Below are 144,179 nucleotides of genomic sequence, written 5' to 3'. Positions count from 1 at the left end.
TAGACATGTGCACTGCTGAAAAATTTGTTTGTTTTCGTTTCATTCATTTTGTTTTGTTTTTTCGCAATTCGTAAATTCGAAAATTCGTACATTCGAAAATCCGAAGATAAGAATGAAAGTCCGAAAATATAAAAGAATAACTAACTAACAAATAATAACTACCTATTAAATTATAGGTATTGGAATTTCCTTTCAAATTTGGCTGTTAGTGAGCGTAACGAATATGAATTTATCCAAAGTTACGAATTATCTGAAATAACAAATTCCGCATCTAAACAAATAGAAGGGAACGAACTAATAATAAATAATAATAATAATAATAATAAAAAGTTTTTATTATTATTGTTATTTATTATTATTAATTAGTTACGTTCCATTTGTTTAGATACAAAATTCGTTATTTCGGATAATTCATAACTTCGGATAAAACAGCTAAATTTGAAAGGAAATTCCAATACCTATCATTTAATAGTTAGTAATAGTTAAGTTATAAGTAGTTCGTTATTATATCCAGATTTCCGGAAAAATTCATTAAACGGGTTTTCGTTAATTCGGATATTTTCGAATGAACTCATTTGTCGAAATTCCTTAAAAAACGAATTTGTAACGAAAAAAAATTGCACATGTCTAGCCCCTGTGGTGTCACATGAGAAAAAAATTGTCCCCAGGTCAATGGTATCACTGTAAGGAAAAAACTCTCCCTGCCTTTGTGGTGCTACTGGAAAGGAAAAACGCCTCTGTGTCGGTGTCGACTCGAGAAGGACCGATTTGGTGGTGGTGTGAAGGTAGGAGGGGAGCTGAAAGGGTGGGGGCTCTGTGGGGTGAATTTAACTAAGGGACTCTGTGTAGCTCTGAGGCAGGCAGGGAAGCTATGTTGTGGAGAGGCAAGTTCTGTTGGGATACTAAATATTAAGTAATGGCTCTTTCAGAGGGGCAACCAGGGGGAGATTTAAATAGATTGCTGAGCTGTAGTTTTACTGCCCCCAGCTGCTCAGCTGAACTGTAACATAACAACAGGGCAGGGCTGTACACATGCCATGTCCGCAATGCTTTTTTAACTCAGGATGCAGTGGCAATACCACCTGTCAAGCTCGTCCATTGTGTATAATTGGGCCGTGGCTCAACCACAAGCTTAATGCTTAGCTCACAGTTGCGGTGTGGTCCTGCAGTGCAAAATTGGGATTCAGTCAGTCAAAAAAAAAAACAACACAGGCATTCAGGAGGTGGCAGTACCACCTCTTGAATGCCTGTAAGCCGGTGCTCTCCTGCCCTCTGAAAAACGATCCACAGTGGATCACTTTTCAGTAAGCGGTAAGCATTACCCCAGAGCTGAAAGAGCCCTAAAAAAAACAAAAAACTAAATTATATTCTTTACCAAAGGAAACAAATATGTGGCTCTATAAAATCAACTGAAAACCATAAATCATAAAGCTGTCAATTAAATCACATAAACACTTGTGCTGATATATATAAATATACAGCACTGTGCTGACATGCATAAAACAGATTAAGTGCAAAATAAATCAAGCAAAACGCATTACTGCAATCCAAAAAAAGTCCATAAATGAGTTCAATCAGGAGGGAGGGTCCCGGCCAGCCAAGGGACTCATGCAACATCGCTGGATAGAGATGGGCTCAGGTAAGTATAAGGGGGGCTCAGGGGGGGGGGGTCCTGCACACAGAAGGTTTTTTTATCTTCATGCATTTTTTGCAGTAATGAGTTTTGCTTGATTTGTTTGCACTTAATCTGTTTTATGCATGTCAGCACAGTGCTGTATATTTATGTATATCAAAAAAACCTTTTGCCTTTACAATCACTTTGAGTTAAGTGCACTTGTGGAGCCCACGCAGAGTGCATGGCGGAGCCCACTCCGCTACTGGTGGATAGTAGTGGAAAATGCTGGACAGGTGGATGTGGACATTGGGTCAGGGAGGCCCGGAGTGAAAATGAGGAAGGAATGATAAAGGAGGGCCGGGCATGACAGTGTGGAGAAGGAGACACAAGAGGGGTTAATTAGAAATAGGGAATGGGAGTGTCTAGGAAGGGTGGTGGAAGATAGGAACTTGTAAAAGGGGGAGTGGCATTACTTAAGGGGAGAGGTGGAGCCAGGAAGGGGCAGTGGAGAGAAAGAAGACACAGGAGGAGGCAGTTTTCCCACCCTCCCTCCCTATATATAGATATATATAAAATCAGAAGTGTATACAATTTATGTTGGGTGTTTGTTGTGATTTTTCTTTTTGTATTCCAGGTGGAAGACGGTCGTCATAACAGCAAATAAGGAGTGTTTACAGAGGGTGGCGGAGTTGCTTGTTGGTCTCTGACGGTGGCAGTAAGAAGTTGGTAATCCAAAAGGGGTGGGGGGCTCATCTGCAAGATCAGCCCCTCCGGTGTATTCCATCATGGTGGATGGAATAAGGAGATGGTGGCACTGCGGGAAAGGGGGTGTCTCCGAGCGGCTACAGCGGGAGGCCTAACGGTTTTCAAAATGGTACCCGCAGTGCGTGGTGGTATATATATTTTTGGTATACATATTTGGTAAACAAGGTGAGTCGCCGTCAGAGACCAACGGACTGGGGTAAAATGTTATGGTATGGGTTTTATGTTGATTTGATAGTGGAGTTATCTGGTTGGTTTGTCTAATAAAAGCTGTTATGGCCATTTATACTCCAAAACAAGGTGTGGACTCAATTATTATAAATGGATATTAAAGTGGGTTGGAGTTTAGGTACATAACAGTTAATTCATGGGGGTCATTTTGACTACACTGGTCAAGCGTGTCCCACCTAAATGCAGATTAGAGAGATTAGAGTGTACATTGTCACAGGGGACACAGAGCTAACTAAAGGACAGTTATAGTGCAAGTATACATGGTGCATGTTCATCTCTAATAGCAGAGGCCCATCTTAAGTTTGAGTATTCCCCATGACAGCCTCAGCCTTGTCCCAGGGCATTGATGAAGATGGCACAAAGCAAAGGTACCCTATGTGTAGCAAAGTAACCCTGTGCAAGGTACCTAGTGTAGCCCAGAAGAACCCACCCTGGGATAGGCTTCTCATGTGACCCTTAGCACCCAGCAAAGAGAGAAACATTGAGAACGTGATGACCACCCTATCATCCTGACCTGCCCCCAACCTTTCATACATGTGGAAGGGGGAGGACACCTATATATGTAGTAATAACCACTTTGAGAAAGTGTGTATTTGCATTGTGGCTTTGATGGACAGACAGATAATAAAACAAACAATATGGGCTGTCAGGTGTCTGTTTTCTAGTTTCTAGACTTTAGTTTGATTAATTAATTTTGCCCGCAGGTTCACTTTAAAGGGCTGTTTTACCCAGATTTAATTATTTCCATAATCTGGTGGATGTAAAAGAGGTTTTAACAGCTGCCATGGATAAACATGTAAACATTTCAGGAGATAATCAGAACAGAATATATTTTAAACCAAGTGGGAATAGCAGCAGGGAGAGTTATCGTACACAGCTGACTGCTAGTCCAGTAATCCCACAGCCGAAAACTTCCATCTGTCTCCAGCAGAAGCTTATAGAGAATACTGCAAACTTTGAGAAATACCATAGATCTCAGAGCCTGGACAGCTGTGGAAATAGGTACATTGCTACTTTGCTAGAAATGAAAGTATTGGCCCTGCCATATAGTGGGGTTGGTTTACTAAAGGCAAATAGACTGTTCATGTTCTAAGGGGAAGATGCACTTTGCAAGAGAATTTTCATCCAGAGATTAGTAATTGGGGTGGAATTTCACTTTGCAAAGAAAACTCAATCATGTGCAAGGGAAATTTAAAAAAGCATTTTTGATTGCACATGATTGGATGATAGAAGTTAGCAGAGCTTCATCTCATTCACTAAGCTCTGGAGAAAATTCCCATGCACAATGCAACTTCCCTTGCAAAGTGAACTGTGTATTTGCATGTAAACCAACTCCAATGAGTATAATTTAACAATCTGGTTTTAAGGTATAATGTTCCTTTAATGGAATGGTAGGTTGGACGTACCAGCAGAGCTAGACCATCCACAAGGCAACCTAGGCAGGAGCCTAGTGGCCCCATGAATGTCTCAGAGGTCAAGCATACAACCTTCATGCTCTTGCAGTCAACCAGAGAGTTAAAGCTGTGCACCTGCCTGCCGCTTAATAAGGGAGGGTTAACTTGTAGGCAGTTGGGGGTTGATTTACAAAAAGCAAATATGCTGTTCACTTTGCGAGAGAAGTTGCCCTTTGCGATGGAATTTTCCCTAGAGTTTACAGAATGTGGCAAGAATTCACTTTGCAAAGAATACCCAATCACCTGCAAGGAAAAAAAATGCCTTGTTGCTTGCACATGACTGGATGATGAAAGTTAGCACAGTTTCACCTCATTCACTAAGCTAAGGGAACATTTGAAATGTTAATAGCTAATTTTTCTTTGATAATTAAACCTCATAATGTTCCGTTAATGGAGCAGGTGGTTGGATGTAGCACCATAGCTAGATTATCCACAATATATATAAAAATGCAGCGCTAAACACAAATATGAATATTAGCTACCACAATACATATATGTGACAACCAATCCTTCAACGTGATGGCATAAGAACCATATGTGGGAAAAGGAAGGAGGAATAAACCTCATAGGAAAAAATAGAGTTCATCATCAAATAAATGTCTATCAGTTTAAACGACATGTGTTCTCCGGTGTCAAAAAAGAGAAGATGTATATCATAGATGCAATGTGAATCGCAAGGGTGATCTTCCTATGCTAAGCATCCATAGGTGAAAGTAGAAGGAGCAAATACGCTTACCGGAAAAGGTGGACACGTTCGCCGTATGGCTAGGTGTCATTCAGGCTTGTGGACCAGCTGATCCAGATGGGTGCTTGTGAGGAAGCGTGTGCGGCAGGTTCAACTGGTTCCTTTCCAACCCCCATAGGCAGCCTGGGGACTTCTGATGTTCAAGGTGTAGATGTAGTCACCTTCCCGGCGAGTGGATGGCCAGAAAGTGTGGCTTTCACACAGCCAGTGTGGGAACATGCAAAAGGAGGAGAAGACTCCACATAGTGCTTGAATCCATAAGAACAGGTTTATTGTAAACCAAAAAAAAACAGGTATAAATCTGAACAGCAACAGCGGTAGTTAAAAGTGATCACAATTAAAATAAAACAGCGTGGTACCAAGGGACAGATAGCTAATGGCGACCCGACATGTTTCGGACAAAGGATCCTTCTACTGGAGCATATATTATGTTCATTTAAGATTATCCACAAGGCAACCTAGACAGGAGACTTAGGGGCACAATGGCTGTCCCAGAGATTGAGCTACAACCTTTATGCTCTTGCAAGTCAACTAGGGGGGATAAAGCCGTGCACCTGTCTGTCAATTTTAAGAGGGTGTACTTGTAGGCAGTTTGGCATTCACTTTACTAAAGGCAAAGAGACAGAAAGGGAATTTGTACTTCGCAAGGGAATTGTCACCAGAGAATGGTGAATGTGGTAAAAATTCTATTGGAAAAAAATACCCAATTATGTGCAAGGAAAAAAAACAAAACAAAAGAAAAACAGTACTTTTGCTAGGACATGTGTCAGGAACTTGGTGGGACGCCGAGATGCTGGGAGGGCTCCCCTTGCGGCCGAGTGCAGCATACCCCTGAAGGTGACACAGAAGGTGCAGTGCCCACAGAAACATGGGTTGCCTGATTGCTGAAGCTGGTTGCCAGGAACTTTCTGGGACAGGCAAGGTATACTGCAAGGCAGGCGTGCTTGGAAAGTCCAGAAGGTGCAAACCGGTGGAGCAGACTGGATAGCTGAGTCGGGAGCCAGGCCAGGGGTCATTCACAGCAAGGCAGTCCAAGATCAGTGTGACCAAGGGTCAGCCAAGTCTTTGCACAGGAGACAGGTAAAGGTAGAGTACGTAAGCCAGGCCGGGATCAGATGCAGGGAGCAAGCAGGAACAAGTCAGGATACAAGCCAAGGGGTCAAGTCAGGAGATCAAGAAGAGCAGGTCAAGGAAAGCTGCGTTGGTACACAGGAAATCAGATCAGCAGGTTATACAAGGCACAGGAACACAGAGGGAAGCTGACAATAAACCAGCAATGCACCATTGTCAGCAGCGGGCTTAAATAGGCAGTGACACCACTATCACATTGTGCGCATGCAAGCTCGCCTGTTCATGGTGCTGCGCGTCCTTGTGCGTTGATTCACGCCAGCATGCCTTTGATTACCCAGGTTCGCGATCTCTGCACTATTGCACCTGAGGATGCACCTATTTCCCTGATAACATGATTGGATGATAGAAGTCACCTGATTCACTAAACCGTGAGGAAAGTTCCCTTGCAAACTAAATAGCATTCTGCCTTTCTGCCTTTAGTAAATCAACCCTTTGCAAACTAAATAGCATTCTGCCTTTAGTAAATCAACCCCTTGATGTCTGATGGGGACATGTCAAAATAGACAATGCAAATGGCATTTGCTTATTGCAAATCTTATCAGTGTCAATTGATTGGGTCATCAAAGCTGCTACCATGCCTGGGGCTCCATTCTACATTAACCCTACTCTGCCTATTAATGCTGGAATTGAAACTCTAACAGAATGAGGCTAAAATAAGACATCTTCACTCAATACATTGAGTGATCCTTCCCTTCAATTATCCCATCATATAGAAAGCAAATTCCCGTTGATTTGTTTCATCTCCATGTATTGTGTAAATGTTCTTCATGCTGAACGCCAGGATTTAGATGAAATCTACTATTGTAATGGAACCCCACCCACACAGCAAGGGTTTATTGCTTGTTTAGTCTAGGGGAGCAGGTATAAGGAGTAATACCACTGATCTACAAATTTTGGGAAATTATCAACCTCTGAGATAAAATGTAGTAATCCTTACATATTTTAATTAGATGAATTAGAAAACAGGTGATAATTCACAATAAAGATTTATACACAGGCAAGTATATTTGCCTACAAGGGAGAGAGGTGTCTGATGATCATGATGCCTCGTAACTTCTTGGCAAAGTACGGTAGAACAATGAAAATGGTACCACATGAAAGTGCATACATTTATCTTCACTTTGAGACTATTGACAATGGATTCTTCTTTTGTTGCAAGGTACATTTGTCTTGGTCAGATCTACGCATCATACAGTTACATCTGGTGGCTTGTCAAAGTGTCATTGTCTATCATTTCCAAGGAACAGTTGTGTGATATTTTCCTTCAGAAGCCAAGATGCCTCCAAGCTGTCTAAACAACACAGATAACCTCTGCTACATTGGTGGTGAGGTTACATTTGCATCTCAAAAGTGCAATATGACAGCTGTGGTAAAAAAAAGGCGTACCACCTATATTTTGGTTTACTTTCAAAATAGGGAGTCAGAACAAGAGTTGGGCAACTCATTGTTGCATTCCATGTGCAACTTATTTGCGTCATTGGCTAAACAAGAAGAAAAGGTTCATGCCTTTCGCAGTCCCAATAGTGTGAAGGGAGCATGAAAATGTTACATGAAAAACCAATACGTTTATGGAAATGAAAAAAATTAGATCTACTGTAACTATTCTTAAAAATGATCCCTACCCCCTCCTCCTACCTATCCTGTCTAACCTGTATAAAAAAAGGTCTACTTACCCATTTTTAATCAGCTCCAGTCCAGTCAAGTAATAATGCAGCTCTGGCTCCCCCGTGTGAGCAGCTGCAGGCTAAGGGAGCCTATGAGTGATGTCGCTGCTCCCGAAATTGTCAGCTGTTGTTGAGAGCTGCAGGATCATGTGACTGGACTGGATTAAAATAGATAAATACACACATCTTTTTTATACAGGTTAGGCAGGATAGGTAGGAGGAGGGGGTAGGGAACATTTTTAAGATTAGTTAGATCAAATTTTTTTCTTTACCTAACTTTTTAGTAAATCAGCTCCAATGTGTGGTGATTTTGTATATATTTGCAGGGGTGCATGGGCGCCCCCCTTCATCCATCGACGCCTCCCCTATCCATGCATCCGGCCCCTTTCAAGATGCCAGATGCATGGATTCCAATGCGGGGGGGGGGGTGTTTTTTTGAAGCACTGATTAGAGCCAGAGGTTCTAATAGGCTTCACAAATTGCGCTCATAGCCCACACAGGTATGTTACAACAGTGAATGAATATTCACTGTTGTAACACTGATCCTCCTCCCGGCCAATCAGGAAGCGGGTTTTGACACCCATCACCCAATTGGCTGAAAGGACAGGCAATCCTATTGGACGCCTAGGAGGAGGGAAGGAGCCACCCGCTGGAAGCTGCCGATGGAGGAGAGGACACAGCAGCTGCCCGCCAACTGCTACCCTCCTAGATGGGGCAAACAGCGGGGGAGGTGCTGCCGGCCGCTTTGGGGGAGTGGTGTTTGTTTGCCGCCCCCTAAAAGAAAAAAAACAGCCGCCACTGAATATTTGTGTAGCGCTACCACCATAGTGGCGCTGGTGAATGTGGTCATCTCCTGCCCTGCACAGCCAGGCACACAAATGTTCTATTCACTTCAGAGATAAGAAGCAGTCCTTGCAGCTTTGTTTTTGTTTTTTTCTGTTTGTTATTATTAGGGGCATTGAACTTGGATAGGGAAGAGTAGATATGGGATGCCCATTTGATCAGCAGAAATCTTTAGGGACTTGAACTATATACATCCAGTATATACACACTTTCCTCTTCTGCCTCCAGCACAGACTTGAGTTACAGAACAACAACTCCCAGGATCAGCTAGCACAGGTTCTAGATCCAACACAGACTAAGATGGATCTTAGCAGAATGCCCTTTGCAGGCAGGGACCGCGGGCCCCTATGGTGAAGCAAAAAAAAAAAAAAAACGTCTATAGTGCTACCTGTCCCTGTGGTTACTGCTCCCAGTACCACCTCTTCAGGCCCTGCCAGCCCTCCTGGCTGCAGCTGCCCCTTTCCACTGCCCATGCCACCACAGTCCTCCTGACTAGCTCTGCATCCATCCCAGACTGCTTCATCCCAGTCCTCTCAGGCGTGCCTCCCAGTCCTCCTGATTGTGTTACTCACCAGCCCTCCTGGCTGGACCTTTTTCTCCTGGAGACTTGCCTGGCAGTGTTCTCCCACTGTCCTCTCCTTGCTCCCGTGCCTCCCGGCCAGGACAACCCTCTGTGTTTTGAAGAGAGTCCTATCTGCACCCAAGCCCAGGCCCAAGGTCACCCCCCCAGACTGGGGAGCTCCCTCAAAGGCCCCGACAGCCTTCCATCCGAACTTCACTCTGCTACAGAGTATTTGAGGGGGCCTGCCCCCTGCCAACCCTTCTGTTGGGGATTGTTGGGGATTGGTCAGGGCCCTCAGAATACTCCAGGCAGCTCCACCTTACTTCCCCTCCTATTTCTCTAAAAAGTTCCAGTACATTCTAGAAATAGGGGGGAGGTCTCAGTGATGCTGCCTGTGAGTCCTCCAGCTCTCCCTGGATCTTTGCCCAACCCAGAAAGCACACACAGGCTTGGCTGCCAGCCAAACCTGAAATTTACCTAACAAACAAAAATCCTAGCACTCTAGCAACACAGCTAGGGGGGTGCTTCATTTGTTTTATTTACCTATTATGGTCAGGACCTAAAATTCAAAAATGTTGAATTTTCTTTTTTTTGTAGAGGGATAAATATTAAAAGTGTCAATATAATCGTAGTTTACATACACTTGTGCACACTGCCGTTTGTGTGTGTGTTAAAAAACAAAAATGTTTTTTATTGGTTTATACAAAATGTTATTATATTTTACCACCACACAAGTGAGGTATCACCACAAACATGGGAATAAGTGCAATAATTCTAGTACCAGAGCTCACCGCTAACCCTAAACTTATGAGCTGCAAAGGCTTTAAAAATGTTGCCTATAGAGATTCTTGGGTGCCATTGTTTCTCGTGATATCCCGAACGCAATTTTAAGACATGGCATGTATCTATTTCTGAATGCAATCCCATCTTTTATATTTTACCCAAAAATTGCTTATTATATTGTGTTTGTCTGCACTAAAAATATGCATTTGATAAACAGTTGTGCAAATATCCCGTAATAATAAAAATTGCAGCTACTATCTTTTTATTCTACAAGGTCTTTGTTTTCAGAATTATATATGCTGTTCAATGGGTTTTAAGTAACTTCATGGTCAAAAATGCAGATTTTTACATATGTGCAAAAATATCTCAAGTGCTGAAGTGATTCAAGTATAATTAAAAACAAAACAATTTTTTAAATTTTGTTTAGAGTAGAGAGGGATTAGAACACCTAGGTACTCTACAATAAAGGTAAGTGCTTTGGATGACTGTCAATTTTTTTATACACATTATAGCAAAATGTATCAAAATATATTAAAAATCAAAGTCGTTTTTATTGGCGCAATTGAGAATTTGGGGGAAAGGGACCTTTGGTATAGGCCCCTCTACCGGGAGGATTCATTGGTACCACATCCCTTTAAAAACAATATTGAAAAACAAAGAACCCTAACACAAAAAAACTATCTGGGATTTTAAGGGCACCACACCCAGTTTTTCTAAAAAGTAATTAGCTTTTATTAATACACGTCTAAAAAATAGTCATACAAACATTAAAATGCCCAGCATACAAGGCATGTAGAGGTACTGTACATCTATACAAAATACGAATACAAATATTACATGGTGCAGCTATCAAGGAGAAATATGATCCATGGTGTTATCTACAATTTATAGTATGTGTAATGGGTATTTATTGCTTATAGCTTCTTCAACGCGTTTCACAGGACAACCATTTTTACGTACATTGGTCAGCATCTGTAACAGAGATGCATTTATTGCTTTCTTCTTGAAGAAGCTGGCGGTTGTCCCTTGAAACGCATTAGAAAAGCTATAAGCAATCAATACCCCTTACACATATTATAATAACACCATTTTTTTAGACATGTATTAATAAAAGCAAATAACTTTTTAAGAAAACTGGGTTTTCTTGTGTTACAGTTCTTTGTTTTTCAATGACGTCTTTATTGGCCAGCTATCCCCCAGGGTAATACCGAACCCTCCCAGACACAGACACATAAAAGCAAATAAAAAACAGAAATGACAGTCATGAACCATGAGAACATAAAGACCAAATAGATATTATTTAAATAAAAAAAAATTCACCTAACATGACGTCATCGCACACAGTGGTTGCCGGACGAAAGGATTGCATAATGGATGCTACAGCTCTGCAGCTTACTGTTATGCGGGTTTATCTTCAATTCAATGTGAATGCACTACTTTAAACATAATAAATATTATTTTTAAGGATATACTGCACTATTAGCTTTGATTTTTTTACATGTTTTTGTGCCATGTGAGTGGAGTTTGAGCTAATAGTTGGATCACACCATCTACTATGGGTATGTTTGGGATTTATCCCTCAAGCGTTTTTGGCTACTCAGTAGTGTCAGAGCCATTGGGTTCTGCGAAACTTCCAACTTTATTCCTATCTCTACTGGATATCTGGGAGGTGTTCTGGAGATCGGAATCACTTCCTGCACTTTTTATGGACTTTTTTTTTTTTTTTATTGGACTTGTTTGCTTAGATTTTTCACTTATATTTGGTATATCAACAATTTTTTGTTTTATCACATGTCTGTTAAAATTAACATTATAGATATGTTCTGTATTTCAAGCATTTGTTATCCCAACATTTCATATCTCCTGATATATGGCTGATGTACCATGTACTTGTATGAGAAAGTCTGCTGTTCGCTTTGTATTGCTTCCTTTGTGTGAAACCCCTGGTGTTCCTGCCAATCCCTCTGCTTTCCTATTAACCACTTAAGCACCGAGCCTCTTTCTGAGATTTGGTGTTTACAAGTTAAAAAATGTTTTTTTTTTTTGCTAAAAAAATACTTAGAACCCCCAAACATTATATATATTTTTTTCTAACACCCTAGAGAATAAAATGGCGGTCGTTGCAATACTTTATGTCACACCGTATTTGCGCAGTGGTCTTACAAGCACACTTTTTTTGGAGAAAATACACTTTTTTGAGTTAAAAAATAAGACAACACTAAAGTTTGCCCAATTTTTTTTATGTTGTGAAAGATAATGTTACGCTGAGTAAATTGATACCCAACATGTCACGCTTCAAAATTGCGCCCGCTCTTGGAATGGCGACAGACTTCTACCCTTAAATATATCCATAGGCGACATTTAAAAAATTCTACAGGTTGCATGTATAGACTTACAGAGGAGGTCTAGGGCTAGAATTATTGCTCTCACTCTATCAATCGTGGCAATACCTCACATGTGTGGTTTGTACACCGTTTTCATATGCGGGTGCTGCTCACATATGCGTTCGCTACTGCACCCGAGCTCGGCGGAACGGTGCAAATATGTCCTATTTATTTTACCTTTTATTTTATTTTTTTACATTGTTCTTCTAAAATTGTGTCACTTTTATTCCTATTACAAGGAATGTAAACATCCCTTGTAATAGAAAAAAGCATGACAGGACCTCTTAAATATGAGATCTGGGGTCAAAAAGACCTCAGATCTCATATTAACACTAAAATGCAAAAACATTTTTTTTTTTTTTTTTTATGTCATTTGAAAAAAAAAAAAAAAAAAATGTCCCTTTAAGAGCTTTTTTTTTTTTGACGTCACTTGTGCCCTGCACTGGTATGGAGACAGGTGGGGACTATCTTCCTCTCACTTGTCACCATGCCAAGCCAGGGACAGGACACGATCGCCTCTGCCGCTGCCGATGGCTCCGGTAAGCGGCGGAGGGCACCGGAGACCGGCGGGAGGGGGGGCCTCTCCCGACACCAATAAAAGGGATCTTGCCGCAAATCCGTGGCAGAGACCTCTTTTAACTTGAAGCGGAACGCCCGCTGAAGAAAAGGAAAACCGTGGTATGGCAGCTAGCTTCTGCCATAACAACGGTATTCCTCTTCAAAGTAGCGACGTAAAACAACAGCGGGCGGTCTGGAAGTGGTTAAAAACTGACCACACTAAGCAGCAGAGAACATCATGGTCAGTTCTCTAGCTATGCTGGGAACTCTGCCTGCTCTCCTCCAATGATCAGACTTGTCACGTTACGCCCCCTTGCACAGCCATTCACTGGGAAGCTCAGTGTGATGCTACTTCTCCTCCCCCAGCTCTTATTCAGCTGAGAACAGGGGGGAATGTAGTTATAAAAAAGTGATAAAAAGGTATTTATATATATTTTATTTTTTATCTATACACAAATGATTTGCCTTTCATTTCTATTTCAAACTGAATGGGTTGTTTTACAAGGTGATCGTTTACAATCACTTCAAGGTTTATTTGTAGAATAAAGATCTTAAACAAATAATTACAAATTACATATATACAAAAGCCTGTGATATTGATAACACTTAACCATGGAAAAAATGAACTAGAACTAGATGAGTGTGCGCTTCCCTACGCCTGCTGCGTACAGCGTGACTGTGCCCGCGGGACCTGCGGACTCGATGTCCACCGGTCTTCCAGAGATCGTGTGACAGAGCTGCAGAACGGGGAGATGCCTATGTAAACAAGGCATTTCCCTGTTCTGCCTTGTGACATGACAGAGATCACTGATCCCTGTGATTGGGAGCAGTGATCTCTGTCATGTGAGTGGAAGCCCATCCCCCCCACAGTTAGAATCACTCCCTAGGACACACTTAACCCCTTCATCGCCCCCTAATGTTTAACCCCTTCCTTGCCTGTGTCATTTACACAGTAATCAGTGCATTTTTATAGCACTGATCGCTGTATAAATGACAATGGTCCCAAAATAGTGTCAAAAGTGTCTGATGTGTGCGCCATAATGTTGCAGTCACGATAAAAATCGCAGATCTCCGCCATTACTAATAAAAAAAAATAATGAAAATGCCATAAAACTATCCCCTATTTTGTAGACACTATATCTTTTGCGCAAACCAATAAATATACGCTCATTTTGATTTTTTTTACCAAAAATATGTAGAAGGATACATATCGGCCTAAACTTAGGAAAAAATGTGTTTTTTCATATATTTTTGGGGGATATTTATTATAGCAAAAAGTTAAAAATATTGTGTTTTTTTCAAAATTGACGCTTTTTTGTTGTTTATAGCGCAAAAAATAAAAACCGCAGAGGTGATCAAACACCACCAAAAGGAAGCTCTATTTGTGGGAAAAAAAGGACGTCAATTTTGTTTGGGTGTAACGTAGCACGACTGCGCAATTGTCAGTTAAAGCAATGCAGTGCCGAATCGCAAAAAGTGCTCTGGTCAGGAAGGGGGTAAAATCTTCCAGGGCTGAAGCGGTTAACCTTTATTGTAAATCATAAAAGGTATGTAAATTACCATAATAGGTATACCTATAGGGTGAGGTCAATGCCACTATATATTTTACAATAAAGGTCGAATTTTAGTTACGTGGCCTTTTGGTGCGTAGGGAAGCGCACCCTCGTCTACTTCTAGTAAATAATTACAAAAATATTATTTTTATAGACTTGCAAACTTCCCAAAAAATTAGACACAATTTAGTTCTTAAACAATATATAGAAATAAGAAAGAAAATTAAGGTCAATATTGTTCAATAATTTGATTAATATGAGTTGCCATAGAAAAAATAGAGCCAAGCACAGACCACATACCAAATTTTCTAAGCTCTTATTTTGTGATGTCGAATAGCAGCGCCATCAAAATGATAATAATGGCATTTAATGCTCTCGCAGCACAAGCAGGTGGTGTGTAAGTGGGCCAAGGAGAGAAATTACAAGCCTTGATGTATACATTTCACAAGACGTATCGTGGGCTTGCCTCTCCCCTGGTCTTTCAAGCATTGCCGACTAAAACAGAAATTTACCATTATGAATAGATTATGTTGTGTAATTATGGCTTTCTGTACAACCCAACAGACGTTTACCTTCATCTATTTTTCCACAGAAGCATCATAAGATGAAGCGTGACTTTTTGTTAATGCTCCTTATTTTATTTGACTCCACTAGACATTTTTTTCTACACTTGACTAAATATGGACGTTGTGAAGTAGTCCTTGAAGTGAGATTGTCATATCCTTGTAAATTTTATAAGTAACCCAACAGCCCAAAGCTGGATGTAGAGTGTAGGTGAGTGTTGGATGTGCAGTGTCAAGCTGACTGTTGGAAAAAGTCTTTTTGACCAAGTACAGCTATAAATGCAAATGCTCTGGTCAGCCAAGCCGTCATACAATCAAGCCAACATAATTACACCAGAGCGCTCAGTTACTTGAGGAGCCAGCCAGGTATATAAAAAGTCATCTATTAGATGTTGAAAATGAAAATACTCCACAGATGCTGTCCTCCTGAAATTGGGGAATCTTGAAAACATAAACAGACAAATAAAAGGCGCAAAAAGGGTCCCTCTTCGGTGCTCCTGGCCCCTCCCTCCCGTCGAGTGCCTTCACAGCAAACAGCTTGCTATGAGGATGACCTGAGCCGAGCTGCAGCTCTGTGTGTCCTTACAGACACGGAGCTCTCTCTCTCCTGATTGACCAACTGGCTTTGACTGACAGCAGCGGGAGCCAAAGGCGCCGCTGCTGTGTCTCAGCCAATCAAGAGGGAAAGTCCCGGACGGCCGAGGAGTTCGTAGACATCACTGGATAGAGATGGGCTCAGGTAAGTATTAGGGGGGCTGAGGGGGGCTGAGGGGGGCTGAGGGGGGCTGCTGCACACAGAAGGTGTTTTATCTTAATGCATAGAATGCATTAAGATAAAAAAACATCTGCCTTTACAACCAGTTTAAGTTTTGCTTTTGTTTTAGTTATGGGAGTTCTGGAGGTTGGACCATTGGGGTCAGGTTAATAGGTCTATCCCTTTCCTTAGTTGGGAGGGGCTAGATTAATGTTTTGTATTTAAGAGGAGTTGTGTGACAGAGATTACTTTTCTCTGAAGAAGAAGGCATGTCCCTCAAAACACATCAGCAGTTGCCTGTTTACACCCTGTGGGTTCCATCTTCGGGATCACCACTGAGGTTTCTGTGTTTTAAGCATTGGCATTTGTGAGTATGCATTCATATGTTTTTAAAGAGGAGCCCCAGTCTCCCCCCCCCAAAAAAAAATTAACAGTCAGCACCTACAAATACTGTAACTGCTGATTTTTAATATAAGGACACTTACCTGACCCTGGATCCAGCAGTGTCCTCACCAGAGCCAAGTCTTCAATCAGCTTTGGGTGCAGGCACTGGCATCTTCACTAAGGAAAACCAGCAGTGAAGCCTTGTAACTTCACAGCCGACTACCAACTATGCATATGCGAGCTGCAATGCGCAGTCTTCTGGACGTGTGTTGTGTCCCAGAAGGCTGAGGGGGAAGGAAGGGAGGCGAATTTCTACTTAGATCGCTGCAATGATCGGACCAGATGTCAAAATCAAGTACCCACTCCCCTCCCACAAAAAAAAAAATAATGTGCCAAATGAAAAGGAGGAGGGTGGAGGAGGAGGAAAAGTGGAACTTCCCCTTTTGGGCGAAGCTCCACTTTAAGCTTATTAAATTATAACGGTAATGCACTAGGCCTTTGCGCCCTTTGTTTGGCTGCTTATGTGGCCAAGCCTTCATGTGTAAAGGAAAGCCATACTGAGAGAACAGGTAGCCTTTGCTGACTTCTCCTTCTGAAAATGCTAGCTGAGTAGCATGACACAGGAAACAAGCATTTTTTAGATGGAGAGATCATAAATGGCAGCCTCCATGTTTCTTTTATGACAGGTTACTTTTAATCCTTTAGAAGAAAATAATGTAGTAGGGACACCAGGAATAAGAGACTCTGGGGAAGCAACAGTAATAGGATAAGCCTCTATTAAAAGAAGAATTGTGGAACAGGACATCTCCTCGAGCTGCAGCTCCAACTCAAGTACAGCAAAATAGTAATTAATATATATTTTTATCATAAAATAATTGATTGGCTCTAATACACACGTCCAGACCTTCACCCCATAGAATTAAACGTTTGCTACCTAATGTTCCTGCTGGAGTACATTCATTATTTGAATATACTACTGTGTATCGGGGGTAGTAGAGATTAAATTGGCCAATATCGGCATAGATTGCCAACTATACGTGTGCGAGCCGCGATGCACTATGTGATTGGTCCCGCGGTCTTCTGGACCTGTGTTGTGTCCCAGAAGGCTGAGTGGGAAGGAGGGGGTACATTTCCACTTAGATCGCTGCAGTAATCTGGCAGATGTCAAAATCAGGTACCCACTCCCCTCCCACAAAAAAATACTGTGACAAATGAAAAGGAGGAGGGTGGAGGAGGAGGAAGAGTAGAACTTCCTCTTTTGGGCGAAGTTCCACTTTAAGCTTATTAAATTATAACGGTAATGCACTAGGCCTTTGCGCCCTTTGTTTGGCTGCTTATGTGGCCAAGCCTTTAAGGTGTAAAGGAAAGCCATACTGAGAGAACAGGTAGCCTTTGCTGACTTCTCCTTCTGAAAATGCTAGCTGCCTAGTATTACACATGAGACAAGCATTTTTTAGATGGAGAGATCATAAATGGCAGCCTCCATGTTTCTTTTATGACAGGTTACCTTTAATCCTTTAGAAGAAAATAATGTAGTAGGGACACCAGGAATAAGAGACTCTAGGGAAACAACAGTAATCGGATAAGATCGGATAATAAAAAAAACAAGAATTGTGGAACAGGACATCTCGAGCTACATCTCCAACTCAATTACAGCAAAATAGTAATAAATATATATTTGTATTAGAAAATAATTGATTGGCTCTAATAGACACATCCAGACTTTCACTCCATAGAATTAAAGGTTTGCTATCTAATGTTCCTGCTGGAGTACAGGCATTATTCAAATATACTATTGTATATCGGGGGTAGTATAGATTAAATTGGCCAATATCGCATATTACTGGGAAATTGCTATATTAATATACACTTGGACCCCTTCTGCTTAACTAACATTTACCACTTTGCACAACTTGTTTTGTCATTAAGTTGACATCTACCTATTGTTGCCTGACCTTGATTTAAGCCCATGCAATGGCTACTGCACTTGTATTACACATATGAATATCAATGGGACTGTTTATTGAGTTTGTAATATGGGAGTTTCTTGATTATACGGATAGATGGTCTTTATAATTTTATCTAAGCTGTAAACATTGTGGTAATACTGTATGTATTAGGTGTTCTGCATGTACACGGTAGGCATTGGTTGTAAGGAACAACATTGTTCTTATTTTTATGGGGTGAAGTTTTGGGTTTGTGTATTAGAGCTGATAAATTATTTTCTAATAAAAATGTATGTTTTTTATTTTTTTCTTGTAATTGAGATGGCACGGTAGCTCGAGGAGATTCCTGTTCCACAATTCTTCTTTTTTCGAGTTTTCAATAATGTATATATGGAGGGCATCCACATGAAAAATATCAGGGATGAGCACATAGTCTAACACACTGTAGGGTCCCGTATTTTATTTGTTGTTGGCTTACCAGCCCCTTAACACTCTGGTGCCCACAGTGAATTTAAAACTATATAAACTAGAAGTTGTCAAAACACAACAAAAAACAATACTGGTTTAAAGCGGTATTAAATTCTTTCTGCTTGTGTAACTGCAGTGTAAGCGGAGTATGGCTTCAACGTGTTAGTATATGTAAATCTGCTAGTCTCCAAACTTTCTAAACAAAGGGCCAATTTACTGTCCTTCAGACACAGGGCTGGACTGTGGCCAGTGGGCTTGGTGGTCAGCGGGAATAAAAAAATTACATAGTATTCCTATGATCAGTAGGTGTGTTATAGGAATAGTGCCCATTTGGTATCTGTGCTGGGAGTCACTTTGGGTGGGGGTCCCGTGGAACCCAGAATCCCTTTTAGAGGTTGGGAAACCCTTGTTTCAGCTCCCCATGCACCTCCTATGTTTAAGTTATCCCGTGTCTATTAGGGGCACAGAGTGACTGAGAACCCCAGTCTGATCTGTACTAATCGGACTCACTGTACAACCACACTGGAATGTTGTGTATATATATATATATATATATATATATATTTTATATTGTCTCATACTATGGTGTGCTCTCTGTTGGGTCGTTTGGGGTGTGGCTGTATTCCATTGTTTTTTTTATGTCTGTCTGCCTTAAAGTATTATGAGATGTGCATGTGTATTTGCTGTGAGGAGGGAGGGGGAATTCCTCCAACAGCTCTCCCTGCTGATTGGACAGTCTACTGATGAGAAGTCTGAATATCCCTGTGTGCCTGTGTTCAAATAAACAGTTCATGTTCAGCAGCCAAAACGAGTACTGTCTAGTTCTTGGTTGTCAGCGGTTTGGAATATCTGATATCTTCATTCAGACTAGAGGAAGCGGTATATGATGAAAGCACTCAAGCGGAGTGTGAAATGTTTCGTTACAGTATTAGTGGGGGAAATATTGACCCATCATTAGTGTCAGTGGGAGGAATAGTGACCCATCATTGGTGTCAGTGGGAGGGGAATAGTGCCCATTTGGTATCAGTGGGAGGAATAGTGACCCATCATTAGTGTCAGTGGGAGGAATAGTGACCAATCATTAGTTTTAGTGGGAGGAATAGTGACCAATCATTGGTGTCAGTGGGATCAATAGAGGAATAGTGCCCATTTGGTAATAGTGGAAGAATAGTGACCCATTATTGGTGTAAGTGGGAGGAATAGTGACCCATTTGGTATCAGTGGAAAGAATAGTGCCCCATTTATTATCAGTGGGAGGAATTGTGCCCATTTGGTATCAGTGGGAGGAATAGTGTCCATTTGGTGTCAGAGGAAGGAATAGTGCCCATTTGGTATCAGTGGGAGGAAAAGTGCCCCATTGTTGGTGTTAGTGAAAGGAATCATGCCCATTGTTTTCAGCTTCCAGGGGCATTGGCCAGGTATAGTATACACATAGTTATATTGGTCCAAACTGTTCCAATGTAACCATGTATAAAATATCCATACCTGGAACTCATCTTTAAACTTAGTTCTAGATTGTTTTCAAACCATTCCACTCATGCTTATTGCTCAATTCTGGCATTGGCACATACTCCTAACAGATGTACAACTACAAGGGGTACTCCCTGCTAACCCCAAATGTATATACAGAAGAGCGCCCATGATCCGCGACAAAATTGTCAAAAGCATTCCAGACCCACCCCCATTCCGGTATCAGGAAATGTTCGTGTTGTGTGCCAAATCCCTTACGATTGCTACATTTATACACGCTTATGTATGAAATATAAACTGTATTACTATTTTCTAGTGTTTAAATTCTAGCTCTTTCTTTACCAGGTAAAATATTACAATCTCTCCAACAATAATTTATCACCTCACAAAGTTTTGAAAGCCGACCCCCCTTTTACCTCAGTGCACAATGCTGCAAAAGTTGAGCTTTCTACTTTCTCGAAAATAATATTTTGTTGTCAAAAATAGAAAATGGTTTGCCTTGTTCAATAAAGTATTAATCAGTAAAAAAGAAGGAAAGTTATTTTATGAGCAAGCATAATAAAACACTGGCGTTAGACTGGGAAATGCAGTTTTTCATACTAACATCAATAATACTGTCAATGTGCATTCATGACAAAAAAAAGTGAAAATACACTAAATTATAGCAGGAGCTAAAATTTAAATTTTAATAGCGCCATAAAGAGTCTATCTGCCACATGATCATACTTTGCTGAAAATTCTAAATGGTCTCAAGTAAAAACTTGATGAAACAAGAGGTGGATAGATTTTGTTAAAAATGTATGTCTGGACAAAATGTAAAAAAACAAAACAAAAGAAAAACAAACATATTTAGTATATTGTATGCGAAATATGTCCCCCATGTTTTGTCCCCTGAAAAGTATGCGGCTGAGCTAAAAATAATGCAAAAGTGCTCTTGCCAATGCGTCATCTCAGTAAACATTCTGTAGCCTTTTGTGGTTGTCGGACAGCCTGCACCCCTCCTTCATCAATAACTCAATGATGAAGGGCAGGGGTGCCCAACCGCGGGTCCGCCACCTCCTACTCCTGCTTTGAGGTGGTGGGTCGGCAAGCCCAGATCACAGGCTACCACATGTACTCCCCTGGTGACAGGAGCAATACAGGAAGCATCGGCTCTGCTCTCTACTGCAGCCAAATGCTTCCTCCAGTGCCGGCTCCGTTCTTCACACTGATGTTTGGGGATGGTGGGTCGGGAACCAGCCAGCAGTACCCACCAGCAGTACCCACCAGCAGTACCCACCAGCAGTACTAGCCAGCAGTACCCGCCAGCAGTACCAACCGGCAGCACCAGCCAGCAGTACCAGCCCTGGTGGACAGCCAGCAGCAGCCACCAGCCATACCCGTCTGGGGGACAGCAGCAGCCAGCGATACCTGCAGGAATCCTGAGCCAGCAGTACCCGCCAGCAGTACCAACCAGCAGTACCAGCCAGCAGCACCAGGCAGCAGTACCAGCCAGCAGTACCCGCCAGCAGTACTCACCAGCAGTACCAGCCAGAAGTTCCCACTAGCAGTACCAGTACCCACCAGCAGTACCAGCCAGCAGTACCCACCAGCAGCACCAGCCAACAGTACCCACCAGCAGTACCCACCAGCAGTACCTGCCAGCAGTACCTGCCAGCAGTACCAGCCAGCAGTACCAACCAGCAGTACCAGCCAGCAGTACCCACCAGCAGTATCAGCCAGCAGTACCAGCCAACAGTACCCACCAGCAGTACCCACCAGCAGTACCCGCCAGCAGTACCTGCCAGGAGTACACGCCAGCAGTACCCAGTAGCAGTACCAGCCACCAGTACCCGCCAGCAGTACCCACCAGCAGTACCAGCCAGCAGCACCCACCAGCAGTACCAGCCAGCAGTACCAGCCAGCAGTACCCATCAACAATACACCAGCAGTACCCGCCAGCAGTACCAGCCAGCAGTAACCACCAGCAGTACCAGCCAGCAGTACCCACCAGCAGTACCAGCCCTGGAGGACAGCCAGCAGCAGCCACCAACCATACCCATCTGGGGGACAGCAGTAGCCAGCGCTACCTGCAGGAATCCTGAGGAAGGAGTGAAGATTGAGGTCAGTTGAGGTGCAGGAAAACAGCAGCTCATCAGTGTGAAAGCAGCCTTAGGCCCCTTTCACATGATCGGTCTGATCGGGTCCGCCTGTCTGTTTTTCAGGTGGACCCAATCAGACCCTCCATTCACCTCTATAGAGCGGCAGATATAAACGGACTTGTGTCCTTTTACACCCACCTACAGTGGGGAGAACAAGTATTTGATACACTGCCGATTTTGCAGGTTTTCCGAATTACAAAGCATGTAGAGGTCTATAATTTTTATCATAGGTACTCTTCAACTGTAAGAGACGGAATCTAAAACAAAAATCCAGAAAATCACATTGTATGATTTTTAAGTAATTAATTTGCATTTTATTGCATGACATAAGTATTTGATACATCAGAAAAGCAGAACTTAATATTTTGGTACCTTTGCTTGCAATTACAGAGATCATACCTTTCCTGTAGTTCTTGACCAGGTTTGCACACACTGCAGCAGGGATTTTGGTTCACTCCTCCATGCAGACCTTCTCCACATCCTTCAGGTATCGGGGCTGTCGCTGGGCAATACGGACTTTCAGCTCCCTCCAAAGATTTTCTATTGGGTTCAAGTCTGGAGACTGGCTAGGCCACTCCAGGACCTTGAGATGTTTCTTACGGAGCCACTCCTTAGTTGCCCTGGCTGTGCATTTGCCGTTGTCATGCTGGAAGACCCAGCCATGACCCATTTTCAATGCTCCTACTGAGGGAAGGAGGTAATTGGCCAAGATCTCGCGATACATGACCCCATCCATCCTCCCCTAAATACGGTGCAGTCGTCCTGTCCCCTTTGCAGAAAAGCAGCCCTAAAGAATGATGTTTCCACCTTCATGCTTTACGGTTGGGATGGTGTTCTTGGGGTTGTACTCATCCTTCTTCTTCCTCCAAACACAGCGAGTGGAGTTTAGACCAAAAAGCTCTATTTTTGTCTCATCAGACCACATGACCTTCTCCCATTCCTCCTCTCCTCCTCCAGATGTTCATTGGCAAACTTCAGACGGGCCTGGACATGCTCTGGCTTGAGCAGGGGGACCTTGCGTGCGCTGCAGGATTTGAATCCATGAAGGCATAGTGTGATACTAATGGTTTTCTTTGAGACTTTGGTCCCAGCTCTCTTCAGGCCATTGACCAGGTCCTGCCGTGTAGTTCTGGGCTGATCCCTCACCTTCCTCATGATCATTGATGCCTCATGAGGTGAGATCTTGCATGGAGTCCCAGACCGAGGGAGATTGACCGTTTTGTGGGGCCTATGGGGGTGCCTCCCCTCCCCACATTACCTGCTCTGGCTCCTCCCCTCTGTAGTTTTGGGGTGGCCGTCAGAGACCCTCGAGGCTGTGTGGGTGGGGGCACAAAAAAACTGTACTGGCACCGACCCCTACCCACACATCTTCAAGGGTCTCTGGGGGCCACCCCAAAACTACTGAGGGGAGGAGCCAGAGCAGGTAATGTGGGGAGGGGAGGAACCCCCATAGGACCCACAAAACCCTATTTTGGGATCCAGAAGAGGGCAAAAGAACAAGAACTGATGAAGTATGAAGTACCCACTCAGAACTGGTTCCAACCCCTCCAACACATGGACCCCCCTAGGGGAAACCCCCATCATAGGGGTTTTCCACGGAGGGGTCATGGGGATCCACCAGCATCTTACATGAGGGGGGGTTGACTCACCACAGAGGCCCATATGGCCCCAGTGGCACCAACCCTGGGCGCCATATCATGGAGGCATTCTGGGGGGTTGGTACCCACCGGAACCACCCAGTTGGCAACAGTGGAGGCCCCTCACTGGCAATCCCAGGGGCCCCCAAGAGACGCCCCAGAGGAAAAAGAGGGGGGAGAAAGAATCAAAAGAAAAAGCGATCTATAGGTAGGGAGATTTTTATTCTCAGCGATGAAGTTTTCACCATGCATGAACTTAAAGTTTTAGAACTTGGTCTCAAATATGCACCAGATAGAGGTTTAGATAAGTTCAAAGCTTTTATTGATACCGCAAGGTTCATTAGAAAGCTTAATATTAAAAAAAAATTCTCTGAAAAACCCCAAGTGGTTTCCATGACTAGTGAATGTAGAGACTACCAGGACAGTGGGTTGAGAAATTATTCTATTTTCAACCCCAAGAAGTCCTCCAATCAGTTTTTGGAGGTTTTCAAGTCCATGGTAGCACAGGATATCAAATTGATCCAAACAAAAACTAACAAGAGAAAAGGGAATATTCAAAAGGGGTTGGAAGCATTGGAAAAAAAGAAAAACATAGTCATAGGTATGGCCGACAAAAGGGGAGGGATTGTGATTTTAAAGAAAAAGGATTATGCAAAAGAATTGAATAGATTAGTGGGAGATAGACACATATAGGAAACTGGGAGGTAACCCTGGCAATAAGTTAAAAGCTCAACTTACTTACAGGTCAAAAAAGCCCAGTCTAAGGGCATAGTTACAAAAAAGGAAGCTAGATACGGGTTATTTATCAGCTTCCAAAAATCCATAAGGACAGTCTATGCCCCCCTGTGAGACCTATATTAAGGGGTATTAATTCCATATTCTCCAGGGTAGGGGAGTACATAGAGTATTTCCTATAGCCCATAGTTCAAGCTTGCCCTTCATATCTTAGGGATAGCAAACATTTGATGAATTTACTTCAGGCCATTCCCATCATGGATGACACAGTACTTGTCACCATTGGTGTTGAATCATTGTATAGTAGTCTCAAACATGGGGACATCATTGCCACCACCAAGAGGGCTTTGGATACACATACAGATCTTAAGACCCACCAGAAAAGTTTCATGTCCTTGTTGGACCTGGCTATGACCAATAACTATTTTTGGCACAAGGGTTCATTTTACAATCAGCTAAAGGGTGTGGCTATAAGGGCAAAGTATGGGAAAGCCACAAAGTGGGAGGAACAAGCCATATATCCCGGACACATCCCAGAGGTGGGTTTATATAAACAGTATATTGACGATATTGTCATTCTGTGGAACGGCAGTACCGATAGACTATCTGATTTCCTTACTCAATTGAACATCAATGAATATGGGCTAAGATTTACTAGAACATGGGATCACTTCCAGATCAGTTTCCTAGATTTGGTACTCACCAAATCCAGTGGTTGTATTACCACAAAAACATTCTTTAAGGAAACTGACAGAAATAGTTATATACCAACGGCCAGTTGCCACCACCCCAAATGATTGGGAGCAATCCCCAAGGGACAACTTATGTGCATTTGTCGCAATTGCACCAGGGTTGAGGATTATGCTCTACAATCAGAGGTGGTGGTGAGCAAATTTAAAGAGAAGTGCTATAAAGAGGGCGCCTTGCCGTCCAGCCAAACACAAGTATTAAACTTGGATCAATGAGATCTGTTAAAGGATCAGCCAAAGGATCAGCCAAAGAAATCTCAGGTTAATATCAACATAGCGTTCTTGACGGATTTCAGCAGGGATTATAAATCCTTGGAATACGTTATCAAGAAACACTGGCCAATCTTATTGAGGGATAACACCCTGGCTGGCCTTCTCCCAAAATAACCCAGATTTATTTACCATAGAGCCCCCATCCTCAGAAACAGACTTTCACCCAACATTTACAACCCCCCCCCCCCAAAAGATCTGCACCTTCCTGGACACGACTTCGACTTGTTTTTACCACTAACATAAAAAAGGGTTTTCCAAAGCACAGCTTGTCTAATCACTTTAGAATCCATCTTAACCAGGACCCCAGTCTAGCCACCTTTTGTGGAATTAATAGGATTATGCCACATTGAAGGGGGGGGGGGGGGGATGAGACAAAAAGTATCCAGGAACGAAACGGAATGGATTTACAAGTTGAATACTTTATTTCCTGCTGGTATTAATGTAGATATTGACTTGAATTGCTACATTTCAATAATTTCCTATCCTCCAATTGATTTATTAGTATAATGTTGTTACCCTATTGGATAAAGTCCCCTTTCAGTTGAATTAATTATCCGAGAAGTGCCACCAAATGGATGTGTACAAATAGATAAAGAATTTTTCTAAAGAATTTTATAAAAAATAATGTATATGTTATATTCCATCATATATTCAATTTGATATGATGAAGGTAGTACCTCATCCACAAGATGTCACTCAGACTGGAATTTCCTCTGTTTTTGAGTTTTTAGTTCAGTTCATTACCTGTAAAACACCACTAGAGGGCGCGTATAAATGGATACCATAAGAAAAAGTGTTTTTTTAAAATATATTTTATTTATTTTTATTTAATTTTAAATAATGCAATAATAACTTAGTATGGAAACAGGTTATTAGGGTTTAAATCAATAATGTAAATGTTTGGCTCCAGATTTGGGGCTGTTGGTGAGGATTGGAATGGACTGGATATCCAATTCATCTTGACTGTATAAATTAGTGCGGAGGAGGTGACGTGACGAAATGCGTCAGTTTACGTATGTGATATGTTACTTCCTGCCATCGTGGTTGGAGCACAGGTGGAGCACAACTTGGCGTATCGGCTCCATTTTATGTGTTCTGGAATGAGTAAATTTTTCAAATAAACGGCTACAAGCTACACTATGAGGCGCTTCTCTTTCTTTTTCTGATCTACACATCTACACATCTCATTTGGCCACATCGTTGGGGAGAGACGCCTGTATTCAGTGGAGAAATTGTGATGCGCATTCTCTGCTTATTTGACACCTGTCATGGGTGTCAGATGCATCTGGTGAGTAGGTTGTTTGCCTAGATTGGTGGAGGATGGCACCTTTCCCTTTCACAGAATTGTATTTTTACTGTGCACTGGATTGAAGAATCGTTTGGTGGCGGTTCATGGACTTTATTATTATATTATTGTATTTATAAAGTTCATTCATATAACTTGTCACATGTATATGTTTATATGAGTAATTTACAGTATCTCACAAAAGTGAGTACACTCCTCACATTTTTGTAAATATTTTATTATCTTTTCATGTGATAACACTGAAGAAATAACACTTTGCTACAATGTAAAGTAGTGAGTATAACAGTGTAAATTTGCTGTCCCCTCAATATAACTCAACACAACGCCATTAATGTCTAAACCGCTGGCAACAAAAGTGAGTACACCCCTAAGTGAAAATGTCCAAATTGGGCCCAAAGTGTCAATATTTTGTGTGGCCACCATATCTTTCCAGCACTGCCTTAACTCTCTTGGGCATGGAGTTCAGCAGAGCTTCACAGGTTGCCACTGGAGTCCTCTTCCACTCCTCCATGATGACATCACGGAGTTGGTGGATGTTAGAGACCTTGCTTTCCTCCATCTTCCATTTGAGGACGCCCCACAGATGCTCAATAGGGTTTAGGTCTGGAGACATGCTTGGCCAGTCCATCACCTTTACCCTCAACTTCTTTAGCAAGGCAGTGGTCGTTTTGGAGGTGTGTTTGGGGTCGTTATGCTGGAATATTGCCCTGGCCAAGCATGTCTCCAGACCTAAACCCTATTGAGCATCTGTGGGGCATCCTCATATCCTTATACAAGTTGTACACTCACTACTTTACATTGTAGCAAAGTGTAATTTCTTCAGTATTGTCAGACGTAAAGATGTAATAACATTTTTACAAAAATGTGGGGGGTGTACTCACTTTTGTGAGAGACTGTATAATCGCATGATTTGGTTCATTGAGCGCGGTATGAAATTTATTAATTTCTATTTTCACATTTGACTTTTATGGTTACACTACGGGCTGCTCACTTTAATTATTTAATTATTTATTCAATTTATTTTGTTGGGTCCAGAGTGCACGGCCAAGAGGTCATGAAGGTGCTACTCCAACCTCCCCCCACATCATCTATGGGGTCCAAAGATTTTTAATTTCACAAGAAAGCAACAAGCAATAAGGTAGTTTTGGAAATCAACAAATTCCCCTTCATCAAAGCTACAGAAAATATAAATTGAACAGCTATGAGAAGCATTAATAAATGAAAAATGCCATCAAATACTCCCAAAATAAAAAGTAGCAAAATCACCATAACAGGACTTAACCCTGAATATGCATCATGGACATAGTAGGCTATTCCATGTGTCCTAGATGTGGTTATTCTATTTTTCTAAAATGCTTTTATTTATTTATTTAAAACTTTTATTGCCTTAATGATTCACCTCAAAAGCCAAAAGACACAACAAATTCTATTTTACTTAGGTGTCATTTCTTGTTGCACATTTAGGGTTAAGTCTTATTAGCACTGGTGATTTTCACCACTTTTCACTGTTAATATGTGTGCTCAGTGTTTTCCATATATCAATACTGTTCATAGCTGTTACTTCCATTTTAAAGTTTTTTGAAGCCCTGATGAAGGGCATTTGTTGTAGACACGTGCGATTCATTTTGTTCCGAATTCGTTTCTCGTTAAAATTTGGCATATTCGTTAATTCAGAAACATCCAAATCAACGAAAGTCAGTTTAACAAATTTTCTAAAAGAATGAAAATTCGAAAGAACAAAAATCCGAAATTCAAAAAACCTAAAAAGTGAAAATCCGAAAAGTCAAAACAATGAAAATCCGAAAGAACGAAAATCCCAAAATTAAAAAATCCGAAAATAAGAATGAAAGTCCGAAATTTCAAAAAGAAAGAAAATCTGAAAAAAAGGATGAAAATTCAAAAACCTGAAAGAACATTCTATTATAATTAACCCCTTCAGCCCTGGAAGGATTTACCCCCTTAATGACCAGGCCATTTTTTGCAATATGGCACTGTGTTACTTTAACTGACAATTACACGGTCGTGAAACGTTGTACCCAAACAAAATTGATGTCCTTTTTTTTCAAACAAATAGAGCTTTCTTTTGGTGGTATTTGATCACCTCTGCGGTTTTTATATTTTGCGCTATAAACAAAAAAAGAGCAACAATTTTGAAAAAAAAACAATATTACTTTCTCCTATAAAACATATCCAATAAAAATATGTAAAAAATCAAATTTCTTCATTAATTTAGAACAACTTGTATTCTACTACATATTTTTGGTAAAAAAAAAAATGCCAATTAACGTATAGCGATCAGCAATTTTTAGTGGGACTGCAACATTGCGGCAGACAAATTGGACACTAAGTGACCCTTTTGGGAACCAGTGACACCAATACAGTGATCAGTGCTAAAAAAATGCACTGTCACTGTATAAATTACACTGGCTGAGCAAGGTAACATCAGGGGCAATCAAAGGGTTAAACAAGTTCACTATGTGTGCTTTCTAACTGTGTGGGGGATGGTGACACTAGACAAAGAGAGAGATTGGAGTTCCTGATTAGTAGGAATCACAGATCTCTCTCTCTTCCTCTGTGACGGAACGACAGTCTGCCTTGTTTACATAGGCAGACAGTCGTTCTGTCATTCCCCCCGAACGATTGTGGGTGGCCGGCTGCCATTGCAGGCGCTGAACCCGCTGATTGGCTTCTGCTGTGTCCAATCACAGTGGGAGCAGGTCGCCTGCGGTGTGCGCACGCGCCCAAGGCCAGAAAGTGCGAACAACATATAGGTACGTTTTTTCGTGCAGCCGGGCTGCCCTGCCACAGTATATGTGTGGTGGGCGGTCCAGAAGTAGTTAAATTGTTACGTTTATTAACCATTATTATAGTTTTTTTAAAATTATTATTATTTATTAATAATAAATAACAATAATAAATACTATAATAATAGTTGAAAACTATGAAATTCTAAGTATTGGAATTTCCTTTCAAATTTGGCTAACTGTTAGTGAACATAACGAATATGAATTTATCAGAAGTTACAAATTATCGAAATAACAATTACCGCATTTATACGAATGGAAGGTAACAAATTCAAATTTTTCTGAATCTCCGAATTATCGAAATAATGAATACCGCATCTATACAAATGGAACGTAACAAATTAGAATTTTTCCGAATCTCCGAATTATCGAAATAATGAATACCGCATCTATATTATGTCAGCTCACCCACATCTTCCACCGTTAACTGAAATTGGGATCTGCCTGCTGTCTGTATGTGTGTGTCTCTGGTATGTGGCCTTCTCTATCTGTTGCCCTGTGCTCACAACCATGACATTATTTGTTGCTCTGGACTGTCTTACCTAAGTTTTATGTGTTGATCTTATCTTGGCGTCTTGCTATTCTGACTTTTGAAGCAAAAAGTCCTCTTTGATTGCTAGGCATTCTTATAGTCACTCATGGTTAATTAACGAACTTCAACCCCACCCTTATAACAGTATATATTTGAGCATCCTTAAGGGGTGAGCACATTGCTCGGGGTGCACATTGCAGGGGCTTCTATCGTTAAGGCTTCTATCTCTAAGTGATTCTTTCTACAAGTGATATGCACTTCATTCTCTGCACTTCAGCGATTGCACGAAGCAAACAAATACAGCAATCTGCACTGGAAAGCAGCTAACAGACTGCAGGTGACCCTGTCTCTCTAATAGGCTCTCCTTCCGCTCTGTAACATGCACTCTCTACCACTGCTTCTGACACTCCTCTCCTCTCTCCTCAAACTCTCTTACCTTCACCCCCCCTCTCCACCCGCCTGCTTATACATATCCCCCTGCCTTCTGTCTTATCCCTACTACTGCTCCTACCAACTCTTGCTCATTCTACATCCATACACTGATAAAACCTCCAGTACTCTGAGACATGCCCCTTCACATAAATCACAGTCCCACATTACCTCCCTCACCCTCCTGCTTCTCCTAATCTCTGGTGACATATCCCCAAACCCTGGGCCACCATCATCTGTCTTTGCCCATTGCTCCCATCCCCCTACACCCTCTGGCAGGAGCCGTAACCCACAGAACTTGGTCTCTATTCCTCTTTCCAAAACCAGCCCCCCCTTTTCCTGTGCCCTGTGGAATGCACGCTCTGTCTGCAACAAACTCACCGCCCTTCACGACCTCTTTATCACAAATTCCTTTAACCTACTTGCCATTACTGAAACCTGGCTTCATGAATCGGATACTATTTCTCCTGCTTCCCTCTCCCATGGGGGCCTTCTCTGGACTCACTCCCCCAGACCAAGCAGACAGAAGGGAGGTGAAGTGGGAATCCTTCTAGCCCCATGCAGCACCTATCAGGTTCTTCACCCACCTCCCTCTCTGACACTCTCCTCTTTTGAGGCACATTGCATTCGTCTTTTTTCTCCTATTTCTCTAAGAATTGCTGTCATCTACCGGCCCCCTGGACCAGTATCAGCCTTTCTTGATGACTTCTCTGCCTGGCTACCCTACTTTCTCTCTTCTGAAATCCCCACAATTATTCTTGGGGACTTCAACATCCCTGTCAACACTAACACTACTATTACTTCTAAACTTCTCAGTCTAACCTCATTGCTTGACCTGAAGCAATGGATACAGGCTCCTACCCACTCCAACGGCAACACCCTTGACCTTGCCTTCTCCTATCTGTGCACTCCGTGCAACCTTTCCAACAATCCACTCCCACTCTCTGATCACCACCTTGTTAGTTTTGATCTCTCCCTGTCTTCCACCTCCTCTCCCTCCAACCGCCTAACAGTTACACGTAGAAACCTTCGCCACTTAAACCCTTCTCTTCTCTACTCTGTTACTGATCACCTCTATGACAAAATCTCACCTCTGTCCTGCCCCAACCTAGCTACTTTCATCTACAACAGCTCACTGTCTTCCTCCCTAGACAAGCTTGCCCCCCTCACTACACGCAGAATTAGGCCCCGACTGCTACAACCCTGGCAAACAGACGACACCAGAAGTCTCAGAAAACATAGCCGCGCTCTTGAGCGCCTGTGGCATAAGACTAAGACCCAGGAAGACTTCACACAATATAAATCTGCCCTCCTAAAATACTACTCCTGCCTTCACACTGCCAAACAGACCTACTTTATCACACTCATTAACACCTTCTCATCCAGTCCACGTCAACTCTTCTCTACCTTCAATACTCTGCTCTGTCCCCCACTGCCTCCACCCACCAACTCACTCACTGCCCAGGAGATTGCCAATCACTTCAAAACTAAGATTGATACAATTCATGAGGAGATCGCCAATGCGCAAAAACCTCCCCCATGCAACACCCCATGTCCACAGACACAATCATTACTTCCCTCATTCAACCCTGCTACTATTACTGAGGTTGCTAAACTTTTATCTGGCACTCATCTAACCACTTGCCCCCTGGATCCTGTTCCCTCGCAAATGCTACGCTCACCCTCTGACTCGATTCTACGCTCTCTAACTCACATTTTCAACCTCTCCCTCTCTTGTGGCATCTTCCCAAACTCTCTAAAACATGCGCTAGTCACCCCCATACTAAAAAAGCCCTCACTGGATCCCACCAATCTCAACAACTTACGTCCCATCTCCTTAATCTCCTTCTCCTCCAAACTTCTTGAAAGACTGGTCTACAACCGACTAAGCGACCATCTGACCATGAATAAACTTCTTGATCCCCTTCAGTCCGGTTTTCGCCCTCAACACTCCACGGAAACTGCTCTCCTTAAACTCTCAAATGATCTACTAATGGCTAAAGCCAATGGACACTATTCTGTACTACTTCTCCTGGATCTCTCTGCTGCCTTTGACACAGTGGACCACCCCCTCCTCCTCAAAAAACTCCACTCCTTCGGTCTCCGTGACTGTACTCTTCGCTGGTTCTCATCCTACCTATCCCACCGCTCCTTCAGTGTCACTTACAACTCTACTTCCTCCTCTCCTCTTCCTTTTTCCGTTGGGGTCCCCCAAGGTTCTGTTCTTGGACCTCTCCTTTTCTCAATCTACACCACCTCCTTGGGTCAGTTGATTGCCTCCCACTGCTTTAAATATCATCTCTACGCTGATGACACCCAAATCTATCTCTCCACCCCCCAGCTCTCTCCATCTGTCTCCTCACGCATTACCAACTTACTAGCAGACATATCAGCCTGGATGTCACATCACTTTCTCAAACTCAACCTATCCAAAACTGAGCTCCTGATATTTCCTCCCTCAGGTGCCACTTCCCCTGATTTTCCTGTCAAGATCAACGGCTCAACTATCAACCCATCTCCCCACACCAAGGTCCTAGGTGTAATCCTGGACTCTGAACTAACCTTTCGACCCCACATTCTATCACTAGCCAAAGCTTGCCGCCTCAGTCTTCGCAACATCTCCAAGATACGCCCCTTCCTAACCAATGACACCACAAAGCTTCTAATCCACTCCCTGGTCATCTCCCGCCTCGATTACTGCAACTCCCTCCTCATTGGTTTACCTCTAAATAGGCTATCCCCACTTCAGTCCATCATGAACGCTGCTGCCAGGCTCATCCACCACACAAACCGCTCAGCGTCTGCCACACCCCTCTGCCAATCTCTCCATTGGCTGCCACTCAGTCACCAAATTAAATTCAAGATACTAACTATAACTTACAAAGCCATCCACAACCTGGCCCCCAGCTACATCTCTAACCTAGTCACAAAATACCAACCTAATCGTTCTCTTCGCTCCTCCCAAGACCTCCAGCTCTCAAACTCCCTTGTCACCTCATCCCATGCTCGCCTTCAGGACTTCTCCAGAGCCTCCCCCATCCTCTGGAATGCCCTACCCTAACCGTCCGATTTTCTCCTACTTTATCCACTTTCAGACGATCCCTGAAAACTCATCTCTTCAGAGAAACCTATCTGGCCCCCACCTAACAACTGTACATTTATCTTCTCAATCAGCACATCACCCATAGTTATTACCTTTTGTATCTGTTGACCTTCCCTCTTAGATTGTAAGCTCTAAGGAGCAGGGCCCTCTGATTCCTACTCTATCAAATTGTATTGTATTTGTACTGTTTACCCTCAAGTTGTAAAGCGCTACGTAAACTGTTGGCGCTATATAAATACTGTATAATAATAATGATAATAATAATATACGAATGGAATGTGACGATATTGAATTTTTCCGTCAGTGCACATGTCTAATTTATTGGCTCTTGAAACCAGTTGGGCGCCTTTTTTTGGAATCAATAAAAATCTTCTTCTGACTCCTAATATGTTAATTTGGCCCTCTTATGCCGCATACACATGATCGGACATTCCAACAACAAAATCCATGGATTTTTTCCAACGGATGTTGGCTCAAACTTGTCTTGCATACACACGGTCACATAAATCTTGTCGGAAATTCTGAACATCCAGAACGCGGTGACGTACAACACGTACGACGGCACTAGAAAAGGGAAGTTCAATAGCCAGGCGGGAGGGGCGTGACACAGCCTTTGACTGGCAGAAATCCACCCATGCCATGTTATTTCCACAAAATAATTAAGATTTGATTTCAAATATATATTTGTATGACAATTTAAAACAGTTTATTGATATTAATTATTTATTTTTTCTCTGTATTCCAAAGCCTATTTTTTTGTTTGTTTCTTTTTAAACATGTGACCAGCAGCAGAGGACTAGAAGCTCCTCCTGCAGGCTGGGAGAGTGCTGGGTCAGGCGACAACTGTATATTGGTTTGTAAAAAGGTACTTAGGGGTTGATTTACTAAAGGCAAATCCACTTTGCACTACAAGTGCTCTGCAAGGGCACTTTGAAATGCAGTTGCTGTAGATTTGAGGGGGACATGCAAGGAAAATAAAAAAACAGCATTTTTGCTTGTACACGATTGGATGATAAAATCAGCAGAGCTTCCCCTCATTTCAGATCTTTCCCTCAGATCTAAAGCGACTGCACTTCCAAGTGCACTTGCAGTGCACTTGTAGTACAAAGTGGATTTTCCTTTAGTAAATCAACCCCTTAGTGTCAGAAACCATGAATCAGACTGAGACAGAAGTACAGTTAAATCCCACTTGTTTAATAATAATAATAAGGTAAATAGAATAAACATAGTCAAAACATAGCCAGAGTTCAGGAACCGGAACGGATAGTCAGACAAGCCAAAACGTCAGGTAGCCAGAGATGAGCGTAGTAGAACAGCAAGCAGGATCTGGAGCCAGGAATGTCAGCCAAGCAAGTCTTTAACAGGAACACAGGAGAGCGTCTCTAGAGATGTGACCAAGGTGAAAGCAGAGATCACCTGGGCTCGACGGCTTAAGTAGGCAGGACTGACGAGCAGGATATCATCAACAGGTGAGTCACTGTGGAGAGAAAGGAGCTGGCAATTAGCCAACAGCTGAGTGGCCAGCTTTAAGAAGGAAGGACTGAGCCCAGTCCTGACACTTAGATGTTTTTTTTATTTAAATTATCATAGTGTCATCATGCCCATAGAGAAATAAAAGGGACAATGTAAATTAAACAGTGTGTGTTTGGTATCATTTCAAGAGAGAATAAATTCAGTTCCTCTAATCTTTCCTCATAGCTGAGCTCCTCCATGCTGCTTATCAGTTTGGTTGCCCTTATCTGCACTTTCTCCAGTTCCCTGATATCCTTTTTGTGAATGGTGCCCAAAACTGAACTGCATATTTCAGATGAGGTCTTAATAATGTAGCCAGGCGCTAGACTACAGAAACATTAAGGAGACATTTCCCCCCTCTACAGTTAACCTCCCTGGTGGTTTTCCCGAGTGTGGCTCGGGGTTAAATTTCAGCATCATTAGCGGTAACCCCGAGCCACACTCGGGATTGCATTGCAGGATCCTGGTGCGGTATACTTACCTTGTCCCCAGGATCCTGCGATGTCCCCCCCCTCTGTGTCCGTGGGCTCTGTCCTCCATCCGAAGACTCTCTGTGTCGGGCTCCATTCCATGCAAGCGTCGCGACACATGGGGGCGGAGCCCGGCGGCAAATTCAAAAGAGTGAAAAATCATAATGCATACAGTACACTGTAATCTTACAGATTACATTACTGTATGAAATTATTTCACATCCCTTTTGTCCCTAGTGCTTTGTCCTATGCCCTGCATGCAGTTTTATATTATAAATACTGTTCTTTCTGCCTGGAAACTTGAGATTGTCCATAGCAACCAAAAAGTGTCCCTTTACGTCAAAACTGGTTTTAGACCAGCTAGAAAACAGCGATAATAAATTAGAACACTTGCAGAATTGAGCAATAGTGAATCATGGGGAAATTTATTTTATTATTATTTTTTTTTTATAATTATTTATATTTATTTATTATATTATAATATATGATTTTGTGTTTCAAACTTTATCATACCTGGGATATCTACTAGACTCTTGGTGGACAGATTTAAGTGTGTTATTGCTAAGAATGACAGGCTTTCAATATAAAATGTCAAATTTTTATGCAAAATAATTGTACCGCGTTGAGACGCAAAAATCTGACATAATCATACTGCCAGGGAGGCTACCTCACTTTCACTTTCTACTGTGATACTGATATTATGCTGCACCATTTCCCTCTGGCCAACAGGGGGGAAGAGCTAAAGCTAAGCAACCCCATAGACTTCAGTGCAGGGTGCTTGGAATCCTGGGAACTGTAGTCAAAAATGGCAGCCATGTAATACAAGAATTGACTTTCTCAAGTACAGATTGCAGTGTGTCCTGGGCAGCAGGAGGAGTTAAAAAAAAGGATTTTTTTTATTAAACTGCCTGGGAAAGCGAGCTGTTTTGGTGCCGAGAAAAGGAAAGAGGCTCTCCAGGCTGAGAGAGCGCTGAGAGGCTAGACTAGTGGGGTTTGAGCCTAAGATCCATGTGCAGAGTGAATCTGTATGGAAGTGGTTTTATAATTATCAATCAGCTGCTGCACCTGCAGGACTTTGATAAGGAAAGTGGCAGGGTTTGCTTCCCTTTACACGTGATTTCTCTTTGAGAGTATCACACCAAAAATTAAATTTTTTGTTGCAGGGGATGCCCAAAATTTGATTTGTATCTTAGTGCAGACTTCTGGGAAATGTTAGCCAATTGCACAAGCAGAAAATTACTTTTCAGGGTGGTGTTCTGTACTCCGTCTGTGTACAGAATGCTTCCAGGTTGTACATGGGATTATTTGTTTTTTTATTTTTAATAAATTTGCAAAGATTTCAAACAAACTTCTTTCACATTGTCATTATGGGGTAGAACTTTGAGGAAAATAATGAAATGAATCCATTTTGGAATAAGGCTGTAACATACCAAAATGTGGAAAAAGTAAAGCTATGTGAATACCTTCCGGATTCACTGTATCTACAATAAAATCTAGAAAATTGTTTAAAATGGCAAGATTATGTCTGAAATTATTACATTCCATTTGTGACTTCTTCTTACTTGATGTCACATCCTTTATAAGAACTTGATTACTGATTACTTGCAATACTTTAATTCTCTAGAAGGGATTCTTGATTACAAATATGCAAATGTTTTGCAGATAAACTGATAAATGTTTGTATAGTGGAAATTTTAAGTTCTGATAAAATGTCTCATTTCCTGACAGGTGTTAAAGGGCATCTGCTCCCCACTTTAAAATGAACTAATTATGAAAATTCACTCTTCGTATGAATCAGTTGAGCATGTCAGGATTACAAAATCATATTACTATTTTCAGTCTAATGTACCTTTTTTTGCAAGGGAAAAAAAAAAATCAAATATCTTCATGGGATCTAAAACCTAGGCAGACATTACATTATTAGAGTTGCATACAGTAGTGTCTGTCTGTCTAGTAAAGAGTTTCTTAACCAAGGTGTCATTTGAGTTTGGGTGTACCCAGTGTGCCTTGGATCAGGGCATGTGACAAGTGGGACTGGGTGATTGTGGGGCTCTGTGATGGGAAGCCCTGATTTGATGAGAAGACTGATGTGATGGGGGACTCTGATGTAATGGGGAGACTCTGATGTGATGGAGAGTGTATGATGTGATAGTGAGACTCTAATGTCATGGGGAAACTTTGATGTGATGGGGCATACTCTGGTGTGATGGGGAGACTCTGATGTGATGGAGAGTGTATGATGTGATGGGGAGACTCTGATGTAATTGGGAAACTTTGATGTGATGGGGCGTACTCTGGTGTGATGGGGAGACTCTGATGTTATGGAGGGGGGCTCTGATGTGATGGGGGTACTCTGATGTGATGGGGGCGCTCTGAGGCTCTGATGTGATGGGGAGAGTCTGATGTGATGTTAGTCTCTAATGTGATGAGGAGGCTCTGATGTGATGAGACTTTGATGCGATGGGGGACTCTGATGTTATAGGGGGCATTCTACTGTAATGGAGAGATGGGGAGACTCTGATGTTATGGGAAAACTCTGATGTGACGGGGTGACTCTGATGTGATAAGAGACTCTGATGTGATGGGGGGGGGGTGGCTCTGATGTGATGAGGAGACTTTGATGTGATGGGGGAGGGGCTCTGATGTGATTGGGAGAGTCTGATGTGATGGGGAGGCTCTGATGCTCTAATGTGATGGGGAGGCTCTAAAGTGATGGGGGTACTCTGATGTGATGGGGGCTCTCATGTGATGGGAGGAACTCTGGTGTGATGGGGAGACTCCGATGTTATGGGGAGACCCTGATGTGATTTGGAGACACTGATGTAATGGGGAGACCCTGATGTGATGGGGGAGGGGGGGCTCTGATGTGATGGGAAGAACTCTGGTGTGATGGGGAGACTCTGATGTAATAGGGTGAACTCTGATGTGATGGGAAGAGTCTGGTGTGATGGGGGAAATCTGATATAATGGGGAGACTCTACTGTGATGGGGGGGGCTCTGATGCGATGGGGAGACCCTGATGTAATGGGGGGAACTCTGATGCGATGGGGAGACCCTGATGTAATGGGGGGAACTCTGATGTGATGGGGAGGAATCTATCATGATGGCGGAGCACAATGCTCTGGCTCCTATACTGCTCCTCCCTCTCATTCCGCTGTACAGAGGATTGTTAGGGTCTGACGTAAATACAGATTTCAGGTTTTTATCTTTCGTATATAAAACAAATGTTCAATGATTATATTTTAATACACAATTATACATTAAATTGTTTGTGTTTATATCCGCTTGGGGTTTAACTTTGAAGCCATATTAAACCCAAAAGCAAACATTTATTATATTGCAGCTTACTATTTCTTAGATGTGATGTAATTCTTTTTAGGCTGTCTTTTCTTCTATTTTCATCTGGTGATCCAGACAGTGAGCCTTGATCCAGCTCCTCGTAGCTCAAACTGTGCAGATTTGTACATTTTGGGTGCGTTTTTATACCCATATGGAAAATGCCTGAGTTGCGTGTTTTTGTGCACGTTCGCACATATTGTTGCGCGTCTTTGTGCAATTTTTTTGCTCAGATGTAAAGAAAATGGCAATAATATATGAATATATAAATGTAAAATAAATACACAAATAACTAAAAACCATCATAAATAAATAATAAATAAATAAAATAAACTAATAATATGTAATAATACATAAATGGATATTAATTATCCTAACCTTAAAAAACACATATGAAATACCTTATTATTATTAATAATAATCATAGTAAGAACATTCATAATAAACAAACACCCCCCCAAAAAAAATAATAATAAAAATGACAAAATGCTAGAAAAACGCTCAAAGACGCTACGCTCAGGTGTGAATGCAGCCTAATACAGGAGGTGTGTTAACAGGCTAGATCACCAGGCTGAACAAGCTGAAGTTAGAAGCTGATTGGCTACCATGCACAACTGCAGAGGATTTTGCACTCTCCACTTTTAGTAAATCAACGCCAATCAGTTTTGCCACAGTGCTCCTATGATAGGAGGACATATCAGAGTGTCAAAAGGATGAGTTGTTCAGTCTGCTGCTTCTCCTTTCACTGTCCAGTCACAGGCTGGGGAGGGGCAAGACCCGTACATGTTACTTAAAGTGATTGCAAAAGTACTTTTTTTAAAAATAACAAACATGTCTAATAGAATTGCACAGAGCTGCCGCAAACCTCCACTTTTCTGGTCCCCCGCCGGCGCTCCTGGCCTCTTGCCTCTGTCCAGTGCCCCCATGAGGAACCGCTTCCCATGAGGGTACTCATGCATGCTTACACCTGAGCCCCACTGCTGCATCCATTGACACAGACAGAGGGACTTGGCCCCACCCCCGGCTCCCTCATCACCGGTTTTAAATGACAGCACTGAGATAGGGTTCCCAACTGTCTGGTTTTGACCCGAACGGTCTGGGTTTTGACACATGTGCCCGGGTTTCCATGTACCCGGACACATACCAGCAGTCCTACCGTCCTGTTACCAGTGGCATAGCGTGAGGCACCCGGATCTCTGGCCCCAGCTGCAACATCTAGAGGGGCACATCCAGTGCCCGCCATCACTGTCAAACACTGCCGGAACACCGATGCGCGATGGGCAGCAGGCGCCCTGTGATTGGCTGAACGGGTCATGTGTGGGCGGTGGACATGAGGGTCTGTGATTGGCCCGGTGGAGCTGGAGGCCGCGCTGGACTGTGGGTGATCGCAGCTGCTTGCTCCCTGGGTCCCGCCTCATTGCCTGACGCACACTGTGTGTCTCCCGAGGTCTCTCTCATCTGTTCTGTAAGCCCCCTTCCTCTGTGTCAGCCCCCCTCTGTCATCCCCCTCCTCTGTGTCATCCCCCTCCTCTGTGTCATCCCCCTCCTCTGTGTCAGCCACCTTTCTCTGTCACTCCCCCTCCTCTCTGTCAGTCCTCCCCCTCCTCTGTGTCAGCCACCTTCCTCTGTCAGCCCCCCTCCTCTCTGTCAGACCCCCTTCTCTGTGTCAGCCACCTTTCTCTGTCACCCCCCCTCCTCTCTGTCAGTCCTCCCCCTCCTCTGTGTCAGCTGACCACCTCTGTGTCAGCCACCTTCCTCTGTCAGCCCCCCTCCTCTCTGTCAGACCCCCTTCTCTGTGTCAGACCCCCTTCTCTGTGTCAGCCCCCCTCCTTTGTGTCAGCCCCCTTCTTTTGTGCCAGCTTCCGTCCACTGTGTCAGCCACCTTCCTCTGTCAGCCCCCCTCCTTTGTGTCAGCCACTTTTCTCTGTCAGCCCCCCTCCTCTCTGTCAGTCCCCCCCCCTGTCAGCCCCCCTCCTCTCTGTCAGCCCCCCTTCTCTGTGTCAGCCCCCCTTCTCTGTGTCAGCCCCCCTCCTCTGTCAGCCCCCTTTCTCTGTGTCAGCCCCCCTCCTTTGTGTCAGCCCCCCTCCTCTGTGTCAGCCCCCTTCTATTGTGTCAGCTCCCCTCCACTGTGTCAGCCTGCTCCTCTGTGTCAGCCCCCCTCTTTCAGCCCCCCCGTGTCAGCTCCCCTACTCTGTGTCAGCCACCCTCCTCTGTCAGCCCCCCCTCTGTTAGCCACTCTCCCCTGTCAGTCTCCCTCCTCTTAACCCACCCCCCTCTTCTTTGTCAGCCACCTTCCTCTGTCAGCCCCCCTTCTCTGTGTCAGTCCGCCTCCTCTGTGCCAGCCCCCTCCTCCTTTGTCAGCCCCCCTCTGTTAGCCACCCTCCTCTGTCAGCCCCCCCTCCTCCTAACACCCCCCATGTTGGCTCCCCCCCCCATGTCAACCCCCCTCCTCTTTCAGCCCTCCTCCTCTGTCAGCACCCCCCTTCTATGTCAGCTCCGCTCCTCTGTCAGCCCCCCTTTTTTCAGCGCCCCCCTCATGTGTCAGCCCTCCACCTCTGTCAATGCCCCCTTCCTCTGTCAGCGACCACCCCGTGTCAGCCCCTGTCCTCTGCCAGCCCCCCTCCTCTGTGTCAGCCCCCCTCCTCTGTCAGCCCGCCTTCTCTGTCAGGGCCCCCCTACTGTGTCAGCCCCCCTACTTTGTCAGCACCCCCCCTCTATCAGCAATCGCCCCTTCTGTGTCAGCCCCCGTCCTCTGTGTCAGCCGCCCTCCTCTGTCAGCCCCCTCTGTTTGTCACCCTCCCCTGTCAGCCCCCCTCCTCTGTCTGCTCCCCCCTCTGTGTCAGCCCCCCCTTCTCTGTCAGCCTTCAATCCTTTGTCAGTCTCCCCTCCTGTGTCAGCGCCCCCCTTCTGTCAACCCCCCTCCTCTGTCAGCCCCTGTCCTCGTGTAGCCCCTGTCTCTGTCAGCCACTTCCTCTCTCAGCCCCTTTTCTCTCAGCCCCTTGTCTCTCTCTGCTCCTTCTCTTACTCCCTCTCTCTCACCCCCTCTTTCTCACCTCCCCCACCCCTGCTCTCTTACCTCCTCTCTCTCACCCCACCCCCACCTCCCTCTCTCTCTCACCCCCCTTTCTCTCCTGCCTACCCCCCCTCTCTCACCCCCACCTCCTCCTTTCTCACACCTCCTCCTCTCACCTCCCCCTTTCTCATCCCTCTCCCCCCATCTCTTTCCCTCCTCAGGGGGTGGGTGCCCCATGAGGTAGGCTGTATTGGGCGCCATGATTCATAACAGTGGCCCTGTGGGTGAGTGCACCAGTTTGGATGTGACTTGATTCCTGTGTCTTGCCGACACACTGGGCACAGCGAAGGAGCACCTGCCTCTTCTTTGTCCTCTTCCCAAGCCCCCCCACACAATGGAAGGAAGGAAAATAGCACTACAGTAGAGCAGCTCTGCCCCCACACTGATTCGGTGGGGTTCCCTGATCTAATAGAGGTCTCTAAGGAGGGGGCTAATATAAGGGGACTCTGAGCTAATGGGGGGAGTCTGTGGGGGAACCTCTATTAGATAAGGGGAGCTCTCCTTATATCAGCACCCTCCTTAGAGACCCACATTAGATCAGTGTGTCCTTTTATCACCCCGCTCCTTAAGGACACCCATTATATCACAGTCCCCTTATATCAGCACCCCCCTTAGAGACTAACGGATGAGAAACAATAATTGTGAATGATGGTGGAAACCCCAAAAGAAAAATCCAAGTATTAATACACTTCAGTCTTATTTAAACATATATACTGTGCAATCTCCATACACATATAATACTATATGAATAGTGGTGTAAATCCATTCCAAAATGTTATCATTTCCAACGTAACTAACTCAAAAGGCGTTTATAAATTGAATATTAACACATTTTGGAATGGATTTACACTACTATTCTTATAGTATTATATGTGTATGAAGATTGCACAGTATACATGCTTAAATAAGATAAGACTGTATTAATGCTTGGATTACCCTTGGGGGTTTCCACCATCATTCACTTATTATTTTTTTCACATATGAATTAATATATTTATAGGTCGAGGTTGTGCTGCATTTTTTCCATTTTTATTTTTTTGGGTCTCTAAGGGGAGCACTTATATAAGGGGATTCTGATCTAATGGGGGTCCTCTATGGGGGAGCCTCTGTATTATGGAGGGGGTAACACTGACCCCTACATTATGAAGTGGGGTGACACTGACCCCTGTGTTATGGGGGGGATGACACTGACCTCTGTGTTATGGGGGGGGGTGACACTGACCCCTGTGTTATGGGGGGGGGGGTGACACTGACCCCTGTGTTATGGGGGGGGGGGGTGACACTGACCCCTGTGTTATGGGGGGGGGGTGACACTGACCCCTGTGTTATGGGGGGGGGGTGACACTGACCCCTGTGTTATGGGGGGGGGGGTGACACTGACCCCTGTGTTATGGGGGGGGATGACACTGACCTCTGTGTTACAAAGGGGGGGGCTGATACCTAGGATTGCCACCTGTCCAAGATTCACCTGAACCGCCGAGGTTTTGAGTCATGTGTCTGGGTTTAAGCTCGCCACATTATTGCTCTCCTTAGTGCATCCAAAGGTGTGCTCCCGAGGTCTTCACAATCCTATAGTGCAGTAATGGAGAACCCGTGCCACGCGTGCCGCAGCCGGCACGCCAAGCCCTCTCTGTGGGCATGTCAGGAGAAAAGCACACACTGACACTGACCGGCCATCCATAGAAGCTGATTCGTCCACACCGCACCCCCCATTGAACTACATATCCCACAGGTCTCTAGAGCAAGCGGTGACATGTGCGAGGTGGGCATGAATGAGAAGAAGCGGCTCCAACAAGTCTCTGGGGCCAGCGGTGTCATGTCTGGGGTGGGCATGACTGACAGAGAACACGGCTCCCACACGGCTGGGATCAGGGATGACGTGCTGGCGGGATAGAGCTACTGGATTGGGAGACACACAGACACTGGAGACAGGTGAGATGTAGACATTATGTGTAGATAAAATATCAGATCTGTCTGTGGTGTCCCGCTTCTTAGAGGCAGAGGCTCAAGCTGCTACTGTACATCCTGCTGACTGGAGCAATGCAATACCTGTACCACCTGCTGGTGGGTACCTTCCCCTTCAACTCCTTCCTGTCCGGTTTCACCTCCTTCATCCTGGCCCTGATCCAGATTAACCCCCAAAATAAAGGAGATTTCCTGGTAATCTCTCCAGAAAAGTACCTTTGCAGATTTTCTCTTTGCCTATACGCTGGCTTGTCATAAACTTTGTTGGATGAAATTATCGTTTTTTTTTTAATTAAAAAAAAAAAAAATCGGTATCATTGGGAAACATTGTGCTCCATCATTGGTATCATTGGGCCTCATTATTGGTATCATTGGGAAACATTGTGCCCCATCATTGGTGTCATTGGGCCTCATTATTGGTATCATTGGGAAACATTGTGCCCCATCATTGGTGTCATTGGACCTCATTATTGGTATCATTGGGAAACATTGTGCCCCATCATTGGTGTCATTGGGCCTCATTATTGGTATCATTGGGAAACATTGTGCCCCATCATTGGTGTCATTGGCACCTGTTAAAGCTGTTAATTAGTTCGGACAACTGAATGAGTTGTTTTTTCTGAACTAAAACCGCGGTATTCAGGTTTAGTTGCAGTGTTGAAACTTTGAAATAAATAAGTTGGTTTTGTGTTGCAGTTTGGGTACTCGGGCATTAAAAAGGTTCGCCGTCACTGCTATAGTGTATACTACAAAAAAATTTGCCATGCACCGCTAAAGTGTTTGGGTTTGGCTTAAAGAAAAGGTGGCAACCCTACACTGGGAGCCAATGGCTCCTGATGCCCCAGCAAAGCCAGCGAGACCCGGAAGTGAGGGGAGAGAAGAACTGCAGATGTGCATGGCGCTGGATCAAATGAGGGCTCAGGTAAGTAAAGGGGGGGGAGTGAGGGGCGATGCTGACACCTAAATATTTTTACCTTAATGCAAGGAATGCAAGAAATGTTCAGGTTTTACGACCACTTTAAATGAAGCAGAAAGAAACATGTCGACAGCCCTGCCAGACAGGGCTGTGTTGTGTGACACTGCTGTCTAAATCTCAGAACTGGATGGGCATACATAGAAAAGCCTTTGGCAAGTACAACAGCCTCCGTGTATGTATTTCTCTGTGTAATTAGCTGTTTGCCTCGAGTTCAGCATTGAAATATGTTCTAACAGAAAATACTCTATAGTTTCTCTTTAAATGTATTTTCTTCTACAAGGCTATGACAGAGACATGACAGAAGGAAAGAAAGCACATAATACCTAAACACTTCAAATTAGATTTATTTAACCGTCGGCCGTAAAGTTCGAATGTGAAATATGTTTCCCATGAAAAAGTGGCCATTTAAAAGCCATCATAACAGCTACATTATTGCAAGCAATAAATTTGCACTCACCCTAATCCACCGACAGAGATTAATATCTAATGCAATATTCTCTGATTAATTCTTCCATCCTCAGATTGCTTTATAATGCATCTGAAATATTAATGCACATTTAGTCATTTTACAACACGCGTTAGAGATATTTATTATCTCGAGACTGCTTAAAAAAGTATGCGGACTTGGAGAGGACGGGTATTATGTTCTGATGTAAAACGTTTTTGTGTATATCACACTAGAACATATATCACTCTATTTTCCGTAATGCCACATGAAAAGACGATTCTAGAGAATTCCTGCCAAGCTCCTATGATATGCTGCAAGTAAGATAATGAACAAGAGCAAGGAGCCCAGAGATGATACTGTAGCTGGTTATTCTAATTAAACCTAAAAAATAAGATTCATATAGGCAAACAAATAAGCCGAAGAAAACCTCAAGTAGTAAAATAGTCACAAAACATTTTATTGTAGTTGTAAATGTAGCCAGGTGTTGGGTATGACAGTATGAAGTCAAGATGTTGCAATGTATGAATTTCTCCCCCTTTTTAACTGAGTGCTAATGTTGTTGCACAATTCTCCTTCAGCCACCAGAAGGAGCAGCAAACTGCAAAACCACCCATAGACTTCCTTGCTGGGCCTCAGAGATCATGGGAGGTGTAGTTTTGTGGTAAATTTATAGGTTAGAGCAACTGGCTTCCTGAACGCCACATCCCAACTAATTATATGCAGTAAGAGGTGCCTGAAATGAGATATATTCTGATGCCCAGGAAAAGTCTATTCTTGGCGCAGCGGGAACCCAAGCAGTCAGGGAGAATGGCAGGAACCTAGCTACCTAAGAGGAGCCAATGGGCAAACCATGGCTTCCCGTATTGAAGATACCCATGAGGCGTACTTTACCCTGGTGTTACCTAAAGACCTTGGAGATCATTGGAGGTGTAGTTCTGACTCTTAAATTCAGGAGGAGTCTGAAGGGAGTTTTATTCTGATACAAACAAGTGGCCACTGCCCCACTGAAAACTGGTCTTTGCAGCAAGGAGCACTGGAAAGGCGAAGTATGCCAAACAAATTCCAAGCTCAAACTTACCAACCAGCCAGCGACCAACTGAATTGACCTGTCTAACAATATGTGCTAAGAACAGGGGTTTAGTCTGCACACATTTTGCAAAGACATGTCTAAGCTACAGGCCCCAACAAAGCACCCTTTTTTCTAACTTCTGAGAGTCTCCACAATGGAAGCACATTCATTTTAATGGATAGGTAGAAGGCAGGTGAGCCTGAAAGGAGCCCACCCCTCCTTAAAGGTACAGGGGCGCACTGAACACCCAGCACTATTTCAGAAAATATGTCAGTGCATTGCCTGACCAATATAATCAAAATATAAACAAGGGGCCACTGCCCCCACCTATAGCTGGTCTTTGCAACAAGGAGCTCTGGAATGGCAACGTATGTCAACCAAATACAAAGAGATTTCCTAGCTTAAATGTACCATATTCTGATGCCTGGGAAAAGCTGCACTCTTGGCAACGCAGGAATCCAAGCAGTCAGACCTGTTAGGGAGAGTGGCAGGAGCCCAGCTACCTAAGAGGAGCCAGCTGGCAAACCTGGAGGCTTCCCGTATTGAAGACACCCATAAGACTTACTACCTAAAGACCTCGAACATTATGGGGGTATAGTTTTTAGATAAATCTCTACACTGGACCAAGGAAAATTAATTCTGATGCCCGGCTTTCTTGGCTCTGCGGGAACCCAAGCAATCAGACCTGTTAGAGAGAGGGTTTAAACCCTCAATAGGGTTTAGGTCTGGAGACATACTTGGCCAGTCCATCACCTTTACCCTCAGCTTCTTTAGCAAGGCAGTGGTCATCTTGGAGGGGTGTTTGAGGTCGTTATCATGTTGGAATACTGCACTGCAGCCCTTTTTCCGAAAGGGAGTGGATCATAAAGGAGATGATGTGAGAACTGGAATGAATAGGGTACTGCCAACATCCTTAATTAAATGGAATGGGAGGAAATATGCAACTAGTGCATAAAAGGTCACGCCTTGGTACTTTTAAGGCAGAAAAGTATGGAGAGTAGCAATATATAAAAAAAATGCACATAAGTGCCAACTTTATTAATTTTAGAAAAAATAGTAATGCCCTGTACACATGATCGGACATTGATCGGACATTCCGACAACAAAATCCATGGATTTTTTCCGACGGATGTTGGCTCAAACTTGTCTTGCATATACACGGTGGCACAAAGTTGTTGGAAAATCTGATCGTTCTGAACGTGGTGACGTAAAACACGTACATCGGGACTATAAACGGGGCTGTAGCCAAAAGCTTTTGTCTCTTAATTTATTCTGAGCATGCGTGGCACTTTGTGTGTCGGATTTGTGTACACACGATCGGAATTTAACCGATCGGATTTTGTTGTCGGAAAATTTTATAGCCTGCTCTCAAACTTTGTGTGTCGGAAATTCCGACAGAAAAAGTCAGATGGAGCGTACACACGATCGGAATTTCCGACAACACAATCCGAATTCGCACTTTTTCCGTCGGAAGATCCAACCGTGTGTACAGGGCATAATAGAGATATATGAATACAAAATTCACTTTCATTCACTGGCGATTTTAATAAATGCCTCCTCCAATGTGAGTTGAGGTGGATATTCAATTTACGGGCAACTTTTCCACATGGCCTCAATGAGGTATTTAATTTCAGACCCTTTCTCCCTGGATTCACCTTGGGGTCTGTTAATTGAATCTGTAAAGGTTCCTCTTTTTTCCTTTTTTGTTATTTCTACACATAGAGTATGATATATGTTTTAGAGCACATTCAAAGGAATGGCCCATCACTACACCACTGTTCCAACTGCTTCAATTCACAGATGTCAAACTATACTTGTTTATATACAGTGTGGCCATTGCTCTGTTATATGCATATAACTTTCTCTAGTATTGCAGTAACCTCCTCCTCTTTATGTATTCCAGTGGTACGATTTTTGCAACGTTATCTAGTATCTACTTATATTCCCTTTTTTTTTTTCATTTCATTTTATATCTATTATTATTTATACCTAATATCTTTATCTTTTAATTTCATATTTACCTATTTATTTATTCACTCATTTATTATTTATTTTTTTCTTCTTTACTTATTGTCCTTTTTTCCCCATGTTTGGTTTATTATGTTTCATTTTCCATTGTCTTCTTCTTTTCTTTTCTTCCATATGTATTATAATCTTGATATCACATTGTATAATGCGTTCCCCCTAAATGTGATTCGTAAAACAGGCTGGCTGCCAATCATCATCTGTCCATTAGGTATTGCAGTGTGGATCATTTAGACCATCTTGCCTGCTCACAGACACCTGGCGGGTAGGCTCCACCCGCATTTGGCTAGGGGACGACGGTAAATCTGCTGCCCGCCCAAGCCGCATGTGCAGGGAGGAGCTCTCCTATGTCCCCACTGTCGGCTTGCCAGACAGATGGGGACTTCCTACACGCCGGTGACGCGTGACGTCATCACGCCCTAATGGACGTGGATACGCTGCGCGCCTCCGAGTCTGGGAGACGCTCTGAGCTCCGCACTCAGCTGTTCTATATACAGCTGATCAAGCGGGGCAAGATCATACAGCTTAGAGTCAAACTGATTGGTTAGACCCATATCAGATGTGCTATTTAAGATGCAGACACTCAGTGTGCGCTTGTCAGTCATTGGACTGCTGCCCAGAGGTCTGCATCTCAAATATATACAGCTAAAGGTAAATATATCAGGTTAACCAGGGATATATATTCCCCTGCTTTTATGCTGTAATTTCTTATATTCCCTTATGCCACATGCAGGAATAATGTCATTTGTCCTCTCCCTATGATTTCCTAAACAGTATATCTTGAATGCTAGACTCCAATCAGGCGTCTCTTGTGGATGCGCTGTAGTGACTGGCTTTGGATCCATGACTGCCCATCCTATATCTCTGTGGACCTCTCAGCCAGCTTGTTCCTCCCTGGTTATTGTTTTTATCTTGTTATGATTTGTAATGAATCCCATCTATTTAAGTATCACAAGCCTTGATATAGAATACTGTGTAAAGTGTAATTAATGGCACCTTCTTATATTACTACACATATGATGTTATTATCTTTACTATTATATGATTAAATTTATATTACAGATAAGAATGAAATCACCCAATTGTAAAACCCCTGATGAAGGAATATTATATATCAATGTGAATTTCCGAAACATGTCGGGATGTATGCTGTAAATCTATCCATCTGCCTCAACTTGATTTAGGGAGTGGATTGTGAGCCTTGGGTTGATATAATTTCCTTGTATACGATTGATTCATTGATGTATTTAAAGTGAATTTTGTATTCATATATCTCTATTACTATTTTTTCTAAAATAATAAAGTTGGCAATTATGTGCATTTTTTTTTATATATCGCTACTCTCCATACTTTTCTGCCCTAAAAGTCCCAAGGGGCGACCTTTTATGCACTAGTTGCATATTTCCTCTTATTCCAAGGGAGTGGATCATGTTCTGCTTCAGTATGTCACAGTACATGTTGGCATTCATGGTTCCCTCAATGAACTGTAGCTCCCCAGTGCCGGCAGCACTCATGCAGCCCCAGACCACGACACTCCCACCACCATGCTTGACTGTAGGCAAGACACACTTGTCTTTGTACTCCTCACCTGGTTGCCGCCACACATGCTTGACACCATCTGAACCAGATAAGTTTATCTTGATCTCATCAGACCACAGGACATGGTTCCAGTAATCCATGTCCTTAGTCTGCTTGTCTTCAGCAAACTGTTTGTGGGCTTTTTTGTGCATCATCTTTAGAAGAGGCTTCCTTCTGGGACGACAGCCATGCAGACCAATTTGATGCAATGTATGGTCTGAGCACTGACACTGGCAGCCACAGGGCCACGCAGTGGCACGATCTGTCACCGGCTGCATCCACCGGACACAGCCGATGACTGATCAGAGCACTAGCTCATTGCCGGTACCATGTGACCGCTGTGACCAATCACAGCAGGTCACATGGCAGTTGTACACAGCTGATGGATTTCTTTCATGCCATCCATTGTGTACAATTGTGTTGCTGGCTGTAATTGGTCAGTGTGATCACATGGTACAGACAGGGCCAATCACAGCCCATCTGTACCATGTGATTAGCTCCGGCCAATCACAGCTAAAAACAAACTGAATGAATCCGTTTCATTCAGTAAAATGTTGCTTATAGCAATATAATGCACAGATATAAGCAATCATAATGTGTAAAAAAAATAAATAAATCCTGATCACTTCCCCAGAGTAGTACAATGATACTCTGGTAGCATTATATTGCTCTGGTCACAGTGTGTTAAAAAAAATCGTAAAAAAAATAAAATAAACAAATGTAATAAAAAATAACAAAAATTGAAAAAAAAATGTTGATGAAAAAAAAGTCAGTGTCCCAGATTACCGTGACACCAGTTATATGATAACGCTGTACTACACTGGTGACAGTAAAAGAAGAAGAAATTTCTTCATTTTCCAAAAAATTATGACAAAAATTTACAACTTCAAAAAACTCACCATGCCTCTTACTAAATACCTTGGGCTGTCTATTTTCTAAAAAGGGGTAATTTGGGGGATATTTGTACTGTTTTGGCATTTTCAGGCCTCAAGAAATTAGATCATCAGGATTGATCAATTTTCAGATATATACCATAGTTCGTGGACCTATAACTTTCACACAGACTAAATTTTATACATTTGGGTTATTTTCAACAAAAAAATGTAGCAGAATACACTTGATCCAGATTTATAAAGAACTATTATTTATTTGCAAAATTTTATAACAGAAATAATGAAAAACGTTTTTTTTTTTTTCTTGAAATTTTCAGTCTTTTTTCATTTATTTAGCAAAAAGTAAAAAAACCCAGTGGTGAGTAACCACTTGCGAACTGGCTCGCGCTGATATACGTCGGCAGAATGGCACCGCTGCGCAAAACGCCTTTAAGAGGCATAGCAGTCGCGCACGTGCCCGTGCGCATGTCCGGTGAGCGTGATTGCCGGCTAGCGTGATTGCCGCCGGCTACCCGGGGCACAAGAGCCGGAATGGGGATTTGTGTGTGTAAACACACAACTCCCTGTTCTAACAGGGGAGGAGAGACAGATCGTCTGTTCCTACTAAGTAGGAACAACGATCTGGCTCCTCCTCTAGTTAGTCCTATCTCCTCACAGTTAGAAACACACCTAGGGAACAAATTTAACCCCTTGATCGCCACCTAGTGTTAACCCCTTTCCTGCCAGTGACATTTACACAGTAATCAGTGGCTTTTTATAGCACTGATCGCTGTATAAATGTCAATGGTCCCAAAAAAGTGTCCGATCTGTCTACCGCAATGTCGCAGTCCCGATAAAAATTGCCGATCACCGCCTTTACCAGTAAAAAAAAAAAAAAGTGATAAAAATGCCATAAATCTATTCCCTATTTTGTAGATGCTATAACTTTTGCGCAAACCAATCAATATATGCTTATTGCGATTTTTTTTTTTTTTTTACCAAAAATATGTAGAAGAATACATATCAGCCTAAACTGATGAAGAAATTTGTTTTTCTTGTTAAAGAGTTTTATTGGATTAACAAAACATAACAAAAATCAGTAATAGACAGACATGAACAAGGGGGGTGGACCACAGTACATTATGGTCCATTAGTGGAGATGAGCTTGCAGTAAACTGAATATTATTATTATATAGTCACAAATATCAGAGTAACAATATACTCAATAATGGTAGGGATAAGGACAGGGTATAGTTGCCTGATAACGGCTAATGGGGTTGAAGCAAAGGAGAAAAAAGCTCTGTATTGTACATGGAGAGGGAAGCTCCACAACTAGAGAAGAGGGAAAAAAAGGAGAGAGAGGTGGTGGAAAGAAAGGGAGTCCACAAGGATGACCTGATTGTCAGTGGTACACTGGGTGAGGACGGTGGAGTGACAGCTACCATGGCAGCTCTGGTCAGATCTCAAGCCCGGTCTGCAGTGTCAAGGGTGCGCCCAAGGTCCACCTCCCATTTCAGAGTATACTGTGGCTTGTCAGAATCTGAAGTTTGACTAGGAGTTGGGAATAAAGGGATGAGATCAGCCCACTAGCATGCGGGTCCTGTTTTCATGCGGATTCAAAACTAGAAAATTGGTTAAGGGGGGTGAAGAAATTATTCAAAAAAAAAAAATTGGGGGATCTTTATTATAGCAAAAAGTTAAATATATTGTTTTTTTTAACATTGTCAGTCTTTTTTTGTTTATAGCACATAAAATAAAAACCACAGAGATGATCTAATACCACCAAAAGAAATCTCTATTTGTGGGAAAAAAAGGATGTCAATTTTATTTGGGTACAACATCGCACGGCCGCACAATTTTCAGTTAAAATGACGCAGTGCTGTATCGCAAAAAATGGCCCAGTCAGGAAGGGGGTAAATCCTTCCAGGGCTGAAGTGGTTAAAAATGATAAAAACTTACTTTAGGGTACAGTGTTGTATGATGGCGTAATTGTCATTAAAAGTGCGATAGCGCTGAAAGCTGAAAATTGGGATAAAAGGGCGTAAAAGTGCCCGGTATTGAAGTGGTTAACACTGTTGGATAAGAAAACCCTTCAGAGGCAGGGAATAATGTGAACGGTTCAATGCTCCTTCTAAAGTACAAGCAAGCACTTTCAGCACTATACATATGAGAAAAAGAAATTCATGTGTCATTAAGTATTTCTGTTTTAACTTCAGCCATTCTGCTCATATGGAACTAAACTCTATTGATTTGTTCAGTATGATTCAAGCCTGCATTAAGGAATTAATCTTACAGTAATTCATTTCAGTATGTTGTACATTAGCTAAAACCAATTTGGTCAATATGTATTGAATTGTACGTCTCCACGCATGACCCTTCTACTGAGAAGTAGCTTTTATATATTATATATTTACATTAGAACTTCACATACTCCTCCATTACAGAGGGATTCACCATCCATACTTCCTGCCCAATATTGTTTTTCATTTCATTACTCTTGGATTAGAGCAAGGATATGTCTGGAAAGTAAAGGATATCTATATTTCTAAACTAGTGATAGATCAACTGTAAAGCTTAGAGCTGATGCTTCAAGTCTCCCCTTCAGTCTTGCCCTGTTGTATAGTATCTGAGTAGCATGTAAGGCTGGCAATACATTATAAAATTTTCTTTAGATATATTTTCATATATGCAGTCCAAGGGCCTGCTTGATTGCATACACATTTAAAGTATTTAGGTTTGACCTCATATTATATGGTTTTGATAAATCTAAGGGAAAATTGTGCAAGAAAATTGTATAATGTATGGCCAACCTAAGTATAGGCATCAGAGGGTCCCTAGCACAGGTTGGGAGGGGGTTCTCCAGCAGGTTTGCCAAGCACTTGTTATTACAAGATATACAGTGCCTTGAAAAAGTATTTATACCCCTTTAAATTTTCCACATTTTACATAGTAGGTGAGGTTGAAAAAAGTCCATCAAGTCCAACCTATGTGAGTGATTATATGTCAGTATTACATTGTATATCCCTGTATGTTGTGGTCGTTCAGGTGCTTAGCTAATAGTTTCTTGAAACTATCAATGCTCCCCGCTGAGACCACCGCCTGTGGAAGGGAATTCCCAATCCTTGCTGCTCTTACGGTAAAGAACCCTCTACGTAGTTTAAGGTTAAACCTCTTTTCTTCTAATTTGAATGAGTGGCCACGAGTCTTGTTAAACTCCCTTCTGCGAAAAAGTTTTATCCCTATTGTGGGGTCACCAGTATGGTATTTGTAAATTGAAATCATATCCCCTCTCAAGTGTCTCTTCTCCGGAGAGAATAAGTTCAGTGCTTGCAACCTTTCCTCATAACTAAGATCCTCCAGATCCTTTATTAGCTTTGTTGCCCTTCTTTGTATTCGCTCCATTTCCAGTACATCCTTCCTGAGGACTTGTGCCCAGAACTGGACAGCATACTCCAGGTGTGGTCGGACCAGAGTCTTGTAGAGCGGGAGAATTATCATTTTATCTCTGGAGTTGATCCCCTTTTTAATGCATGCCAATATTCTGTTTGCTTTGTTAGCAGCAGCTTGGCATTGCATGCCATTGCTGAGCCTATCATCTACTAGGACCCCCAGGTCCTTTTCCATCCTAGATTCCCCCAGAGGTTCTCCCCCCAGTGAGTAGATTGCATTCATATTTTTGCCACCAAAATGCATTATTTTACATGGTTCTACATTGAACCTCATTTGCCATGTAGTTGTCCACCCCATTAATTTGTTAGAAAGTTACTGCCCTGTTTAGCTTAGTGTCATCCGCAAATACAGAGATTGAGCTGTTTACCCCATCCTCCAGGTCGTTTATGAACAAATTAAATAGGATTGGTCCCAGCACAGAACCCTGGGGGACCCCACTACCCACCCCTGACCATTCCCAGTACTCCCCATTTATCACTATCCTCCGAACTTGCCCTTGTAGCCAGTTTTCAATCCATGTACTCACCCTATGGTCCATGCGCCAACGGACCTTATTTTGTAGAGTAAACGTTTATGGGGAACTGTGTCAAATGCTTTTGCAAAATCCAGATACACCACGTCTACGGGCCTTCCTTTATCTAGATGACAACTCACCTCCTGTCATGTTAGAACCAAAAACGTAAATGTATTTTATTGGGATTTTATGTGATAGACCAACACAAAATGGCACATAATTGTGAAGTGGAACGAAAATGATAAATGGTTTTCAAAATCTTTTAAAAATAAATATCTGAAAAGTGTGGCATGCATTTGTATTCAGCTCCATTTACTCTGATATATCTAAAATCTAGTGGAACTGATTGTCACCTAATTAGTAAATAGAGTGCACCTATGTGTAATTTAATCTAGGTATAAATCCAGCTGTTCTATGAAGCCCTCAGAGGTTTGTTAGAGAACCTTACTGAACAAACAGCATTATGAAAGCCAAGGAACACACCAGACAGGTCAGGGATAAAGTTGTGGAGAAGTTTATAGCAAGGTTAGGTTATAAAAAAAATCTCAAGCTTTGAACATCTCATGGAGCACTGTTCAATCTATCATCCGAAAATGGAAAGCTTATGGCTCAACTGTATACCTATCAAGACATGGACGTCCTCCTAAACTGAGGAGAGCCTTATTAGAGAAGCAGCCAAGAGGCTAATGGTAACTCTGGAGGAGCTGCAGACATCCACAGATCAAGTGGATGAATCTGTTCACAGGACAACTATTAGTCCTGCACTCCACAAATCTGGCCTTTATGGACGAGTGGCAAGAAGAAAGCCATTGTTGAAAGAAAGCCATAAGAAGTCCCGTTTGCAGTTTGTGAGAAGCCATGTTGGGGACACAGCAAACATGTGGAAGAAGGTGCTCTGGTCAGATGAGACCAAAATTGAACTTTTTGGTCTAAAATCAAAACGCTATGTGTGTGGAGAACTAACACTTCACATCACCCTGAACTCACCATCCCCACCGTGAAGCATGGTGGTGGCAGCATCATGTTGTGGGAATGCTTTTCTTCAGCAGGGACGGGGAAGCTGGTCAGAGTTGATGGGAAGATGAATGGATCCAAATACAGGGCAATCTTAGAAGAAAACCTGCAAAAGACTTGAGACTGAGGTGGAGGTTCACCTTCCAGCAGGACAACGACCCTAAACATACAGTCAGAGGTACAATGGAATGGTTTAGATCAAAGCATATTCATGTGTTAGAATGGCCCAGTCAAAGTCCAGACCTAAATCCAATTGAGAATCTGTAGCAAGACTTGAAAATTGCTGTTCACAGATGCTCTCTATCCAATCTGACAGAGCTTGAGCTATTTTGCAAAGAAGAATGGGCAAAAATGTCACTCTCTAGATGTGCAAAGCTGGTAGACACATCCCCAGAAAGACTTGCAGCTGTAATTGCAGCGAAAAGGCGGTTCTACAAAGTATTGACTCAGGGGGCTGAATATATATGCACCTCATACTTTTCAGATATGTATTTGTAAAAAATTTTAAAAACCGTTTATCATTTTCCTTCCACTTCACAATTATGTGCCACTTTGTGTTGGCATGTAAAATGTAAAATTCCAATAAAATACATTTACGTGTTTGGTTGTAACATGAAAAAATTTGGAAAATTTCAAGGGGTATGAATACTTTTTGAAGGTACTGTGTAAGGAACACAACAGTAAAACTTTCAATTCTGCCTTAAAATGCATACATTGCACATAGAATCTTCACTACCGCATAGTTGCAACACATCAGACAACACAGCTGCTTATAACTTCTTTATTGTTAGCAACGTGGTGTTCTCTGAACACCAATAACTGAGTATTATGAATATGCCAGATGTTCCTGACTTCCCCCACTGAAGGCCCATTGAGTGTTGTGCTGTGTTAGCACATGGTAGAAGCAGGAATATTTATTTACTGACATCACTTATTGGGCAACCTACTTGATTACAACTGCAAGCTTTCAGGGTGTCTTCATCAGGATAGTGTGTTCAGAGTTTTTACTCTGAATGGGGCACTATTTTTCCTGCTGATACCAGTGATGGGGCACTATTCCTCCCACTGACACTAACAGGGGGGCATACATCCTGCCAACTGGCACTGACACCAACAATGAGGCACTATCTCTCCCACAGCCATGCCCAGACTATGCAAGTAAAAGTAACTACATATTCTTAAAATCACATAACACACATTCCCTCACTTATATACCCAATGTGCGGCGCTAAAAATGATGCAATATGCTAAACCTCTAAAAATGATAATATATAATAAATAAACAGATAATAAGATATTAAGTAAAATATCCCCAATGATAGTGCAAGTGCTCAATAGTATATGAATAAAGTGCAAGTGTTCAGTGTGTATATACACAATCCTCAATACTGATAAGCATGAAAAAGTCCATAAACATATCAAAGGAATAAGTGAAACAAATGGTGTCTTTGTACAATGTGCACTCTCCCCCTTCAGGTATGCCCTCACCTTAAGGGCTTTAAAAACAAGCCTGATGTAAATGGTAATAGCTTAGATCAGGCATGTCCAAAGTCCGGCCCGCGGGCCAATCGCGGCCCGCGGTCCGGTTTCGGACGGCCCGCCTGGTAATTTTGACATATATATCTTTTGTGGCCCCCAACGAATCCCCGAGCGCCGGGGGCCATAAAAGATAGATATGCTGGCTGCCTTGGAGGGGGCGGGACAAGCGCCGTACAGGATACAGGAGAATTTCCTGTTTACACGGCGTCCTGTGTAAAAGGAAGTCCCGTCTCCTGCGCTGCCATTGGACAATTGTTTTGTCCATCATAGGAGGCGGGACTTTCAATTAAAGAGGCCGCCGTGTAAACAGGAATTTCTCCTGTATATCTGTTGGCGCTCGTCCCGCCCCCTCCCTGTCTCCTCCAAGGCTGCAGATGGACATGAATCAGGCTGCACTGACAGCAATGGTGAGTCTGCATTCATGTCAATGTGGTGGGGGCTGCCGTATTTATGTCAATGTGGTGGGGGCTGCATTCATGTCAATGTGGTGGGGGCTGCATTCATGTCAATGTGGTGGGGGCTGCATTCATGTCAATACGGTGGGGGCTGCATTCATGTCAATACGGTGGGGGCTGCATTCATGTCAATACGGTGGGGGCTGCATTCATGTCAATACGGTGGGGGCTGCATTCATGTCAATACGGTGGGGGCTGCATTCATGTCAATACGGTGGGGGCTGCATTCATGTCAATACGGTGGGGGCTGCATTCATGTCTATGTGGTGGGGGCTGCATTCATGTCAATACGGTGGGGGCTGCATTCATGTCAATACGGTGGGGGCTGCATTCATGTCAATACGGTGGGGGCTGCATTCATGTCAATACGGTGGGGGCTGCATTCATGTCAATACGGTGGGGGCTGCATTCATGTGAATATGGTGGGGGCTGCATTCATGTCAATACGGTGGGGGCTGCATTCATGTGAATGTGGTGGGGGCTGCATTCATGTCAATACGGTGGGGGCTGCATTCATGTCAATACGGTGGGGGCTGCATTCATGTGAATGTGGTGGGGGCTGCATTCATGTCAATACGGTGGGGGCTGCATTCATGTCAATACGGTGGGGGCTGCATTCATGTCAATACGGTGGGGGCTGCATTCATGTCAATACGGTGGGGGCTGCATTCATGTCAATGTGGTGGGGGCTGCATTCATGTCAATACGGTGGGGGCTGCATTCATGTCAATACGGTGGGGGCTGCATTCATGTCAATACGGTGGGGGCTGCATTCATGTCAATACGGTGGGGGCTGCATTCATGTCAATACGGTGGGGGCTGCATTCATGTGAATGTGGTGGGGGCTGCATTCATGTCAATACGGTGGGGGCTGCATTCATGTCAATACGGTGGGGGCTGCATTCATGTCAATACGGTGGGGGCTGCATTCATGTCAATACAGTGGGGGCCACATTCATGGCAATGGAGTGGGGGCCGCAGATGGGCACTGATTAGGCTGCATTGATGGGCACTGACCCTTATTTTGCTTCACAGTTCTTTATTTAAAATTTAAGATTTTTTTTCCTGAAACTTCATTTTTAAAGTGAAGGTGCATGTTATAAGCAGATTAAATCCGGTATATCCAAATAACACGCCCAAGCTCATCTATTCACCACACACAGCACAAAGGCAAGAGAATTCTTGTTGGGCCGTGTATTAGTGCTCGGATGGACACACTTAGACCAAATTTTAATGGTTTAAGAATGTCAGGCAAAATGGTCGGCCCTCAAGCATGTTCTATTCATCAAATCTGGCCCTCTTGGAAAAAAGATTGGACACCCCTGGCTTAGATGGTCATCATCCATATAGTGGCTGGTTAATGGTAAACGCAGATCCCATATTCACTCCACCTCCTGGTAAGAACGCTGATCAATAAAGCCACAACTTCCATCTGGTCTTTTCAAAGATCACCCCATATACATACAGGGAATAATAGAGGCATGCAATAGTGTAATTCCGTTTAAAAAGATTTAATGGCAAATAAAAACTCATCACATTACACTCACATTAAATACCGTATTTATCGGCGTATAACACACGCCGCCGTGTAACACGCACCCCAAGTTTAGGAGGGAAGTTTAAGAAAAATAACTTTTAGGAGGGAATTTAAAACTTACATTTTAAATGCCCATCAATGCAGCCGTGCACACTGTCCACCTGCAACCTTCCACTGTCCACCTGCAGCCTTCCACTGTCCATCTGCAGCATGTTTTGGATTTAAATTTAGCGTCGCTGCCGCCACCCCCGCCACCCCCGCCACCGAGATCTTCGGCTCCTCTCGCCGCTGATATAGACCGAGCCGAGTGTACTCGGCTACTTGGCTCCGCTTGCAGTAACGTCCCTGTCCCGCCCCTTGGCCCGGCTCCTATGATGGACACAACACCGGTCCAATGGCGGGAGGTAAAGGCTAGTAGGCGGGACTAGGCATGACTCCGAGCAGAGCCGAGTACACAGTACACCACTCGGCTCGGCTCATTCAATGTCGGCGGCGCTTCAAAGACAGTGGGGATCGGCGTATAACACGCACCCACGATTTTCCCCTGATTTTAAGGGGAAAAAAGTGCGTGTAATACGCCGATATATACGGTATATTTAAAAACCGCATTAAGCTGTGCTGGTGTGAAGGGTTGAAATTGTCACCTGTATTACGCTCTGCAGTCCGGGCGTACCGCATTTCGCCTGTCCTATTTTTTCCATAGCACTTCCTAGTTCTTTGTGCATCAGTCAGCCAGACTCCTCCTATCGGTTTCATCAAACCTCGTGACTTCCTCTGGGAGGAGTCTGGCTGACTGATGCGCAAGGAACTAGGAAGTGCTGTGGAGAAAATAGGTTTTATTTAAATTTTTTGGTTTTTAGTTTTGGCAGCTCACAAGGTTTATACATACACACATTCCCTCACTGACCACTGTAACTGCAGGCATTGTGGAGAAATTAGACTTCCAAGTTCACAGCACAGGCACTGAACTCCCAGCTGCTCTCCTCTTTTTTTTCTCTGGCAGCAGAGACCATCCTGCTAACCATATAATGCAGACAAACAGTATGTGCTGTAAGATGCTAGAAACATTTGAGGATGAATTACTTCATAGTACATGCAGCTACAGAGGTCATGTTTGGCTTGTTTTAAACCTATTTTATTGCTTGTAAAATTCTATGGAGGGACTTCAGTGTCCATAGTCTAGGGGCAAAGGTTCACTTTAATTTTCCCACAGAATAAAATGAGATAGTAGATCACAACTCAGCCAGCGACTTTGCTTTTCTTCAGTTGTTATGAACAGGCCCCCTTTTTATATCCTTGCAGCTGCTACTAGCATATTACTAAAATCCTTCTTTCCTCATAACGTGGACTGTCCAAGTTTCTCTATGCATCTGCGTCTTGGACTTTGTTTGCACTAGACTGCCGTAATCATTACAATGATGGCCCTCCAGTGGAACATTGATTATTTTTATTTTATTTTTAGAGAGCTGTTTGTTGATATTAATTAGAGAGCAGTGATGTGCCATGACGCGTAAAACCCAGTGATTTTCCAGGAAAATTCATCCACTGGGAATAGATATTAATTTTAATAGTGGTACTAAGGGAATGGTGAAGGGAGAAAATAAATGAGCTCATACGATCTGGTAAAAAAGCTCAAAGGGAATATTACAATGTGTGCAGGATGGAAGGGAACACTTCAGTCTACAACTATGGCGGAGGTTTTTTTGAACTGCAGCCAAATAAACTCATTTGCAAAAGGGATGATGAGGCTGAATGAGGTAATTCTGGTGAATGTATAAAGCTTTTTAAGTGTCTGATAAAAAACAAAACAAAAAAAAAAAAACACATCAAAAATGTGTCTCCAGAACTAGTGGAAGGAGACATGACATCTAGCTTGCTCTAGCAAATGAATGGGCTAAAGAGACCAAGCCATGTTTTATGTTTTTCTAAATGCCCCTGTAACAAAATATTTATTTGTTTAGCAGTCCCCAAATGTGGTGACTGCATTAGGCCCCTTTCATACGATCGGACCGATCGGGTCAACCTGTCCGTTGAAGGGGCAGAGGTGGACATTACTAGGGGGGTGGAGAGGGCAGAGAAGGATATTATTGGGGGGGGGTGAAGGGGGCAGAGAAGGACAGGGCTGTGGGGGAAGGGCTCGATTACTGCAGGCAACGCATGGGAACACACTTTTTTATTTTTGAGGTGTGGGGGGGGATCTTGGGTGAGTTCCCACACTTTTTTGCCCAGGACTTGACCCCTGATGGAATTTAAAAGGGTATGAAGCAATCTAGTGCTAGGGATGGTTACATCTGGTATAGGTGTAAATAATAGGCATATCTGAGGTGTTAAAGAAATTGTTTTAGCTGTTAGTTGTTCAATTTTGGTGAATACCTGTTGCCATATAGGTTTCAGATATTTGCAATTTCAGAAAATATGTATAATAGTGCCTTAGTCTGGGCAGCTCCTAAATAAACCTGGGAATCTTTTTTATTTATACTATGCATATACGAGGAGTCTTCAAAATGTTTCCGCACTTTTATATTTATGTTGAAAATGGTGAGGGTGGGAGGAGTAGTAATTCTTCAGGTCTGAGAGTGTCACATGACTAGTCTGTCTGGCAAGCCGGCTGACATTGCAGTTTAGTATAATTAGTGTAATTTGTTTTTGAATTTCTTAATAAAAAGAGTTAAAAAATGTGGAAACTTTTTGAAGAACATATACTAGATCTTCCATTCTATTACTAGAGTAGGACCCACTAATTCGGGGTACTTTGTCGCAGTAAGTGGGCTTAGCACTATATGACCATATAGTGTGACCAAACCCCCTGTATTTTTTGAATGTGTTCAGGTGTTTTTAACTAGCCTTGCAGGAAATGTCATTCTTGTATGTGTGCGCTGTAAAATATTTTGTACTGTTTGTAGGTCTTATAGCAGCACCATCTTGAATTTAAACGCATTGTATGGTGTGCCCCCCAAATATGTTCTTGTGTGTTTTATATATATATATTTATATATTTTTTTTTTATTTTATTTAATAGACCCCCTTAACGAGGACACAGCCAACAATAAAAACCCAGTGGGTTTTCCAGCATCCTGGGTTTGGTTGTGGCATTCTCCTTGTCTCTGTCCACCTGAAAGGTGGTTAATGTGGCCAGTCTCTGGGTGGAAACCAAACCTGTTATAAGCTAGCCAAGTCTCCTGCTTGTGATAACGTGTGTAATACCTGATCAAGCTCCCTATCTGTTTGACCTGCTCTGCTAGAAAGGATTTCCCTGTGCATGACCTCAGATCAGATAACGACTATTCTCTGAACTCTGCCTGCCTTTTACATGGACTGTCATTGAACCACACTGCCTGTCTGCCAACCGCAAGTACCTGCTTGCTTTGCTCATTTCACGCATGCCCTGGCGTCGTGGACAGACACTATAGCAGTGTGTATAAGTCCTGGGGGCAACCAGGTACCGGTAGGCCTGCTTGCCCTATGGGAAAGGGGGCTGCTATAGGTGATGAACACAGAAACCAGCTATAGTGCCTGACCACTTGCGTTTGGGGTAATAGTGACAATGCCACATCCAAGTAGAAAAGCCTACTGTACCAGGATTTTAACTTCTTCAGATCCCTGCTATAGCCGAATGACAGCTAGAGCGCGGATCAATAGACGTCCTCCCCTTTGCACGCTCCCGGACGCCCCCTGCAGGGCGCGCGCTGTGATCACCGAGTCAATGAGACTCGGGTGATCACAGATCGGACTAAGAGACCGATCCCGGCCCCTTACCATGTGATCAGCTGTCAACCAATGACAGCTGATCACGTGATGTAAGCAGAAGATCGGTAATCGTTTTTTTTTCTCCTCACTCTGACAGTGTGAGGAGAAAAAAAAGCCGATCACCAGCTTCAGTGCAAGCAACATCAGTCCCAAAGAGGAAGAGGTGAAGCCTCCTCGTCTGTGCCCACCAGTATCGCCTGCCAGTGCCACCTGCCAGTGCCCACACAGTGCCACTAATCAGTGCCCACCAGTGCATAAGTGCCAGCAATCAGTGCCACCTATCAATGCCCACGAGTGCCACTTTTCAATGCCCCCCAGTGGTGCCAATCAGTGCCTCATCAGTGCCACCTAGAAGTGCTGCCTATCAGTGTCACCTACCAGTGCCGATCAGTGCCCATCACTGCCACTTATCAGTGCCCATTAGTGCCAGCTATCAGTGCCACCTATCAGTGCCACCTAATAGTGGCCTTCAGTGCCACCTATCAATGCCCTTCAGTGCCGCCCATCAGTGCCAAACATCAGTGCCACCCATCAGTGTCCACCAATGCCACCTATCAGTGCCACCTATTAGTGCCCATCAGTGCCGCCTTATCAGTGCCCATCAATGCAGCCTCATCAGCGTACATCAATGAAGGAGAAAAATTACCTGTTTGCAAAATTTATTAACAAAATATAAAATGGTTTTGTATTTTTTTTTTTTTAATTTCGCTCGTTTTTAATTTTTTTAACAAAAAATAAAAAACCCAGAGGTGACCAAATACCACCAAAAGAAAGCTTTATTTGTGGGAAAAAAATAATAAAAATTTCATTTGGGTACAGTGTTGTATGACTGCGCAAAAGCTGAAATTTGGTCTGGGCAGGAGGGGGGTTTAGGTGCCCAGTAAGCAAGTGGTTAAAGGTGTCATGCCATCATCCGTAAAAATATTCTTAAAAAATAATTTTCATTTATATGCAATATCGAAAAAATTGTACAAAAATTACCATAGCATAATGAATAAAATGTTTTTGTGTTCACAAATAGTACATCAGCTTAATACATAATATGGTGTTCACATACAAGTACTGTATAGCTCTGGGAGTTTTGGCAAAAGTGTTTATAACATTAAACCGGACAAACTACATCTTGCAAATGAGCTGAAGCCATATATTGTTTTCTCTCAGAAAGCAAGGATAACTTGCCACAAATTTGTGGCAGTGTTGAATTGTAATGCCCCGTACACACGGTCGGACATTGATCGGACATTCCGACAACAAAATCCTCGGATTTTTTCCTACGGATGTTGGCTCAAACTTGTTTTGCCTACACACGGTCGCACAAAGTTGTCGGAATTTCCGATCGCCAAGAACGCGGTGACGTCAAGCACGTACGACGAGACAAGAAAAGGCCGGTTCAGAACCAAGCGCGGCACCCTTTGGGCTCCTTTTGCTAATCTCGTGTTAGTAAAAGTTTGGTGAGAGACGATTCGCGCTTTTTCAGACTCGTGGCTTTCAGATCGTTTTCTGCCGTTCAGTTTGTGCTTGTGGGTTTGTATCTGCTCTTCAGTGCGTGCAGTCAGTTCGTATCGGAGTTTTCTGTGCGATCTTGTCCGCTCGTTGCTGTTTTTCAGGTCGCTCTTCACAGGCCTTGCTGTTCTTCAGTGCGTTCTGTTACTTCGTTCTGAGCAGCCGACCGTTTTCTAGCCATGTTTCGTATGCGTACTCCTCGTACAGTTCGTGCTGTGCTGGGGCTTGGTGTTGGGGTCCTGACCTTGACACAAGTCCAGTCCATGAACAGGGTGGGGAGGAGTTCATGGACCAAGAATTGGTTGCTTCAGCGTGACCAGTTCTGTCATATGCCTTTGCTCCGTGAGATCCGTGAGAAGAATCCTGAGGATTTCAGGAACTTTCTCAGGATGACGGACCCCGTGTTTCACCGTTTGTTGGTTTCGCTGACCCATTATATTAGCAGGCAGGATACCTGCATGAGGCAAGCCATCACTCTGGAGCAGAGGTTGGTTGCTACCTTGCGGTATTTGGCCACAGGGAGAAGTCTGCAGGACCTCAAGTTCTCGACAGGCATCTCCCCCCAGGCTCTTCTTTGTGGACATTTACTGCTTGTGTTTGTTTTAGCTGACCCTGACAGAAATGTGTGGAGTCCAGAAAATGGCGTGATTGTGTAACCTTATACAAAGCACTGTTGGCTGTTATTTACTAAATGCAAAGACACTTTTCACTACAAGTGCACTTGCAACTGCCCTGAAACTGCACTTGTAGTGCAAAGTGGATTTGCCCTTAGGAAATAACCCCCATTTTCTCATCAAACAACAATTACATCACCCCAAAAGTGTTGTAGCGTTGAGACAATAATCCACACATTCTTGATGAACAATCTTTTTAATACCTGCACAATCACATGTGCATTTACCAAAGGTTTTTCTGACAAACCAACATGTTTATTGTATAACATATTTTGTGGTGTCATTATCCAAAATCAAAATGTGCATTTTATAGAAAACAGGCCTGTGTAAAACCAACAAGAAAGAAACAAATCTTGATCTTACAAAGTTCACATTTGGTAGAACTTGAAGGCAATATCAGACATGAGTATTTAGGAACTGTGTTTGATATTGCGTTCAGATGGGGGAAATCACCCCTGGAAAAGCCAAATTTGGAAGATGCACACAAATTTCCCAATGTCAACATGTGCTATCTGCCATCACGGGGGATCAAGGGACGTGTTTTGGGGGAGAAAGCCCTTCCTCACCGCTACTTTATAATTTAGGAAGGGGTTGCACCCCCAAAACGCGTCCATTGATCTCCCGTGATGGCAGATAGCACATGTTGGCACACTGTGTGCATCCTCCAAATTTGGCTTTGGGAAAAATCACAAAAACATTTAGCACATTGTAGCACACAAAAGAAGAAAGTGATTTGGAGGGGCTTTAAACTCGCCCCAAAACATCAATGATGTTTTTATATTTTGGAATAACATCATTGATGTTTTGCTTGATGTTTTCCAATTGTAAATTACACCCCATGATCTCCCCGATCAGGATCTGGGCACTTTCGGATGTGAAAGGATCTTCATCCACAACCTCACGATCACCTAAAAAGAAAGGAACCCCAAAATAAATTAGGTAAAAAAAAAATGCCGCCATCCATCTCTTATCTGAGCCTGTGGTCGCAGACACTCACCTGTTGTGGTGACTACTTCCACCACATCTTCTTCCTCCTGCTCAGCTTGTGTTGGGGGGATTTCACCTTCTTCCAGAGGGGGGGGGGCTCTGGTCTCCTGGGATGAGGGGTGTCCTCCGAGTCTTTTCTCCCCTATGTAAAACAAAAATGGTATAATTAGCACACAGATATTTGATGGCAGAACTCTAAAGATGAAACATTGCTTGGAAGTGGGGTACAATTGTCTATTTTAGCAGAGTTCCAAGATGTAGCTTTTTTAGTGTCCTTTGTCAAGCTGCAATACTTTACCTGTTTAGTACAAGCTTCACAGATGTAGCCCCCCCTATAGTATACACTGGAGCACCTGTGTGGCCCCCTAATAAAAATGGTGTTCTGGGGTCCCACACTAGTGCTCCAGTGTCCAGATGTGAAAACAGCTGCTGAGTGTCCTCTCCTTACACACAATCTAGTTTGCATTTCATTCTAGTAACAAAGCCATCTACACAACCCAATTCTTTGAAGACAAGTATAGGGCCTCAAAATGGTGGCCAAATGCATATGGGCTAAACAATGGTGTTTTATAGTCCGAAAAAAAAATGTGTGATCCTAACGAATAATGTGCCCATGAACATGAAAGTTGCCATTTTAAACTGTACAACAGTTCCTAAAAGCACATGGAGCAGCACGAACGTAAGAAACATAAAAAGAATAGGAACACAGCACAACTACTTACTTTTTTGCAGCACTCTCCGGATCTTTCTGTACTGCTCATGTTCTCGTAATTTGAGGTCTGACCACTGCTTCCTGAGCTGATCTTTCGATCGTCGTACCCCGAATTTCCGGTGCAGACTCCTGAGCACTTTCCCCATGATCTTGGCCTTTCGGACATTGTGGTTGGGGTAAGGCCCATACTTTCCATCATAGTCGGCCTTCTTCAGGATGTCCACCATCTCCAACATCTCCCCAAAGGACATATTTGAGTCCTTTAATCTCCTTCTGGATCGGGACGTTTCAGGCTCCGGCCTTTCCTCCTCCTCCTCCTCCTCGTTGCTGTAAATAGCACGATCCTGCTGTCTATCCGCCATGTGCTCTTCCTCCACTGCGCCGAACGAAAAGGGGCGGGGAATAGAATAGAAAGAATGTCAGGGGCGGGCGGAGTTATACGCATGCGCAGTGTGTATAAATCGTAACGCGCGCGTCTTACGTACGATCTGTGAGCGGAGGAAGGAGCATCGGAGACGCCGATCGTGCTAACGAAGGTAGGATCTAAACTTGGGCCTATACTGCTTCGAAATGGAAGCCTATATTGTAACAAGATTAGGGGAGTTTGGCCTGACATTAGGGTTTGTCTTGTGTTGTGTCTTGCAGAGAAAATGGATGGGTTCAACGACCACAATTTCCTGCCCCTGTTCATAGACAAGTACAGGGAGCTGCCCTGTCTGTGGCAAGTGAGACACCCCCACTATAATCACAAACAGAAGAGGCAGGCAGCGCTGGAGAAACTGCTGGAGTTGGTGAAGCCGGTGGTCCCCACAGCAACCATCCCTTATTTAAAAGCTAAAATTGGGGGCCTGAGGAGCACTTATCTTAGGGAGCGCAAGAAGGTCACAGATTCCCAGAGATCAGGAGCTGCAGCAGATGACGTTTATGTCCCCAGGCTCTGGTACTATGAGAGACTGCGATTTCTGTCAGACCACACTGAAGTCAGGGAATCCCTCTCTACTCTTCCTTCCACTCTTCCTTCCACCCCAGCTGAGGCTTCCGATGTCCAACCTGGGCCTTCCAGCCAGGAAGAAGTGGAGGAGCCCAGCTGGAGTCAGGTATAGCATTCTTCTACAGATTTCTGGGCAATAAAGAAATGATGTTTACTAGATGTTATTATTGATCACTAATTGCTGCTTGAAAGTGTTTTACATATCAATAGACAGTAGTGGGCACCCAAAATTGGGACAAGAATGAAAAATGCTGGGCTCAGAAGGATAGTCTGTTATATTTGTTAACATTCAATTTGCAGCAGTCAGGAGGTGAAAATTGTGTGTGATTGATGAAAACAATACTAAAACTGTCCCTTTTTCATACACAGGAAGACCTCAGCTAGGAGGAGGCTGTGGAATGTGGCAGTCAGGAGGAGGCGGGGATTATTAGTGTCAGCCAGGAGGAGGCGGGGATTAGTGGCAGCCAGGAGGAGGCGGGGCTAAGTGGCAGCCAAGAGAAGCCTGGGACAAGTCGCAGCCTGACTGAGTCTCATGTCCCTCCCCTCCACCTGCCATACAAAAGGGCCAGGAAGGCCACTCCCAGTCCTGTGCAGGATTCAGCATACAGGCTGATCCAGGAGGCTTCGGCGTCCCTCAGAGCCTTCCCCAGTCCTGAAGAGGCCTTTGCCTGCATGGCTGCCACCAAATTGCCACCAAATTGCAGGGCATGCAGGAGGGTCAACGCAAGATCTCTGAGGACCTGATTTATAAAGTCCTTCGTAAGGGGGAGAGTGGGGAACTGACACCCAAGACGGATGTCATGGAGAGGGACGATCCTCCTCCTCCTCCTCCTCCTCCTCCTCCTGCTGCCACAACTCCACCACCACAGCCAAAGCCTGTAAGGAAGCGTGTAAGGAAGACCAAAGAGTGATTGCCCTGGGTTCAGTCTGGTCTGACAGAAGCTGCAGTCTCTCGTATGACCACAGCCTGGGGACACAGATGTCATCTGCTGCTTTCCGGATCTCTGGGACTTCTGGACCAGACTGCACTCCCTTAGATATGGACTCCTCAGGCCACCAATTTTGCTTTTAAATAATTGATGTCTGCCCTGGGGGTCCAAGGCTTCGCCCACTTCTGCAGTTTCTCCTGCGTTGCCTCCCTCTTTGTTTATAGTTGTGACCCCTTAATAAAATATTTTTAGGTAAATTCTACTCTCCTGTGTGTGTTTTCATCCAAAAAGGACAGTTTGTTGGTGACGATTCAGGTACATTTCTAAAGTACAATGTGAAATTAACAAGGGACAACAACACCAAACAATCTCCTCCTACAGATTAAATAGAACAACATATCAATGGTGTTGTGGGAACTTGTCACAAAAAACACACAAACATTTTCGGGAGTACAAATCAAAATCACCAACAAAAAAAAATAAATAAAAAGAGAAACACAAAAAAAGATTCTACATTAAAGTAAAAAAAAAAAAAATAAAAAATATGTTGTCAGATGTGAGAAATCAAAATATATTGAGGGAATCCCGATAAATAGTAACGAAAAAAGTTTGTGAGAAGTGTGTGTGAATATGAGCATCAAAACGACTTAATTCTTGTCACATTATAAAGAAGAAGAGAGTGCGCTATATTAAACCATTTTTTACATTGCAGCGTGACGAAAGTGCTTTATCCATTACGAACGCTAAGTTTACCAGAACGAGCTGTCCCGTGTCGGAATTTCTTCTGAGCATGCGTGGCACTTTGTGCGTCGGAACAGGCCACACACGGTCGGAATTGACGCGATCGGATTTTGTGGTCGGAAAATTTTATCTCCTGCTGTCCAACTTTGTGTGTCGGAAAATCCGATGGAAAATGTCCGATGGAGCCCACACACGGTCGGAATTTCCGACAACACGCTCCGATCGGACATTTTCCATCGGAAAATCCGACCGTGTGTACGGGGCATAAGTCTGTTAACTTGCTGCACATTTTCACTAGCAAGTTGTACACTTGCAGAGCACACTACAGCATGAAAATTCAGCCACAGTGACCCCTGTGGTGGGATGAGTATTGCACAACATAACTGAACCAAAACTTGTAGCAAACTTGCAGAATGTTTGCAAGGAACATTGATCCAGAGTCATGCGTTGCGGACTTGCTGCAATTGTGCAACAAACTTATGAAGCCTGGCAAGTCTAGCAATAGTTTAGCAATTCAATTTCAAACTTGCACCACAATTGCTTGCTATCTGCGCTGGTTTTTTAATAGAGGGAGAAGGATTAGAACTCCTGTCGGCAGGGCTTATTTTTCCACAAACTACTATCCGTGGTGCGATGGCGGTATAACGCTCCACCACCAATTGCTATATCTACCTGTTCTACAATTAGACTCAGCAAGACTGGGGGTTGAACCGCACAGCGTCCTAAGGAACTATTATGTTCATACACCTTGATGAAACTTATAAGTCAGTCTGTGACCGACAATCTTCTTTTCCCCTGCTCCATTCAAAAAAAAGGTGGGAATTATCTTTATCTACTAAGGAGACGGCTGAGGTCTTGTTTTCCATCTTCCCCCTTTCTTAAATTATAGTCTCTACATTGACTAGGTTGTCGTATTGCATGCTCCTGAAGAAGCGCCAAGGCGCGTAACATGTCGAGCTTATGAGCATATACAGAATTTGACTACCACCGACACATAGCGTTTAACTCAACGATATGTACTGTAACTATATAGATCGATAAGTTGTTTTTGTCTCTTACTGATCCTGTAGTTCCGTTGTTTTTCTATACCAACTCACTTACTGTGTATGGAGTGCATATTCTGTAAATGATGTATATCATATTCAGTTTTTATCCAATTTTTGTCTTTCCCCGTTTTTAGTACAATATTTTTGAAATAAAAATAAGACTTTTAATGATATAAGTATCCTTATTGTGCCTATAAAGTCTTGGTGCCTGCCCACACTTTCATGTTCTCCCAAACTACTTTATATTAGACGTGGCACACATAATCTATTCTGTATCCGCATGACCACTGTGCGATGATACATTTCTAATTCATTTTATTGCACAACATAACTGAACCAAAACTTGTAGCAAACTTGCAGAATGTTTGCAAGAAACATTGATCCAGAGTCATGCGTTGCGGACTTGCTGCAATTGTGCAACAAACTTATGAAGCCTGGCAAGTCTAGCAATAGTTTAGCAATTCAATTTCAAACTTGCACCACAATTGCTTGCTATCTGCGCTGGTTTTTTAATAGAAGGAGAAGGATTAGAACTCCTGTCGGCAGGGCTTATTTTTCCACAGAGAATAGGGGAGTCTCTCCTTGTCTCCGCAATCTACCCATCTCCAAGCACCGTTCTTTGGTTCCACCCCTACCCACTTTCCAGTACTGCCCCTTTTAGAGAATACAGAACCAAGTAAGATTTGTGGTATTAAGTAATTTGTATGGAATTTGTTAATGACCACAAGAAAAACTGTAAAATAGATCCCCTGCAACCAACAACAAGAGACCATCCCAGCAACAATAGCTTCCCCTAGCAACAATGAAACACCTGCAACAAAATACCCCCCAGCAACAACAGACCCCCGGCAGCAAAAACAAATTCCCCGCAGCCAGCATCAATAGACTTTCCAGCAACCAGCAACAATAGACCCCTCTCTTCAACAGTAGATCCCTCCCAGCAAAAATGTACCACCCAGCAACAGAAGACCCACCTCCAGCGACAATACTTCCCCCACCAGCAACAATAGACCCCCCCCCCAGGCAAAAATAGATCTTCTCCAGTGACAATAGATCCCCCAGCATCAATAGATCCTGTAGAACACCCCTGCACCCCTTGCCATTACATACATTCAGTGCTGGAGGTGCTGGAACTGCATTCCCACTGAAAATATGTACTGCCTATCTGGTTTTTACTGATATCTGCAGCTCATTTGGAAAGATTTTCTGTCTTGCTGACAATAGCTTCACCAGACAGAAGGTAAAAGAAACTACAAGAGGAACAGATGGGCACTCCAGCTTTTTCCTCTACTGAAGGAAAGTATTCTCTGTTGCTGTTGGAAAGTTTTACAGATAGCAGTAAAAACCTGACAGTGGTTTTAACCCCCCTCTCAATCCACCTCACACACCCTATCCTTCTGCCCCCCTTCTCCATCTATCATGCCTAAATTAGAAAATAGCTCAATATGTTTTAATGAAAGCTACAGATTTAAAAATATTGAGAATTAATATTAGACCCAGCCACGAGGGGGTATGGCACCAGGTTGAAGGTCAATTACGCAATCATACAACCGGTGTGGAGGGAAACTACCGGCTTGACCTTTGTCAAAGACATCGCAGAGGTACTCCTCTGGTAAGGAGGAGAGTGAAGAGGTGCACAAGACCTTAACCACTTTCTAAAAACATGTTTTACTGCATTGTGGTGACCAGGAAAGAACCTCAGCACGATGCCAATCAAAAGAGGGGTTGTGCCTCTGTAACCAGGGATAACCAATGACCACTGGGTAATGAGGTGAGGAAATGACTTGAAATTGGATTATCTCATGGTGAAGAGTCCCTACATCCATGGTAAACGGAGCAGTCTCATGAGTCACATGGGCAGGCTGTAAAGGCCTCCCATCAATAGCATCTATGGCAAGTGGCATGAAGCTGCAGCGGAATTGAGTGCTTGGACACAAAGGCTCTATCTATGAACAGGTCTGCAGCCCCAGAGTCGATTTGAGCCTGTTTATCAATGGATGACTCAGACCAAGAAAGGGTAAATGGAACTAGAGGCTTACCTTCAGGATAACTGGGGATGCAACAGCACCACCCAAGGTTCTACTTCACTGGCAGACTCGGTACCAGGAGGCATGGGAGGTGAGGGAGGCAAGGGTGGGAATGCAAAGCTCAAAGCCAAACGTACAGGTGGCTTCTGCAAGCACTCCTTAAAGATAAGTCTCTCTCTGAGTCTGGAGTCAATGCGAATTACAAACGTTAATAACTTCTCTAGATCCGTAGGTATGTCTCAGATTGCCATTTCATTTTTAATGTTATCTGAGAGACCATGAGAAAAAGCAGCCACGAGGGGCTCATTGTTCCAAGCAACCTCTGCTGCCAGAGTACGGAATTGAATGGCCTAATCGGCAACAGTTCTCTTACTCTGTTTGATGGACATGAGGCTCTTGGCAGCAGAAGTGGAGCAAGCAGAAACATTAAATACTCTTTTAAAGGAAGCCACAACAAAGCAAAGAAATAGTGAAGCCTACTTTTCCTCTGTCTGTGGGGAACACCTGGGGCAGCATCTCAAAGTATATCCAAACCTGGTTGAGAAACCCTCTGCAAATCTCTGGAGAAGCAGAGCGGAACCAGACATACCCCTTACAGAGGTAATCTTCAAGGCGGGTACCTGCATGGAGACTGGAGCAGCAGCAGGGACGGCCTGCAACACTGGTTGTACCGAAACAGCCACAGTGGGAGGATCCAGGTGAGCAGTGCGAACTAGGAGCGTATGTAACGCTATGGCAAACTGATCCATGCGGTGGTCCTGCTCATTCAATCTGGAAAAAATATTACCACTCGGTGGATTGCCTGCATCTTCTGAATTCATGGCCTTCGCCTACTGGTAGAAACCATGAATCAGACTGAAACAGAAATGAAGTAAAAATCACACCTTTTAATGTAAAAATAAAAATGGTACAGATCAGTAAATGTAGTCAAAACATAACATTGTCAGAGGCAGAAGAACAGGATCAGGAACCAGAAGAGATGTCAGCCAGGCAAAGTCTTTCACAGGAACACAGCAGAGAAACTCCATATGTGTTTGACCATGCAAAGGTAGGAAAGGAATGAACAAGGCAGTTTAAATAGCCAGAAGGGGCTGGCTGTAGGTGGGACTGATGAGCAGATAATGATAACCAGGTGAGTCACTGGGGACTCATTGAGTGCTGACAATTATCCGACAGCTTAGCAGCCTGAGCACAAAGAAGAGAGCTGCTAAGAGCCCAGCCCTGACACTAATACTCCATTGATAGTATCAGTGGGAAGAATATTGCCCCGTCACTGGTGTCAAAGGGAAGAATAGTGCCCCATCGCTGGTGTCAGTGGGAGAAATAGTGCCCCATTATTGGTGTCAGTGGGAGGAATGGTGCCTCATTGTTGGTGTCGATGGGAGGACTAATATCCCATTGATAATATCAGTGGGAAGATTATAGTCGCTGGTGTCAGCGGGAATAATAGTGGCACGTTGCTGGTGTCAGCGGGAAGAATAGTGCCCTATCGCTGTCAAAGGAAGGAATAGTGCTCCTATAATTGGTATTAGTTGGAGGAATAATGTACCATTATTGATGTCAGTGGGAGGAATAATGCCTCAATATTGGTGATGATGGGAGGACTAATACCCCATTAATAACAGTGCCCCGGAGAAACAATGCCCTATGGGTGGTAACAGTGGAAAGAATAGTGCCCCATTATTGGTGTCAGTGGGAGGAATGGTGCCTCATTGTTGGTGTCAGTGGGAGGAAAAATATTCTATTGATGGTATCAGTGGGAAGAATAGTGCCCCATCAATGGTATCATTGGTGTCAGTGGGAGGAATACTGTCCCAAGGGCCAGATAAATGCAAATCAAGGGTAGCAGTTTGGAGACCACTGCTTTAGCCCCTAACCATCTATGAGGATGGCCAACTATTCCTGTGTCAAAAGCTGTCAGATCCTGGATCCCCTCATTAAAATCAACTTCTTTCTGTAAATTAATTCACAAATACTCTTTGTATTTCAAGTTTTACCAGTTTTATTATTATTATTATACAGGATTTGTATAGGGCCAACAGTTTACGTAGCGCTTTACAACTTGAGGGTAGACAGTACAAATACAATACACTTTAACACAGTAGGAATCAGAGGGCCTTGCTCCTTAGAGCTTACAATCTAAGAAGTTTTCCTGGAGTTCAGCAGTAAGATTATTTCATTTAGTTACATTACTTACTAAAACACAAGACCATGTTCTATATAGGGCTGTAAAGCTTACCTTACAATTTGTGAAGAAAACATTATATGATAAACTTCAAAACACAAAACAATAAAAAAAACAAAAAAAAACCTTGTGAACGGTATTTTAGAAAAAACCCAGCAGCTGGGATTCCACACAGAGCAATAAACAAATCAAAGCATTGATCAGTGAAATGTAATACTTGAAGCACCTGTGGCAGCTGTTGCCTCTGACTTTCCTGAAAGTCACCTACACGCGTTTCGCAAAAAGCTGTTACTAACTTCTTTAAAAGTTTTGTCTCTTCAGATCGCGAATAGGCGGCCTGCGGCTCACCAGCTGTTGTTCAACTGGAACTCCCAGCAGGCTCCTTCAGGCTCGCAGGAAAGCAGAGGTTACCGAGACGTTTCATGGACTGAACATTAGCGTCTTGCCAGATCCATTAGATTTCCATCATAATCATTTTAGGGAAATATTACATGTAAAATATTGTTGTCTTCATTATTTGCTCATTATTTAACTACATGAATAATAATGTTATCTGTTATCAACGGTAGAGACATTCAGCAGTTCACAAGGCAGAGAAAAATAGTTCTAATTATGATTCATGGCACATTTTTCCTATTTAAAGCCAACTCCGTGAAACTTGAAACTTCCTCCTTGCATTGGGGCTGCGCCATTACTACAAGAGTTACTTGCTCATTTAGGTCAAGAGGACATAGAAAAGATGTACTTACCGGATCCTTTGCTCCTCCTTGCTGCTAAACCAGCCCCTGCAACGTGTAGAGTGGGGCAGAGCGCGGTGCTGCGGCAATAACACGCTAAACACTGGATGTGACAAAAGTGACATCTGTCCCGTTTGGCCCTGATTCAGCAAGAGATCTGTTTAGGTATTAGGGCCAGCAAACAAGGAGAACTTGCAGCAGTTTGAAAATCTGTTGGCTTGTAAGGTGTTAAGTCCAATGGTGTATGTCACTTTGTGGTCTTATCTCTGTTATATACTCTTTACATTTTTACTGAGCGCCAGAAGTACAGCTATCACTATACACCTGATGCTCTGACAGAAGATGTAGTTGCTGTGTGAATGCCTGCCCCCTCCCATCTGCTGTCTATAAGGCAGTGGTTCTCAACCTGGGGGTCGGGACCCCCTCGGGGGTCAAATGATGATTTGCCAGGGGTCACCGTATCCTGAGCTGTTCCTGAAGCCCATGCTGCTCTCCCAGCCTTTTCGCGGCCGCCCAGCAGGGCTGTTCCTGGAGCCCGTGGCCACCTACTCAGCCTCTTCGCAACCGCCCTTTCAGTTCACGGCATGGCTGGGGGGGGGCAGAGACTAGAGGTCAGCTGACTGGTGAGGAATGTGAAGTGGGAAGGCCTGGAGGAGACCCTATTTCCTGATTTAGGCATAGGTGTCACTGCTACGAGACACCACAAAGTCAGAGACACAGTGAAGCCGGAGACACAGTGAGTAACACTACCTGTGATTATAGTTGCCATTAAAAGTCCCCACTACAGTTCTCAGATCAGCAGATGACCTTGATCAAGAGCACCTAAGTTGGCTGATCAGAACTCCCCCCCAGCACTGCCACTCATCCCACCCCCACCAAGGAGTAAGAGAAGGAATAAAAATAGAGAATACATGGAAGGTAGAGGAAAAGTGGGGGAGGAACAAAGAAAAGATGGGAGAAAGAATAAGAGAAAGAACAAGACAGCTAGAGGGAGGGATGGGGGAAAAAAAACAAGAAATTAGGATAGAGAAAGAGTGGTATATCCTAAAATGTACCATAAGGGGTTTTAATATTGTATGAGTGGAAGGGAATCAGGGAGCGCTAAATGTCTGTGGGTTGGGGCACAAATTACTTGTCTTGCCTTGGGTGCTGACAACAAACGCTACAAATTTTTTTTTACTGTTAGGGGTCCCCACAACTTGGGAAATTTTATCAAGGGGTCATGGCACTAGAAAGGTTGAGAACCACTGCTATAAGGCTTTGTATTTGGTGAAAGGGTTCACATAATACAAAGCCTCCCTTCATTGGATATGAGGAGAGGAGAGGCAGCGAGTGGCTGCACCTGACTCTGCAACATCTACAGCTGTGACCCTAAGGTCCATCATTGGAATGCTGGAAGTATAGCAATAGCTGTATTTGTGGCATTCAGTAAAAATGTAAATTGTAAATAAAGAGAAATGTCCATAAGGTGGCATACACCTTGTTGTACTTCAAGCGGAGTTCCACTCTAAAGTGGAACGTCCGCTCATTGGATTCCTCCCCCCCTCCGGTGCCTCAATTGGCACCTTTCAGGGGGGTGCAGATACCTGTATAATACAGGTATCTGCACCCACTTCCGGGAATAGGAAGGCAAATGCCTGCCCCCCCCCCCCTCCCCCCTGTTGTGTTGTGGGAAACACACAGTTCCCACAACACAACGGGGACCAATGTAGACGTGCAGCGCGACTCGCGCATGCGCAGTAGGGAACCGGGCAGTGAAGCCGCAACGCTTCACTTCCTGATTCCCTGATCGAGGATGGCGGTGGGGGCAGCTGAGAGGCGAGCGATCGATCGGCTTCAGCTGCCGACATCGCTGGACCCTGGGACAGGTAAGTGTCCATTTATTAAAAGTCAGCAGCTGAAGTATTTGTAGCTGCTGGCTTTTAATATTTTTTGTTTAAGGTGGAGCTCATCTTTAACTCCTTATAAGTCAACATATTTTTTTTAAACGGCTGCAATTGCTGGAGCTTTTGTTTAAATCTTTTTGGAACAAGTGATTTGAATCAGACATGTAGCTTTAGCAATAGTTTTAGTAAAAACTGCTAAATACCTTTGTAGCAGAACCCCCATGGGGTCGCTGAGTGTAGTAGTTCCACCTGTCACCCTGCCCAGCCTGGCATTCACTTCCAGAACTCCCGACTGTGCCTGTCACTCACCGAACAACAGGTGAAACTTTCCTGCTCCTGTTCAGGACACCCCCTTTGTTGTGTGGGGTTCCCACCCCTCCCCCTCCAAGGTCCCGACAGCCTAACACTCCATCTCTCAGTTCTTCCCCCCCCCGAACAACTCCTCCCTAGCTGGGCTGACCCAAGGTATTTAAGGAGGCCTGCCCCCTGCCAATTCTAGTTGGGGATTGGTCAGGGCTCCTTAACACACCCCAGACAGCGCCACCTCTCTTCCCTCCTCTGCTTCCAGAATCATCTTGAAGCTGGAGGGAGGTAACCAAGAAGTGACACTGCCTGTGAGTCACCAGCCTACACTAAACCAATCCCCAGACCCCAGATCAAAACAAAGAGGCCTAGCTTTCGGCTAGGCCTGTCTAAAATTACCTGTACTGGCTAAAACCTCTAGCACCAGGGGCGGACTGACAACTTATGGGGCCCCCGGGCAATAGGAGATTATGGGGCCCCTGGGCAATAGGAGATTATGGGGCCCCCAGGCAATAGAAGACTATGGGCCCCCAGGCAATAGATTATGGGGCCACACACTATACACACACAGACACACAATATACACACACAGTAAACACACACAGAATACACTGGACAGGCAGGGCAGCTATAATCTTGGGATTTTTAAAAAAACACAGATTTTTACATATTGTCCCTGGTTTTATTGAGGCTGGCAACCCTGATGGGGCCCCTTAGTGGCATGGGGCCCTCGGGCAGTGCCCGGGTGCCCGAATAGTCAGTCTGCCCTTGTCTAGCACCTACCTGAGGAAGAGGGTGCTACACCATTTTTTCATCAGCAGTTAGAGCAGTGACTTCTTTCAGTGTCTGGTTAAAGCTTGTAGGAGAAATTTAAATTCTGCTCTGACTATCCTATGAGGCTGCAGGACCCCTGACCCTCTGCCTGGACAGTGCTGATTGGCTCTGTTTTGATCACCTACACTCTCCCAAAAAAAAAAAAATCTATCTAGCAATACACACTAAACTGAGCATATGCAGCTTGTCCCCAGGGCTCTGTACTATCAGGAAATGGTTTGGGGACTGTGGAAGAAGGGGAGGAACAGAGAAGACAGGATCAGACAGCCTTTTTTACAAAATTCAGATGATTAACCCCTTAGATTCCACAGTGAGTGTAACAAGCATGCTTTACTGCATATACAGACTGATTTTACTGTTGTGGGTTTAGTAACACTTTAATCCAACTGGTGAAAGTCCTGACTGGAACTCTTTATGGTGCTGAAGAGCTTTAATAACTGCAGGGCTCCCGTCTTCCACTAGGATAAAGAATATGTTCCATACATAGCCAGTAGGGATGAGCTTCGTGTTCGAGTCGAACCCATGTTCGACTCGAACATCGGCTGTTCGATCGTTCGCCGAATTGCGAACGTTATGGGCCGTTCGCGCTAAATTCGTGTGGCGCGTCACGGCCCATAATTCACTGCGGCATCGCAGTGCATTGCTGGCTGATGATTGGCCAAGCATGCACTATGACCCGCATGCTTGGCCAATCACAGCGCCGTCAGTAGAGAGAGCTGTAATTGGCCAAAGCCAGGGTGGCTTTGGCCAATTATGGCTCAGGGGATTTAGTACACACCCCACACTATATAAGGCCGCCTGCACGGCGGCCCTGTGTAGTGTGTGTTCCGGTGTGCTGAGAGATAGAGAGAGAGAGAGACAGTGTCATTTGATTTGAGTTAGATAGATTAGGCAGAACAGTCAGTCAGTTAGCTGCACTTACAGTGTATTGTGTATATATATGCATCCCAGGTGTTGCATATATATATATACACTGTATTCAGTTTAGCTAGATCCGTTCCTGTTATCTTCTATCTAGACTATTTACATTTAATGCAGTGCGTCCTGCTCACAGTGTTCAGCTAGATCCGTTCCTGCTATTTACATTTAGTGCAGTGCGTCCTGCTCACAGTGTTCAGCTAGATCCGTTCCTGTTATCTTCTAGACTATTTACATTTAGTGCAGTGCGTCCTGCTCACAGTGTTCAGCTAGATCCGTTCCTGCAATTTACATTTAGTGCAGTGCGTCCTGCTCACAGTGTTCAGCTAGATCCGTTCCTGCTATTTACATTTAGTGCAGTGCGTCCTGCTCACAGTGTTCAGCTAGATCCGTTCCTGCAATTTACATTTAGTGCAGTGCGTCCTGCTCACAGTGTTCAGCTAGATCCGTTCCTGCTATTTACATTTAGTGCAGTGCGTCCTGCTCACAGTGTTCAGCTAGATCCGTTCCTGCTATTTACATTTAGTGCAGTGCGTCCTGCTCACAGTGTTCAGCTAGATCCGTTCCTGCTATTTACATTTAGTGCAGTGCGTCCTGCTCACAGTGTTCAGCTAGATCCGTTCCTGCTATTTACATTTAGTGCAGTGCGTCCTGCTCACAGTGTTCAGCTAGATCCGTTCCTGTTATCTTCCTACTGACAGGCAGGCTTGTCTGGTTACAGTATATAAAGCTACCTGAAGAAAATTACAGGTGTTCTATTTGATCCTATTAGTACCACGGTCAGGCAGCTAGACTATTTACATTTAGTACAGTGCGTCCTGCTCACAGTGTACAGCTAGATCCGTTCCTGTTATCTTCCTACTGACAGGCAGGCTTGTCTGGTTACAGTATATAAAGCTACCTGAAGAAAATTACAGGTGTTCTATTTGATCCTATTAGTACCACGGTCAGGCAGCTAGACTATTTACATTTAGTACAGTGCGTCCTGCTCACAGTGTACAGCTAGATCCGTTCCTGTTATCTTCCTACTGACAGGCAGGCTTGTCTGGTTACAGTATATAAAGCTACCTGAAGAAAATTACAGGTGTTCTATTTGATCCTATTAGTACCACGGTCAGGCAGCTAGACTATTTACATTTAGTACAGTGCGTCCTGCTCACAGTGTTCAGCTAGATCCGTTCCTGTTATCTTCCTACTGACAGGCAGGCTTGTCTGGTTACAGTATATAAAGCTACTTGAAGAAAATTACAGGTGTTCTATCCCAGCTTAGTGCAGCTACAGGCCATTAGTATGTCTGGAAGGCCAAGAAGGAGAGGCAGACAGTCACAAGCCAATAAGAGAGGGCAAGCAGGCTCTGTGTCTAGTGCTGGTCGTGGAGACGGTGCATCCTCATCAGCACGTGGCCATGGGACACGCTTGGCCTTTTTTTCGGCAGCTGGCCATGTTGAGCCGCAACATGCGGAAGACTTGGTCGAGTGGATGACCAAGCCGTCCTCATCCTCCTCATCCTCTCTCACCCATGCCCAGGGTGCTTTGTCTGGCAAAGCAGCGGCCTCTTCCCTCAGCTCAATGTCATCAGTGACTCCTTCCCTAGCTCCACCATGTCCTCATGAGGATTCCCTCGAACTGTTTGACCACAGTGTTGGGTACATGCTCCAGGAGGATGCCCAGCGTTTGGAAGGCTCTGATGACGATACTGAGCTCGATGAAGGCAGTAACATGAGCGCGGACAGAGGGGGTGCCCAAGAAGGACAGCAATCTGGCAGTCATGCTCCCCCTGCTGCAGCATACTACCAGGTTTGCTCCAGTGATGAGGAGGGAGGGGATGATGAGGTCACTGACTCAACGTGGGTGCCTGATAGGAGAGAGGAGGAGGAGGAGGAGGAGGAGGAGGAGGAGGAGGAGGCGGCAGCACATCACCAACGAGGCAGGATGCCCTCCAGGGGCCAGCCTAAGGGCAGCACATTGACTGCATCACACCCCAAAGCTCCACATGTGCAGGGCGCTGCAGTCTCTGCGCGTTATTCAAAAAGTTCTTTGGTGTGGGCCTTTTTTGAGACGAGTGCATCAGATCGCACCGCTGCTATTTGCAACATATGTCTCAAGCGTATCTCGCGTGGCCAAAATATCTCCCGCTTGGGTACCACATGCTTGACCAGACATATGTTGACCTGCCATGCAGTTCGTTGGCAAGCGTATCTAAAAGACCCACACCAAAGAACAAAGAGGATCTCTCCTTGCTCCTCATCAGCTGAGATTTCCAACCCCACTAGACCTTCAGTCCTCTCTGAGACCTGCAGTGAGAGGAATGAAGGTGTAGAATTAGGTGTGTCACAGCCAAGTACTTGTGGGCAATCTGCTTTTGGTACACCGACGTCAGATTGTACCAGGCAAATTTCCCTGCCCCAGCTGCTGCACCGCCGAAAGAAGTTTGCTCCCAGCCATCCACATGCCCAGCGGTTGAATGCTAGCTTGGCAAAATTGCTAGCACTTCAACTGCTGCCTTTTCAGTTGGTAGACTCTGCCCCCTTCCGTGAGTTTGTGGAATGTGCGGTTCCTCAGTGGCAGGTACCCAAACGCCACTTTTTCTCACGGAAGGCGATTCCGGCTCTCTACCGGCATGTGGAAGGCAATGTCCATGCCTCGCTGGACAGGGCGGTCAGCGGTAAGGTGCATATTACCGCTGACTCATGGTCCAGCAGGCATGGACAGGGACGTTACCTAAGTTTCACGGCGCATTGGGTGACTCTGCTGGCAGCTGGGAAGGATGCAGGACAAGGTGCAGTAGTGTTGGAGGTTGTTCCGCCACCACGCCTCCAAAATGCTGATTGTGACACACCTCTCTCCTCCACCCCCTCCTCTTCTTCTTCCTCCATGGCCTCTTCCTCGGAACCAGCGGTGCTCCGTAGGCGTTCAAGGGGCTACGCAAGTACGCAGGCCAAAAGATGCCATGCGGTGCTTGAGCTGGTGTGCTTGGGGGACAGGAGCCACACTGGGGCAGAGGTTCTGTCAGCTCTGCAGGGGCAGGTTCAGAGGTGGTTGACGCCACGCCAACTTAAGGCAGGAATGGTGGTTTGCGACAATGGCACCAACCTCCTCTCTGCCCTCCGACAGGGACAAATGACCCATGTGCCCTGTTTGGCTCACGTCCTTAACTTGGTGGTGCAGCGGTTCTTGGGCAGGTACCCGGGCTTACAGGATGTCCTGAGGCAGGCCAGGAAAGTCTGTGTGCATTTCCGCCGGTCATATAATGCCAGTGCTCGGCTGACGGACCTCCAAAAGGAGTTTAACCTGCCCAAGAACCGCCTAATCTGTGACATGCCCACCAGGTGGAACTCAACGTTGGCCATGCTGCAGCGGCTGCACACGCAGCAGAGGGCCATCAATGAGTACCTGTGCGACTATGGCACCAGGACAGGGTCAGGGGAGCTTGGTTTTTTTCCCCACGCCAGTGGGCCATGATCAGGGATGCATGCACTGTCCTGTCACCATTCGAGGAGGCCACGAGGATGGTGAGCAGTGACAGTGCATGCATCAGTGACACTGTCCCCCTTGTCCACCTGTTGGAGCACACGCTGCGTGGAATAATGGACAGGGCACTTGAGGCAGAACAGAGGCAGGAAGAGGAGGACTTCCTTAGCTCTCAAGGCCCCCTTTATCCAGACAGTGTTCCTGCGTGCCCGCCGATCACACAGGAAGAGGACGAGGAGGAAGAGGAGGAGGAGGAAGATTGTGTCAGTATGGAGGTGGAGCCTGGCACTCAGCATCAGCAGCAGTCTTTAAGGGATCAGTCCCAAGAAACACATGGACTTGTACGTGGCTGGGAGGAGGTGGCTGCGGACCATGTCGTTCTTAGTGACCCAGAGGACTCCGGACCGAATGCCTCAGCAAACCTACGCTGCATGGCCTCCCTGATCCTGCAAAGCCTGCGTAAGGATCCTCGTATTCGTGGTATCAAGGAGAAGGACCAATACTGGCTGGCAACCCTCCTTGATCCACGTTACAAGGGTAAGGTTGCGGACCTTATCTTGCCATCGCAGAGGGAGCAGAGGATGAAACATCTTCGGGAGGCCTTGCAGAAAGGTCTGTGCAACGCGTTCCCAGAGACTGGGAGGTTACAAACTCCTGTTTCTGGACAACGTGTTGCTGAGGCTTCGGTCAGTCAAAGAAGGAGCGGTGGAGAAGGTGGCCGTCTGACCGATGCGTTCAGACAATTTTTTGGTCCGCAGCCCCAAGGTATGATCGGTTCCAGCAACCATCGCCAGCGTCTGTTTTACATGGTGCAGGAATACCTAGGGGCAAGATCAGACTTGGACACCTTTCCCACCGAAAATCCTCTGGGTTACTGGGTCTTGAGGATGGATCACTGGCCAGAGCTTGCACAGTATGCAATTGAGCTACTGGCCTGTCCTGCATCCAGCGTTCTTTCGGAACGCACATTCAGTGCTGCTGGAGGCGTGGTAACCGATCACAGGGTGCGTCTGTCCACCGACTCGGTCGATCGGCTGACCTTCATAAAAATGAATGAGTCTTGGATCACCACCAGCTACCAAGCACCTGATGCTGATGTAACCGAATAATTTTTTTTGAAATCTCAGATCCCTTCAAAGACTGCCTATGCTGATGCTGAGTGACTATCCCTGAGTAATTATCCTCTTCCTCCTCAATCATCACGCTGATAGCTTGTAAGAACATTTTTGGTTCTGGGCGCCACCACCAGTGCCTAAGGCACAATTTTTCAGCCCCTGTTTAACAGGGGCGTGTAATTACAATTTTTGATGTAATACTTTGCAGCAGGGCTCGTTCCTGCATTCCAACTAGAGTGTCTGTGAGGGGTTGCAGTGTTGTGGCACCAGCACCAGTGCCTAAGGCCCAATTTTTCTGCCCCTGTCTAACAGGGGCGTGTAATTACAATTTTTGAAGCAATAATTTGCAGCAGGGCTCGTTCCTGCGTTCCAACTAGAGTGTCTGTGAGGGGTTGCAGTGTTGTGGCACCAGCACCAGTGCCTAAGGCCTAATTTTTCAGCTCCTGTTCAACAGGGGCATGTAATTACAATTCTTGATCTAATATTTCACAGCAGGGCCCTGTGAGGGCTTACAGTGTTGTGGCCACAGCAACACCTAAGGCCCAAATTTCTGCTGAGTATATAGGGCAGGACCCTACTTTCAAACATCTAACTTACAAACGACTCCTACTTGCAAACGGAAGGAGACAACAGGAAGTGAGATGAAATCTACCCCTAGGAAGGGAAATTCTCTCCTGTAAGAGTTAATATGGGAAAACAATTTCTCCTTTCCACTGATGCTTTCCAATCCTTGTTCCACAAAAAAACCCAAATTTTCAAAAAACATTTTTCATTGGGACAAAAAAGTGAGGTGAAATCTTCTGAAGAGGAGGAAAGACAGCAAAACAAATGTCACAGGGGTGATAACCCTTCCCTATGTTTTCCAAAAAGCTTAGAAAAGATTTTTTGGCTGGAGCTAAACACGTTAAAAATGTTCAAAATTACAAACAGATTCTACTTAACAACAAACCTACAGTCCCTGTCTTGTTTGCACCGCCTGTATACTGCTGTTCAGAGTATATAGGGCCTGGTGGCCCCACACCTTTCCTTATTTTAATTTGGGTGCGGGGTTCCCCTTAATATCCATACAAGACCCAAAGGGCCTGGTAATGGACTGGGGGGTACCCATGCCGTTTGTCTCACTGATTTTCATCCATATTGCCATGACCCGACATGACATTAAACCCGCAAGCAGTTTTAAATGAGATTTTTTCCTTTAAAAATGACATTTGGTGCAGGGACTGTTCTAAACATGGGAAACACGCGTCACTTTACAGGCATACTATAGACACCCCCCAGGTACGATATTTAAAGGAATATTTCACTTTTTTTTTTTTACTTTAAGCATCATTAAAATCACTGCTCCCGAAAAAACGGCCGTTTTTAAAAGTTTTTTTTGCATTGATACATGTCCCCTGGGGTAGGACCCGGGTCCCCAAACCCTTTTTAGGACAATACCATGCAAATTAGCCTTTAAAATGAGCACTTTTGATTTCGAACGTTCGAGTCCCATAGACGTCAATGGGGTTCTAACGTTCGTGCGAACTTTCGGTCCGTTCGCGGGTTCTGGTGCGAACCGAACCGGGGGGTGTTCGGCTCATCCCTAATAGCCAGTTCACCTCATCCATGGTATTAACTAAAGCAGAAGTCCCGCCATATTAAGTAATGAGAAAGACCGCAGCCCAAGGATGATTGATGCTTAGATTCCCAGGCCAAATTTAGCATACTTTATTCAGTTTGGCAAGAACTCTGTAACTATTCTGCATAGCTATATCAATTGTATATTATTTTTAAATATGTATGATATTTTTATTTGGTACACTGTTTACATAAAAAAATCCATTCCTATTATCTATTATATCAGTGACCATTTTTTTCTAAATTGCATTTTCTTCTCTTTTATTTCATTTTAAAATATTTTTTAATTATGTAATTGTGTCTGACAATTACACCATTAAAAAGAAGGCATCGTAGATCCCATTTAACAGAGGCAGTGACAGTGGCAGTGTTTATCTGCGGGCTACAGGCTTATTTTTTCAATAATGCTTCAAGCCTGAATGTGATCACCATGTCATAGGTACCATAGTGATTACATGATCTGGAATAATTCTGACTGATCTCTGATCTTCAGCTTGGACTGGAACAGTCATAATAGCCAGGATTGAGAACCTGCAGATGCTCAAAGTGTTGGCTTTGGGCTTTCACGGGGGGGGCGGGGGTTATGTTGGGTGGATTTATAAAAGTATACCAAGCATATAGCGTGGTATTGGGGCATGTTAAAGGTAAGATGTTCACCTTTGATGACATTTCTTTAAAAATCCATATTCATTACAGCTTTGGGTGTAAAGTAAAATGTGATCTTCAGTTTTTTTTTAAAGATTCTTAGTTTTGAAGCAGCTTTTATGATGAGCTTATATCTATATATTTTTCCTTCATCCACTAATGTAGTTATTTTTACTTATAATAAAAAGCCTTTTTACAGTCGACAACTAATTTCTCGTAATATAGCAATTCAGGTGCCTCTTTATTTAGTCTTTGGTGACCATCTTCTTCATCCAGTGTTCCACCAGTACCAGACCTCTTCTAAGGTCATTGACTACATTGAACATCCTTGAACTACCTTGGTCATAGACTACCTTGAGTCCAACCAATGGGCTAATACCAGGGTCTGAGTGGAGAGAGATAAATTCCCCACAAGCTCCACTTCAGGTTGAAAGATACCCCAAGGGTTTTAGCAACAATAACAGATGTAAGTAATACAAAACATCTTGCTGTCCCATATTATCGCCATAAAGACCTTGGATTACTACACCATGAGGGCTCTCCTACCTTTCTCTGTTGCTTTTTTTTCTCTCTTTTATTCTGAGAATCCATAGAAAACATTTCATAATATCTAGAGAGCCAACAGTTCTGTCATTAGAAGCTAAATAAAATATTTTGTCAATATACTAGTACTAGTAGAGCAAAGCCAATCTCTGAGGAGCTCCATAAACTGCCTTTACTTTTTTATATTGTTATTCACAAAAACAAGTAACAAAGCATAAATAGAACAGAATATATATGTCTATGTCTATATATATATATATATATATATATATATATATACACATTATCCCACAAAAGTGAGTACACCCCTCACATTTTTTTATATATTTTATTCTTTTCATGTGACAACACTGAAGAAATGACACTTTGCTACAATGTAAAGTAGCAAATGTACAGCTTGTATAACAGTGTAAATTTGCTTTCCCCCTCAAAATAACTCACACAGCCATTAATTAATAACTCACACACAGCCATTAATGTCTAAACAGCTGGCAATGAGTACACCCCTAAGTGAAAATGTCCAAATTGTCAATATTTTATGTGGCCACAATTATTTTCCAGCACTGCCTTAACCCTCTTGGGCATGGAGTTCACCAGAGCTTCACAGGTTGCCACTGGAATCCTCTTTCACAAAATCACAGAGCTGGTGGATGTTAGAGACCTTGCGCTTCTCCACCTTCCATTTGAGGATGCCCCACAGATGCTCAATAGGGTGTAGGTCTTGGCCAGTCCATCACCTTTACCCTCAGCTTCTTTAGCAAGGCAGTGGTCATCTTGGAGGTGTGTTTGGGGTCGTTATCATGCTGGAATATCACCCTGAGGCCCAGTCTCTGAAGGGAGGGGATCATGCTCTGCTTCAGTATGTCAGAGTTCATGTTGGCGTTCATAGTTCCCTCAATAAACTGTAGCTCCCCAGTGCCGGCAGCACTCATGCAGCCCCAGACCATGACACTCCCACCACCATGCTTGACTGTAGGCAAGACACACTTGTCTTTGTACTCCTCACCTGGTTGCAGCCACACATGCTTGACACCATCTGAACCAAATAAGTTTATCTTGGTCTCATCAGACCACAGGACATGGTTAGAATAATTCATGTCCTGAGTCTGATTGTCTCCAGCAAACTATTTGCGTGCTTTCTTGTGCATCATCTTTAGAAGAGGCTTCCTTCTGGGATGACAGCCATGCAGACAAATTTGATGCAGTGTGTGGCGTATGGTCTGAGCACTGACAGGCTGACCCCCCCACCCCTTCAACCTCTGAGTGCAGCAATGCTAGCAGCACTCATACGTCTATTTCCCAAAGACAACCTCTGGATTGGACACTGAGCACGTGCACTTAACTTGGTGGACCATGGTGAGGCCTGTTCTGAGTGGAATCTGTCCTGTTATACCGTTGTATGGTCTTGGCCACTGTGCTGCAGCTCAGTTTCAGGGTCTTGGCAATCTTCTTATAGCCTAGGCCATCTTTATGTAGCGCAACAATTCTTTTTTTCAGATCCTCAGAGAGTTCTTTGCCATGAGGTGCCATGTTGAACTTCCAGTGACCAGTATGAGAGTGAGAGCGATAACACCAAATTTAACACACCTGCTCCCCATTCACACATGAGACCTTGTAACACTAACGAGTCACATGACACCGGGGTGGGAAATGGGCTAATTGGGCCCAATTTGGACGTTTTCACTTAGGGGTGTACTCACTTTTGTTGCCAGCGGTTTAGACATTAATGGCTGTGTGTTGAGTTATTTTGAGGGGACAGCACATTTACACTGTTATACAAGCTGTACACTCACTACTTTACATTGTAGCAAAGTGTCATTTCTTCAGTGTTGTCACATGAAAAGATATTATAAAAATATTAAAAATATTACAAAAATGTGAGGGGTGTACTAACTTTTGTGAGATACTGTATATCTATATCTATATCTATATATATATACAATTGTGCTTATAAGTTTACATACCATGACAGAATTTATGATTTCTTGGCCATTTTTCAGAGAATATGAATGATAACACAAAAACTTTTCTTTCACTCATGGTTAGTGTTTGGCTGAAGCCATTTATTATCAATCAACTATGTTTACGCTTTTTAAATCATAATGTCAACAGAAACTACCCAAATGACCCTAATCAAAAGTTTACATACCCTGGTGATTTTGGCCTAATAACATGCACACAAGTTGACACAAATGGGTTTGAATGATGGCTATTAAAGGTAACCATCCTCACCTGTGATCTGTTTGCTTGTAATTAGTGTGTGTGTACTTGCTTCGGGCACTGATCCAAATCATTTGGTGGAGGGGGAATTATGATGTGGGGTAGTTTATCAGGGGTGGGGCATGGCCCCTTAGTTTCAGTGAAGGGACCTCTTCAACTGTCAGCATACCAACACATTTTGGACAATTTCATGCTCCCAACTTTGTGGGAACAGTTTGGAGATGGCCCCTTCCTGTTTCAACATGACTGCACACCAGTGCACAAAGCAAGGTCTATAAAGACTTGAATGAGCGTGTTTGCAGTGGAGGAACTTGACTGACCTGCACAGAGTCTTGACCTCAACCCGTTAGAACACCTTTGGGATGAATTAGAGTGGAGACTGCGAGCCAGGCCTTCTCATCCAACATCAGTGCCTGACCTCACAAATGCGCTTCTGGAAGAATGGTTAAACATTCCCATAGACACACGCCTAAACTTTGTGGACAGTCTTCCCAGAAGAGTTGAAACTGTTTATAAATATTTTATTATTTCTTTTCATGTGACAACACTGAAGAAATTGCACTTTGCTACAATGTAAAGTAGTGAGTGTACAGCTTGTATAACAGTGTAAATTTGCTGTCCCCTCAAAATAAATCAACATGCAGCCATTCATTTCTAAACCGCTGACAACAAAAGTGAGTACACCCCTAAGTGAAAATGTCCAAATTGGGCCCAAAGTGTCAATATTTTGTGTGGCCACCATTATTTTCCAGCACTGCCTTAACCCTCTTGGGCATGTAGTTCACCAGAGCTTCACAGGTGCCACTGGAGTCCTCTTCCACTCCTCCATGACGACATCACGGAGCTGGTGGATGTTAGAGACCTTCCACTCCCCCCAGCTTCCGTTTGAGAATGCCCCACAGATGCGCAATAGGGTTTAGGTTTGGAGACATGCTTGGCCAGTCCATCACCTTTAACCTCAGCTTCTTTACCAAGGCAGTGGTTGTCTTGGAAGTGTGTTTGGGGTCGTTATCATGTTGGAAGACTGCCCTGCGGCCCAGTCTCCAAAGGGAGGAGATCATGCTCTTCTTCAGTATGTCACAGTACATGTTGGCATTCATGGTTCCCTCAATGAACTGTAGCTCCCCAGAGCCGGCAGCACTCATGCAGCCCCAGACCATGACACTCCCACCACCATGCTTGACTGTAGGCAAGACACGCTTGTCTTTGTACTCCTCACCTGGTTGCGGCGACACACGCTTGACACCATCTGAACCAAATACGTTTACGTATCTTGTTCTCATCAGACCACAGGACACGGTTCCAGTAATCCATGTCCTTAGCCTGCTTGCCTTCAGCAAACTGTTTGTGGGCTTTCCTGTGCATAATCTTTAGAAGAGGCTTCCTTCTGGGATGACAGCCATGCAGACCAATGTGATGCAGTGTGCGGCGTATAGTCTGAGCACTGACAGGCTGAACCCCCCACCCCTTCAACCTCTGAGTGCAGCAATGCTAGCAGCACTCATATGTCTATTTCCCAAAGACAACCTCTGGATATGAAGCTGATCACGTGCACTAAACTACTTTGGTGTGTTAAGGAAATGATTAAGAGCTCCAATCGAGCCCAAGGTTATCTGCTGCTGTCTCTAATTGAAAAGTGTGGATATGCATGCATATAAAAGTAAACACTCTGAGACACGCTCAGCACCGTTACTTCTTACACTTCTAATTTATTCAAGGCGGTGCTAATGTTTTATACACAAAAATACGTCATTGCTATGTTAGTCTAATAGGTACATCTCATTGGTTAAGATAAAGAAGAAGATGGAGAATCTTCATAATGAGGTTTGGCTGTCCTTGGTTTTATCTTCAGTTCCGCGTTCTTCTGATGTGTGGGATGTAGGGGGTACCCGCCATTTTGAGAAAAATATAGAAACAGAACAAATCTGTATACTTATATAATGAGTAAGGAGAAAAATATGTATGCACATAAGAAAATAGACATTTTCAGATAATTATTATTATTTACATCACATTCCTTCACAATCCCCCCTAAAATGACTATTTTCTCTTTTCTGTCCCTAATACTAAAGGTCCTACTTAGGCCTGACCCTTCTCCTCAGCAACTCTTTTAGGCTGTATATAGAATTGGGCAGCAACTGTTCACTTCCCTCCTCGATACAGCTGGAGAGGTGCAGTCAGGCGCTATCTATCCCTAAAACCCTATATTATTATATTATTATTATACAGGATTTATATAGCGCTGACAGTTTACGCAGCGCTTTAGGATTGTGAGGTTATGGACAGGGAGTGACTGTAGAGGAGTGAAGGGTTTGTCATCTTCCATCATAAGGGGGTCTTCTTCTTGGTGGAGAAATGTAGATGTGCTATTGTCTACAGCTTTGCTCATTAACTTTTTTTCAAAAGGTAGAATACAGCATACAATCAGGGCTAAAAGGACCAGGATTATTAATACCGTTACCCCTATCTGGGCGAGCACCTTCTGCCACCCACTCATCCAGCTAAAGTATTGATCCCATGGGTCTGTGATACCTGAGTTCTTCTTCAACTCCAATGACAGATCTTCTAATTTCTTTATAGCTAAAGTAACCTTACCATTTGGCCCAGTATTATCAGGAATGTATGTACAACAGGTTCCCGTTTTTGTCCTATGATTTTACAAAACACCTCCTTTCCCAGATAGCACCATGTCTAAGGCCATCAGGTCCTGGAATGTCATGTAGGAAGTGGGGGCTAACTGGTCAGCAATTCCCTGGAGGGCATCTTTAGTGTAATTTACAAATCTCTGTTGGTTATAATATGTGTAGTGTCAGGTCACCTAGAGGCTGGGTGACAGATGCACACCGTTGGGATCAGGAGTGCACCGCAAGGTAGTGGACCCTACGGGTGACTGCTGCGGATTGAACCCTGGGAGGTTCGGGAAGCAGGTCTACTGGATCACTGACACAGATCCCACTGGGAGCTAGAGCATAGATTCCCCAGGGCGCGGAGTCTAAGAGCCAGCAGGTGTTCACCAGAGCCTCTAGTGGTGAGGATGGACTGCGCTGCAGTCTGGCTCCAGGTCGCGGCCCCCAGGGTCTCACAGCTCACGCTCACGGTAGACTACAGGAGAAGAGGAAGGAGGCAGCAGGCTGGAACAACAAGGAAAGTAAGGGACAAGCCAAGGTTCAGGGTCACAGGCAAACAGGGATGGTCGGGAACACGCCAAAGTCGGTAACAGGAATCAGATGTATGAAACACAGCAAGTACACACAGAGGCTAACACACAATGGTTGATCAGCACTGCTGGCTTGCATTGCACAGGTTAATATAGGGTTCCCTGATAGGGCCTGGGGTGGAGCCATGCTTAGAGGAGAGGTTACAAAAGCAGTCAGGTGAGGGTCAGCTGGTCTCTAGAGATGAACACATGGAGACAGGTATGCTGATCGACAAACTCTATTGCATAACCATGACATGTAGTTAATCCAATCTACATTCTTGCTGACAGTTGTTATGGGGATCAAAGACTCAAAACCAGCTTTTACCTGGTCCCTGGCTTTAAACTCATCAGGGACCCCCCTTGTAACCCTTATGACATCTATGTACACATGAGGGTCAAAGCTTCCGGAGAGAGCTGCTCGCTTCCTCCTCTGACTGTGTGCTGGGTCAGTGTATGTATCAGGGGTATCTTTGGTTAGGATATGGGGGCTTTCTATTTTCATCTTTTTTTTCTAATGCACTCTGTGGTCGCCCAGTCTGGCCCTGTGTTCCAACCCACTGGCCCCCACAGAAACCACAACTCTGTCCCCAGTAACTGTCTGTGTGGCATACATATATGTCCTTACCATCAGGGATATCACTGTACCAATGGCATCACCATGAAGGGTCAAACGGACAAGGTACTTTGTCACAGTAATCTAAGGTAAAGGTGGTCACATGTGTACCTGAAGAGTTACACTAAAACGTAATTATGTTATCATTTTTGTGATGGCCACCTCCTGGGCCCCTCCCCCCTACATCAAACAGAAAAAGGATATGCAGCACCCGAAAACACGCTCTCCTGCAGTGATAAGCGTGCATTCAGGTGTTCTTCCTGGCCAACTTGACTGAGATGGCTGTGGTCAGCAAAACTTGGAATGGACCATCATAACTTGGCTCAAGTATCTCCAGACAGTAGTTGGTGTGTTCCTGTATCTAATTCAGGTTCTGGAATGGAAGAAAACACCTGGACATGCATTCAGGTTAATTCTCGTGATAATGTGGTTACATAATTAGTCAACACATCAGACTGCAACTGTAACTGTTGTGGAAAGTAACAACCAAGTCTGGGAGCTGAACCAATCAAAATTTCATAAGGGGATAGGGCATGTTTCCCCCGGGGGTGTGTCTGACACTGAACAGGGCAATGGGCCAACTCATGCTAGTCTCTTGGGTCATCTTTAACATCCTGTTTTTAGTGTCCTATTCATCCTTTCTACCTTCCCGCTACTTTGAGGGTGGTATGGGATGTGTAGTGCCAACTGAACCCCCAGTGCTGCCCAAATCTCTTTTGTAAGCGTTGCTGTTAAGGCTGGTCCCTGATCTCTCAATATCACCTCTGGAATCCCAAATCTACATACTATCTCACTCAGTAGTTTCTTAGCTGTGGTCCTGGCAGTCATGACCACTTCCTCTAGGGCGTATTCGAATCTGCCACTTCTTGGCACTTGAGAATGATCAATTTGCATCCTCTGGAATGGGGTATAGGGCTTTTGCCAGGTGCTTCTTCTGTGTTTTTTCTGTGCGTCCTGGGTTACATTTGGTGCAGATAATGCATTATCTGCAGAAGTTGTCGGTCAGTGGAGTAACTCTTGGTGCAACACTTGTTGATAAGAGAGTTCATAAAAGTCTTTGTCAAGTGGGCAGCTCCATATGCCCATTGCACCACGGCTGGGTACATACTCCTGGGTAGACAAGGCTTCTTGTTGCACTCGAATAGTCCATTCCTGAGAGTTGCTCCTCTCCGTTTCCAGCTTTCCTTCTTATCTGGACTTGTTGTTTCCTGTAGTTCTTTTAGATAAACTCTGTCCACTGGGAAAGTCTGTAAGGTAAACACGGGGTGGTCTTCTTCTACCACCCTGCTGTCCACTTCCCGTGGACCACCAGCTGTCTGGCAGCTGAATTGGCTAGATGATTGCTTCAAGCGTCCTTTGAGTTCATTTTGTCGTGTGCTTTACTCAGAATAGTCACTTGGGTTGGGAGAAGCAAGGCATCAATCAAGTTTTCACAGGTGTTCCTGCAGCCGTCAGGAATCCTCTGTCCTAGATAACACCATAATCATGGGCAATGCTGAAAGCATATCTTGAGTCCATATGACTGTTGGCTCCTCCTCCTTTCCCCCCTCGAGAAGTGGAAGAAGGGCGGTAGGGTTCAGTGTTTGACAACTTAATAGAGTAATGCTGTCCAGTAGGAGGGAACACAGGAGCCTCAAGTGTCTGGTAGTGGACAAGTGTTTCGGCTGGATCTTGGTTGAATATGGCAACAACGTCATGGGGAGCAAGCAGAACGAGGCAGTGTCCGAGGACCAAGTTCAAAGTTTTGTCAAGCAAGCCTTGTGCAGCAAAGCCAGTTCGCAGACACAATAGGCCTCCTCTTGCTACCGCATCCAGCAAACAGGAATAATATCCTACGTGGCGTAGGCTGATGCTGTGTGATTGGGTGAGTACACCTGCAGCATGTCCCAGACGTTCGGATACAAACAGCTCGAGCGTTTTGTCGTAGTCTGGGAGCCCTAGCGCCCGAGATGGCACACTTGAGGGCCTCAAACTTAGATATTTCTTCAGGATACATCTGGAAGGGTCTGATTGCAGAGCATCAGTAGGAAGGCTTCTGGAATCCATGCTCTGCACTAGGAAATTAGTCCAAGGAAAATGACAGGTGTTGAGCACCACTGCAATTTCGGCTTTGAGGCTCTGCAGCCCTGGTTGGCAAGATAGCACAACAGGCTTTCTGAGGTGACTTCAACAGGGGGTAAGTCAGCTGCACAAAGGAGAAGGTCATCAACATGTTGGAAGAGAATCACTTCCGGGTGTTCCTCTTGTCATGTGTAAAGGATGATAGCCATAGCTTTTGCAAACTGGCTTGGAAAGTTATGTGCCCCTTGTGGCACAACTGTTTAGGTATGTTGCCGTTTCTTTCCGTGGATGAATGCGAAAAGGTACCAGCAGGAGGGGTGAGGGTGGACACTGAAGAAAACGTTTGTAAGGTCCACCTCTGTGAGGTATTTTGCAGTCAAAGGCATCCACAGCAGGTACCTGGTTCTTCTTTAGGGGTTCTCTTCTTGGGGTTATTGTGGTTTCCGGGGCAATGAAGCGCCCTCTTTTAGCTTGACTGAAACTGGTGGCACCTTTAAGTGACCGTTGTCTTCCGGTCCTGTGGACCATAGGCACGCAGGGATTCTGTCAAGTACTTCCTGCAGTATTGAACTTGAAGTTTTTGCTTCATTAAGTGTCATCAGGAGAGGCAGAGAACACAAAGCAGATTAGTCTTCTAAACATAGGGGAGTATGTAACTTCATCCCCCCTTCAGGCGTGTCCTGATTGAGGCCTGTAGTCCGGACAACACATCAGCTCCTAGTAGATTCAAGGGACATGTAGAGGACGCCACAAATCTGGCAAGCAAATCAGGAAGTGGACTGGAGCGGGGCACCCCATCCATTCCCACGCAGGAAACGTGTGTGTCTTTCATAGTGGGAGAAACTCAGATCATCAAAGGCCTGTACGAGTTTAGCATGATACTTCTTCACAGACTCCCCTTTATCTTGGGTAATATCTTGGATTGTGGTGGTCTGATCCGTCAACTTCTCCTTTGCCCAGTCGTGGAGTTGTGCACAGAACTCCACGCCTGAGGTGTAGGAAGTGGCACTTGTCAGGCAGGCATCATTGAAGGCTGTCTGCATAACTGGCCAAAAGACATGTCCTGCTTTGATTTGGCATAGGCTGATCAAGTCTCTCCAGGCAGCTGAGTAAGTTTCTTGTATCTGCACTATCCTGTGGTAGAAGGGAATTGGCTGCTTCTCTGGGTCAGGCAGACTTGTCACTAAGGCCGCTGCTTGTGATGGAGTAAAAGCGACATACATCACTGGTGCCCCTTCTGGTAACCGAGACTGTTGTTGGGGCGGGGGCTGACAAGAGGCACTGTTCCTTATGGTTGCCAGCATGTGTTTGAGATCCTCTCGGACCTGTGAGTCTGGAGCCGGATTGGGGGTTAAATCAGTGGGTGGCCTTGCTGCCTGTTGTTGGGCTTCCCACTCAGACGCTTTTTCATCATTAACATATCCGGCCTGGGAATGTGATGCTTCCGTATTGGGGAAGACAGATGTGTGGTATGAACCATCCTGGTTTAAAACAGGGAGGGCTGGGTACAGGCTGTTTAAGCTCACTGGGTGTACCAAGATGGCCGCCGGCAGGAAGTGCACTGGGCTGGGTAGAAAGTGAAGGCATGGGTGCACTAAGATGGCCGCCGGGCTGAGTTGTCACAGTGGGTTGTGCTTGGGTGGTGAGAAAGGAGTGGTTGTTAGACGGAGGGCAGTGGTGTCCCTCCCCTCCTTTTGTTTCAAGTTCCAACATAGCGTGGTAATTTCACATACTGTATGCTCAACTCTGTGATACACATACATAATACAATCGCCATCTTTCTTAACTTCCTTTATCCAATTTTCTTTATCACACAGGATTTTTCTCCCTGTTTCTTTAGCAACATAACTTTCGCCACTTCTTTCAACTTTGTTAACTATTTCAACATCTTATCTCCTCTTCACTATCACATTCTTTTCTCTCTCTGTTTCTCGGCTAACGGCTTGAGAGGAGAATACGTACAACCAAGGGGTTAATATTCTTTCTCAGTGTTCTTATCAAATTCCTTGGGTGGGAGCACATAAGACTGCGCTCCTAGCTTCTACTGTCTTCTATAACCCTGTAATGTACGGTTAATCTCAGAACAAGAACAAACACGTCAGGGGTAGTGAGGAGCAACGGCCCGCGACCCAACAGATCCCCCGGGCAGCCCCCCCTCCGACCTTAACCAGTCCCCAACCCCTCTCGTGTATAGCAAACAGTAAACCACAAATACACTCACGACAGGACATTACACCTGCCACTCTTCAAACTGCAAAATTTCAGCAGGCTAAGATAACCCCAGGGGCAGACAACTCCCCTTAAACCCAGTTAAAGGCCGTCATTACAGTTACTCCCAGAGGCCAACAGCTCATCTGGGGGTGAGACATCTGTAATGCTTTCAGACTGCAAAGCCAGCAGCTGAAATAAGCCTCAAAGATTCGACAAACCAATGAGTAACCCGTCCTATAACCGACTGCCACAATAACCCATCTCACTCCAGAGGCCGACAGCTCGTCTGGAGATGAGAACACACATGTAGCACTTTTAGACTGCTGAGTTTCGTAGCCCAAAGAATGGCAGACAGTGAACAAATACAGACAGCAGAAACCCATTGGCAGGTTCGTTAAAACAACCTCAGGCGAGGAAATACCTGCCTCTAAGACAGTCTCAGCATACCGACAGAATCCAGCCGTCAACCGAAAGATAAGAAAGTCGTACAGTGGTAAGAATATAAATAAGACTTACCGGTACTGTTAGGGCTGCGCAAACCCCCGTCTCATCAATCAGTTAACGCCCGAATGCTTATCGCGGTATAGCTTCGACTGTAGCCTGAGGTCCCGGGTTTCGGCACCAGCTGTTAAGGAAATGATTAAGAGCTCCAATCGAGCCCAAGGTTATCTGCTGCTGTCTCTAATTGAAAAGTGTGGATATGCATGCATATAAAAGTAAACACTCTGAGACACGCTTAGCACCGTTACTTCTTACACTTCTAATTTATTCAAGGCGGTGCTAATGTTTTATACACAAAAATACGTCATTGCTATGTTAGTCTAATAGGTACATCTCATTGGTTAAGATAAAGAAGAAGATGGAGAATCTTCATAACGAGGTTTGGCTGTCCTTGGTTTTATCTTCAGTTCCGCGTTCTTCTGATGTGTGGGATGTAGGGGGTACCCGCTATTTTGAGAAAAATATAGAAACAGAACAAATCTGTATACTTATATAATGAGTAAGGAGAAAAATATGTATGCACATAAGAAAATAGACATTTTCAGATTATTATTATTATTTACATCACATTCCTTCACAGGTGGACCATGGCGAGGCCTGTTCTGAGTGGAACCTGACCTGTTAAACCGCTGTATGGTCTTGGCCACCGTGCTGCTGTTCAGTTTCAGGGTCTTGGCAGTCTTCTTATAATCTAGGTCATCTTTATGTAGAGCAAAAATTCTTCTTTTTCAGATCCTCAGAGAGTTCTTTGCCATGAGGTGCCATGTTGAACTTCCAGACCAGTATGAGAGTGAGAGCGATAACACCAAATTTAACACACCTGCTCCCCATTCACACCTGAGACCTTGTAACACTAACATGTCACATGACACTGGGGTGGGAAAATGGCTAATTGGCCCAATTTGGACATTTTCACTTAGGGGTGTACTCACTTTTGTTGCCAGCGGTTTAGACATTAATGGCTGTGTGTTGAGTTATTTTGAGGGGACAGCAAATTGACACTGTTATACAAGCTGTACACTCACTACTTTACATTGTAGCAAAGTGTCATTTCTTCAGAGTTGTCACATGAAAATATATTATAAAATTATTACAAAAATGTGAGGGGTGTACCCACTTTTGTGAGATACTGTATATATATATATATATATATATATATATATATATATATATATATATGTCACTTGTCAACAAGGAAAATACAAAGCAACCAAGAGCTCAATTATAGGGTCAGGGAGACAAATGAAAAATTAGCTCAAGGAGTTTATGAGATTAAGTCCGTTAAAGATATTAAAGGAAAACATTGCCGGCAATTATGGGGAAGAATGCCAATAAAATGACTGACAACGTGTATTTATGGCTATATGAATCCATCATTTTAGTCTAATGAAATATATGTGTACACTGCTGTAGCAAATAATTATATCACGGGCTCTGACATGAATGGAAATGTCACATGCATTTACGATAACAGCGTTAGAAATTGTTCATATCCTACAAATGGATTTTACAGAACTAGCAGGGAAAATGTCAGTGTAATTAAATACACAATTCCTTATAACCTTCTTCATACAAAAAGCCTAATGGTGTTGATATGAGACTTCTGGGGGATAACGGTCACAAAATGTTAGTAAATGATATAAAACGGGTTAAATTGATCGTGGCTGATCATGTAGGAACCCTAATGTCAAATAAAACCCTACTATCCCCTTCCTCTGCCCATGCAGTTCCATTAAGGCAAATGTTTATGAAGAGTTAAACCAAAGAACAACACTATTATATTGGAGGTGCAACCAAAAAAACCTGTTTAATGATGGTATGACAGAGGTGCTTGTGGTGGAGTGTAATGATGTAGAATAAGGTCGTTAGAGTTGTCATAATTTATTTAAATGCATCCAGAAAACAAATTTTGTGGCTAATTCCACACTAAGGCTGGGTTCACATATGAGCCGCATGCGGCTCACAGCAGGGGTCTGGTACGCTCTAGTTCACCGTTTCAGGTCTGATTTCAGCCCAAATTTTGGGCTGAATTCGGTCCTGAAATGGACCAAAAGATGTTTTTGTGAAAATCGCACTGGACCCGCTGTGGAGATATGTGAACCGGCTCCATAGAGAGCCGGTAAAAATATCCTGCTATTGCGAATTGGATGCGGGTAAACCACATCCAATTCGCAATGGTGTGAACCCAGCCTTAATGTTTTAGCATACTTTCTGGTTGTTCAGAAATCACTGGCGTATCTGTGTCAGACATAAATGTAATTGCTCATCACTTAAATTAGTCTTAGCCATACCAACATTTGATTTTTTTTTCATTGCACCTACTGTAAACATTATCTAGCTGTCCCTGAGGAGGACCTAGGACCAGATTTGGCAAGGCACCAAGAGTGACATAACCCGGCATGGAGACAGGAGTATTTTCCCCATGCCTACTCGGAATGTTGCATCTACCTGTCAGGAATCAGCAGCAAGGAGACCAGACATGTAGCTACACCCAGAAACTCAGACCAAACAAACAACGTACTGTATGCACCCTCAAAGTGGTATTTATCATTAGTGAACACACACTAATAAACATACACAGCAACCAGTGAAAACATAAACCACTCCAGCAAATAAGAACAAAAATAACTAATAAACCTATATATGTACAATATAAGGGACAAAGGTAACAGGGATGCAAGGAAGGGAATCATGACTGGGTACAAGAGCAGGGAGCAGGAGCAAGACAGAGTGGTGCAGGAAGGATCACGATACAGGAAGCACAAGGATCTGGTAGCAAGGGGGCAATCAACAGAATAGTGACGTGCTGGAGGAAGGGAGGAGCAGCCTTAAATATCCACCTGGCAGCTGAACCCTGGGGTTACTGATCATTCCAGCCTGCTGGCTCTTGAGAGACACCTGCTGGTGGACACTGGAGCTGCAGCAAACAGCCCAGAGCAGCACAGTGCCACCAGCAGGTGAACTCAATCCTAACAGACTCCCCCCCTTAAGGAGCGGCCTCCGGACATTTCAAACAACCATAGCTGAACCAGTCCATAAAAGACAGTCATCAATTACATGAGCCCAGAGCAAAAGTTCCTCATAGGCTGAAGTGCCGAGTTCCAAGCGAAATGCCATACTGCCAAGATCTATCAATATGCAAAGTGTCCCACTGCTCGGGTCAGGAGACTGACTGGGAGACTGACTGAGTAACCCACTGGGTAACCCACTACTACTACTGGGGTCAAGCAACCGGCTGGGTCTCCTGCTGGCCAGATTCTCTGAGATGTACAGCATTCTGTACTTCAAGTCCTTCAAAACAGCAGGTACCCCCATGCTGGGGTTCCACGGGTTATCTGCAGACTTAGAACTGGGGTCATGTGACAGTACCGAAACCCAGACACTGAAGTGTCTCGTCATTACTAAGTAGCTTGCCTGGTTTTCAGGACTTGCTCTGCACATCAAAAGCCACCTAGGTCTCTCTGAGGCACCCGGAGCTGTGGCAATCGGATCTGGATCATGGTAAGGCACAGATTTTACTCTGCCATTCCCCGGGAGCTTACCACGACCAGGGCCATGAAGACAGATGCAGCTACCAGTTGCCAAGGGTATGTCTGGACCACCAGTCTTTGGCACCATATAGGAGTAACACACTGCCAGGGGGACTCAACCGAGGCAACCGCCAAACGAATCTCAGGCCAAGCAGGTGACCCATATAAGGATATAAGGTTTGTGAGAACTTGGAGCTTTCAGACCCATTAGCAGGTGGACACTCAGCCTTTGCATGACAATCCAACTGAGCAGCTGGCATAGAGTCAATAGAACCCAGCGGGGTACTAGGGAGAACATATCTAAGATCATCAATGGTAGACTTGTCATCAGACAGCAGACCCTCAGAGGCAGGCAGGTTGTTGGGCACAGGACGTTCAGAGGCACGCTGGGAAGCAGGCAGAGGCATCAGGCTGAGCAGCAGCACGGGTATCAGCATTGTCCAGTTGGGCGGCAGGCTTGGCAGCACATGGTAGGTCACCCACGGAAGGCGACAGCATGGAGGAGGAATGGACATCATCGGAAGGCAGCATCAGCATGGAGGAGGACTGAAGACCATTGGAAGGTAGCATCAGCATGGAGGAGGACTGGACACCATCAGCAGGCGGCATCATCATGGAGGAAGACTGGACACCATCAGCAGGCGGCATCAGCATGGAGGAGGACTGGAAACCATAAGCAGACGGCATCAGCATGGAGGAGGACTTTATCACATCGGCAGCAGTCATCAGCATGGAGGAGGACTGGATCACATCAGCAGCAGTCATCAGCATGGAGGAGGACTGGGCACCATCAGTAGGAAACATAGATAGGGACAGAGTTATAAGAGCAGGAGAAAAATGTTTCTTTTTGGCTTGGATACTGGAGTCCTGCATGTAGTTGCATTGTGCTGACCAGAGTGTACTGCTGATGGGAAGGTATTAACAGTACTGGGGAAAATAGAGGGAAGAGTAGTTGTCAGGAAAGGTCCCACCCACTGATGACACTGTCTGACATTTGGCGTGCAGTACTGTGGTCCACCAGCAGGTGTCTCCTGGCAGTCTGGAACTGCCAGGGGAGCTTTGGTGGTATTATGTGATCCTTGGGCCGCAGTACTGGCTTCCACCAGCGGGTGGTTCCTGGCAGTATGGAGCTGACATCATCTCCTGTGGTCAGGTGTCACCTGAACCTGATTGCAGGAGATATGCATAAATACCCGGCAAGCACACACACACCTTGCCTTGGTATCTTTCCTTGCGCCCTGACCCTGTACCTGAACCTGATCCTGTTCCTGTCTGTTACCTGAACCCTGAGCCTTGTACCTGTACCCTTCCCTCCTTTGATCCATCCATCCTCTCCTTGTCTTGTTTGTTTCCCTTTCCCCAGTTGCTGACCTTCCATTGACGACCCTGGCCTGGCTCTGTTTATGATCTCGGTATTCACCATTACTTGTATATATTTGTCTGTTACTATTATTATTTGTGGGTTTCTGTTTGTGGTTGGTTGGTTGCACATTGTATTATATTGGAGGTGATTGTATTTATTCACTTATCCTAATAAATCATTATATTTCTGTAGCGCTGGTAGATTTGCAATCTACCGCATGTTAGGTAAATTTAGTAAATTGTGTGTTAGGAAGGTTAAAAGTTCGCCTCTGTTCCAGCTTGGCTGACGTTGTGGGTGTTTCCGTGCTGACCGGTGGGTGTCGCTGTTACCACTGGTCAGGGTTGGAAAGGCAACGTGTTAAAGCGAATAGATGGACTTCTGTCCTGGAGGCACGCTCGGTGGAGGTGGTCCTCCGAGTTGTATTCTGGGCGAGGGTATTTATGGGACAGACGCCATATTTTGGGGTTCGTCTTACAGCCACCTGCTGGCCCTCCTAGCCGACAGGTATGCGTTAAGGAGCTACCTCGTGGTCCTCCGATCGGGAGGCCCACGATACAACGGCGCAGGGGTGGGTCCAGAGGCTTGTCTGGAGCCTACCACCGCAGCCGAGGAATGGTCCTGAGCTGTCAGTCCTGCGTGACGAAGCTGGACAACCGAGGAGATCCCAGGGGAGGACCCGTCTTGGAGAGATCACGCCGCATGCTGGTCTGTAGAGGGGCCTGGTGACTCGGTTGGAGGATGTATCCAAAAGTAACTATACAGCATAGTGTTTCCGGCTTGGCTTAAAGGTTCAAGCACTGTGACTGACTTTCACTACAGCAAATCTATACATCCTGTGGCAGAGGATTGTACGGATTTTATTCCCAAACAAGTCTGTGGCAGAGACTTTGATTAGTGCTGCGTACTGGCTGCTAGACCGGTGAGAGAGGCCTATCCAGACGAGCAAGGAGTGTCTCCCATGAGGGGAGCGCATTTCAAATAGTATTTGAATTATACCAAGATCCTTTTGTCAAGAGAACCCTTTCAGAGAATGTTTGAGTTTCTTCTGCGAGTTTCCTTTCTACCTCTTTCCTGCTACTTCCTAAGTCGTTTGTTTAATAAAGCATTGAAAATGTACTCCAGTGTTGGTGCGTGTGTCATCCAGAAGTAAACTCAACAGAACCCTAGACCCTGTGCCGGTGTAACAGAGGGAAGCAGAGTGAAGGTAACAGACCCGCTTAAACCAGCAGCTCCGCAGTGAGTTAGTGCTACATTTCACTTATACACGTCTGGGTTTCCTCTGTTGCAGTCCACACAGTTCTGGCCTTATCTGATACGTGACAGTATACCAAGGCCATCCCTGACCAGAAGTGGCTGCACAGAGGAACCATCTTAGTTCTGTTTGTTTTGCAAAACATGAATTTCAATGAGGTTGTTTACTATGCTCTGCTGGCATCAGAGAGTGATGAATATTGCCACCTGGAATTGAAGGAGTGGACCAGGGACCAGCTGCTAGGGGGTATTTGTTTAGCTCACTCCCTGGTTGATCAGGGATATATGCCGTTCGGGGAGGTTCAGCCCTTAATCCAAATATGTACTGAGCTAGCCCTGTCCTGTGTTCCAAAGGGCCATGATGATTATTCTCCCCTTTTCAGTGTTGATTAGGTGGAGTCTCTGGTTTGGCTCTTAGAGGATGATTTGGCATACTTTTTTGAGCACTACTCTGCTTGTCCTCAACTAATGCTTATAGAATGTATTAACTCAGTACAGAACCTTATTAGCCAGGTAGCAACCATTACTCTTAGCATGGTCTGATATGCTGCAATCAGCCCCAGCCAACCCCCAACAAACCACCTCTGCCATCAGACACCTGCCTGCCCAAATGTCTTTTTCCCCTTCACCCATGGCAACCTCAGTCGCAGCTCAGTACACCCTGCTTCCCACCAAATATCAATACCCAGTTTCTAATCCCTGCACCTATCCTGCTTTTAACCCACCTGCCTTTTCTCGGCTGCCTACAATCCCACAAAAAACTTCCCCCAGCTACTGTTGCCTCTTCCCTGCCATATTCCAACCCTCCTCTCCAGTCTACTTCATCCCCTACCCACAGTCCTGCAGTTACCTACAGGACTTCAGTAGCTAAAACAAAAAAGAGACGGAAGTTCTTTCCTACCCATTTGATCCTGCCAGTAACCCAACCTGCCTCCATACCAGCCAACCTATTCCAGCTTGAAGTCCCGGTGCCCGTGTTCCAGCCTGAAGTCCTGGTGCCAGTGTTCCAGCCTGAAGTGCCAGTGCTCCAGCCTGAAGTGCCAGTGTTCCAGTCTGAAGTGCCGGTGTTCCAGCCTGAAGTGCCGGTGCCAGTGATTCGGCGAATGGGGTCATGTGTGGTGGCCGCGGCGGGCTGGCCTATCCGTGATTGCGGCAGGGCTGGCCTATCAGTAATCGTGGCGGGGGTGGCCTATCCGTGATTGCGGTGGGGCTGGCCTATCAGTGATTTGCGGCGGGTCTGGCTTATCAGTGATCGTGGCGGGGCTGGCCTATCCATGATCGAGGCGGGGCTGGCCTATTGCTCCTGGAGTCCCACCTCCGCCTCCAGCTCATCTTCACCTCCTCCAGGCTCCCCTCTCTCCTCCGGACTGATGGAAGCTACAAACTGCAGGTGAGGGGGTGGATATGGTCTGGGGAGAGGGAGCAGCCAGTCAGAGAGATAAGACAAGCAGTTAGAGTCAGTATAAATAAAAGAAAGGTCTGGTGTCAGTATAAGTGTAGTGTAGGGGACAGTGTAGTGTAGTGGACAGTGTAATGGACAGTGTAGTGTAGTGGTTAGTGTAGACTAGTGTATTGCTCAGTTTAGTGTAGTGGTCAGTGTAGTGTAGTGGACAGTGTAGTGTAGTGGACAGTGTAGTGTGGTGGTCAGTGTAGTGTAGTAGTAAGTGTAGTGTAGTGGTCAGTGTAGTGTAGTGGACAGTGTAGTGTAGGGGACAGTGTGGTGGGCAGTGTAGTGTAGTGGTCAGGTAGGTCAGTGTAGTGTAGTGGACAGTGTAGGAATCAGGTAGTGTAGTGGTCAGGATAGTGAACATTTAGGTCAGTGAAGTGGCCAGTATAGGAAGCAGGTAGGTTAGTGTAGTGGTCAGGTAGGTTAGTGTAGGAATCGTGTAGGTAGGTGTAGTAGCCAGGTAGGTCAGTGTAGGAATCAGGTAGGTTAGTGCAGTGGTCAGGTAGGTCAGTGTAGGAATCAGGTAGGTTAGTGTAGTGGTCAGTGTAGGAATCAGGCTGTTCAGTACTATTGTAGGAAGGGAAGGGACTCAGGGAGTGCTAAAAGTCTGCAGGTTAGGGGGCACAAATTACTTGCCTTGCCCCGGGTGCTGACAACCCACGTTACACCACTGGGCGTCACTATTATGTTAGGAATCAGCAGCAAGGAGACCAGACACGTAGCTACACCCAGAAACTGAGACAAAACAATCACAAGCACAAGGCAATCAACAGGATAGTGATATGCTGAGGGAAGGGAGGAGCAGCCATAAATATCCACCTGGCAGTTGAACCCTGGTGTTACTCATCATTCCAGCCTGCTGGCTCTTCGGAGACACCTGCTGGTGGACACTAGAGCTGCAGCAAACAACCCAGAGCAGCTCAGTTCCACCAGCAGATGAACTCAATCCTAACACTACCACTATACTTGGTCATTCACAACATCACCTTATGTACATCACATCTCTTTTGAACATCCATCATTACATATGATTGTTTGCAAACATCTCTATACTATATGGGCTATCCCACCTCTCCTCTTACTCCTATTTCCTAGTAGATACCTTAGGTTTTCTGTTCTTCCGACATGCCAATTTGAAGACCACCCATTCACAGACGCAATTAATTATAATGCAACTTACCAGTCCTTTGATATGCATTTATGTTTATTTTTCAGGATTTTCCCCTCTGTCATCTTGTAGGCAGCTGGAGGCTGCAGTATATTCTTTCAGCCTATAGGTGGCAAAGTGCTGCTTCTCCAGGTGGAGAGGAGTTTAATAAGAGGAATTGTTTCCCTTTGTGGGCTCCAGCAGCCATCTTAGGTAGGACGGTTGTCCAATTGGACGCTGAAAATTTCAGATGGCCCTTTTGACCTGATAAAAGGGGTGCTCCACATCATTTGGGGGCACCTAAAGTGTGTGTAAGACAGGGAGAGAAGCCTGCTGGCTAGGGTGAATAGGTGTAGCGAAGGGAGAGGTTCTTGATGAGAAGGGACAGAATCCCAGATAGCAAGGATAACTTGCCATAAATTTGTGGTAGTGTTGAATTGTAAGTCTGTTAACTTGCTGCACATTTTCATTGGCAAGTCGTACACTTGTAGCACAAGTTCTAGCTGACACTTTTCCAATTTGTAGCAAATTTGCATGGCAAGCCTCTAACAAGAGCAAAGTTGCAGAGGTGAGTCTACAGCAAGAGCTCTGCAAGTCTACAGCAAGAGAATTCAGCCACAGTGACCCCTGTGGTGGGATGACTATTGCACAACATAACTGAACCAGAACTTGCAGCAGACTTGCAGAATGTTTGCAAAGAACGTTGATCTGGAGTCATGCAAGGCAGACTTCCTGCAATTGTGCAACAAACTTGTGAAGCCTGGCAAGTCTAGCAGTAGCTTAGCAAGTCATTTTCAAACTTGCAGCTCAACTGCTTACTATCTGGGATGTTAAACGTACTAGCAGATTTAGATGCACTAAACAAATTAAAGGTAAACTCTAGCTAACACTTTAAAAACAGTTACAGCAAACAGTTTTTTTTTCCTTTTGGGATAAAGGTTTTACATAAATAAATAAACGTGGATGATAATAAGCACCCTTGTCCGTTGTAAATGGTTTGTCTCAACCCTGTAGCTGCTACATCTGCAGGACAGCTTGTTCTTTTGAGAAACAACAAATCGCCAGGTGAAAATAAAGGAAAGAAAGCCTGAAAAAGAATACTAATGCAGCCATCACATCTAAGAACTGGTAAGTACAATATAATAAATATTTGCTGTTGGGTTTAATACTGCTTACATAGGCCTAAGGGCCATTGTCAGGGTTTACAAACATTTTAAGAGTGGAAGAATTCAAGATTAAAGTAGTTGTGGGTAATATCCATCTAAAGGTGCCTCATCACACCTCTGGTAGCAGAAATCCAAAATGTATTGTTGACTATGCGAATACCAACCATCTGAAAGATAGTATTTGCAAAAACATAGGTAACCCTCCTCCCCATAGTGCTAGATTGTGGGGTGATGGAAGGGCATGTCTTTAATACTATTCATCAGACTATTGTATCGCAAGGTCATGTCTTCTCTACCCATCCCCTGAGGTTGGGACAGCGGGATTTATTTTCAAAAAAGGATGTTATGTACTTTATAACACCTGTTACCGAGTACCATATTCCTTTTTAGTTCTTTATTGAACATGCTGTTTGCTTTCACATAAAGTGCTAAGTTCTATGTGTTAAGTTAGGAAATAAGGATAGGTTTAGGCTGGCCATACACGGGGCAAATTTCCTGGATTCATGAGTTGCAGGAAAGAAATTTGCATGATTCCCCCACCAACACAGATAATGCTGACAGGGGAATCCCTCCTGCCAAGCTATTGTCTTCTCCTGGCAGGGGGGCGGGGGCAGGCAGGGAAAGCCTGAGAATCCGGTAAGAGAATCTGGTAGGCTGGTTGTACCCAAGTTGATCGATCGATCACCATGGTATATTCAGCCTGCCCATTAAAGGTTCGACTCTCGGTCGGTTCCTGCTGAACCAAGATTCAAACCATGTATGGCCGGCCTAGGGCTCATTGCTCTTAGGATAGGGTTAAGTTTTAGGGTTTGGGTAGCATTAAGTGTAGGTTTAGCATAATTTATATGCAAAGAAAAAAAAAACTTTTTTCATCATTTTGCTGTTTGTGTCTCAATGGGAAGATTTGCCATACTTTTGGTCCAGGAAACTAAAAGAACAAAGAAATCTCTTTAAAGGAAGGTGGAACAGTTTTCACCAGAGCAGGAGTCAGATGGAGCAGGATGTTAAAGTGGATATAAACCTGCTGTCTTCAGCTGTATATATCCTTTAGAAAGTGCTCTTCATGTTACAGATTTTCTCGGTTAACACTGCATTGAAGCCTGGGCATACAGCCAAGACAGCTGATTGGAGGAAAGGCACACGCCCCCTCTCCTCATTGGCAAAGGAAGAAAGGAATGTGCAGAGCTCTGCTCTGAGACGCTCCACCTACACACACTTCTATCTCCCATCTCAGAGAACTTGTCAAAAGTTATCAGCCTGATAATAGAGCTACTGGGCAGGAGAAAGCCACAGGACATGTGCTTTGGAGAGAGATAACAAAACACTACAGATATATGTGCCCAGCTCAAATTTCATGAATCAGGTTTACATCCACTTTAAAGTTGGCCAAACACATGTTAACTTCAATAATTTTCTGTTGATGAGGAATCAAGCATATGATCGAAAGTGGTTTCCTAAAATCAACCACTCATGAGCTTAATTGATAACCTAAACTCGATCAATTGAACAAGGCTATAAATTGACAACAGGAGTCAGATGGAGCAAGACCTTAGAGCTGGACTTACATGTAACAGCTTCCATAATTTTCTGTTGACTGGAATCTAACATATGTTCAAAAGTGGTTGCCTAAAATCAAACAATCTACCCCTCGTGGCTTAACTGATCACCTGAATTCAATCAATTGAACAAGGCTATCAATTAACATCAGGAGTCAGATAGAGCAGGACCTTGAAGCTGGTCATACATATACAATGCCTTGAAAAAATATTCATACCCCGTGCAATTTCTCACATTTTGTCATGTTACAACTAAAAACGTAAATGTATTTTATTGGGATTTTATGTGATAGACCAACACAAGGTGGCAAATAATTGTGAAGTGGAAGGAAAATGATAAATGGTTTTCCAAATTTTTACAAATAAATATCTGAAAAGTGTGGCGTGTATTTGTATTCACTCTGATACTGCTAACCAGTGGCCGCTGGTGCTCAAAATGTTTGGGGGGGGCGCAAACGAACTTGAAAATTCTAAAAAATACTCAAACAAAAACATCAATTGCAGCCACTGTGCCCATCATATGCAGCCACTGTGCCCATCATATGCAGGCACTCTGCCCATCATATGCAGCCAACTGTGCCCATAATATGCAGCCAACTGTGCCCATCATATGCAGGCAACTGTGCCCATCATATGCAGCCAACTCTGCCCATCATATGCTGCCACTCTACCCATCATATGCAGCCAACTGTGCCCATAATATGCAGCCAACTGTGCCCATCATATGCAGCCAACTGTGCCCATCATATGCAGCCAACTGTGCCCATCATATGCAGCCTCTGTGCCCATCATTTGCAGCCAACTGTGCTCAATCAATTGCAGCCTTTGTGCCCATAATATGCAGCCACTGTGCCCCCCCCCGCCCGCCCGCTGTCTGCCCGGCACTTACCCCATCATGGTGGTGGGTGAGGCAGCAGATCAGGCGGCGAACTGTGGGATGTGTAGCGCGGCGATGGATGCTGTGTCCTCCATGCGCGTCTTCTTCCTGTTCTGCACGGCGGCCAATTGGATCGCCTCTGCCTTCAGCCAATCAGGTGCCTGGTATTACATCCGGGCCTCCTGATTGGCTGAGAGGCGGTTTTGTGTTAGCAAAGCAAATATTAATTTGCTTTGCTAACACACCTGGGTGCACTGCGATCGCAATGGTTTGCGCTCACAGTGCACCTTTTTTAATGCCTAAAGTTGTGGAGAAGTTTAACCACTTCAGTACCAGGCACTTTCGCCCCTTTCTGCCCAGGACAATTTTCAGCTTTCATCGCTGTCGCATTTTGAATGGCAATTGCGCAACATGTAACACTGTACCCAAACTAAATTTTATAATTTTCTTGCCACAAATAGAGCTTTCTTTTGGTGGTATTTGATCACCTCTGGGGTTTTTATTTTTTGCTAAACAAACTAAAAAAGACCGACATTTTTGAAAAAAAATAGTTTTTCTCAGTTTCTGTCCTAAAATTTTGTTTTCTCCTTCACTGACGGGTGCTGATGAGCCGGCACTGATGGGCTCTGTTGAGGCGGCACTGATGGGCACTGATGAGTTGGCACTGATAAAGTGGCACTGATGAGGAGGCACTGATTTGTAGAATAGATGGGCACCAATAGGCGGCACTGATATGCAGCACTGATGGACACTGATAGGCGGCACTGATGGGCACTGATAGGTGGCACTGATGGGTACTGACAGGCAGCACTGATGGGCACTGACCAGCAGCACTGATAGACAGCACTGATTGGCACTGACAGGTGGTCGGGCACTGCAGAGCACTGCACCCCGAGCTCACCCACTTGTGACATCAGCAAATCAACATTCGCTAGTGTCTTCCTGCTTCTCTTCCTGGCCAATCAGGAAAGGAAGCGAGTCTCAAGACCGGATTGGCCGGGAGGAGAAGCCAGGGAAGCTGCCAAAGCCGCCCGTGACCTGGATGGGGTAAGTGTGGGGCTGACAGGCTTGTAAGCTGGCTAGAGCCGCTGGTGAGCAGGCAAGGGGGCAAGCGGGTGGGGGGGCTGTTTGCCACCCCCCCAAAAAATGGAACATCAGCTGCTACTGGTCCCAATTGTATAAACACCGCAGTATATTCAGTGCAACAACAGTCCTCAATCCTATGAAGCATTCAGTGACCGCCACCTTTGGGTGAAAAACCTGCTCACCTCAGCTTCATACCCCATAAGAGAGTCTCCCAAGCATAAATCATTCTCCTCCTCCTAGAGTACTGGAACAGTAGACCTCCTTCACAAGTCAGCACATCCACATGATAGGGAACACAAGAAAGAGACCCCTAGAGCTCTCTCAATTTGTACATTTATTAACAGAAAACAGGGATAAAAGCACTTACAAAATCCTTAGACAAGCATGCAATCTGTACAACACTTCCTGGGTTCGACGTCAGGGGCTCGGCTCCTCCCACCTATAGGTGTTATGCCCCATGATTGGGCTTCCTCAGTAGGCCTACTCTACTGTAAGCTCTACTGGTTTATCAGTATTATTTATGTTGGGATTTTAGAGTTGCACTGCATTCATTTTGTTATATTTTGGTTTATACATAAGAGGTTGTTGTGAAACCACCTACACAGTGCTATAGCAGAAACCACAGAAGGGTACACAGAGGTTTATTTTGTGGCACTTGGGTGCGGACACACAATCATTTTTTAATTGTTATGTTCAGTTATTTTTATTTTGTGGTCTATCCATTGTTATTTGGTTGGGTAGCACAGAATGTAACCAATATTTTCACAATAAAAATTGATGAATACAGCACAGAATACATGACAAACATGCTATTCAGGGAGTGAATTGCAGAGAAGAGGATGGGTTCTGCTCTTTCTACTCCCTTTGGGTGCTGACACTAAATCTAGGTTCAGGCAACCATACAGATTAGCAGTAGACTCCAGGCAAAAGCTGTGGAGTTCCCACCTCTGTTGATGTGGATTGATGGAAACCATATTAAACTAGGGAGTGCAAATCCATAATTTTAGAATTCGACTTATTGGATGGTCATCTGACAAACAGCACCCTTGCACTTCTTTGAGATGGTCCATCTATTTAATATTAGCTTGTGTCTCGTTTTTGTGCAATGGCTGAAATTGATTGCACTGTATAGCTTTAGCTTGGTTGAATTGTTTACTGGATAGCGTTAGTAGGTTCACCAGTTCCCTAGAATTACTTTTTAACAGTCAACAAACAATAGTTTATATCTCTGTCTTTTTAAACTTTGTTGGTCTGCCAACTATGATCCAAAGGAAGAAGGGAAGTGGACATTGTCCCAAATACAACATCAGTAACAGCAATGGAAAAGACTGCAGTCAGCTTTAGCCAGCCCTCTGGGTATTCATCACATTGCCAAAACAAGGACTTTTCTGGATAATATTTCTACAAGACGTCTGTTTTTCCCTCTGTCAGCCTGATTGTAATTCCAGATGTAATAAAGTCTCATCTGCTTTTTTAATTACAGAAAGGAGATGAAATGTCATATTTATTGGTTGTAATATAGAGATTTCCTGCTCGCTTTAGTTTTATAAGAATCTCTTAAGTCTTGAAGCATTTTATTTCTCATTCTATTTTTTTAATCATGATTGTTTCTACAGTTTAATATACAGTACCCTGACTTATGGAATGAGAATGTTCCTCTGACTTACAAGTGTATCTTATCTTAACTGCTGCCTCTGGTGCAAGATGTATCCATTGCCTAACATGAGATACTAGGACTTGTGCTTGCTCTCAAAACCACTTTTTGAGTTGCATACTGTATATTTTAAACAGTTCATCAATTTATACATCAATACAATTTTTGGGACATTCACAAGAATTGCATGGAACAAATTTCTTAGCAAGCTGTCAGCAAACAAAAAAGGTTTTAGTTTTAAACCCATTTCTAAACAATTGTAATACATAAATGTAATATCTTTTATTGTTTGTTATAAGTTGATAAGCTGCTTGTCCTACTATTTCACTTAAAAGAGAAGTATGGGTTTCCTTTTTTTTGCTTACGTCTTTTTTATGTGAGCTGCTGATATCTAAAAATCTTTCCAGCCTTCTCAGAAGTGCCCCCATTCTGTTAAAATTGAGCTAAATACCTGAGGGAGGGGCTACAAACTTCCATACAGTGTAATACCAACAATGGTCTGGCTCTGGAGTCTGGATCCATTCACATCTACTTGTATTTTCATACTGAAGCACAGAGCTCCTCAGACATGGACAGAGCTTTTCTCCCCCATAATTGGTGTATTACCTAGTACCCCTATAGCAATAATGTTCCCTTCTACAGGACACCCCTCCAGTACCTGCCTCTTTGGCTTGCTTGATACTGGATGACACTACCAGCTGTTACTTGTGCACCAGCTACCAACTCAATTTATTGCACTGCACCTTTTGAGCGTATTACCTACCTCATGATCTCTGGTATCCTTAAACATCTTTAACTAATCGCCCTCTGGTGTCCTGTATATTACCTGTTTTATTCAATTACTAGTCCTTTTCGGTCAGGTCCTTCTATCTGCCCCCTACAGCTATCCATGGTAGTCTATGCTTGAGGTCTCGCTGGGGGTGCCTCGCATTTGTCCTTGGCGACTTACAGATTAAACTGTAGCGTTATACATATCAAACATCTGTCCCTGAGGAAGCCATCACTGGCGAAACATGTCGGACATCTAAATATCTACCTGCGGAACTGGCCGCCACGCTCTTTTGGCCTAGTTTCGTAAATAGTATTTTCACTACATAATTGTTTTTAAATACATTAACTATGATGCACACCATGTCTTTGTGAAATGTATGTCAACTTTTTAGAATTTTTTGATAATAAAATATTTTTTGTTTTTATTCACGTGTAACGTGTATGTCTTGGCACCGCTATAATCCCTGTATTTCCTCCTCTCAGTTTAATTTTTCAACTTATTGGGATGAGGTGCTATATTAGATTGAGGGTCACCCAGTCACCTTTATATTATGTACTACAGACATTTTATACAATTGTACACTTCCAACCTTGTGGCAATAGTCTGAGAAAGACCCTTGTCTGTTCCAGAATGACTAAACCAAAACACCAGGATACAGAGCATTATAAAAAGTGACAACCCTGTAAATTGAGCCTATTAATAAAACATACCTACATTAATTAATGATTTTTTTTTTTATAATTTACATTTAAAAACAGTGTATAGATTGCACACATATCAAATAAAGGGGGTGCTGCTATCCCAACCAGTCCGTATAAGATAAGACTAATGCCCCGTACACACGATCGGACTTTCCGACAAAAAAAACATGGATTTTTGTTCGAAGGTTGTTGGCTCCAACTTGTCTTGCATACACACGGTCACACAAATGTTGGCCAACAATTACGAACGTAGTGACGTACAAGACGTACGTGATGTCTCCATTATGAACGCTAGTTTTACAAGAGCGAGCGCTTCCGGCTCGTACTTGATTCCGAGCATGCATGGACTTTTGTACACACGATCGGAAAGTCCGACAACAAACATTTATTAGAAGAAAAGAAGTCCTGGACTGCAGCACTCCATGCAAAAAACATCTTTATTAGAACATGGTTAAAATCCAAAAAGGCAAACAAAACAAAAGGTGGACAAACCAGGCGTAAAATAGCTAATGTGTTTCACAACGTGAAACGTGTGAAACGCGTTAGCTATTTTACGCCTGGTTTGTCCACCTTTTGTTTTGTTTGCCTTTTTGGATTTTAACCATGTTCTAATAAAGATGTTTTTTGCATGGAGTGCGGCAGTCCAGGACTTCTTTTCTTCTCGCACTTTGAAGCACAGCCAGCACCCAACTTTGTGAAGCAGGACGGGATTTGATATGTTTAACATTTCTTGGATGAGTGCATTTGGACGCACCCCCATTCCTAAGGACCAAGGGAAAAATCCTCTCTCTATCGTTCTGCGGCACTCTAAGCTTTTTTTTTTTCAGGTCGCAATCTATAGATCACAGATAATCAATTCTAAGATACGGTGACTTCATTCTTTTTTTTTCCCTTTTATTTTCACCTGGTGATTCTGCTAGTATCCTACTAATTGGTTCCTAAGTTGACAACAAGCAATTGCTACACTGTATCTGTGAAGAACTAACATTTCACTCTAGGCTGCCCTCCTGATTTGGATTAGAGACACCTCCCCTTCTCCTTATTTCCATCTCATAGATGGGTTCTGCTTTGTAGTCCACAGAAGATAGCTGATAAGGCTGATAAGATCTTTTAAAAATTTGATTCGGTGCGTAGAGTGTGACAAGGACACTGGATTTCTGGTAAGATTAATAGATATATTCATCTACTTTCAGAAAATGTACTTAACCTTTAAAAAGTACAGCTACCATTTCTATGGACTAGTAGGATACAATACTTTATTTTATTTTTCTTGGGTTTAAATATCCTTTAAGGGGTTAAAAATCAGCTGCTAAAGTTTTGGTCAATTTGAGATGTTAAAAACTCTTTAAGTTGGAGTATAAGTTCAAACCACATTCACTTAGAAAATGGTTTCATCAGACTTTTTCGGCAATGTCCATAAGTCCTGCTCCATCGTGACCTCAACTGAGTCTTTACTGTCCCCAATCTGCTTTGCATCGTTCTTATAGCTTCCTACATTCAGGAGAGTCTCTTTCAAGTGTTCATCACCTCCGTGAGCTTTAACATCTTAGCGTTTTCTTAGACGTTCCAATTAATTTTCATTTATATTCATGTTGACACTGACTTCCTATTGAATATCAACCTTCTCCGCGCGCTCTTACATTTCCAGTCTATTCTTAAAGTTTCATAAGGCTAAAATAAAACATAGTTGATGGGGCGCTGTAGAGGTTATTCCTTCTGTTCATTTCAATGTTCTTTTTTTTTTTCCATTCCCATTCTTCATTTTCACCTTTACCATTCTCTGCCTTTATTAACAAATTTGTAGTTACTAGAAGTATTCAAGCATTCATTTTCTGATGCAAAGGTAATTTTTTTTCTCCTAAAAATGTTGCTGACCTTGTTTTAAAGTTTTACATTTATGTTGTGTTACTTTTTTTCATATATAGTATGCAATTAATACAAATTATACATTTGTTCTTATATACCTATGAAAGATGATAATATGATTGGTTACCTACTAAAAATAATTGTGTAAAAAAAAAGTAGCATCTGGCCATTAATAAAGAGTGCTGTTTGCAGATGGGAGAATAGATCTGCAGTGAGCTGTAATGCCGTGCACACGCGACCAGACTTTTCGACAGCAAAGGGCCGACAAAACGAATCTGCCAGACAGTTTGATCGTGTGTGGGCTTCATCGGACCTTTGCTGTCAAAAAAATCAGACGGACTTTAGAAATTGAACATGTTTCAAATCTTTCCGACGGACTCGAGTCCGGTCGAAAAATCCGTTTGTCGGTATGCTAGTCCGATGGACGAACAACGACGCTAGGGCAACTATTGGCTACTGGCTATGAACTTCCTTATTCTAGTCCGGTCGTACGTCATCACGTTCGAATCAGTTGGACTTTGGTGTGATCGTGTCTAGGCAAGTCTGTCGCAACTCCATTGAAAGTCCATCAAAAAGTCCTACGGAGTTCAGTCCGTCGAAAGTCCGCTCACGTGTACACGGCATAACTTGTTCCCCAAGAGCAGCTGTGGGCAGGAGAGTGGTTTAGCAGATAACGCTTCTGCCTTGCATTAGTGGGGTCCTTGGCTTGAATCTCAGCTAGGATACTATCTGCATGGAGTTTGAGTGATCTCCCTATTCTTGCTTGGGTTTCATCTGGTTACTTCTGTGCTCTAAAGACATGTTGGTTGGTCAGTTGACTTCCGTTTAAGTTGGCCCTAGTATACACTATATTGTCAAAAGTATTGGGATGCCTGCCTTTACACACATGAACTTTAATGGCACCCTAGCCATAGTCCGTGGGGTTCAATATTGAGTTGGTCCACCCTTTGCAGCTATAACAGCTTCCACTCTTCTGGGAAGGCTGTCCACAAGGTTTAGGAGTGTTTCTATATGGGAATGTTTACTGTTCTTCCAGAAGCACATTTGTAAGGTCAGGCACTGATGTTGGACGAGAAGGCTTGGCTCGTAGTCTCCGCTCTAATTCATCCCAAAGGTGTTCTATTGGGTTGAGGTCAGGACCTGGACAGCCTTCCTAGAAGAGTTGAAGCTGTTATAGCTGCAAAGGGTGGACCAACTCAATATTGAATCCCACCGACTAAGACTGGGATTCCATTAAAGTTCATGTGCGTGTAAAGGCAGGCGTCACAATACTTTTGACAATATAGTGTATGTATGGGTCTAAAATCTCATATATAGTCTCTTATGTCAGACCCTAGAAACATTCTATTGAATGGCTAGTGCAGCTCTGGTACACATTCAGGCATGCAGCCACAGAAAAAGTAAGGTTGCAAGGTTAAATTGATTTTAAAGACCTCTGACATGAAAAATGGACAAAGCATATTCCTCTATAGCAGCCATCACTAAATGGTGGGCCACGGTCCAAACACGGACTGAGCGACCCTCCTGCCTGGACCGTCAGGCCGCCAGTGTAGTGCCCTACTTTAGCCATCATTAGTTGCTGCGACCTCCAGTGTCCCAGCAACTAGTTACATTGTGTGTGCGCCCTGCCCCCTGCTGCTGAGCGCGGCTCTCTCTCCCGACACTCACTCCCGGCCGCGAGTTGAAGCGTGACATTACATGAGCCTGCTACTCGCGGCTCCTGGATCCCAGCTCTTGCTCCTTGCGAGATATGATACCTCGCAGCTTCTGCCCCCTGCAGCTTGCCACCTGTGCCCTGCCCTCAAGGTATGTGGGGCACATTTTTACTTAAGGGGATCGCTGACGGGCATATTTTGTTAAGGGTCACACTGATGGGCACATTTTGCTGTGCCCATCAGAGTGCCCCTTAACATAAAATGTGCCCATCAGCGATCCCCTTATTTTATGTTAAGGGGCACGCTAAAGAGAACATTTTATGTTAAGGGTCACGCTGATGGGCACATTTTATGATAAGGGATACGCTGATGGGTATATTTTGTTGTGCCCATCAGAGTGCCAGTTAACATAAAACGTGCCCATCAGAGTGCCGCTTAACATAAAATGATGTTAGTCTCTTTACAGCCACGTTAAACATGTAGCGCTACCCCCGTAGGAGCCGCTGGTGAATATGGGTATCTCCCACCCTGCACAGTCAGGCACACAAATTTTTCACACATGCTGGAGTCAGAGATCAGTCCTTGCAGCTTTGTTTTTTTGTATTATAATAGGGGAGTTGAACTTGGATAGGGGATACGGTTATTATGGGATGCCCACTTGATCAGCACAAAAGGATTCTTCAGGGACACAAACTATATAAATCGAGATTATATGCACGTCTCCTCTTCTACCTCCAGCACAATCTTGCTTGTAGAACTACATCTCCCAGGACCAGCTAGTGCTGTAAAGATGATCCAACACAGACTCAATCAGATCCAGAGCAAATGCCCTTTGCAGGCAGGGATATTTTCCATCGGATTTTCGACAACACAAAGTTTGAGAGCAGGATATAAAATTTTCCGACAACAAAATCCGTTGTCAGGAAATTCCGATCGTGTGTACACAAATCCGATGGACAAAGTGCCACGCATGCTCAGAATAAATAAAGAGATGAAAGCTATTGGCCACTGCCCCGTTTATAGTCCCGACGTACGTGTTTTACGTCACGGATTTTCCGACAACTTTGTGTGACCGTGTGTATGCAAGACAAGTTTGAGCCAACATCCTTCAGAAAAAAATCCTAGTATTTTGTTGTCGGAATGTCCGAACAAAGTCCAACCGTGTGTACGGGGCATTACACTCACCAGCCTTCCTGGCTGTCTTCTTCCCTGGAGATTTGCCCGACAGTGTTCTCCTGCTGTCTTCTCCTTGCTCCTGTGCCTCCTGGTCAGAATCCTCCTGTATGTCTTGAAGAGGGGTCCCTTCCGCGCCGAGCCCAGGCCTGAGTTCAACCCCCCTAGGCTAGGGGGTTACTCTCAAAGGCCTCCGACAGCCTAACACTCCATCTCCATCTTCCACCCGACCGCCACACTACCCCAGCGGGGCTGACCCAGGGTATTTGAGGGGGCCTGTCCCCTGCCAACCCATCTGTTCGGAATTGGTCAGGACCCTCATGAATACTCCAGGCATATCCTGATCCCCTCCACTCTCATCCTTCTGGAATCTTCTGCTAGTTTCCAGAAGTAGGGGGAAGTATCAGAGATGCTGCCTGTGAGTCATACCAGCCTCCCTGAGTCATTCAACCCTGACCCAGAAAAACACACAGGCTTGGCTGCCAGCCAAGCCTGACAATTTTCCTACACTAACAAAAAAACTAGCTCTCTAGCAACACAGCTAGGGGGTGCTACAAATATGCACCAAAAATTGTAATGTGGTCATGGTAGGAGAGAAGGAGTTAGCAGATTTGCAGAGCACAGCAAGATATACGCAGAGCCTAGAGGCTGCAGGCAAAGGTACTCGAAACAGGACATATTTTTAGTGTAGGTAACCCTGGTAATCCTGAAGGTAAGTCTGTGTTTTTAAATGGTTAAATGGACAAGTATATACAGTATGTACACTTTTTTATTTTGAACTATGGGCAAAGAAAAACCTGACCTACAGTGTTATGCATTCTGCCAAAACAAAGACTTATGTCATGTGACACAGGGCCTGTTCCTCTCTGGATATTCTGTGGTTGTGGGTGGCCCAAAAGCCGGCCATACATGGATCGAAATTCGGACGGTTCAGCAGTGACCGGCCAAGATTTGATCCATGTATGGGCAGGCTGACTGCACCTACGTTCATTCCCCAAAGGTGGAAGGAAAGAAAATCGAGTTATCTATAGGCTGCTTAAGTGATGCATCTGGCAAACAATCCGATCGTGTGTGGGCTTCACCGGACCTTCAGCGGACTTTTCCAGTCGAAAATCTGACGGACTTTAGATTTGGAACATGCTTCAAATCTTTACGTCGTAACTCCGCCGGACCCAGAAATCCGCTCGTCTGTGTGCTAGTCCAATGGACAAAAACCGACGCTAGGGCAGCTATTGGCTACTGGCTATCAACTTCCTTATTTTAGTCCGGTCATATGTCATCACGTAGTAATCCGTCAGACTTTGGTGTCATCGTGTGTAGGCAAGTCAGGTCGTTAGAAAGTCTGTCGAAAGTCTGTCGAAAGTCTGTCGAAAGTCTGTCGGACAGGCTGTCGGACTTTTGTAGCTGAAAAGTCCGACCGCGTGTACACGGCATTACTTTCTGTGGCATCTCTAAAGCCAACCATAGACGGTTTGAATCTCAGCCGGTTCAGCAGGGACTGGCCGAGATTGGAACTGTGTATGGACAGGCTGATTGTGTCCAAGTGGCTCCATTGATCAGTACAACCAGCCTGTCAAATTTTCTTATGCAATTATTGCATATGTATATACATTAATTTTTTCAAAGTTTTTTCCCTTACTTTTATCCAGGGATTTTGCCAGTAACACACTTCAGGGGAGATTTACTAAAATCTGGTGCAGCTGTGCATGGTAGCCAATCAGCTTCTAAAGTGCCTTGCAAAAATATTCACCCCCCTTGGCATTTTTCGTGTTTTGTTGCCTCACAACCTGGAATTAACATGGATTGTTTGAGGATTTGCATCATTTAAATGACAGAACATGCCCACAACTTTGAAGATGTTTTTTTTTTGTTTTTTTTTTATTGTGAAGCAAACAACAAATATGACAAAATAACAGAAAAAGTCAATGTGCATAACTATTCACCCACCTAAAGACAATACTTTGTAGAGCCACCTTTTGCGGCTATCACAGCTCCAAGTCACTTTGGATAAGTCTCAATGAACTTGATACATCTTACCACTGGGATTTTTGTCCATTCCTCCTTGCAAAACTGCTCCAGCTCCTTCAAGTTGGATGGTTTCCGCTTGTGAACAGCAATCTTTAAGTCTGACCACAGATTTTCTATTGGATTGAGGTCTGGGCTTTGACTAGGCCATTCCAACACATTTACATGTTTCCCCTTAAAACACCCAAGTGTTGCTTTAGCAGTGTGTTTGGGGTCATTGTCCTCCTGGAAGGTGAACCTCCGTCCTAGCCTCAAATCACACACAGCATCGTACAGGTTTTGCTCAAGAATATCCCTGTATTTAGCACCATCCATCTTTCCCTCAACCCTGACCCCCACAGCATGATGCTGCCACCACCGTGTTTCACTGTGGGGATGGTGTTCTTTGGGTGATGTGATGTGTTGGGTTTGCGCCAGACATAGCGTTTTCTTTGATGGCCAAAAAGTTCAATTTTAGCCTCATCAGACCAGAGCACCTTCCTCCATACATTTTGGAAGTCTCCCACATGCCTTTTCGCAAACTTAAAACGTGCCATTTTGTTTTTTGTTGAAAGTAATGGCTTTCTTCTGGCCACTCTGCCATAAAGCCTAACTCTATGGAGCGTATTGCTTATTGTCATCCTATGTACAGGTACTCCAGTCTCTGCTGTGGAACTCTGCAGATCCTCCAGGGTTACCTTAGGTCTCTGTGCTGCCTCTCTGATTAATGCCCTCCTTGCCCGGTCCGTGAGTTTTGGTGTGCGGCCGTCTCTTGGCAGGTTTGCTGTTGTGCATTTTCTTTCCATTTGGTTATGATAGATTTGATGGTGCTCCTAGGGATCATCAAAGATTTGGATATTTTTTTATAACCTAACCCTGACTTGTTCTTCTCAACAACATTGTCTCTTACTTGTTTGGAGAGTTCCTTGATCTTCATGGCAGTGTTTGGTTAGTGGTACCTCTTGCTTGGGTGTTGCAGCGTCTGGGACCTTTTAAAAAGGTGTGTATATGTAATGACAGATCATGTGACACTAATGCCGCGTACATGGGACCGGACTTTCCATCAGAATAGACTCCGACGGTCTTTCCGACGGAGTTTCGATGGAGTTCCACTGAAACGGACTTGCCTACACACGATCACACCAAAGTCTGATCGTTTAGAACGCGATGACGTTCGACAGGACTAGAAAAAGGAAGTTCAATAGCCAGTAGCCAATTGTTGCCCTTGCAACGTTTTTGGTCTGTCAGAATAACATACAGACGAGCGGTTTTCCCAATAGCAACTGATCCCGTCGGAAAGATTTGAAACATGTTTGTCAGGAAAGGTCTCCTCCGCTGGTGATATAGATCATTTCGCATGCAGTACTGAGGTCCACCAGCAGGTGTCTCCTGCCAGTTTGGAGCTGTCGGAAGAGCTCTTTCCTGCAAGTATTCTATCACCTTTGGGCCGCAGTACTGGCATCCACCAGCGGAGGAATCCTGGCAGTATGGAGCAGGTATTCCCCTCTGCAGACAGGTGTCACCTGACTTTAATTAGCAGAACTGTAGTATAAATACCCGGCAATTGCACACTTATGTTGCCCTGGTATTGTTCCTTGAGCCCTGACCTGTATCCTGTTACTCTGATTCCTGAACCTGTAGCCTGATTCCTGGAACCTGTTTATCCTGTTTCCTGTTCGTTACCTGAACCCTGGACCCTGGACCCTGGACTCTGAGCTTTGTGTGTGACCCGTCCCTCCTGTATCCATCCATCCTCTCTTGTCCTGTTTATCTCCCTTCCCAGCTGCTGATCTCCTGTTTATGACCCCGGCCTGGCTTGACTACGATTCTGGTACTCCCTCTTGCTACATATGCTGGTTGGTTTTATATCACTGATTGTTTGGTTGTTCACTCTGTATTGGTGGTGTGTTCACATGTATATGCATTTTCCTTATTAAACTTACTTTCACCTATTTATGTCTGGTTCACTCTGTCGCAGTCACACAGTTCTGGTCACATCTGGTTTATGACAGAATACCAGGGCCATCCCTGACTGGAAGTGGCTGCACAGGGGAACCATTTTGATTCAGTTGGTTGCAAACATGAATGCCGATAAGGTTATTTATTTTTCTCTGCTGGCATCTGAAAGTGGTGATTATTGCCGCCAGGCTTTGAAAGGATGGTCTAGTGACCAGTTGTTTGGAACTATACGTTTGGCTCACTCCCTGGTCGATCAGGGTTATATATTGTTTGGGGAGGTGCAGCCTTTGATCAAGATCTGTACTGAGCTGGCCCTGCCCTGTATTCCAGAGGGCCGTGATGATTTCACTCCTCCTTTTGATATGAATCAGGTTGTATCCCTAGTGTGGCTTTTTGAAAATGATCCAGCCGATTTTTGTGAGCACTACTCAGCCTGTTCCCCACAGGTGATTGCTGAGTGCATTGTGTCTGCTCAGTCTTTTGTTAGACAGGGAGATTTAAAAGCACAGTTTGTACAACCTATACTTTCAGCATGGTCTGACATGGTGCAATCAGCTCCAGCCAAACAAACTACCTCTGCCACCAAACACCAGCCTATCCAAATGTATGTTTCCCCATCACCCATGTCAACCTCAGTTGCAGCTCAGTATACGTTGCTGCCAACCAAATACTCATATCCGGTCTCTGCTCCCTGTACCTATCCTGCATTCAGCCCTCCTGCCTCTTCTCAGCTGCCTACAAACCCACTGGAACTTCCCCCAGCTACTGTTACCTCTTCTCTGCCATATCCCAATCCTCCTCTCCAGTCTGCTGCACCCCTCACCTACAGAGCTTCAGTGACTAAGCCAAAGAAAAAACGAACGTTTTTTCCAACCCAGACGATCCTGCCAGTAACCAAATCTGCCTCTGCACCAGCTAATCCAACCCAGTCTGACATCCCAGTGCCTGCCTTCCAGCCTGATGTATCAGTGCCTGCCTTCCAGCCTGATGTATCGGTGCCTGCCTTCCAGCCGGATGTCTCGGTGCCTGCCTTCCAGCTTGATGTCTCCAATTTTCCAGTCTGATGTCTCGGTGCCTGCCTTCCAGCCTGACGTGTCTACCTTCAAGTCAGATGTGTCCGCCTTCCAGCCTGATGTCTCAGTGCCTGCCTTCCAGCCTGATGTACCTGCCTTCCAGCCTGATGTGCCTACCTTCCAGTCAGGTGTGTCCACCTTCCAGCCTGATGTCTCGGTGCCTGCCTTCCAGCCTGATGTCTCGGTGCCTGCCTTCCAGCCTGATGTACCTGCCTTCTGGCCTGACGTGCCTACCTTCCAGTCAGATGTGCCTGCCTTCCAGCGAGATGTCTCGGTGCCTGCCTTCCAGCCCGATGTCTCGGTGCCTGCCTTCCAGCTTGCTGTCTCCACTTTCCAGTCTGATGTGCCTGCTTTCCAGTCTGATGTCTTGATGCCTGCCTTCCAGCCCAGAGTCTCGGTGCCAGTGTTCCAGCCGGAGGTGCCAGTGTTCCAGCCGGAGGTGCCAGTGCCTACTTCCCAGCTTGATGAGCCTGCTCTCCAGCCTGATGAGCCTGCTGCCCAGCCGGAAGTGTTCCTGCCTGCTGCCCAGCCGGAAGTGTTCCTGCCTGCTGCCCAGCCGGAAGTGTTCCTGCCTGCTGCCCAGCCGGAAGTGTTCCTGCCTGCTGCCCAGCCGGAAGTGCCCGTGCCTGCTGCCCAGCCGGAAGTGCCCGTGCCTGCTGCCCAGCCTGAAGTGCCCGTGCCTGCTGCCCAGCCTGAAGTGCCCGTGCCTGCTGCCCAGCCTGAAGTGCCCGTGCCTGCTGCCCAGCCTGAAGTGCCCGTGCCTGCTGCCCAGCCTGAAGTGCCCGTGCCTGCTGCCCAGCCTGAAGTGCCCGTGCCTGCTGCCCAGCCTGAAGTGCCCGTGCCTGCTGCCCAGCCGGAAGTGTTCCTGTCTGCTGCCCAGCTTGAAGTGCCTGTGCCTGCTGCCCAGCTGGAAGTGTTGCTGTCCGCTGCCCAGCCTGGAGTGTTCCTGTTCGCTGCCCAGCCTGGAGTGTTCCTGTTCGCTGCCCAGCCTGGAGTGTTCCTGTCCGCTGCCCAGCCTGGAGTGTTCCTGTCCGCTACCCAGCCTGATGTGCCATTGCTTGCTGCCCAGCTTGAAGTGCCCGCTGCCCGGCTGGACACCATGGACTTTCCCCAGCAACAGCTAGTTGGAGCGTCCGGAGGTCGCTCCTTCGAGGGGGGGTACTGTCAGGAAAGGTCTCCTCCGCTGGTGATATTGATCATTTCGCATGCAGTACTGAGGTCCACCAGCAGGTGTCTCCTGGCAGTTTGGAGCTGTCGGAAGAGCTCTTTCCTGCAAGTATTCTATCACCTTTGGGCCGCAGTACTGGCGTCCACCAGCGGAGGAATCCTGGCAGTATGGAGCAGGTATTCCCCTCTGCAGACAGGTGTCACCTGACTTTAATTAGCAGAACTGTAGAATAAAATACCCGGCAATTGCACACTTATGTTGCCCTGGTATTGTTCCTTGAGCCCTGACCTGTATCCTGTTACTCTGATTCCTGAACCTGTAGCCTGATTCCTGGAACCTGTTTATCCTGTTTCCTGTCCGTTACCTGAACCCTGAACCCTGGACTCTGAGCTTTGTATCTGACCCGTCCCTCCTGTGATCCATCGATCCTCTCTTGTCCTGTTTATCTCCCTTCTTAGCTACTGATTCCCTGTTTATGACCCCGGCCTGGCTTGACTACGATTCTGGTACTCCCTCTTGCTACATATGCTGGTTGGTTTTATATCACTGATTGTTTGGTTGTTCACTCTGTATTGGTGGTGTGTTCACATATGCACTTTCCTTATTAAACTTACTTTCACCTATTTATGTCTGGTTCACTCTGCCGCAGTCACACAGTTCTGGTCACATCTGGTTTATGCCAATGTTCTATTTCTAGGTCCGTCTGAATTTTAGAAAGAAAAAGTCAGATGAAGCCCACACACGATCGGCATGTCCGACGGAATGATTCCGTCTGACCCTTTCTGCCAGAAAGTCCGGTCATGTGTACGCGGCATTAGATTGCACACAGGTGAACATCATTCCACTAATTATGTGACTTCTGAAGGTAATTGGTTGCACCAGAGCTTTTTATGGGCTTCATAACAAAGGGGGTGAATACATACGCACATGCCAAATATCAGTTTTTTATTTCTGAAAAATAGTTGTATGTATATCATTTTCTAATTTTACTTCACCAACTTAGACTATTGTGTTCTGATCCATCACATATAATTCAGATTAAAAAAACATTGAACCAAAGGCCGTAATGTAACAAAATAGGTAAAAAGCCAAGGGGGTAAATACTTTTGCAAGGCACTGTAACTTCAGCTTGTTCAACTAAGCTTTGACAATAACAGCTGGAAGCCTGCATCAGATTTTGCATTTTCTAGTAAATCCCCCCCATTCTGTCCTAGACTGACACGATTCGAATCTCGGCTGGTTCAGCAGGAGCCAGCCGAGATTTGAACCGTTAATGGGCAGGCTGAATGTACCAAGTTGATCAATCGATCAACTTGGGTACAACCAGCCAGCCAGATTCCCTTGCGGTTATCGCTAGCGTCGGCTTTAGCCACTAGCAATAATCACTGTCTTCTTCCGGCAGTGATGGCTTCCCCCGCCTGCCCCCTCCCCCCAACTGGAAGCAGACAATTGCTCGGCAGGAGGAATTCTCCTGTCAGCACTGTCTGTGTTGATGGGGGAATCGTGCGTTTTTCGTCCTACGACCCATGGTTGCAGGAAAGAAATTTGCACCGTGTATGGTCTGCCTTACCCACCTTACTCTCCTCTTTTGCTAGACATAGATAAATGGGGTTTGATAATTCTCAGAGATAACTGGAAACAATGTAACTGATAAGAGCACAGGCAGTTACCAAATAGCAAAAATTCCTGGCAAGATCAACAGGTGTTTTGGCATTTACCAAACTGATATACAAACTTGTATTCAATGGTACAGTATATCAAACAGGCCAAAAGCAGCCAAATAATAGAAGTTCATTGTTAAGGTGTACATACCCTTTAACTACTATATCCAAAACATAAAAGTTGGGTCAATATTACCCGCTTTCTTTTTTGTAGACTCTTCTTTGCTCTTTTCCTTTTTTCAAGATGTACCCAGCCTTTGCTCCTCTAGTTTAAGTTTACTGGTTCTTTTTCTTTATTCACTTTTGTAAACTTTGGATAATGTAGCACTATTGATGGATTTACTTGTGCAAACAGAATTTCACATATGTTGTATTGTTAAATACCAATAAATACTATTGAAAAAAAAAAAAGTTAAGTCAATACATACGCTCAGGGAGGCGGAGCCTGCCCTCCTGTACCGGGCCTGGACCCCATCAGTTCATCAGGGGGCCCCAGGGGCAGAGAGGGGACTCTTTAATACCTTTGGGTGCATACACAGTAATCCAACAGGATGTGGCTCCCAATGATTAAATAACCAGGCCCCATCAGTGAGGGGACTATTTACTAATTTTTGAGAGAAGGCAAAGCAACCCTCCATGCCAGAGTTCCTGACAATTAAATTACATTTTCGGCCTTTTCTTCAATGGTAATCTGCTAACAAATGCTGTAACTTTAATTTAATTGTCCGCAACCTCGGCATGGAGGAATACTCTGTCTGATTGCAAAAATAAGTACATAGTCTCTTCTCTAACCCCGGCCAATGTTGCTGAACTGATGGAGCTGGAGAACATTTATTTAATTGGTGGTAGCCACAGATGTGGCAATACTATGCATGCGCAATAGATTATTTAAAGCCTCTTCCCACTGTGGGACAAAGGGGTGCAGAGCTGGGGCACTGCCAGGCAAGCTGCATGAGCTCCACCATTTCTTGCATGCGCTTTAAGACCGTTACATAATAGAAAATAGCATACACTAAATGTAAGATATATAGATAATTGATAATACTGTGGAATTCATGCTTTCTTGGAAAGCACTTAGACTGTGACCTTGTCTCTTTTATGCTATGATGTTCATACATTACACTAACTTTATCTTCTCACTAAGAAATACATAAAGTATGTAAAGAACTAGGTAAATGGCGGTCAGAAGTATATCATTACGATTTCACACATACATTCATAGTGAACTATGCTCTCTTACATTACTGTATATTATATTATAGAACATCTTTGTCTGGTTATACCCAGTTTATAAATAAATATGTTTTGTTAACAATTGAACTTCGGCTTTTAAAACAGATTTGTTTAACATACCAGTTAACAATGTTGGTATATTGTAGTATTCAGCGCCCATGTAAAAGGAAAAAAAAAAACTTTTGACATACTAGTTCAGGCCAGAGATAATATATAGCACAGCAATTCTCAGCCAGGGTTCCTTGAGAGGTTGCTAGCGGTTCCTTGGGCCGATTGACAACCTATCTAATGGTGCCTGCATAGTTCTGGGCCCAACCTCAGTTAGCAGGGCAAGCAGATTGATATAACAGATCTTTTTAGCTGTCTGTAAGTGGGTCCTTCTTACCACCGGGTCAGTTTCTGACTAACATGGTGGATCCTAAAACGGTTGCTACAAAAATAGGCAGCTCATGTACCTTTTAATGTACAGGAGCTGCCTATAGGAGTAGTGTAAACAAAAATCAAAAAATGTTTTTCTTCAGACAAGCTTTTATTTAATTGTCCCTTTTTTCCTTTGTTTAATCATGTGTATTTCTTGTGTTCTCTTTGTAAAGCACTCTGAGACGCTACTTTTATAGGCGCTATATAAAATAACGTTTATTATTATTTAGTGTTCTGTCAGTACTCAGTATTTTCACCTAGTAGTAGTGTTAGGGTACCGAGTGCTGGCAGCAGGAGTGACCAGATCAGTGTAACGCATTTAATGAAGCTGGGACCAGACTGTGTGTAATTAAAGTAGGAAATAATAATAATAAAACAAAAACTCATCCAACACCAGCAAACAGTATACACAGCAAAAGTGAAGATATACAGTATGTCAACAGTGAACCAAATGATAGAATACCTAACTAGCATCCTAACTAAACTGCAATGTATACAAACAAAGGGGAAGCACAGCTAAACAGGGTAAGAAAGTAGATGCAAGAGACAATAAGGAACCACAACTGGGATCAGGATCAAGGGGAGCAAATATAAGGTAGCCGGGTACAGGATGCAGGTATTGGACAAGTACAGGAACAGGATCACAGTAGGAATCAGGATCAGGAACCATCAACAACAAGGTATATGACACACAGACAAAACTGTGAGGTGCTGAAGGAGGCCATGAAAGGGGTTTCATATCTTCCCAGCAACCAGCATCAGGTTAACTAATTACCGGGATCTGCTGGCTACTCTGAGACACCTGCTGGTGGCCACCAAAACTACTCACTTCAGCTGTGGAAACCACAGTACCACCAGCAGTTGATTCAGGTCCTGACAAGTAGGCCCTATAGAGAGTGAAAGAGAGCCCTGAGCATCAGTCAGCTCACATACACTAGATTACCAAAAGTATTTGGACTCCTGCTTTTACACGCACGTGAACTTTAATGGCATCCCAGTCTTAGTCTGTAGGGTTCAATATTGCGCTTGGCCCCCCTTTGCAGCTATAACAGCTTCAACTCTTCTGGGAAGGCTGTCCACAAGGTTTAGGAGTGTGTCTATGGGAATGTTTGACCATTCTTTCAGAAGCACATTTGTGAGGTCAGGCACTGATGTGGACAAGAAGGCCTGGCTCGCAGTCTCCGCTCTAATTTATCCCAAAGGTGTTATATTGGGTTGAGGTCAGGACTTTGTGCAGGCCATTCAAGTTCCTCCACCCCAAACCTCGCTCAAATATGTCTTTATGGACCTTGCTTTGTGCACTGGTCCAAATCATTTGGTGGAGGGGATATTTGGGTATGGTATTATGGTTTTTCAGGGGTTGGGCTTGGCCCCTTTGTTCCAGTGAAGGGAAATCTTAAGGCGTCAGCATACCAAGCCATTTTGGACAATTTCATGTTCCTAACTTTATGGGAACAGTTTGGGGGTGGCCCCTTTCTGTTCCAACATGATTTCGCACCAGGGCACAAAGCAAGGTCCATAAATACATGGATGAGCGAGTCTGGGGTGGAGGAAAGTGACTGACCTGCACACAGTCCTGACCTCTATATAACAGCTTTGGGATTAATTAGAGTGGAGACTGTGAGCCAGGCCTTCTTGTCCACATCAGTGTCTGACCTCACAAATGCGCTTCTGGAAGAATGGTCAAACATTCCCATAGACACACTCCTAAACCTTGTGGACAGCCTTCCCAGAAGAGTTGAAGCTGTTACAGCTGCGAAGGGTGGGCCAACTCAATGTTGAGCTCTACAGACTAAGACTGGGATGCCAATAAACGTCATGTGCGAGTAAAGGCAGGTGTCCCAATATTTCTAGTAATATAGTGTATATAAAGGGGAGAGAGAGCCATGAGCATCACTCAGGTCACATATATAAAGGAGAGAGAGAGTCCTGAGCAACAGTCAGATCACATATATGGAGCAAAGAGAGAATATTTTTCCTTAAAGTGGAATTTCCATGGAGGAAGGTATACTTTTTGACAGCCCCCTCCAATACATATGGCTTCAAAAGCCATTTGTAAACAAACTGTTTTCACAAAATAAAATAAATACTTTCTTTGGCCCGGGCCTCCCACACTACCAGGAGGCCAGGGTGACATTCCTCGGCCTTCCAGCAGAGCTGTGAGCTCGAAATCCCATGAGAATGCACTCCAGCCCATTGCAAGAGTGCATCATTGCGGGATATTGAGTTCCCAGCTCTGCCTGAAGGCCGAGTGATGTCAATAGTGCCTCCTCAAAGCATAGAAGGCCAGGGCTGAGGATTTAATTTTTATATATTCTGTTTAACGGGGCGAAGAATTTGTTTAGTTTTCTTAAGCCATTTGTGTTAGGGACAAGAGGTTGTTAAAAAAAGCGTAACTTCTGTTTGCCATGGAAGGTCAGCTTTAAGCTTCTTCAGCAAGGACGGCATAAAAGGGCTAAGCCATAAAGCAACAAACAAATTAATTACTTCTCAAATAAAGAATTAATTGTAATTTAATCACGTTAAATATCACACATCGAAATGCCAAATTTAGGTCGCATGCCACTTCCCCATCCTTTTGTTTACTAACAAACAATTCTCAATTCAATTTTAGCAGCGAGCATCAACGCGGTCACATGGCATGGCAAATGGAAACTGCTAAATTGTTTTCATTTAATCTGAAATGTCAAACTGTTACCTTTTATTTATTGCATAAAAACATTTTCCTCTATTGGTTAATCACCTACGTTGCTGCTGTATCATATTACTGTCTGGCCCGGCTAGATTAATTATTTAAGAAAACTTATCATGAATGGCTGGGGATTACAAATTAAACTTCAAACAATTTGTGCCATCTTTTTGAAATAGAGATTTATTATTATTGATGGCAATTTAATGCCTAATGCCCATTATCGCTTTTTGGTTATCTTGCTTGTGTTCGTTAATTATGGGTGATATTGTTGCAGATTTTTATTTTTTTTTTTTTGAAGTGTTGTCCTTGGTCAGCTTCTATTTTTGAGAAGAGAGAGAAAGAAAGATGTACAACCAGCTTCCCATAGGTTTGAAACACTATGCTGCTGTTCATCTTTCTAAGTGCCATTAGGTAGCACTAATTCACTAATGATTCAGGAGATCAATTAAAAACTTAGACAGGGATGGAGAGGGTGTAAGGATAAAGCTAAAAGCATTTGGTGTGGCAGACTGCGGTTTAATCTGTCTTCCAGGAAGCCAAGGTCAACTGCTTAGCAATATCTTTATGCCAACACTGTTTGGAAAGGTCTTCATTCAGCTTCTCTTAGAGGACTGAAAAACATGACCTTATGTAGATGAATATAATACATCACAAATACGGGTTATGAAATTACAGTCAATCCAAAGATAAAAAAGTAAATGCCAAAGCTGTTTTTCTTTTTTAATAGAAATTTTTTAAAAAGCTGTAAAAATATTTGAAAAGAAAAGCTCTATTATCAGAAGTTAGTATTACCTTCCTTTTACTTCCTTCCTTTCTTCCATTTTCTAGTCTAGAACAGACTTTTTCAACCACGGTGCTGCTGTTACACCCTGAGGTGCCTTCTGGGTTCTTCAGGTTTGCCTAAGAAGAGTGCCTAAAAATTGCCCCAAATTGCCCACAAATTGTCAACGAGCCAGCGAGTGGATCAAGCCTGCTTTTTTTGTTACACAAAGCCACAGGTTTTTGCTGTGCAGCATTACAACCTTAGGTACCATGTGGGCCAGCTTTTGGCATCTTAACAACTGTTGATGCCATTAGTTGAAAAAGACATTAGATGCCTGCATCCTTGGTTGTCCAACCCCTGCCTCTCTCCATCAGCACTGGGGTCACATTAGCTGAGTGAGGTAGAAAAATTAAGGTAGAAGAGAAACCCTGGAATACTAGTCAGTACCAATGTGCAAAGTAGGGTTGCCACCTCATCCCTTTAAACCCAAACACATATTAACTACACAGGTTCTGAGGCTAATTTAATGTAGATAAGGCACCAAGTGAGTTTAACCGCTTGCCGACCGTCCGTCATTTGACGGCGGCAGAATGGCTCCCCTGCACGAATCGCCATAGCTGTACAGCTGGCTGCTTTAAGGAGTATAAGAGGCGTGCGCCCGCCGCAGTACTGAGAAACTGAGGAGCCGATGTGCGTGCCTGGCGGACACAAAGTCCGCCGGGCACAAGTGAACGCTCCCGACAGAGACAGAACGAGGATCTGTGTGTGTAAACACACAAATCCACGTGCTGACAGGGGAGAGGAGACAGATCATGTGTTCCTAGTATATATAGGAACACCGATCAGTCTCCTCCCCAGGCAGTCCCATCCCCCCCCCGCAGTTAGAACACACTGAGGGAACACATTTAACCCCTTGATCACCCCCTAGTGATAACCCCTTCCCTGCCAGTGACATTTATACGGTAATCAGTGGCTATTTATAGCTCTGATCGCTGTATAACTATCAGTGGTCCCAAAAAAGTGTCAAAAGCGTCCGATCTGTCCGCCACAATGTTGGAGTCCCAATAAAAATCACAGATCACCGCCATTACACATTTAACCCCTTGGTCACCCCCTAGTGTTAACCCCTTCCCTGCCAGTGACATTTATACAGTAATCAGTGGCTATTTATAGCTCTGATCGCTGTATAACTATCAGTGGTCCCAAAAAAGTGTCAAAAGTGTCCGATCTGTCCGCCCCAATGTTGGAGTCCCAATAAAAATCACAGATCGCCGCCATTACTTGTAAAAAAATTAAAACGCCATAAATCTATCCTCTATTTTGTAGACGCTATAACTTTTGCACAAACCAAACAATCGATATACGCTTACTGCAATTTTTTTTACCAAAAATATGTAGAAGATTACATATTGGCCTAAAATGAGGAAAAAAAATATTTATTTTTTTAATTCGGGGATATTTGTTATTGCAAAAAGTAAAAATATTTTTTTTTTTTTTCAAAATTGTCAGTCTTTTTTTGTTTACAGTGCAAAAACTAAAAACCGCAGTGATCTAATACCACCAAAAGAAAGCTCTATTTGTGGGGGAAAAAAGGACGTCAGTTTTGTTTGGGTACAGCGTCGCACGACCGCACAATTGTCAGTTAAAGCGACGCAGTGCTGTAGCGCAAAAAATGGCCTGGTCAGGAAGGGGGTAAATACTTTCGGGGCTGAAGTGGTTAATTACCACCTTAATCAGCCACAGAACCTGTGTAATTAATATGTGTTCAGGTTTAAAGGGATGAGGTGGCAACCCTAGTGCAAAGGTATATTTGCTTTGTAAGAATAAATTAACCCTAATGTTGGGTGTCCTACAAGTGTGGTTGTTGCTGTATTATGTAAAACTATTAGTTTCATTCTTTACATTTTAGAATGGAATGCCTCGTGATTGTGCAGAATTCAGTGCCGTGACTGAAAAATGGTTGAGAAATACTGCTCTAGAAATACATTACAGTATATGGCCAAATTTGACTACCATCTGCCTATATGGCCAAAAGTGTCTGGACACTCCTCCAAATGACTAAAGTGATACTGAAGTCAATTTTTTAATACTTACCTACAGTGCCTTGAAAAAGTATTCATACTCCTTGACATTTTCCACATTTTGTCATGTCACAACCAAAAACGTAAATGTATTTTATTGGGATTTTATGTGATAGACCAACACAAAGTGGCACATAATTGTGAAGTGGAAGGAAAATGATAAATTGTTTTCAAAATTATTACAAATAAATATCTGAAAAGTGTGGCGTGCATTTGTATTCACCTGAGTCAATACTTTGTAGAATCACCTTTCGCTGCAATTACAGCTTTTTGGGTATGGCTTCTCGCAAACTGCAAATGGGACTTCTTATGGATTTCTTTCAACAATGTCTTTCTTCTTGCCACTCTTCCATAAAGCCAAGATTTGTGGAGAACACGACTAATAGTTGTCCTGTGGACAGATTCTCCCACCTGAGCTGTGGATCTCTGCAGCTCCTCCAGAGTTACCATGGACCTCTTGGCTGCTTCTCTGATTAATGCTCTCCTTGCCCAGCCTGTCAGTTTAGGTGGACGGCCATGTTTTGGTAGGTTTGCAGTTGTGCCATACTCTTTCCATTTTCAGATGATAGATTGAACAGAGCTCCGTGAGATGTTCAAAGCTTGGGATTTTTTTTATAACCTAACCCTGCTTTATACAACTTTATCCCTGACCTGTCTGGTTTGTTCAGTGGCCTTCATGATGCTGTTTGTTCAGTAAGGTTCTCTAATAAACCTCTGAGAGATTCACAGAACAGCTGTATTTATACTGAGATTAAATTACACACAGGTAGATTCTATTTACTAATTAGGTGACTTCTGAAGGCAATTGGTTCCACTAGATTTTAGTTAGGGGTATCAGAGTAAAGGGGGCTGAATACAAATGCACCCCACACTTTTCAGATATTTATTTGTAAAACATTTTGAAAACCAATTATCATTTTCCTTCCACTGCACAATTATGTGCTACTTTGTGTTGGTCTATCACATAAAATTCCAATAAAATACATTTATGTTTTTGGTTGTAACATGACAAAATGTGGAAAATGTCAAGGGGTATGAATACTTTTTCAAGGCACTGTGCATGTACTTATTGATAAGTATATAGATATAGTATATAGATAGCTTTCAGGCATGCAAAAATCTATCAGATGTTACCTCCACTTTAAGAATCAGCACCCTTTTTTACCTGGATAAGGCTGATAGTATCGGGAAGTGGAATATGTAGTACTGGTGGGGGAAGGTTTACACACAAAACTGAACAACATACATTTCCCTTCCCTGGAATAAACGAGCAGACAGTAAAGTTAATGTCAGTCCTTTTATCATGTACGCATTTGCGGTTTCCATTGTCATTCAGCAAATATGCCATTTCCATCCTTCATTCAGAGTAAAATTGAAACGGCCATTTTTTTCCTTGCTTTGAAAAGGTGGCAATATGGAAATCCTCCCACACGTAACGCACTCTGCACAGCTACAGTACTCCTGAAAAACAGCGTGCGCCTTGGCAAGGTAATTTAAATACTAATGGGCTCATTTATCATGCCGAGGAAAGCAAAAGTTTAAAAAAAATGGATGCTTTACAGTAAAAAGTTACAATAGCATCAAAACAAAGGAAATTATCGCTATACTGTCATTAATAGAACAGGAAGAGTCGTTTATAAAAAGGAAAACTCCAGATATAAAGGAGAACTCCAGATGGAGGAAAAAAACAACCAGTCAATTAAGCCTGGTTTCACACATGTGTGGTGCGAATTGAAGCTCAGGTTTCACTGGGGAGATAACAATCTCCTGTTCAACGGATTCATTGCGTTTTTGCTCAGGATTAGAGAGCAGGGAGAGGGGGAGGGAGGGGGGGGGGGGGAGAGGGGGAGGTGTAGTGAGGAGAAAGAGAAAATCCTTGTTCAGAACGCAATGCATCTGCGAATCAGATGCGTTCCCATAGGAGATAATAGGCTTGTAGTTCGCACCGCAATGCCCAAAAAACGCACACGTTTTTTGTGCAATGCGCAGTGCGAATGCAACACACATATGTGAACCAGATACATTCATATGAATGTATTTTAAAATGTTCTGCGAATTAGATGCGGTGTAAGCCGCATCTAATTCGCATAGGTGTGAACCCGGGCTAACACTTTATCAGATCTCACATTTTAGGTCTTGTTTATGCTTGTGTTTGGAGGGCTGTAAAAACACGCAGTTGAGCATGGTTGGGGGGCTCTTGCTATAGGTATTGGCAATTTACGTACCTCTTGAAATCTGTCCAGAAAACTCCCAAAGATTACATCATTCTGTCCTACCTTGTTGCTAGGACGTTCCTAGCCATTACTAATCACCCCCACCATCACAGGAGTGAGCTCTCAAACCCCTGGACATGTGTGGTCCACTGTTTCCTCCATCATAGAATTACTGGGCTCGGAGTTACTGTGACAGGGAAGAAAGAGTGCATGTGAAAGGGGTTTGAATCAACTGGGAGTGTCTTAGCATCATCCTAGTAACAAGGCAGGGTAGGATGATGCCATCTCTGGTAGTTTTCCATCCAGGAAAAACTTGCTATAGGTGTAGGCCATTTACATATCTCCTGAATCCTAGCCAGAGAAATCCCAGAGATGGCATAATCCTGTACTGCCTTGTTGCTAGGATGTTGGCAAGATGCTCCCAGACATTACTGCTCATGCCCACCATCAGAGGAGTGAGCTCTCATACATCTGCACATGTGTGGTCTACTATTTCCTCCATCACAGCATCATTGGGCTAGTGTGATTATTATTATTATTATTATACGCAATTTATATAGCGCCAACAGTTTATGCAGCGCTTTACAATGTATAAGGGAGACAACACAAATACAGTACAGTTCAATACAAAAGGTACAGGAGGGCCCAGCTCGTAGAGCTTACATTCTAAAGGGAGGGGGTGGTGGTACAAAAGGTAATAGATGTGGGGAATGATTTGATGGGGGTGGCTCAGGGACAGTTGTTATGTGGGTGTGGGAAAGGCTTCCCTGAATAAATGAGTTTTCAGGGATCTCCTAAAGGTGGACAGAGTAGGAGCTGATCGGACATACTGGGGCAGGGAGTTCCAGAGGATGGGAGAGGCTCTGGAGAAGTCCTGAAGGAGAGCATGGGAAAAGGTAACAAGGGAGCTAGAGAGCAGGAGGTCCTGGGAGGAGCGGAGGGGACGATTTGGGCGATATCTGCAGATGAGGTTGGTGATGTAGCTGCGGACGATGTTGTGGATGGCCTTGTATGTTATGGTTAGCATTTTGAATTTTACACGGTGGGGTAGGGAAAGCCAGTGAAGAGATTGGCAGAGAGGGGCAGCAGTCACGGATCGGTTAGTGAGGTGTATTAGTCTAGCAGCAACATTCATAATAGACTGAAGGGGGATATGTATAATAAATGGTAGAAACTATCAACCCGCGCAAATGGAAGCTGGTTAAACTAATGTAAAATTGATTAAGGAGCAGCATGTTATAAAAATAAATAAAAGGACAATAATTAACTAATTAATTACAAACCACGCTCCCTATAAAGGGCAAGTGCAGATATCACACACTAGTGTAAAACAAAATAAAATATAGTGTATAAATAATGTCAATAGTGATACTCATAAATATCTTTCAACTGAGTGAAATCAGCAGACGATCAAACATCAAAAATTAAAAAATCAAAAACAAAAACAAGTGAAAGCAAAAGAGTTCAAAATTCAAAATTAAATTCAAAGAATATATTCAAAAAATGTATGTGTTCAAAAAAGTGTTCAAATAGTGTTGAAATCAGACTTCTGGATAAATCCTCCTGGGGTTCAGCAAGGCATCAGACAACAGTAATCCACTACCATCACCGGTCACACAGCCTACTCACCAGATTGTGGTGACTCCCATGACAGGAGTCAAAAACATTTCAAGAACAGCCAAAGAAGCTTCACACAATCACGGCTTTGTTCAGGTGCTGGAACTCAGGTAACACTGTAGCTGCTTGGATGCATGCAAACGAACTCCCGAATAGAGATGGGTCATTAATGACCATTAGTGCCATGAATGGGGAGAAAATGAATGGAGAACTCCCATTGTGAAGTATGCCAAAAATATATTGGACAGGCTAAAAACAAGCTAAAATGTTCGGTACGTCCGACCAGTTTCGTCAGTGCGTTCTGATGTCAGAACGCACTGACGAAACGGGTGCCCCTTATCTACATAGGCCGTGTTTTTTGGTAAAGGTGAACTAACCCTTTAAGCCATACTGGCACTCTGCATTCTTCGGATTGTGCGCAGGTATAGTACACAAACCCAATGGATGAGACACCAGACTTTCTGTAGTGTTGCAGCAATTACCTTGCTCTTTGGAATACAATCCAACACACAAAGTTCCTCCATGATGCTCCATTCTAGAATCTATGTTAATTTCTCCTGGGCACCACTGGAGGTAGTTGGAAGGCAGTGTAGTCTTGTAGGTAGCTAAACACAATCCCATTTCTTCTCTTCCCTAGATAGAGCTTGTGAGGCAAGAGAGCTTCCAGAAGGTTCCCCCCAAATATGTATACTCTTTCCCAGCATGCACCGCTGGCAATATACCTCCTAATGGTTGGCCAAGGAAAGATAAATGTTCATAAAAGGGTGCACATTTGTCATGGTAGTAAGGAAGTGACAATCGCATTTTTTGGCATAAAATTGCTGCAGCAGTAGTTTGAGATAGAAAAGTAATTGTTAACAACATCAAGTTTCAAAATAGCTTGTGCAACAATTAATCATAATCTAAAGTTTTTAACCAACAGTGGAGATTTTTTATTAATGTATATGCAAAACCATTACTCTAAATCTTGCATGTTCTTTAACATTTTGAAGTAATATCAATATCAAAAGTAACTCCACTTTTGTTGAGGGAAAGAAAAACCTTCTCCTCTGGGTGATTTATGCACATTGCGGGGATTTTAACAAACTTTGTTGCAGATTCACACCTTTTGTTATTCTGAAGAAATAGCTGTTTTTTTCTGTGTACATGTGCTAAGTGAATGTGAATGGGAAAGATTTTATAATTATCAAGAAGCTGTTGCACCTGCAGGGTTTTAATGAGGAAAGTGGCAGGGCCTGCATCCCTTTAGATGTGATTTCCCTTTGGGAGTATCTCACCAAAAATGATTTTTGTAAAAAAATTGTATTGTGTAGCAGTTATATATGCTATATTATTATTTTTTTATTTGCTATTTTTTCCCATGAAAGTGGAGTTGCCCTTTAAATCTGCAGTTATCACTAAAAATCTAATGATCCTGCCATGAAAGTCCATGTTCAGACACTCCCTGTTCTAAGGTGACAAAGCTCCATCCCTGTCCCCCAAATGTGCTCCCATGTTGTTACACTATCAAATGATATCATTGAGGACTGCAAATGGCCATGTCATCACATATTACACAGGCATGGTCTACTGTTGTCTTCATTAGAAAACCACCTAAGAAATGCCATGCAGCCATCGTTGGAGAGTATGTAGATATAAAGTGGCTGCAAAGAGGCTGCGGCACCAGGGCTGGCACAAGATCCTCCAGTGCCCAGGGCAAAGATGGCAAATTATGCCCCACCCCTACTTCATTATGTGCAAGCTTATGAAGAGGAGGGGGAGAGAGAGCACAGCCCGCACCTACTCCTGACTCTCTCCTTTTCTTCTTGCTACTTCCAGCGCTTGGCTGACAGAAGTAGTGATACCGCTGTCACTACTCCTGTCAGCCTTATAGAAGAAGGAACTTGCTGCTCCTCCACCCCAACAATACACTCTGCACCCAGGGCAGCCATTCCCTTCTGCTCACCCCTTGTCCCCGCCCTGTGCAGGACATCAGTAGTACTGAGAGGGGGCAATTTTCTATTAGTTAGGGTGGATTTGGGCACATTATGTTATCATATGTGCATTAACACATTACCATGCATTGTGTTAGTCTTGGTTCACAAAACTGCGTGTGTGGGTGCGCGCACACCTTTCACGTGCATTTCCATGCATTGCCTGTAGGCCAGGCCATTCATTTCAATGGACTATCCTACCCACAAGACACAGAGAAAGAAGTCCCTGAGCCTTTTAAAACATGCTACTGTTGCACCATGCACACATTTGCAGATGCGTAGGCCATTAAGAATTAATAGCAACCCTTTGCGTCTTCTAAAGAGCAGCATGTTTCTATTGCAAAAGCAATTTTGTGCGCAATCCTGATTGATGTGAACCTGGCCTTAAGTTGGCAATTATTTTGAATGGGCTGTCAACACACTCAATAGACACTTGACCCTTTTTTGTTCAACGTTGTAGCCCACCACAACCTACAGCATGTTGTCGTGTGCTGCAGTATAGGTGCATTGGCAACTACTGTATAGTGCATTGCGCTATGATTTACGATGAATGGCACAGCATCACACTCCACATGGTGGCACGTGTTAACACACATTACTGTGACACAATAGTGTGAATGGATTATATGGACTTTTGGTTTTAGTTTTTAGTTTTTTTATGTGCTTAATATGCTAATGTTGTAATATTTTATGATTGTCAGCTCCTTCTAGTGCCCAAAATGCAGTATTTACCTGAAATGCCACAATCAGGAAAACTCTGCCTTATGGCCACAAGATAGATAAAACTAGACAGAGTGTGCAATCTAAGTATAGTAGGTACAGTGCATTTGTTACCACACTTACAGTATCTCACAAAAGTGAGTACACCCCTCACATTTTTTCAAATATTTTATTATATCTTTTTATATGATAAGACTGAAGAAATTATACTTTTCTTCAATGTAAAGTAGTGAGTGTACAGCTTGTATAACAGTGTAGATTTGCTGTCCCCTCAAAATAACTCAACACACAGCCATTAATGTCTAAATCACTGGCAACAAAAGTGAGTACACCCCTAAGTGAAAATGTCCACATTGGGCCCAATTAGCCATTTTCCATGCCCGGTGTCATGTGACTCGTTAGTGTTACAAGGTCTAAGGTGTGAATGGGGAGCAGGTGTGTTAAATTTGGTGTTATCGCTCTCACTCTCTCATACTGGTCAATGGAAGTTCAACATGGCACCTCATGGCAAAAAACTCTCTAAAGGATCTCAAAAAAAGAATTGTTGCTCTACATAAGGATGGCTATAAGAAGATTGCCAAGACCCTGAAACTGAGCTGCAGCATGGTGGCCAGGACCATACAGCGGTTTAACAGGACAGGTTCCACTCAGAACAGGCCTCGCCATGGTCGACCAAAGAAGTTGAGTGCACATCCAGAGGTTGTCAGCGTCACATCCAGAGGTTGTCTTTGGGAAAAAGACGTATGAGTGCAGCCAACATTTCTGCAGAGGTTGAAGGGGCCAGCCTGTCAGTGCTCAGACCATACGCGGCACACTGCACCAAATTGGTCTGCATGGCTGTCATCCCAGAAGGAAGCCTCTTCTAAAGATGATGCACAAAAAAGCCCGCACACTGTTCGCTGAAGACAAGCAGACTAAGGACATGGATTACTGGAACCATGTCTTGTGGTCTGATGAGACCAAGATAAACTTATTTGGTTCAGATGGTGACAAGCGTGAGTGGAGGCAACCAGGTGAGGAGTACAAAGACAAGTGTGCCTACAGTCAAGCATGGTGGTGAGAGTGTCATGGTCTGGGGCTGCATGAGTGCTGCCAGCACTGGGGAGCTACCGTTCATTGAGAGAACCATGAATGCCAACATGTACTGTGACATACTGAAGCAGAGCATGATCCCCTCCCTTCGGAGACTGGACCACAGGGCAGTATTCCAACATGATAATGACCTCAAAAACACCTCCAACACGACCACTACCTTGCAAAGAAGCTGAGGGTAAAGGTGATGGACATCCTCAAATGGAAGGTGGAGGAGCGCAAGGACTCTAACATCCACCAGCTTCGTGATGTCGTCATGGAGGAGTGGAAGAGGACTCCAGTGGCAATCTGTGACGCTCTGGTGAACTCCATGCACATGAGGGTTAAGGCAGTGCTGGAAAATAAAGGTGGCCACACAAAATATTGACACTTTGGGCCCAATTTGGACATTTTCACATAGGGGTGTACTCACTTTTGTTGCCAGCGGTTTAGACATTAATGGCTATATGTTGAGTTATTTTTAGGGGACAACAAATTTACACTGTTATACAAGCTGTACATTCACTACTTTACATTGTAGCAAAGTGTCATTTCTTCAGTGTTGTCACATGAAAATATATAATAAAATATTTACGAAAATGTGAGGGGTGTACTCACTTTTGTGAGATACTGTAGAAGTTGAAGTTGAAGATAGAGCAACAATTGCTTGCTTTCAGCGAGACCAACTTATGGTTCCTTCTCCATATTAGAAGATGAATCCACTTGTGGATTTGCCGTCTGTGCAGTCCCCAGCCCAATCAGCATCCACATATCCAACCAGTTTTGGATTGGATGTTGCTGGTAACCGTAACTTCATCTGAATTGTTCCTTTGAGGTACTGCATCACTCTTTTTATTGAGTCAGGCTGAAAGGGAGCTGAAACTTTCCTGCATAGTATGCCTACTGCTGCGGCTATGTCTGGTCTTGTCACAGTGGCAACATTAAGCAGCTTCCGATTGCTCTGCGATACATGTCATTGTTGAGTAGCAAGTTTTCTGCTTCATTGCTCTTTAGAGCCTGGTTCCATAGGAGTTTTCACTTCCTTTGCATCTTGCATATGGAATTGTTCCAAGATTTCAAAGATTTTCTGAGATTGGCTGAGAAGATAACTGCCATCTTCTTCTCTCTCTATTTGGATTTGTGAACTTGTGAACTATCTGATTGTATTTCCCTTCTTGTTCAAAACAGGTTAGAATGTCATCAACATAGATAGATAAGGATGTACAGTATATCCATCTGTCTCCTTGATTCTTGGAGTAGAGACAGGGGTCTGCTTTACTTCTTGAAAATCCCTCTTAGTAAGTACTTTGTTCACTTTCTCATTCCACATCCTTGCAGATTGTTTAAGACCGTGGATGCTCTTCTGAAGTTTACAGACAAGGTTGTCTCCTTGCACAAACCCTGGTGGTTGCTCCATGTGGAGATCTTCTTTAACCTCTCCATATAGAAAAGCAGTTTTAACGTATGGGTGTTTCACTTGCATGCCCTTCCCGGCTGCAGCACTAAGAAGCGCTCTGATGGTGGAGTGTTTTATGACAGAAGCGAATGTTTCATTGTGCTCTTCACCGAATTTCTGGGAGTAACCCTTGGCAACTAGTCTGGCTTTGTATTTGTGGATATTCCCTTCTGCGTCTGACTTTACTTTGAAAGTACACTTACTTCCTATAGTTTTGTGGTTAGGAGGGAGCTCTGTGAGTGTCCAGGCTTTATTTTCTTGAAGCAACTTTAATTCTTCTTCTGCTGCCTTTCTCCATTTATTGACTTCACGTTTTGGCAGTTTTTCTATGTCTTCCCAGGATGTTGGTTCAAGTATGCTGTGTGTTTTGACAGGGTATGACAGCTTGCGGGGTGGTATCCCCTTTGTGTTCCGAGTGGCTTTTCTGACCTTTTCTTCTGGTTTGCCTGGCATTTTCACTTCACTGCTTTCAGGGATTGGTGTTTCTGATGATGAGCTCTCATCAAAATAAACTTTACAGCTTATTGTCACTTTGCCAGTCTTTGGGTGTAGGATCCCCTTAGTTTGCTCACTGTAGATTACTAGAATGCCCTCTATGGCTTTGTTCTCCCGCTTGTATTGCTTTTTAGTTGGAATATAGGCATATGCTTTACATCTAAACACTCTGATGTGCCCTATGCTAGGCTTTGATCCATGTCACATTTCAAATGGAGTACTTTTAATGGCTCTTGAGGGTAGATTGTAATGTAGGTAGATTGCAGTCATGACTGCTTCTCTCCAGTACTTGTGAGGTAGGTTGGCATCTGACAACATGCACCTGGCCATTTCTATAAGAGTGATTTCTCCTTTCAGCGACACCGTTTTGTTCAGGAGTGTATGGTGCGCTTGTCTGATGTACCTCCTTGTCTCTTCAGGTATGAGGCCACTTTTTTGCTTATTTCCCCCCCCCCAGTGTTGGTGCGTATTATTCCTGGTTTCTGTTGGAATTTGTTGCTAGGCGTGG

The sequence above is a fragment of the Aquarana catesbeiana genome, linkage group LG05, assembly GCF_042186555.1.
Source record: "Aquarana catesbeiana isolate 2022-GZ linkage group LG05, ASM4218655v1, whole genome shotgun sequence".
Classification (NCBI taxonomy): Eukaryota; Metazoa; Chordata; class Amphibia; order Anura; family Ranidae; genus Aquarana; species Aquarana catesbeiana.
This window is presented reverse-complemented; position numbering follows the sequence as displayed.